Source organism: Sceloporus occidentalis, unplaced genomic scaffold, assembly GCF_023333645.1.
Source record: "Sceloporus occidentalis isolate IW3139 unplaced genomic scaffold, rSceOcc1.0.p SCAF_8, whole genome shotgun sequence".
NCBI classification, from domain to species: Eukaryota; Metazoa; Chordata; class Lepidosauria; order Squamata; family Phrynosomatidae; genus Sceloporus; species Sceloporus occidentalis.
Window position 1 is genome coordinate 32,797,449 of NW_028316988.1, and position 122,113 is coordinate 32,919,561.

Sequence of the window (122,113 nt, forward strand, 5' to 3'; positions counted from 1 at the left end):
CTCTTCTGCAGCTGCATCGTGGGGGAAACCCACTAGCCAGACTGGTTCCATGTTTCGGTTTAAAACCAGCTCGAAGTGTGAGAGGAACAAGGAAATCAAGAGGACCAGGCCTGGCTTTGTGTCTGCCCCCGCATTAGCAGGCAAGCCCCCTCCCAAACGTGCAAATCAAGGGGCCTCCGGCCTCCACAGAGCTAATCCCCCCCAACCCTCCCCCCCAGGATTTTGGTCTGGCAAAACCCTCACTTTAACATGTTGCCCCCCAAAACACCACCTGGTTTCCATACAGGCTTGATTTGCCCGCATTAGCTTTCCAGCACATGCCTGGAATAACCCACTGACCTCCCACTTTAAATTAACATTTCTCTTGGTTTAAACAAACTGTATAAATACAACAAAGCAGCACACATAAAGAGACAACAGGTATTATCTGGCTATGCCTTAGCACCATTGAGAAGGATGTGTGTCTGTGAGAGGGCATGCATGCGCATGTGCAAAGGGGTGCTGGGAAGGGAAGGTGGGGCACCCAAGTTACAGATCGGATCCTCCTGGGGGCATCTCCTTTTCGCAGGTCTTCCAGCAAAGGACTGCTCCACAGACCTGGGAGACAGTGGCAGCCCCTCCCACCAACGGTTGTGGGGCTGCGGCCCCTTCCCAGAAGGGGCAGGGGGGCCCGTCTTTGGAGAAATGGAGGACACGTGTGGGGGGGGGCAGAGGGGTGCCCTCCTCTCTTTCCTTTGCCACCCAGGTGAGGGAGAGATGAGTGACTCAAGTGCATGGGGTCCTTGGCCTTTCCCAGGACACTCACACAGTCCCTTCCTCTGCCCCACACATGAGGAGGGGGAGGGTGGGAAAGATCCTTTGCTGACCAGAGGAGCCCTCCACTCACAAAGAGAGGTGCTATTCCCTTCCTGGAGGGCCACGGACATTGCATCCAGCCCCACCTCCCGGCTGAGGGGGCAGTGGTCCAAGGGGGAGGCCGGGAGGCACGGAGGGGACGGTTCTCCTTGCTTTCCATGAGATCCCGCAAGTGAAGGGGGCATGCAGAGTCCAGGCACCACTGGGACTTTGGCGAGGGGACGATAAGGCTGCTCTGTGATGGCATCAGCTGGTCAGTCCAAAAGACTGGGGCACAGAGTTGGCAGTGCCCACACAGTCATTTCACCGGGGCAGAGGCAGCGGCAGCCACAATCTCCTCATACTTGGGCGGTGGGTCACTGTAGGAGGGGCTGGACTCTTCGCAGGCGCTGCTGCTGCCACTCCCTGCCCTCGGGTGCCTGGTCACCTCCTCATAGGAAGGGGGAGGGGTAGCGCTGGACAGTCTGGAGGCGGGCAGGTTGGAGGGGGGCTGCAGGGAACTGTCTGAATGGCTGGTGGGGCCAAGACCCCATCGGCTTTCGCCAGTCCCTCGTCGGCTGCTGCCGGCCCCGGTGCCAGGGTCCCGCTGCTGCCCATGGGCATCGCTCTGGCTGTGGTGGGAGGCCTCACGGTAGACCATCACCCTGGGCAGGCCACGTCCAGTGCGCCCGGCCAGGTAGCGGCTCTGGGTGTAGGAGGGCCTGTGGCGAGTGGCCTTCTGCAGCTGGCATCGCCAGATGATGAAAAGGCCGATGACGATGAGGAGGGCCACGCCGAGCAAGGGTACCACCACATACATGGCGTCTGAGCGGCCAGAGCCCTCGCCGGGGTCCTTGACCGAGTAGGCATAGCCTTTCCAGAACTCCATCTGCAGCCGGTGGGGAGAGAAAACAAGTGTTGGGTTAACTGTGCCCCCAGGTGCATTGTGGGTCTTGGTGCAAAGGATTCTGGGACAGCAGCAAGCAGCCTGGGAAGGAAGCAGCCCCTAACTGAGGGGAGGAGGAGGTGGTGCAAGGTGTGTGCCAATTCCAGAGCCTCTTCCCTGCCCAAATGCTTGTGTGAATCTGCCCCACTCACAATCTGTGCTACCAAAAAGTCATTCCTGTGGGCAAGTATTACACAGAACAGAGCCATATGCCTTTGCCCGAGAGGCACATCTTCCTAAACATTCACTTTTAACTTTACGTGACAAAAACAAATTTTTCACCCCCAATGCCTGTCTGATGTTATTGTCTACATTGACCCCCCCTTTCTCCAGTGTATTTCAACCTCCCCCCCCCCCCCTCCCGCAATCCCTGTTGGCTTCAGGAGGGCTTCCTCTCTCCCTGCCCAGTTTGTAGGGTGCCCTTTAGCCCCAGCAGCATCCTGGGTACAATGGGAAGGGGCTTAACACAGGCCAGCTGAGGCCTCCAGCGCCAGGGTTTCCTTTGGGCCAAGGGGTACATTGGTCAGCAGAGGCCCCATGCCTCCCTTGCCCACCATGGCCCTGAGCGGGACCCTGACCCCCACGGGTGCAGCCATCTCAGGGGCAGGGGATGGGACGCAGCCATCACACGCAGGACCCCTGCCCCACTGGCCGGCCGGCCGGACCCCTACCGTCTTCTCCTTGTTCTCAAAGACCTCCTTGACCTCCTCGTAGCTGCAGATCTCCTCCACACATTCGCGCTCGATGGTGCCCTGGCGGAACTCCTCCAGGAAGGCATTGGCCCGAGGGAGGCGCTTGAGCAGCGAGTGCGCATTCTGGGCCGCCAGGAAGGCTGTAAGCAAGGAAGGAAGGGGCAGGAGAGGGATGGGGAGCCATGGGGGGCAGGCAGGAAGAAGCCTCAGGGAACCCCAGGCCCCCTCCCCTCGCTCCTTGTGGCCCCAGAGGAGACCCTGCCCCTGGCACCCCCAAATGAGCCCATGGGCAAGTGGGGCTCCTTGCTCCTGGTCTACTCCCCTGCCTTCTGCCAGGGCCCCAGGGAAGGAAGCATGGCATGCCCCCCATCCCCGGCCCCTGGCAAGAGAGGTTGGGGGAAGGAGCGCTTTCTCTCCTCTCGCCCCCATCTTGTTTTTTTCCCGGGGGGGGTTATTACTTACTTGCCATGTTCGTCCTGCTCACCCACCGGTCACTCATCCGTCGGAAAGAGAAGGAGGGGTCAGCGGGAGAAGTCTCCAGAAGGGACCCCCGGAGGCCCCGATTCGCCTCTTGCTGGAAGGGAAGCTGGATGGGACCCCGATCCCTCGGAGGCTGGAGGCAGAGGGGCCCCCGAGGGGCCCCGGCGGCCCGGGAAGACTCCCTCCCTCCCCATGGAGACCCCCGAGAGCAGACCCCCGCCCCCCGCTTCCGCCTCTATAAATACCCCGCCGTCCTAGGAGGTTGCCATGGCAACAGCGAGGAGGGAGGGGGCGATGCTCCGCTGCTGACGTCAGGCGCCCCGCACCCACGAATTGGGGGGGTCTCCGAAGGGAGGGAAGGAGGGGGCCCCTTCCTTCCTTCCTTCCAGCAGCGACGGCAACGCCCCCCGCCCCGAGACCCTTCCGCCGGCCGAGGAGGAGCGCCCCTTTCCCCAAGGCCCGTCCTCACCCTCCTGGCCCCTTTTTCCAGTCGGTGGGTCGGGGACCGCTCAGAGCCAGCAGCGGCGCCGGGGGTCTTGGAGGAGGCGCCCCTCGAGGGGGGCGGCGAAGGGGCGGGGCTGAGGCGCTCGTCCGGCCAATCACGCTCTTGGGGCCCGCCTCCCCTTTACGTCAGAGCAGAGGCAGGGAGGGGGAGGGGAGCCGCGAAGGCTTCTGGGGACTGTAGTCCAGGCTCAGTCCCCCGACGGTCAGAGGGAGCGAAGAGGAGGAGGAGGAGGGGGTGGCTTCGGGGGGGGCAGCCGGGAAAGGGGCTGGTCGGGGAGGAGGCTCCTGCGGGGCCATTCTTCTTTGTGCCCCCCGCCAACAGTCTGCGCCTTATGGGGGTCCCATGAGCCTTTGAACGGTCCCATGAGCCTTTGCGGCCGAAGAGCCGAGTAGAAATGCTCTGGATTAATTATTGGAGGGATGAATGAAGCCTCACGCGGCTGCAGGGGTCTCCAGTCCCACAGACCTCTGGTCTCCGCAGCTGAACCCCAAAGCACGGCTGGCAGCAGATCCAGATGGGGAGCGAAAGCCCTCGAACAAAAGGAGGCTCCAACGAAGGAGCCAAAGCCGGCTTCCCGCCGCTCTCCCCGACAGAGACGCCTTCAGCACCGCGGGCAGCGACCCTGGACCCTGGCCCTGGAGGGCCCCCGGACGCCCCTCCGCCCCAGTCCCGCCCCAAAGGGGCCCCAGATCAGGGGGAAGAGGCGGGGGTCCCCTGGAGAGCCCCTTGGGCCCAGAGGCAGGCAGAGAGAGGGAGAGGGGGGCCCTCGGGCGATGGACCCCGTCGGCCGGCAGGTGGCGCCCTCGCAGCGCCTGTGAGGCTGGGGGGGCGCTGGGAAAGTTCCTTTGCTTTGGGGGGGGGGCAGGAAGGTTGTGCGCCCAAGAAGTAACTTTTCCCAGTTGCGAGACGGAATCTCTTCGCGGGGGGGGGGGCACATGCCGGGCCCTCCCTTCCTCCCTCCCTTCCTTCTTTCTTGTGCAACTGAGGGAGACGTTGGGATTTGCTACTGGAAGGAGTGGTTGAAACTGGGGGGCGGAGAGGGAGGACTGCCCCCCACGTTCCCAAAACAAGGGGCTGAGGAGGGGCAGTGGCCCTCTCGCCCCCCCCCCCGAGTCCTCCAAGAAGAGGGTGGGCAGCTATCAAAGAAAGAGTAGCAGGGACGTAGCCAGGATTTTGATAAGGGGGGGGGGGGTCAAAGACTAAGTGCCACCATTTTGAGAGGCTAAGAGCCCCCCCAAGACACAAAAAGAGGGTCGAGCGTTTACCCTCGACACCTCGATGGCACCACTTTAACTTCCGTTATGGCTTCATGCTATGGGATCTTGGGATCTGTAGTTTTGAGGACCTGTTGAGTCATCTGTCAGGTGCCACAACAAACTACAAATCCCAGCATTTCGCAACATGGAGCCAAGGGCAGTTAAAGTGGCATCAGACTGGATTATTTTTTCAGTGCAGATGCAAACTGAGTCTTTCCTCTGAAGGTGTTTACATCAGATAAATTCAGCTCGATAAAGCAAAGTGCAGCTGCTCACGCAATGAGCGGCAGCCACTCTGTTCATGCTCAGAGACACTCTGCTCATGCTTTGAGACACTGCATTCCAACTTCTGAGCTGAGCTAAGAACCCAGGCTGCATCCACACAACATTTCATTCCCACTTCCAAGAGGGATTTTTAATTCCAAGACATACATACATACACACACATACACACACACGATTTTTAATTCCAAGACTCATCTATCTATCTATCTATCTATCTATCATAATTTTAAATTCCAAGACCTTATACCTTCCTTTCTTTTTATGAAAAACAAACCCCTTTAAGAGAATCCTATTTTGGGAGAAAGGCAGGGTATAAAATCAATCAATAAAAAATTATAGTCCAATAGTCCATCAGTGCATGGCTTGCATTATAAGACTTTATACCTTTATACATTTAAAAACTATTAAAATCACAGTAGGCTCAGAGTGCTATAGAATCATGGAATCATAGAGTTGGAAGAGACCCCTAGAAGGGCCATCCAGTCCAACCCCATTCTGCCATGCAGAAACTCCCAGTCAAAGCATCCTCAACAAATTATGTAATGGAGGTGTCCATCTACATTGTAGAAAGATATACTATAGATTAATGCTATGGAAAATCACCACCTTGAGTCCGTATATTGGGAGAAAGGCAGGATATAAGAAAATAACAACAACAATATCTGGGTATTGTAGTTTTGTGAGACATTTAGCATTCTTTGTCAGAGAGCTCTGGTGGCACAACATACTACAAATCCCAGGATTTCCCATAGCATTAAAGTGGTGTCGAACTGGATTATTTCTGCAGTGTGTAGCCTTATTAGACTGCAGTTCCCAGCAGTCTGTGGTGCTGCTGGATGATGGGGCCTGCAGTCTAGCATTGCCTGGAGCAAGGCCATAGGACTCCACAGCCCCGATTCATCATCTTAGATTGATTCCATATATTAATTAATTAATCATAAAATCATAGAGTTGGAAGAGACCCCAAGAAGGGCCATCCAGTCCAACCCCATTCTGCCGTGCAGGAACTCTCCGTCAAAGCATCCCCATTGACATGCTAAAAAGGGGCCAGCTAACTGTATTTTATTCTATTTGTCTTTTAAAAAAGAGAAAAAACAAGGCTGGAAGGAAGCCTCTTGCTTTTTGCATCACAGACCCTCCTCTTTTTTGTTGTTGCAAAAATCAAGAATGACTGTTTTTGAAAACCTGAGTTCATTATCAGAAGAAATGTCCAGAGTAGAGTCTGAGTCTCCTTTCTCTGGACTTCTGAAACCTGAATTATTCCAAAACCCAAAACTGACCCTGAGAGCATCTGGTCTGACCCCAACTCAAGGACACCTGGGAATCCTGAAGGTTTAGATCAATTACTGAACTATTGAATTATACAAGGAATAGTGGTCTAAGGGTTTTGCTGAAGCTCAGTGTGCAGAAGCACAACATTATTTTGAAAATATTGTGTTTTAAATTACCTTCAGTCTATGTCCATGAGATGCATATGAGACATACATGGATCCCATCTCCCATTATATCCCATTAGACATACTGTATATAAATATACCAAACTCTGGAAAACTCCAAAATCCAAAATACATCTAGTCCTCAGCATTTTGGGTAAGGGATATTATTATTATTATTATTATTATTATTATTATTTTACTATATTGTATATGGATATAACAACTGCTGAAAGGAAAGTTAAAAGTCACCTTTTCTTTCTTTTATATTTCCCTTTAGAAGCTTCCTTCTTTCCTTTTTCTTTCTCCCTTTCTTCCCTTCCTCTTCCTCCCTTTCTTTTCCTTCTTTTCTTCAGTTCTCCCTCCCTCCCTATCATTCTTCCTTCCTTTTTCCCCTTCCTTCCCTTCTAGAGACTTTTATTCTGGCAAAAGCACAAGGGAGGAGGGGGGAGGAGGCGGAGGAGTGGAAGCCGGACTCCAATGGAAACGAAAGAAAAAGAAATCACAAGGACCCCCTCCCTCCTCCTCCTCTCTCTCTCTCTCTCTCTCTCTCTCTCTCTCTGAGCTTGCAACGTTTGTCTTTCCCCTTTTCCCTCTCCACGTTCTCCGTGGTTTTGATGGAGGGGAGGAGGGGGGAGGAAGGAGCTTGAAGGCCCCCAGGGCCTGAAGGGGGGGCTCTGGACCCCCAAAACCCCCCTTCCCTACGTCCCTGAGAGTAGGGGGCTGCCTTAGCCCCCCCAAGACCTTGGAGGGTCGCTGCACCCCCCACAAGACCCCAGCTTTTTGTTTCCAAATGCCCTCTAAGGTAGAAGGGGCCATTCTCCCCACTTCAGGCTCAGGAGAGGCCTTCTTTCTTCTTATCTTCAGTAAATGAGCAGAGGTGCCCCTCCCTCTGGACCAGTGGCAGACCCTGCAGGGGGCAGAGGGCCCAAAGGGTCTCCCAGGCAAAAGCAAAGGAGCCCAGGGATACGGTTTCCCCGGTCCTGGCTGCACCCCACACCCACAGACCCACAAGTGGGGCTGAAGCCCTGGCAAGGCCCACTGTGCGTGGGGGGGGGGATCAGGGTCTTGCATCTTGGGCCCTGGCACGGGAGACCCCAGCCCCCCTTTCACCCAAATACTTCAGAGCAAGTGGAGAGGCCTGCTATGGCTGGGAAGGAAGGGCTGGGCCCTCTGCAAACCAGTCCTCAGAGTCCTCTGGCACTTTCCTCGTGGGCTGCCAGTCAGGGCAATTGGCCCAGAGATAAGGCGGCCTTGTCAGATGAAAGAGAGCCCTTTGGACACTGCGCAGTCAGCACCGGCAAAGGCTGCTCCTCTCTTTCCTTGTTGGGCGCTGCCTGGGAAAATGCTACAAGGGCTCCTCCAGGAGTCAGGGGGCAAATGGTCCCCCCAAACACACACACACACAAACACCAGGGTGGTCCCCATCCTCACATTCCCAAGTTCAGGGCCTGAGGGCCAGGGAGCAGCCAGCCTCTCTCTCCTTCCTCCTGCCCAGAGAATCAGCTTCTGCAAGTGGGTGCCAGCTGGTCAGTGTCCCCCTCCTCCCCTCCGTACCCACACAGGAACGCACACACACACCCCTGACCCCATGCCAAATCCCCCTAACCCCTCAAGGAATGCCACCCGGCCCACGTGGGAACAGGCCTCCCTTTCAGCCTGCCTGCCTGGCACGGCCACAGCCAGAACGGAGCACTCCAGAAATGCAGAAAAGCCTTGCACATGTGGGTCTCCCCCCACATCCCCACATCTACCCAGACTCCTGAAGAGACCCTGGGAGGGGAATCCACCCTTGCTATTTCCTGCCAAAATCTAGCCCTAGGGTGGGCCTGGTCATGGCAGCAACTGTCAGTTGGTGTGTCAGTCTCCCCTTGCCCACCCACTTTCCTGAAATTGCCCCCCACCCCAACTCCACAGTCTCTATGTCTGTCCGAAGGAGACAGTGTGTCCCTTTGTAACACATCCAACCCTTGGGACCCTGCTTCAGCAGCACCTACAAGGCTCCTGCAAGGGCTGCTCCCCTTGGCTTCTCATTTGGGACAGGAGCAGCCTTGGGGCAGCCCCACAGAGTGGTTGCGCAGGGAGTGAGGGGGGAGAGCCCCTCTCTGCTTTCTCCTCCTCCTCTCGTGGTTTCCAGAAGCCCCTTGACTCTTTTCTGGGCCCATCATCCAACTGAGCAAACCCTCTTGGCCAAAGTAGGGCAGATCAGTGGATCAGTTAAATTTTTTTAACAAACCAGTATCCCCCAGGTTTGCTCTGTTGCAGGCAGCCCTCTGAGGTAACCCAGAAGTTAAATTTCTGACCCCCACCCAACAGAGCCACCCACCCACAGACCCCACCTCACTGGCATCCTCCCAAATTCCTGGCTGGGGAGGACAACTTGCAACCTGCCAAATGTTGCTGGACTGCAATTCCCCTCATCCCCAAGCACTGTTGGCTTTGCTAGTGAAGGCCGAGGCTGTCCAGCAAAATCGGGGGTGGCCTCTACTTGCTCCCTGCCATCTAGAATTTTCAGTCCTGGTTTCTGAACACCTCACAATATATGGAAACAACACAGTCCCCAAACCTACCAAACCCCCGAATTAGGAATGTCTGTGGTTTAATCGTGGGTGCCTCCAGATGCTCCAGCGCCTCCTTGTAGGTCTAGTGCTGCTGAAAAATAATAATAATAAAAGGTTTCTCTTCTGAACACAGAGGCACCCATTTGCTGGATGGTTGCCACACCTGAGGCCCCAGAACTCCCTCCCCAGGTTCCCCAGGTTCCTCCGGCTGCTCAACCCCTGTCCACTCCTGGCATCCCCAAACGCCTCCAAGGCCCCTACAAGGCCTCAGTGTGAGGAGACCATGTGAATGTCACCAGTGGGAGAGCAAGAAGGAGAAACTTCCAGGGCCAGATGCGAGCTTTTCCCCTCCTCCCATAAATGCCCCCCCCAGACATTCACAACGACCTAAGTCCCTGTGATGGGGGGCAGGGGCTGGCAGGCAAGGGGCCGGGTACTGTGTCTCCCTGATCTCCCAGAGCCCTTAAAGGGTTTAATTGCGATCTAGACTAAGCCTCTGCCCCCAAGCAACGATTTGCAGATGGATTTGGCAAAGCTGCAGTGAAAAATTAGAAAGCCCTCCTCGGCCTTGCTCCGGCCCCTGCTCTGAGGAGGCCCCTGGGCATCTGGACATCTGACCAACCCCCGGCCACCAGGGCCCCTCTGCCCACAGAGGCCCAGCGGCAGCAAGCATGGCCTCCTGAGGTAAGCCCCCCACTGCGGTCCCCCAGGTGTCCCTGGGTCCCTGTCTGTCCGTCTGTTCCCTGAACCCTTGCCCTTGCTCCCATTGGTCTGAATGCCATGTGGGGCCAGGTCGCATCCAGGCTCTCTAGAAATAGCTTCGCTTCTTTGCCTCCTTCCTCCTACTCAGCATCTGGGCCTCCTCTCTCTCCGCACCCATGAGGAGACTCAAGCTGCCTGCTATCTGGCTGGCAGAGAGCATGGATACTAGGTACAAGGCCTCTGTGGTCACTTGCTTTGCAGAAAAAGAGAAAAGAGAGAAAGGTACGGTGGTTTGGGACTGGCACCAGGAAGCCTTTGGGGGTTTAGCCCTACGCTTTCAAAGACCGCGGTCCCCCTGATCTTGGTGCTCTCCCTGCCTCTGCTGAAGGGGCCTGAAGCCCAGGGAAGCTCCATAGCCTTTTCAAAGAGGACTGGAGAAGGAGGAGGAGAAAGTGGCTGTCTATCCACAGGTTGGTTTCAGGCCTGGAGGTTCATGCAGATACAGAGGCAGTGGCCCACTGACCACCAGTCAAGGGTGGAAAAGGATGGTTCCCTGGTCTCCGAGAACTCCTTCTGGGCTTCCAATCGAGGCCTTCCAGTGCTGCTCCTCCCATCCCCGGGATCCCAAATCAGACACCGAATCGTTCCCATTCAGATACAGCGATTCATAGCTCGGGTTCAGAAATAACCCGCATTATAACCTACTACTATTTTAAACCGATTTATAGGCTGATAATTCGATTTATTCATTTTAATTCGATTCTGATTCGAAATGCAGTGGGAACGATTTCAAGGTAATGCAGATCTAATTCGGGCTTCAGTGGGAACGATACCCCCTAAATTCGGATCATGAACCGCTTTATAGGCAAATGGGAACAGCCTCACAGAGGCATGCCACATACTGGAGGAGGTGGCCCAATCTGTCCCAGCAACAGCAATCCCCACACATTCATGTTATCTACTTGGGGGAGAGGATGCTGGACCCTCAACGCTCAAGGAGAGTCTCTTTCAGACTCTCGGGCACCTAATGCCCTCCTGCTCCTGGGCTTCCTTTCCAGGGATGGGTGGCATCTGGAGGTGGAGGATTTGGGTGGCCGTTTTACGAGGAAGCAGGAGGATGCTGGGCACTCAGGGGTGCAGCCCCTGTCCAGCCACTGCCCGGGCTCTTGGGATGCTGCTGGGGAGGGGGGCTTTGGACCACGGATGGGCAGCTTGCCGGCAGCCCTTGGCCTAGTTTCCAAAGCCCATTCTGCAGGCGATTATTAGCTCAGCACTCTGGCAGGGCCTCCTTCTCTCCCTCTTTCTCCCCCCCCCCCCGCTCCAAAATCAGCTGGCAAGAAGGAAGGAGGCAGAAGGAGAGGAAACCATGACAGAAAAAGAGTGGAGGGGAGAGAAGACAGAGCCCTCTAGTTTTGGAAGGCTGTTGTTCGAAGGGGGACTCAACCCTTAAGGATATTGGAGGCCAGGATATTGGCCCTGGGGGTCCACTCCTGTCTGTGCCATGTTCCTCTGCGCATATGCACACACACACTCACTCACTCATGGTTCTCGAGACTCCTGGACTCTGTATTCTCAGAAGGGACCAAAGGAGACTGGCCATGCATGATGAGAAACCACCAAAGAAGCAAAGGTTTTGTTCTGTCATTGAGCAAGAGGAGTGGAGCAGTGCCCGTTTCCATGCAGAAGCTCTTGGGCTGAATCCCTAGACGCCTCCTTGAGTGGGGCTGGGAAAGGTCCCTGTCTCTTGTTCGAAGATCACTGTCCACTAGTAGCCACAAGGTGGCCTTGTCTGGATGGCCAACAGCCTGGCACAGAAGGGTGGTAGGTGCCTCCTGCGCTCTTGAAGTGCCCATGGCAGCTTTGGAGGGGTCGCTTTTGCTGCCAAGGAGAGAAAGAGTTAAAATCCTCATGGTGTCTTAGGCTGCATTTTGCTCAGCACAGCAGCAGCAGTAGCAACAAAGGAATGTACCTTCCTTACACTCAGGCAAGAAAATGTGCATCCAGTTTGGCATCAGAGGCCAACCCACACTGCCGCCATCTTTTCCAGTCTCTCAGTGTACATCTTCTTTCCTTAATGCCACAAAGAGTTTTAGCAGCCCTTGGTGGGGAGGAAAGATTCCTCCTCCAAGAGAACAGCTGTGGAAAGCAAGCCTGGGGACATCCCAGTCCTGGTTGTGTGAATCAAGAGCTCTCTCTCTCTCTCTCTCTCTCTCTCTCTCTATCTTTTACACACACACACCAGCTGTTGCCAGACTTTCACCCAGCATTAGAGGGGCATAAAGGGGAGCAGACCCTTGAGACCCTGCCATGCCTTAACCACCACCACCCCTCCCACGGTTCTGTTATTGTGCAAAGAAACAAAGGTGGGTTGTTTCCCAACCCATTTATAATCCCTGGTAGGGTTGGTTTTTTTTTTTTATTAGAAAGTTTTCAAAAGATAATTCCTCCAGATAGATAACTGGGGGTGGGAGGCGGAAGGGTGCTCTGCGTTCCTCTGAAGCCATGGGTCAATGATTAATCCAGTGTGCCTCCCCTTCTCCCAGATAACCTTCTCCCTCCCCCCTCTGCACCATCCTCAACTGCTGCCATCCCCAGAAGAGTGCCAACTTACATGAGGAAGGCCAGCTCTCTGGACTTTGGGGGAGGAGGCGGCAGTGGCAGAGTGACCGGCATAGAGGAAGCGGGCTGAGGGGCTGGAGATGGCCTCCGTGGGCCTGCAGCTGGTGGGCTACATCCTGGGGCTTCTGGGGCTGCTGGGCACAGTGATTGCCACCCTCCTACCTGGCTGGAAGACCAGCTCCTACATTGGCACCAGCATAGTCACGGCTGTGGGCTTCTCCAAGGGCCTCTGGATGGAGTGTGCCTCCTACAGCACGGGCATCACCCAGTGCGACATCTACAGCTCCCTGCTCAACCTGCCCGCCGACCTCCAGGCTGCCCAGGCCCTGATGTCCACCTCCATCGCCATCTCCCTGCTGGCCTCCATTGTCTGCGTGATGGGAATGCGCTGCACTGTCTTTGCCCAGGGCTCTCCAACCAAGGACAGGGTGGCTGTGGCGGGAGGGGCGGCCTTCATCCTCGGGGGGCTCCTCTCCTTCATCCCTGTGGTTTGGAACATCCACGTGGTGCTCCGGGACTTCTACAACCCCGTCATCCCCGACAGCATGAAGTATGAGCTGGGGGAGGCCCTGTACCTGGGCATCCTCTCCTCCTTGTTCTCCCTGGTTGGGGGACTCATCCTCTGCGCCTCCTGCCCACCCCAGGACCGGGTGCCCACCCACTACAGCCCATACCGCTCCCGGACAGTGGCCACACGGAGCCCCCCACCTCCCACGGGAGGGGCAGCCCCCTCCCAAAAAACAAAGAGCGAGTTCAACGCCTACAACCTGACTGGCTATGTATAATGGCAGCTGGACTTGCCAGACTGACAGACCACTGGGGAGCCATGGCTGTCTTGACCCCTGGCCCACCTGGAGGCATCGGACAGGTAAGCAGGCAAGGAGGCAGCTGGGCACGGACCCCACCACCACGCACCTGGGTTTCTACCACTGCCATTGCCAAGACTTCTCCCTCAAGCACCAAGTGGAGCTGCCTTCTTTGGGGCCTCAGAGCCGAATCACTGCTGAAGGAAGCCTCTCTCCATCCTGAAGGGATCAGCCACACTGGCCAGTCTCTGAGATGTCACTGTGGGATCTCCTGGTGGGACTGGCAAGGGTCTGCCTTAGAGACACCTGACCAATCCCCATGGATCCATAGGACTGCATGTCCCTGACGGCAGAGACTGACCAAACGGAGAAGGAGAATGAGTGAAGTGGGGGCCAGCCCCTGGCAAGGGGAGAGGGGGACCATGGGTCAAGCAGAACAGTGACTGGAAGGCGCTGGCAGAAATCCAGCCTCGCAAGGTGCTGGGGGTGGCAGTGGGGAGGAAACAGCAGGCTAGTCCATGATTCTCCTGGGGCCCCAGGAAGATTTGCTGATGGGCACCAATGGAGCAGTGCCACAGCCACCCAGGCCAAGCTTTCTGAGCATCACAGCTGGCCACCCCTTTGGGGACTGGGGGTCCAGCAGCAGTCAGAGTCCCTAGCCCCTCTTCCCCACTGCCAGGCCCTGTGCCTTGGGGGGTTTCTGCCTCCCCCCTCGTGGCAAATGCCAACCGCACAGGGCCCTAAGGGCTGGGCTTGATCAAAACAAGTTTTTCATCTCCATGACCTCAGGGGCCTCTGGCTTTGAAGAGCCGCCTGCCCTCCCCTGTGCTTGCCCCGTGGGTGGATGGTTGGGTGGGTGGAGAGAACAGACTGGCCTTGGCAAGGGCATCTGGGGCACAATAAACCAAGAGGGAGGGGGAGGCTGGGAAGGGGGCAGCTGGCAGGCTGGCACTGGGTGCTTCTTTTTTGGACAGACAGCGGCCACTTCTGTGTGTCTCCCTGCCTTCGCCCGCCAAGTTCTTCCCCATGTTCGGCTTCCAGAAGCTGATAAGGGCAAGTCAGTAGCAAGGACTCTGAAGGGCAGGAAGAAGGCCCAGAGGGACCTTCATGGACTGGGGGGGGGAGGTGTGCCCAGGACCCCCAGGGAGGAAAGCAACCCTGGGGGCCTTGGCTCCATGCAAGCTACCCAATGCAAGCAATCCTCTGCCTCCTCCTCTTTTTAGGAATCCTGGGGGGGGGGGGGGTTTCTCCCCTCCCTTCCCCAAGGAACATGTTGAGCACCCCACATACAGAAAGGAGTCAGGTGGGCTGCTCTGGGCTCCCATTTCCCCACCCCAAAGGAAGGAAGTATTCGCTGGAGTATTGCATCAATGCTTGCGTTTATGGAATTGGAAGAAAGGGGGTTGACTTCCTTATAGCTGCACCAGTTACCTCTATGGCCATTTGGTCACTGTAGAGGTCACTTCCTATCTCCCCACTCTACAAAAGGTTTAGAGTTTTTATGACCCTAAGGCTCTTTCCTCCATGCTTGGATTAAAGATGGATGCATCCGCAAGGCTAGGATTCTAAAAATGTTTTTCTTCTCACCTGCATGCATGAAGGTTTACCAGAAGCTCAGATATATACTCTTGGGGCACACGCTACTCCTGCTGGGCTTAAGGTATAAAATACCAGGTTTTTACTACTATACCTTCCAACAATATGCTAAGTGGGAATAAAAGGCAGGGGTGGAGATGGGGGTGGGAGGACAAGCCTTGGGCGAGGCCACAGCTAACCCCCTGATCTGACCCTGAAGGGGGCATGGGAGGGCCCTCACACATCCCAGGGCCAAGAGCCCTCCCCCCAGGGCATGAGGCTTGTTCTCATGTGGTTTGGTGGAAGTGTGTGAACAGCTGGACCCCACCCTGAGCTACTATTTGTAAGGTGTACAATTCCAAATAAGGAAGCAACATTTCCCTCTCTTTTGTGCTTTGATTAGGGTTAGCCCACGTGGGAAGAATACCAGGTGCGGAGGGGGGCATCAGAAGAAGATATTTGGACCCCCCATGGCCACCCAGGGGCCCCATTAGCCTCAGCTGGGGGGCAGCCAGTTCTGCCAGGAGGCAGCAGCGGGTCAAGGCTGTGGCCTGCAAGATGGTGTGTGTGTGTGTGTGTGTGTGTTTTCCTCTTCAGCCATACACTGCAGCAGCTGGTGCTGAGCCAGGCTCTCCTGACACGGTCCAAGTCATGCATCACATGCAAATGGTATGTTGAAGGGACCGGCAAGCTTGGTGTAAAATGATTTCCAGCCATAAAGTGATTTAGATTAATGTGGGAGACAAGAGCACCAAGTTCACAGTGGCAACCTAGTCCTTGCCAACTCTCAGGCCTATTTGCCCGTCTCCCCTCTGCCTGAGAGAGCAGAGTTGCCACCATAGGCACTCCTTCATCTTCCTCTTCTTTACCTAGGAGGGGATCCCAAGGCCAGCCAGAGGTCTCCAAGTGGTCTGGTGCTGGTGCGGTGAACACATGCTCGGCTTCTTCTTGCAGGGAGGAGGCAGGCAAGGAAGAGCTGGCTGCAGCAGGGTGGACATGCCTCCCAACTCCATCTGACCCTAACCCTAAGCCCCCCAACAGACAACAGTTGTACTCTGCTCACCCAACCTGGTGTTTTGTAATCACCTGCCATAGAGATGAAGAAATAGGTGCCAGTGAGCACCAGTCCTCCTGTGATGTGGAGCAAAGATGGGGGGGGGAACCCTTCAAAGTACTCTCAAGAGCAGCCCTCCAAGGGTCACTGAGCCACTGGCTGGACGTGGATGGGTGTTGCAGCCTGGTCTCTGGAGGGTGGCATGCTGCCCATCCCCAGCCAAATGTCCAGTGGCTGCCTCTGCCTCACCTAATTCCCTTCCAGGTGCCTAGGCTGCAGCCCCTCCTTGGCTTTCCTTCCCCCTTTTATCCGCTGTGTGGGGAAGGTCAGGCCGCCAGGAGAGAGGGACCCAAGGGACGGGTGGCACCCCCAGCTGCCTCTCTGGCTCCACCACGTGCCTTCCACCCTCGGCCTGGTTTGGCCGGGACCCTCCCGATTAATCCTCTCTTGCCCCACTTTTTCAGCTCTTTAAAATGTCGAGAGCCAGCACAGTGAACTACAGGGTTGGGGAGGCTGCTTGGGGCCCTTGGGGCTGTTCCTGTGAGGCCCAGGGCCACAGAAGCATCTATATATGTGTTGGCTCTCAACATTTTAAAGAGCTGAAAAAGTGGGATGACAGAGAATTAATTCAAGGGTCCTGGTCAAACCAGGATGGGTCTGGAGGGCACACGGTGGAGACAGTGAAGCGGGGAGTGCCACCCCAACACCCCATGCCTTGAAGGCAAGTGCTTTTGCAAATCACACACACACACACACACACACACCTTTGCAACATAGGATCTGCTGTGGGGAAGGTTTTATCATGGGTTATCACCTCCCCCCCACTGGGGAAGAAAGGCAGGGCTGCTGGGGCTGGTCAGGGTGAAGGGCCAAAGCCAGAGGCCTTAGTAAGCACAGCAACTTGCTCTGAGGAAAGGTCACAAGACTTGGGGTTGGGGGGGTCCCTTGACTGGATGCAGATATTGAAATGCCTGCCAACTCCACCTGACCCTATCCCTAAGCCCAAAACAGACAACAGTTGTACTCCGCTCACCCAACCTGGTGTTTTGCAATCACCTGCCATAGAGATGAAGAAATAGGTGCCAGTGAGCGCCAGTCCTCCTGTGATGTGGAGCAAAGATGGGGGGGAACCCTTCAAAGTAGTCTCAAGAGTAGCCCTCTCCCTCCCCATCCGAAAGGCCCAGAAGTCTCCTCTGCCAAAGTGGACCAGCACTGCTACCCAGTGGAGAGACTGAGGTATTGCCAGTTCCCAAAGGATGCGTGCTTCGGTGGGAGGAAGGTGCTGGTGGAGCGGTCAGAGAATGGGTCCTGATCCAACCCCCCTCCCCTACTCCAAGACAGACCACCTCCAAATGCTAGGGAATGGGAGGGGGAGAGGAACCACTCATTGGCCCTTGGTTAAGAAGTGGCTAATTTGCTTTGGGGCCTTGCTTGGCTTTTAATGCCCTGCCTGCTTGAGGCAGCAGCAGAACTGGGGCCTCTGCAGGATGCACACACACACTATTTGGAAAGAAAGAATGAAAGTGATGGCAACAAGGGTCAGGGGACACCAAGTGGCAGCATGGAGCAAGCCCCCCCCCCCGTGACCTCCTTGGTTTTGGAGGGGGGTGTCTCTGGGTGCTTATGCTGGACACAGTTTCCAGGCCGACATCCCACCCCACCCCAAATCCTGGAGCTGCCCAGGAAAACACCTGCAGATAATGCAGATGGCAGGAGGGAGTGCTGGACCCTTAATGTCCTCCTCTTCCTCCTGCAGCTTTGGGGTTCATCAGAGGATAGCAGAGTCCTGAGCAGGACCTGTAATTAAAGCAGACAGCGCGGCAATCCCTTAATCGGGCCGCTCACCCTTCTCTCTCAGCAGCCGAGAGGAAAGTTTCACAGCTGAAGTTAAAAAAGGAAAACGGAGGAAGCTCCGGCTGATGCTGCTTTTAATCAGATTTGCCCTCCTAAGCTCTTCTTGCTGCCAGCCCAGCCAGCTGCCCTCTCAACCCCGGGGAGCTGCCTGGTGCCAGAGGAGGACAGGAGGACGGACAGATGGACGGAGGGCCTGAGGTGGTGTGGGCCCACTGCGGTCAAGTGGAGGGCCACGATTCACCTCTCCAGGCAGCGGTGCCACCTTGCCAGGTGCAGGGGCTTCCCTGGGGCCAGAGGGGCTTTTTCCTCACAAGGCAAACCCAGTGGCAAACCAAGGCGCCACACGGGTACAGGGGAAGGCTCCTTGGTCAAAACAGGCCCTGCCCTTCCCACCTCACAGGGATGGCCTTCCCAGCTTCTCAGGCCCTGATCCACTCTGGGGTAGGCAAACACAAAGGGAAGCCAGTCAGGTCAACTAACAAAAAGATTTGACAAGCCTTAGCTGGCCAAAAAGACGATTTTATATGTATAAGCTTAGCTTCAGATCAGGGTGGGCAAAGCATGGCAGGAGGGACAAATGCCCCCCCAAAGGCTGTTTGACCCCCCAATCACTCTGGAGACCCCCTCCCCTCAGGGAAAAAATCAGCCAAAGAGCAGACCAGGATTGCCACACCTGGAGGCTTTGATCCAATGTTGTGGTTTTCTAGGATGGAAGCGAATGCCACCCAAAAACTTATGGAGGGGAGATTGAAAGGGGTCATTCTTTCTTTGTTTAGCTGTCAATTTTATTTTGCATTTTTGGGCCAAATGTCATCAACAGAAGATCCCAGAGGATGAAAACTGTCCCCCGGCCTCTCTTTAAATCTTGGAGGAAATATGTCTCACGTATTTTAGCATTAGGTCCTTCCACTTTTGAGGAAGATGCCCACCCCAAAGCCCAAAGGATGACCTCAAAGAGAAAGAAAAGGGCTGGTCCCTGGGAGCCAGAGGCCTTGCCAGGGCCACCCAGAGGGCAAAGCGGCAACGTAGTGGGGTGGCTACTGAGGCTGACACCAATTTCTCCTCCCCAAAAAAGCCAGGGAGTCAACCGAGAAGCTGCAGCAGTGTCCAGGACTCATTTAGTGAGCTCAGCAACATCAAGTAAGGAGCCTATCTCTCTTGCTCTGCCCCATGTTGGGGGTCCCTCCTGGCCCGATCCTCTGGAGAAAATGGTCTCCTCTATGGACACACTGACGCTGCCCTTTGTGTGCCCTTCGTGGCTCTTCTGAGAAATCTCTATTTGCCTCCATCATGGCTGATTAGGTTGGTTGGGTAGCCCCTATTTTCCTCCTTAGGGGGTGCCGGTTATCCCGGGATTTGACGCAGGCTCTAAGGGACTGGTAGCATGCCCCTTGCCCTTCCCAAACTCAATCACGAGGGGCTTCCCTAGTAGATGGAACCCATTGGCCAGTTGCAGGGCTGCCTGGGCCATTGAGACGCCTGGAAGCAGAGAGAGAAGAGACTCAGAACTCAAGGAGGAGTTGGGAGGGGTTGGGGATGGGAGGTTCAGGGTCCCAGGAAACGTCCAGGCCTCCACAGTCCATCAAGGAAGGAGAACTGGGGCAGGGGCAGTTTCGGGGGGCAGCTACTCACTGGGGAAGGTGAGGAAGGCCTGGCCCCGCATGCGCCCGCTCAGCAGTCGGAACTGGACCTGGGGGCCACCCTCCTCCTGGAACCTGGCAAAGATGGACAAGAGGTCCTCCGCTGTCACCTGGCGGCTGAGATTCTTCAGGTAGAGCACCTAAAAGACACACTGGGGTCACCACCGGAAAAGGGTAGTCTGTGATCACATCTGACCACGCCATGGCCGGCACCGTGCCCCCCCCACCAGTGGAGGGGAATGAGGAAGAGCAAGGGGAGACCCAGCAGGACGGGATGGTGAATCTGCTCTGCTCAAGAGCTGGGAAGATGAATTTGGTGAAAGGGCAGCATGGGGTCCCCCTCCTCAGGTGCAAAGCAGGGCTGGAGACAGACCCATAACCACCCGTGGGACAGGGGCAAGGAACTTTCACAGTGGGGTGGAAGGGAGGGGGCCCTGAGACAAGAAGGGGGCAGCAGGCCAGGGGAAGGTACCTGGCTCGGTTCTCCTGGGGCATAGGAGGCAAACCGAGGAATCTGGCGGATCTCTTCCTCTGAGAGACGGTTCTGGCAGATCTCCTCCTCTGGGACGAACTCCACCGGCCGCCGCACCACTGTCACAGGGTCAGAAGGCAGGGACGAGTCCAGGGCCACACTGGGGGTCCCCGATGGAGAGGGCAAGAGGGTCCCTGTTGGGGGTGCTGGGCTCAAGACCTCTTGGTAGAGAGTCTCCAGGGGAGTTGTCCCGCCCTCCACGGGGGGACCATCCTTTGCAGCCGCATCTGAGCCCCAGAGAACATGACCCATCATCCTGGGCTCTGAGATCCCACAGAGAGGCAGATGTGCCCCTCCCCTGCATGGCTCTCCCCCAGCGTCCCCCACCCACCCACTCACCTGCCCCCTGGGCCCAGCGGGGCACTTGCCTTGGTGGTAGAGCATTCGGAGGAAGGGGTGGCGGTCGGCACCCTGGAAGAGGGACCGCTCGATCTCCATCTCCCGCCGGCTGAGCTGCTTGCTGCCTGCAAAGCGCTGGGGTAGGGCCAGGATGCGCTGGCGCTCAGAGATCTTCTCCTCGATGGCACGGATCCTGTCCTGTGTGGCTTCAGGGGCAGCCCCGAGCCCAGGGCTCTGGAAGACAGATAGGGGTTGGGGAAAGGCTGCTGGGGGAAGGAGGGCTGCCCCTTGGTCTCCCACAGGAGGGAGGGCATCAGAAGCTGCAGAGACCCCCATCCCAGTGGCCGCCAAAGAATGGGCATACCAATCCCAGTGTGAAGGCCAGCTGACCCCCACCTTTCCTCTGGAACCAGAAACATGGTAAGAACTGTCCCCCCCCCCCCAATGAATCGCTGCCCCATTCCTGCTCAGCTGCAGCCACAGTTTTGCGCTGGCTGAGCCCACTTTCCAATCCAGAGGTGGGATCTGGGCCTCCTTCTTCAGCGGTCTTTGGAGGTCAAAACTATTGAGGTATGGAGCAGCATGTAAAATGTTCAGATGTGGCAGAGAAAGTGTATATAAGCTCAAATCATCTTTGTACAGAGTGGTTTTTGTAGTTGGTGGATGGTGTATAGCTTTGCTCTTGTGTGTGTTTTGCAACCCAAAATAAACAGTGCCTCTTTGGAGAAAAGCCAGCCGACGGTGCTTTCATCTAGCAGCTGTTTTTCCTGGCAAAGCTCCAGTCTGCCAGTTTGTCTATCTACTCACAAGCTTCCAAGATTACTCTGCATTCATCTCTGCATATTTTCCCAGCAAAAACTGCCCCCTACAAAGCCCCACCTGCCAGCCCAACACTAGCAGCCTGGCAGGCTGGGGATCAGAGCCCAGGGCCCACGGTGCGTGTCTTTGGGGATGGGGCTCCAGAGTCCGCAAGGGGAAGTGAGGGCAGGACGTGTGGGGCTGGCCAGCTTTTCTTGTCCTACCTTCTCCTTGGGTTTGGCTGTGGCCTTGGTGTGGGTCTTCCAGAGGTGGATCTCGGCGTCAGAGAGGCCCAGGTGGTGGAGGGCGTCCATCTCCTGGCTGTGTTCCTGCAGGGCCTGGAACTGGGTCAGGGTGCGAGTCCCGGCGGCCTCCTCCCCGAAGGGCTTGTAGAGCGAGGCTGGGGCAAAGCGGGCCCGCTTGGAGAGGCACCTGTGGGAGGCAGGGAAGTGGGGGGAGGCAGGGGAGGACAGAGGTGGGGGCCTCAAGGGGGTCATTGGCAGCACAGACCCCCCCAGCACACTGAGTGCAGAAGACAAAGTGCAGGAGCAGCGCAAAGGCCCCCAACCCAAGGGGCCTTCGACTGGGAACTGAGTCCCCTGAGCCCCATACCTTTGGGGGCCCCTCGACCCCCACCGGCCCCGGACTCACCGCTCCAGGGAAGTGGAGGTCTCCAGCTGGTGCCGCAGGAGGGTCCTCAGCTGCCGCTCTCCCTCCGTCTCCAGCGCCTCCGGCGGAGGAGGCTCCTCTAAAGGGGCCCCGGGGCCACTGCTGACCCTGCATGGCATGGCATGGGGGTCAGGAAGGGGGTCAGTGGGGAGGAGGCCGCAGCACGGGGGCCTCTCGAGAGCTCCTGGGGGGAGGGAGGGGGGCTTCCTTGGAAGGGTGCTGGGGGCAGTGCCCCATTGGATGCTCAAGGGAAGGGTGCCCCATTGGATGGCCCCAAGGAAGCCGCCCACAGGTGCACTGGCCAAGGGGCTGACGGGAGTGAACTGGCCCCAGGGACCCAGCAGGGGGCGCTGTGCCAGGGACCCAGGGCTGCATCGCGACTGGGGGACGTTGGCGGAGGGCTGCAAGGGGGCCTCCTGGGGGAGCGGGGGGGATTAGGAACCCCAGCCCTCCCCTTCCCTCCCGTGTTGGGGGTCTTCGGGGGCCCTCCCCCGGCCAAAGGACCAAGCCCCCCGCCCCAAGCCTCCCCCCCGAGCGGAGGAGGGCTAGCACCGACCTCTTCATGGCTGAGGGGCCCCGGCGCCTCCCCCGGACTGCGAGGACCGGCATGCTCCGCGAAGGGAGGGAAGGAGGGCGGGGCCTTCGTGCAGGGGCTCCTGGGAGATGTAGGCCGACGGGTCCAGCATTGCCTGCCTTCCCCAGGCGGCAGGGTTTCCTTGTTCCTCTGAAATGGAGCCCCTGCAGCAGCAGCAGCAGCAGCAGCAGGGTCTTCGTGGTCGGTCTCCCACCCAAGAACCCCTGCTTAGCTTCCGCTGAGGGTCCCCTGGGCAAGGGAAGGTCCTTTGCTTGTTTGGCTTCAGGGCCTCTTCCCCCCCCCCCCCGCCTTGCGAGGGAGGCCAGGCCGAGAGTGGGCTGTTTGGCAGTGGATTCTCCCTCCTTGGAGGTCTTTAAACAGAGGCTGGAGAGCCATCTGTCAATGGGGATGCTTTGACTGAGAGTTCCTGCATGGCAGAAGGGGGTTGGACTGGATGGCCCTTGCAGTCTCTCCCAACTCTATGATTCTAGGGACTCCACCTGCCTCAGGCAAGGCTCCCCTCATGGTCATGAAGTGCCCCCTAGTGCCCTCTCCGCATGGAAAGGGGGCTACAAAGAAGAGCCTCTGAGGCAGCCATTACGGAATCCCTGCCATAGCCCCCATCTGCTCAACTCCCAGAGGCAGCCCTGGGGTTGTGGGTGGGGGGCTGGCAGGGCATTCCTGGCCCCCACCCCACGCACAGGCCTGCCACTGACCACCGACCTCCTGGTCTGGCTCATCCTGGATCCACCCTCAGAGGATGGGGGCCAGGGGGCAGACCCCCATTGCCCCTCTTCCCAACAGTAAGGAGCAGGCTGTTCTGGGATAGAAAAGACTTTTATTGTACCCTACAAAAGCGCGGGGGGGGGGGGCAGGAGGAGTCATCAGGGTCCATCAGATGTGGCTCCATGGGGGGGGGGGGCAGGACAGGCAGGCAGGAGATCGCAGTCAATGGTCAGTCGAAGGTGATCCGGAAGCTGCGCTCCTGCTCTTTGCGGCGGCTCTCACACACCTTGCTCACTTCCTCAACCTTCCTCTGCAGCAGCGCTGAAGCAAGGAACACAAAGATCAGATGCAGGTGGGGGGTGGGTGGGCATGCAGTGAAACTGTGTGTGTGTGATTGCATACCCCCTTCTCCCCCTAAAAGAAAACCCGGACTCTCCAAAGTACCCCACCCCCAGGAGCAAGTGGGCAGCAGCTGCCCTTCTGGCCAGTCGCACGGTGTCCTGTGTGAGGATTGGCTGAAGGGCACCAGGAGGACACCAGCGCACAGAGAAAGCCTTTGGAAAGGCAGCAGAGGCTCAGGATCCACAAAACGCAAGGAATGTTTCACAGGAACAGCCGTGGGGCTTGCTGGTGCCTCAGCTTTACTATCAGAAGTGCTGGCAGCTGGAGGGGGCTTTTGCACCACTACCTCCTCTTTCCTCTCTGCCTTCCACTGTAGCCACTTCCCTCCCATTGAAAAAAGAAAAGGCAGTTCCCAGGAAACAAGACAGGGCAATGGAGGGCTCATACCTGAATTCTGATCAATCCACTGGAGAGAGTCCATGTGTGCATTTAGAATTTTGCATATCTGTTGGAGCTGGGGAAGAAGAGGGAGGAGAAAGTGGGCAGCAATCAGTGGTTGCTCTGGGAGAGGGGAGGCAAGATCCCTTCCCCAAATCCTGAGACCAGACAGAAGAAAAGACCCACTGGACACTAACCCCCACCACCACCACCAAAGCAGCAGACCTGGCAGAAACAGGAGGGAAGCTCACGTGCCCAAGGAGGCAGCAAGGCACCACGGCTGGGCAGCAGAGTCTGTACTCACTGGGTCACTTGTGTCTGCTGGCCCCCCCGAGGTATTCAGGTGCTCAATGATGTCCTTCAAGTCCTGTGCCATGCGCTTCAGCTGGGCATCAATGTTCTCAGCCAGCTTGTACCTACAACCACAGCACCAGGTGACTACCAGCACAGGGCCTCCGAGAGCCTCTCGCCACCCTCCCTTCTCTGGCTCAGGGGCCATACAACCTCTGGGAAGACACCTCTCAGTCTCTCCTGCGGAAGAGGGGAGCACCTGGGGGTCCAAGGGGATCTCTAAGCCTTGTTGTTTCCCTCTGTACCATGCATGGCAAGTTTAGTGGGGTCTAGCTTACGTCTTCTCCCTCTCCTCATCTGCATGCTGCAAGTAGATGGTCCCACTTTGTTCCTTCACTGATTCTTCCAGTGGGACCAGCAAGTCCTCCAGTTCCTTTTGCTGGGACAGAATGAAATCCAGTTCTTGGTCCAGCCTGAACAGAAGAAATCAAACCACAAGTGAGAAGGCTGAGAAGGGGAGAAGAGCCGGACATGCCAACATATCTTCCATCCCCCAAGACAGAGGTGGAAGAGGGTGTCTGCACACATGCATGGCTACAGTGGGGAGGAGAGGGCTGCCACTCACAGACTGCTCCACTCCCACACCCCTGGCAAGCTTCTCGTCTTCCTTGCAGCCCAACCCACCCCACCTACCTCTTCTGATCCAGCTTCACTTTCTCCACTTCTCTGTGCAAGGAGGTGATCTACAAGAGACACAGGAAGGGTTTATTGCCCCAGCTATAACACCCTCTCCTCCCTGGGGAGAATGCACAGAAAATGGGCATGAGAACAGCACAATGGCTGTTGCAGAAGAGAGCAGCCAGATAATCCCACTGGGATCTACCATTGTAAGGTGTGTGAGAGAGTCCTTCCTCTCTCCCTTCATTGCATCATGCATCATTTTATTAAGGAGTTCTGTCACCTCACCAAAACAGCCCTAAAGGATACCTTCTCCCCGTTCTCGATCAGTGTCCTGTCCCAGGCGTTGACTTGGGTGGCCTGTTGCAGGAAGTGCTTCTCTTGGTCCTCCAGTTCAAGGCTCCACTTGTTAATCAGGCTCTCCAGCTGGGCATAGGTCATCACTTGGGGAGCCCTGGAAAGCAGAAGGCAAGACCGTGCCAAAGGCAGCAGACAGGGACACCACCCCTCAGCTCCAACCAAGTCAGAAGGAGGCAAGGGGCTGGCAGCTGGGCTGTGGCTGTCTGTGGTCCCCACAGGGGCTGGGGGCCCTGTGCTGCACCCACAGCCTCACAGCTCACCTGTCAGGTGGCAACCTCCCATACATGTATGGTGAACTTACACGACTGTGGTGGTGGTCACGGTGGATGTGGAGGCCACAGTGGTCGTTGTGGCCATCGGCTTCAGGTTCAAGATGAATCCTGTACTTGGTGCAGAGGTGGCACCTGGAGAGAAAATGGGGGAGGAATGTAAACCAGACAGCCGAGGCTGTGGCCAGGCTCAGATTCAAGTACAACTGAAGAGCAAGAGAGCCAGAAGGCTGCGTGCCCCGAACTCCCAACTCCGTGCAGCCCATCTATGCCGCCCAAAAGAATAATCTGTCCAGGAATCACAACACTTTTCCCCTGAAGGAAAAGCCAGATTCCCAGATTTACTGTACTGTATGTGTTGTACTTATCAGCATTTTGGTCGGCTGTTCTGCGTTCCTTTCGTAAGAAAACCCAGTGCGTAATTTAACAAGGATGATAACCAGCAGCATCCCAGACATTCCACTCAAGGTCCTGGAGGAAGGAAGAGGCCACCCCCTCCCTTCCAGTCCACCTCCTCTCCTGCTCCTTACTGGTTATAGTGGGGGCAGCTGCTGCTGTTGTTCCGGGTCCCTTTGAGCCAAACCCTAAGCCCCCAACGGGGGCTGCTGTCCCAGTGGAGGCGGCACCAACTGCAGGAAGAAGGAAGGGAGAACAGCTCCTGAGTGGAAGGGACAGATCCTGCTCAGCCAAGGCTTTTAAAGGTTTCCCCAGTTAAGTAACACAGCTGTAAAAACAAATGCCTGAAAACGTTGTAAGATTATTGTGCTGAAGGGAAGTACACAAAACCTGAGTTAAGAAAGGACAGGTTCAAACTGCAATGCAGGGATGGTGACGAATGCTCTGCTCACTCACCCAGCTCACCAGAAACAAGGCACAAAGAGAGCCCCTCCTCCGCCACTTACGTGAGAGGCCAGTCGGAGCAGATGCAGCTGGCGCTGAGGAGGTTGCGATGGAGGCAAACAGAGTGGGACCAGACAGGCCAAGGAGGGAGTTCGCTGTCGTTGTGGCAGGTGCTGCAGAGGATGCAGGGGCGCCTGCTGGGAGGAAAGGACACGTTTGGGGATTTAGAATAGTCCCAAGAAGAGGAGGAGCAGCAGCTGGAGCCCACACCCTTTTTGCCTTCCTCTCTCCTCCAGCAAAGAAAGATACCTTCTGCCTTCAAGCCCCAATTAGTGCAGAACACGTCAAGGCAAAAGCCTCTTTTTACTGAGATAGAGCAAAACGTGGTTATGGCAAGAAGCAAAAGGACAGAAGTCCCTGTGAAATTGCCTCTTCCAGGACTGAAGGAGGAACAGCATCTGTTCCCGTATGTTAGGTTCAGTACAAAGCGGGGCAATAAACCAACAACTGGCCCAGCATTCCAAAGTAAGAGACACAAAAGGAGAAATGGAAGAAGAGAAGCCAAGAAACAAAGCGTAGCTTGATAAAGGAACTACGTTCACTGGATGTTAACTAGAAAGATGCATAGAAGATTTTAGTGAAGAAATTGTTCAAAGAATTGGTACCAAGAAGGGTGCAGTTGAAGTCCAGAAAGCAGAAGAGGAGAAGGAGAATGCCAGGGAAAGGACCAAATAAGCCACGGTGCCCTCATTTGTCAGGAGGGGGAACTCGGGGCAGGTAATGCATCATAAGGAGGAAGGAAAGAAGGAAGGAAGGGCCATCTGCGACAGGACTCTCTGGGCTACTTAAGGCCAGCAAGGAGGCCCTGCTCTGCCAGCCTCTCCTTCTCCTGCTCTCAGAAAGCCTCCTTCCTGAAGGCCAACCTACCCGTGAGCTTAGCTCCAAAGGACAAGGCTGGTGCCTGGGTCAGCGATCCTGTGGAGGCAGGGGTGGCAGGGGTGGCAGCGGAGGAAGTCAGCAGCCCGAAGCCTGTGGTTGGAAAGGAGACCGAGAACTGCTTGTCTCTGCAGCCCACCTGCCTCTCCCCGCAGTCAGGGACCACTCCAGGCCTCCCCAGGGAGATGGGCAAACGCATGCGGAATGGTGGCCCAGAGAGGCCCCTGCCCTCCAAGGAGCCTTGACCCAACACTGGTTCTAGGCGTGGGGAGTGGCAGCCTCCCACCTGCGGACTGGGCCCCGAGGCTGAAGACTGTGGGCGCCTGGGACGTGGCTTCCGTGGCGGCGGCATTGGTGGCAGTGGCGCTCCCGGCCGGAGCAACTCCAAATGTCAAGCCGGAGGAGGGCGCCTGCTGCGCTGCGTTTGCCACTGAGCCGAGGCTGAAGCCGGGGGCCCCGCTCTGGGCCACCCCCCCACTTCCAAAGCTAAACCCTCCTCCGGTGGCGGGTGGCTGTCCGGCGGCCGAGGAGGATGAGGAGCCGAAGACGAAGCCCGAGGGCGCGGCCGGCTGGCTGGCGGAGGAGGTGGCTGGAGCCCCTCCGCCGACGAGGCCGAAGCCCCCCGTCATGGCGGCCGGCTGCGCGGTGCCCATGCTCAGCTTGGGTACGTTGCCCCTGAAGGAGGAAGGAAGGGAAGAAGGGAGCCAGTGAGGGGAGTGGGGGGCTGGCGGGTCCTCTCCTGCCCCGGAGCAGCCCCTTCTCCTCACCCCAAGGCGAAGGCGCTCCCGGCTGCAGTGGAGGCAGCGGAGGAGGGCGTCGTCCCGAAGCTGAACCCAGAGGCCGGCTGCGCTGAGGAGGAAGAGGAGGGGGCTCCTGTGGGGGCGAAGGAGAAGAGCCCGGACCCCGCCGGAGGGGGCTGGGGTTGGGGGGCCGGCGTCCCGAAGCTGAAGCCCCCTCCTCCTGCTCCTCCTCCTCCGGCGGCAGCGGCGGCTGAGGAGGAGAAGGAGAAGCCCCCGGCCGCCGTCGAGGAAGAGGAGGCGGGCGGCGGGGCGGCGGGCGCCGTCTTGGGGGTCCCGAAGCTGAAGCCCCCTCCGCCGCCAGCAGCAGCAGCAGGAGCCCCTCCGGCCCCCGAGGCCCCGAAGTTGAACTGGCTCATCCTGGGCAAAGCCTGCCTGCGAGGGAGAGAGAGAGGGTCCTTCCTCCCCTCGCGGCCCAGCCTCCGGAGGCTCAAGCGGGAGCGACGGCGACCAGGGGCTCCTCCGCGGGGCCAGGCGCGCGCCTCCTGCTCTTCGTCCCGCTCCGCAGCCTCTCCGCGCGCGCCTCTGACGCACTAGGCCCGCGACGACGGCGGCGCCTTCCGATGACGTCACATCCGGCGCGACGGCAGCAGGCAGGGGCGAGTGGGCGGGGCGGTCGCCATGGCAACGCGAGGACGCGGGGGGAGGCGGCGAGGCCCAGGCGCCATGGAGCCCTCGGTGCGAGCGCTGGCTGCGCTGCTCTCCGCCCCAAAGGACCCCGAGGAGGACCCCGAGGAGGCCGAGGCCGGAGGGGGCCCCCGGGTGAGCCCTGCCCTGGGCTTGAGGGGTCGCTGGGGCCACTGGGGCCCCTCCGCCCGCAGCCAACCGGGCCTCGTTCTTTCCGCAGGGCCCTCCGTGGGCGAGGCGCGCGGGGCCAGGAGACATCGGGCCCTCGGAGGCATCGCCGTCTAGGGCCCCCGGTAAGCAGAGCCTGGGCCCTCGGAAGGGAGGCAGCAGGGCCAAGGCAGCCGGACGGGGCCCAGGGCAGAGCCTTCCTTCGGGTGCCTTCAGGCCTCCCTGCCCTCCAGGCAGGACCTTGGCGGCAGCGTTGCTCTGGAGGGACCCGCCCTCGGGATCCATGGCCCTTGGCCCCGGTCTGCGAGCGTAGCTTCTGAGGCCCTGCTCGCTGGAGGCCTGCCAGCCAGGAAGGCAAGGAGGGCCGGGGCTGTGCGCCAGGGTCCTCGGGGCGGCCTTTGGGCTGCTCCTGCTCTCTGCCCCTGGAGGCAGGTCGGGAGGCCGCGTCTTTTGCCAGAGCAGCTGGACAGGTGAGCTCCCTCCCTCGCAGGAACTTCGGAAGCGGAGCGGAGCCCTGGAGGCAGCAGAGAGATCTGGAGCAGGGAGGAGGTGCCCGAGGGATCCGATTATGAGGACGCCTGGGACCCCCGGGAGCAGCCCCAGTAAGTGCTTCTCAGCAGCAGCAGCCCCTCAATGGGGTTCATGGGGGCAAGGCTTAGGGTTAGGAGAGCCCTCCCAGCAGCCGCCTGCTTTTTAAGCCAGAGAGGCAGGCTGGGCCTTGGGAGACTCATGGTGGCTGCCAGTGCCACATGCGTTGGCACACGGCCAAGAGCTGGGCCTTCACCTGGGCAGCCATTGTGTCAGGGCCCGGCCTCGCTCTTAGTCCGCCTGACAGGACACACGCTCCCTGGGCTTCAAGTGGGGCCCCAGAGAGCGGAAGGAAGCCCCTCCTGGCAAATGTGCTCCCCGGCCCCTTCCCCAGAAGCGTGTTACGCTTTCGTTTCCTAAGAGACCATCTTCGATGGGCTCTTTGTGCCAGTTTCCCAGACTCTCCTGGGAAGACATGGCTTGACATGTCATTCAGCAGCTTCGGAGGGAGCTTTTCTGACCCTGGCAGAGAAGGAGCAGGACTAGGAAGCATTTCTCATGTGCAGCAGCAACACTGCTACCAAATCTGTAGACCTCCCCTGATTTTGGGGAAATAACTCAATTTATTTTGCTCAGTTATATTAGGCACATTACATGCTCAAAAATGCAGCCTTCAATCATGTTTTCTCATTTGTAAATATCAGCACAAAGGGAACATGCCGTTCTTAAATGTGCTGCATTCTGAGTTAGACAAATTGGCTTGGAGGGAGAGGAAAGCCAATGGTTGCCAAACAGTAAATAATTGAAATTGGTTGGAAAAGCTCTGCAGCACCAGCCTCCGAGGAGGAATTGGGAGCCGGAGGTTGTGGGGCGGGGAGGAAGGGGGCAACGCAGCTAGACGCCAGTTGCCAAATAATTGCTTGGCAAGCCTCCTCAACAGCCGGGCAGCTCCAGCCCCACTCCCCCCACCCCAAAATATCTGTCCGGTGTTGTTATTATGGCTGAGAGTGAACTGGAGGCAGCAGACACTGGCGCTGTGGGGAGCTGGGGGCTGCCAGACGGTAAAATGAGTGGCAGGAGCTGAGAGGAGGAAGGAGGGGAGAGTCCTCAGTGGATCCTTGAAATGCAGGAGGACCACAAAGGACAATTTCTGCCTGTTGGGGAACCTTGTCTTCTACAGATACGAAATCCTGTTCAAGCAGCAGGTGGGGCCAGAGGACATGTTCCTGGGCCTGAGCCGGAAGGACCCCTCCACGGCTTGCTGCGAAGACATGCTGGTGAGTCCCCCTCCCCCCTCCCTCCCCACGGGGCTCTTGTCTCTCCACCTCTTGACGGCCATTTCCTAGCAGGCCACCACCGAAGCCCTGGGGAGCAGCGTCCCCTTAGAGGCATGTTGCTGCACACTGGCCATGCGGCTCTTCTCAAGGGACTGCAGCACCCCAAATGCCTCCATCTCTGGACAGAGATCTCCCCACCGCAAACTAGGGGGACTGACCGCCAATACCCAAAGGACCCGTCCTGACCTTTTGTAGTTGTCTGCACTGACCTTCTCTGCATTTTACTTCAGATTAAAATCAAACTGCCAGACATGAAGGCTTCGGACATTACCCTTGATATCAGGGAAAAGGTTCTGGATCTTCGCAGCCCTAAGAAGTAAGTGAAGGAAGAGGAGAGGGGCTTTTCTCTGCCAACCCTTTTACCCAGCAGTATTTCATCCTTCCAAGGATACTGGCATGGAGTCCTCCTGTGTTCACTTGAGGGACCCTTGTGGGGTCACCTGGAAATTCAAGTGGTCTTGGCAAGAAATGCTGGCCTCACAGCTCCCTGTTACCAATTATGTGGTAATTTCCCTCCTTCTTAGCATGCTGGGGAGTCTCAGATACCAATACTGTCCAAATTCACTTAGATTTTTGGTGCACAGGAGGAAGTTTAGTGGGTTTCTCAGTCCATCTCTTCCAGCCTTTCAGGCCTTCTGTCCTCTCCTAGCACCTCTCTTGCTGCCTCTCTTGGCCTGTAGGTCTGCCACCCCACCCAGATGGAAACACCAGCAGGCACCTAAAGAAGCATTTGCCTGGTACTGCTGGTGCATAACAGGTTGCCTGGGATGGCAGAGGGTGTTTGGGGGTGCAGGGGCATGCCTAACATTAGCTTCTTTTGCGGAGGTGCCTGAGTTACCACATGAGATTGTCCTTTTCCCAGGAAGCTTCTCCTGCACCTGCCCCACCCTGTGGACACAAAGAGAGGCAGGGCCTGCTTCCTCCAGGAAAAGGGGATTCTGGAAGTCACGCTGAGGATGAAGCGAGAGTTCGATTTCATTAACTTTGCCTGAAAGGAAAGGAAGCAACCCAAGGACTACAAGGAGCTCCAAGGGCTAATGGAGATTTCCCCATGTGGCAACTGAGGGGCCCGAGGTTCCAATCCAGGAACCACAGATTATCACAGTCTGGAGTGGGGGGCCCTGGGGATCCAGGGCAGTCTGTTATCCTTCCCTCCCTCCTCTTCACTCTGCAGCTGAAAAATTCCGGCATGAACCTCCAGTCTCTTGAGAAGTTTCCTTAAACTCATCTGCTGCTTTCACTGTGGCTTCATGCCCCCTTCTCTCAGCAGCAGCACCAGGAGAAGAAGGGGCCAAGCCCTGTGCCCTGGAGCAGAGTGGGGAGGGAAGAAAGGGCCCTCACTGTCCAGCCCAGGACTGTCCTGTTTTGTCCCAAGAACTGCTGACCACTTGTTTCTCAAGATTTAGTGCCTGTTGTATGAATAATTAAATGTTTTCTCCTCCTTTCCCTCAGTGTGTGTGTGTTTGTTTCTTCTGAGGAGTTCTGCACCTAGAAGCAGAAATAAGTGCTCTGTTAGAGTTGAAAACTGCACATTTGCAAGCCTGCTCTGCAGACCCCATGACTTTCCCCGGGGGAACATATGAGGCAGGCTCTGTTAATGAGAGGAGGCACAGACACTGCGGTTCGGACTGAAAGTACAGGCTAAAGCAGTAAAGAACCATCCTGCAGGGATGGAAAAGGACAGGAGGGGCTGGAATCAACACAGTTGGTGCTGTCAGCTCCAGTCCAGGGTGCCAAGAGGGTAAAGGAGCATGGGCATCATCACACTTGGTGCCCACAGTGGAAATCCTGACTCAGTGACTTTGCTTGCAGCACACCCCCAGGCAGTTGGGAAGCAGGCAAGGAGGCATTACTGGGATGGGAGCTTGCTCCTTGGCATGAGTCAGCAGGGCCAAGACCCAGCAGCCCCGGAAGATAGGAATGGGATGGCAAGGGGGAACTGAGCCCTCTGCTCTCTGGGGGTCTCTTCCCTGGAGAGGAAAGTGGTGGAAGCTTACAGCCCTGACCGCCTGAGTATTCCTTCGTTCAAGCAGGGGATACTTTGGGCCATATCAGAAAGACAGCCACAGCAGAGCTGGAGTTGCCACAGCAGCATGACTTCACCAGAGCCAGGTATGTGAATGCTTACTTGGCAGAGAGCTGGGTTTGCCAAGCTCCATGTCTAGAGACCACTTCCCAGGAGTGGAGGCTATCATGGACCACCTGGCAGGGCTGGTGGCCCTCTGTGCCAAGGACATCCTGTGGGTGTTCTCCCCCATGGGGTCATTGTTGGGCCTCTTTGGATCTCCGTTCCAGAGGAGGATCTTTGCCAAGCCAAGAAGGAGGTCCATTTCTGCTGCCTCTTGGCAGGAGAAACCAATAAACTCCTCTCCCCTGTTGCTTCTGTTTTAAAGAAAGAAATGTTTTGTTTAATTAGAGCTGCCCAGGGGGACAAGCGCAGACAGACAAATTAAAGACAAAGATTAATATAAAAAGGAAGGCAGCAAAAAAACAATAAGCGCTTAACAAAGCTGAAGAAGATTGTTAATTCTAATTAGAAGCAGGTCAGTCCCTGAGAGAAGCACCCTTGGATTGGAAGGAGGCTCAGCTGAGGAAGCAGTCCCCCCACTTTCTCTCGGGAGGGAAATCCTCTGTTACATGATGGGGGGGGGGAGGGTTCTGTTGTATCCCCCACCAAATAGGGTTCCTCCTGGGTCCCCGTGGAAAACATCCCCTTTACCTCGGAGGTAACGCTGTTAGGAAAGACTTCTGGGCTGACCTCAAGGCCCAGTGCAAGGCAAGATGACCACCTCCTTCTGCCACATTGGACCACTGGGAGAACATCCTACCACTCGCCTAACCCCTCTGCGGCTCTTGGGCAAGTCCTGGCCACAGCACATGGGCATGGTGACCGCTGAGCCTGCCCTCAGGCCATGTTTGCATCAAGTGGAATGGTGGGATTTCTTCCGTGAGGAAGTCATGGCAACCAGTTCCGCTTCGGGACCGGCAGAATTGTTGCTGTGAGCCTTCAAGTTGTTTCCAAATTATGATGACTCTGATGTGAACCTACCATGGGGATTTCTGGAGCTGAGAGCATTTGCCTCACAAAAGGCCACCCAGGGGATTTCCATGGCTGAGCAGGGATTCAAACCGTGTTCTCCAGGGCGGAAGTCCAGTGCTCAAACCACTATTCCATGCTGGCAGAATTACCTGCCCAGCCATTGCTGTTTCCTGCCAGGGTGGGTTGAGATGAGCTGGGAGCTTCTTGGTTCTTCATCCAGCCAAAGATCCTCCTTGCAGCATCTGGAGCTGGTCCTGGTCCAACCTACAGGTTTTTTTTGAGGGGGCACAAGGGGGAAAGGAGGGGATGTGCAGCTCACCTGCTGTTGGCACACATGTGCACAAGCACACACACAGCCTCCGCTGAAAGTTGAGCAGCTGCCGAAGCCACCCAGAGGAACCCATAAGAGGAAGAAGGATGCTCTTGCCAATTGCTACTGGAGGGGAATTGATAACATTAATTAAAAAGCCAAACCGTTTCCCCAGAGTGCCTTCCCTCTGTGGCTCTCAGGGCGCACAGCTGCCACCAGGTCATTCAGGTGGGCATAAGGCAATTAATGGAGCTGGAGGCCAGCCAGGAGAGCGGGTGAGAGGGTGCCCCTTCCCATGGTCCTGGAGGCTGAGCAAGCAGGGCCTCCGTCCTGGAAGCTGGTCTTCCACCCCACGGCTGAGTGTCCAGCACCATTGGCACTCAGGGGGTCCCAGGAGAGGGGGAAGACCCCTATTCATGGGCATGCTGTGCCAAGGAAACAGAGAATTTGTCATCTTTGCCCCATTGAGAATGGAGGGTGTCTGGCCAGCAGCTGCTCCCCTGTCCTGGCACAGACTCAGGATGCGCTCATTCTGCCCAGAGCATCTTTGAACTACAGTGCCCAGAATCCCCTTTCAGCACGGCTGCTTTGGTTATGCCCATCATCCCCATCTGCCAACTCTGCTCTACCTGTCCACATCTGCCTCAGACTAACCTACTGGAGGGGATGGCACTGCCATGGACATTGGAGGCCCTCTTGGCTGGCACAGCTGGGAGGGAGGGAGGGAGGGAGGGTGGTCTCCCTTCCTCACCCAGGCGGCTTCGATGATTGCTTTTGCCCCAGGTTTGTACCAGTCTAATATGGAAAATGAGATGAAGGGATTTATTGCTGCTGCTGCTTCCCCCTTGATCTTTCATTTTTTGATATTAAAATATGTTTAATTCATTGCTGCAAAGAACAAAATGAGCAGCAGCTGGAGAAGCCGCTTCCCCTGCGCTGCTCAAAGCCAAGGTTGCAGCCAGGCCAGCTGTCAAAGGCCAGGCTTCTCATTGGACAATTGCCGGTGGGCCTTGGGGGCTCTTCAGCCAGCCAGCCACTAGGCCATCACACACACACGCACACGCACACGCACACACGTGCATGCACTGCCTCCTACGAGGCCTGGCACAGAATCATAGACTCATAAAGTTGGAAGAGACCCCAGGGGCATCCAGCCCAACGCCCTTCGGCCATGCGGAAACTCTCAAAGCACCCCCAAGAGATGACAGATCAGGGGCCTCTGGCTGAGATGGACTTCAGCAAAGACAAGAAGGCAGCCTCAAGTTACAAACTCAAGAACTTTACTAATCGGGTTTAGAAGGCACATACCCTTGGAGGACCTGCATCATAAGCAAAGAAGAGGTTGGGTTTCTTTAAAAGGAAGAAATGCAGTGAGCTTAAAACTTTATCTCAAAATCCTTAAGCTGAGAAGAAAGAAAAGAGACAAAAGAAGGAAAGGCTGAGAGAGGAGGGGGTTGTGTGTGTGTGAGCACTGACCCTAGAAGTTTCTCAGGTCGGGTGGAGAGGTTGCTTAGATACAGAAAGCATTTATGGCCATGCATAGATGGACAAATGGGGAGCCCAGAGCTAAAGGATGCCTTTGGACATGCAGGGAAAGCCCTTTGCTAGCTACCCCCCCCCCCGCTCTAACAGCAGTGAAGGGGCCAGAGAGAATGGCCGGTTTCCCCCCAGGAAGTGACTGGAGCTTGAACCCCTTCCCAATAGTGTGTGTGTGTGTGTGTGTGTTGAATGGTGGATGCCCTTTTCGCGCACAGCTACACAACAGGGTCCAGGCCCCGGTTGCCCCCCACATTGTGAAAGCCCTCTTTTCAAATTGCTAAGTGGAGGAGCCCCTCAGGAAGCAGCCAGAGATGAGGAAGGGCCCCATTCCCGCTCTCCTGGGGGGGGGGGGTCGCCTGCACCGGAAGCACCACTGGCTTCTCATTCAGGGGGGAATGAGGGGCACTCACCTGCCATCCTGCTTTGCTCCCCAAAGTTCACTGCAGCTCCCCTGAATTGTCTCCCCACGTTTCTTCCAAAAGCTCCTCTTTCATGTAGCTGCTCCTTCCATTTACCCCACTGAACTTGCGACAGGGAGCTGGGGTGGCCCATGGGCCCCAAAGCCTTGGTCCAAATGGAGTGGGGGTGTTATGAGCATTCTCACTTTGTGGGAGCCAGCCCCCCCATACCCTTCTACGGGAGAATTGCCAAACTTTTACTGGGGAAGCAGCCAAGAGATGACACTTGGAAGTGGCATTTCTGCTCCTCTCTGTCATTAGCTACTCTCAATGGAAATTTCCAAGTCGAGTGGGCTTTTCCTCTTCTCTCTTGGTCTCTGGCTGAAATTCAGGGGATGGGGAAAGGGGAAATCGTCCTTTGGGGAGGCTCCAGGGCCACCAAGGTACCCTGTCCCCCAGTTTTGGCACTTTCTACCAACCCCACCCCCACCAGCAGCAGCCAGGGAGGCCCTGAAACATCCCCAGCTGGCACCAGAGGCTGGCAGGACTGTGGCTGTGAAGGGAAGGCAAAAGGGATGCTCCCCATGGCCACCCACCCCTTCCCTTCCTTTCCTGGGGGAGGGCAGCCAGAAAGCCAAGCAGGGGCCTCTTGGGAGCAGCAGTACATTGGAACTAGTAAATGGGGTTATTTGCTGAGAAGAATAACCTTTGTTAAGTTCAGGATCCCAAACAATGCAATGCAACTCTCTGGGTTGCCATAGCAGCACCATCAGTCCTTCTCCAGCCTGTCACAGCTTCTCTGTGTGTGTGTGTGTGTGTTTGTGTACACACACACACACACAGGGCTGCCTTTCGCACTCTGGCCCTGACTGCCGAGGAAGAGGAGGCTCTGGCTCTCTCTTCCTCCAGCCTCTCACCTTCCAGCCCTCTGCTGCTTCTGTCTATCGCTCTGCGGCAGAAAGGAAGCCTGCCTAGGCAGATGGGCTTCAGCCAGCCGCCAGCCAAGATAGCCATTGGCTCCCCAGCGCCCTGGGCCACTCAGAAGGGCCTTGGGGCCGGCAACACCTGGCTCCCTCTGCTGCTTGCAGCCTGTGGCCCTTGGACAGGCAGAGAGAGGAAGCAGCCCTGGCTGGGAGCAGCCCCTGACCGTCTGTGGTTCTGCCTGGAACACCCCTTGCTGAGAGAGACCCTCTTGTTGTCACCAACACACTGTTTGCACACACTCCTGGGGAGGGAGAAGGGCTGGAGGCAGTGTTGCCCATTGGGCTTCATGGGCCACAAATACGCAGGAGCAGATGAGAGGGAGGGAGGGAAAGGTCCAGCTGGGGAGGGCAGCTGAACTTCAGACAGAGGCCCTGGCACCCCTTGGCAGGGCCTGAAAGGGTGCTGGGCAGGATCCCAAAGCTCACTGGTATCTACTGGTAGCAATGGCTCCCTGCCACTCAGAAGCCTTGGGGGCTGATCACTGTGAAACTGCTCATCCATGGTCAGACCTTTGAGTTTCCATTTTAACAATGCTGACATTTGTTCTTTGTGTCCTTGACCCCTCCAGCCAAAACACAACCAGCCAGTTCAAAGCCACCAGCAAATGTACTCTTCTGAGTCCCACTGGAGCCCATTTCTTGCCCCCCTCCCTCCCCAAGCCTCAACCGAGGATTCAGTTCAGGTGCTCAGGTAGTCTCCCATTTATGGAGAGGCTGCCCTTCCACTTCAGTCTTTGCCACCAGAATGCAACGACAGAAGTGACTCTCATGACAGAGGGCCATAAGGTCTCTGAGATCCCAAGGGAGGGATCTGGCCAGTTTGCTTCCAAGAACTCTCTGGAAAAGGCTGGACAGCTCCTTGGCGCTGGGAGTGCCCTAGCTGCCAGGTGAGTCTCCTTCACCCCTGGGACGTCAATTAAGCGATCTGGGCCTCCAAAATGGATCAGGAGCAGCGTGTGGCCCTTCTGCCCTTCCAGGCAGGAAGATGAATGCCATCCCCCTGTAGCTGAAAGGCCAGGGAATGCTGAGAGAGGCTGCAGAGGAGGAGGACGCTGTCACTGGCACTGCTGGGCCTTTGTGGGCAAACAGCACCAAAGGCCCACCTTGTGCCAAGGGGAGAGGGGCCGGAGGAAGGAGGGTCACCACAGCTGAGGAAGGCATCTTTCCCCCTTTGGAACAGGCCTGGATCTGGGATTGTCCCCAAGGATATCTCCCTCACAGGCTGAACATGTGCCACTGCCCCCCCCCCAAAAAAAAAGCCTTCCAGGTGGGCACTCTCACAAATGGCAGCTGCTCACCTGAGAAATGGCGCTGGGGAAGAGTTCAAGGATGCCCTGACTGCCAAAAATACCCATGAAATGGGCCCCAGAGCAAACCAAGCCTAAATCCTCCCTAGGAGCCAAGATGGCTAAACTGAGGCTGTCCTACTTTGGGCACATCAGGAGACAATGTGGATCACTGTAAAAGGCAATAATACTTGGCAAGGTAGAAGGTGGCAGGAAAAGATGAAGACTGCTCTCCAGGTGGATAGAGTCCCTGGAAGGAAGCCCTGGGCGGCTGCCCTGACTGTGCAAGACAGAGCCCCATTGCCAGGGCTGACCAGGGCACCTGGAGGCCTCCCATTCAGGGGGCCTCCATAGAAGACCTGCCAGCCAAGCCTCCTATCCCTGATGGATCGGCCCCACCTTCCTTGGCTTCCCCATCGGAGGGATGGCCAGGGTCCGGGGGAGGAGCTTTGGGGGTCCCCCCTGGACTCTTCTTGCAGCTTCCCTTCTCTTCTCCCCCTTGAAGAGGATCCTCCTTGGGGGCCTTTTCATCAGTCAAAGAATTTCAAGGCTGGCTCTGATATGTTTTCCTTGCCTTCTGCTCTGCCGCCTTTTTTCTGGGCTAAGAATTGCTTTATTGGATTTGGGGGTGTCTTTGGTGCTATTTTTACAGGAGGCGGAAAGCAGTTTTAATGCAAGCTGCACTCTCTTTGGTGGCCCCACAGGATCCGAACAATGGACCCCCCAGAGGGAAAGGAGGGCGGGGCGGGAGGACCCCCCCAAAGCCCATCCCAGGACCCCCATCGGCTGCGATGAGCCCGATCCAGGGCCCGAGGGGCAAAAGGGGTAGGGACAGAGGGGGCGGGCATTTAAGGGGGTCAGTGCAGTTCCCCGGCCCAGAGGGTCCCCTCAGCCCTATCCAAGACCCTCTTCTAGGCCGGGGGGGGGGAGAAAGATTGCTCCCCCAGGCCAAGGAGGGAGGGAGGGGCATGACTCAGTCCCCCTTTTGGGAAGCAGAAGTGGGAGAGGGCTCCTCCGCCCCATGAAGAGCCTGGCCCCGGAGCCCCCCCCCCCCCGACTCTGCCTTCCAACCGAAGGAGCAGCGCAACGGAGGGGCCTCTGGGCGGGTATGGATCCACACTCTCTCAGAGCCCCCCCCCTAAGCATCCCTCGGAGGGCCCCTGTCTCTGCGGCGGAGGACGCCAGGGCTGCCTGGGAGCCAAGGGAAGGCGCTCTGCACGTGCTCAAGAGACCTCTGCGCCCCCCCCCCCCCCCAGCCTTTAGGGAAGGCTGAATAAACGCCTCCGGGAGGGGAGGAAAAGAGAGGCTCGGAGGCCATTTGCAAAAGAGCTCCTTCCTCGGGGCCTGGGCTATTGGGGGCAGAGAGGAGGAGGAGGGCTCTCTCCCCACAGACCCCGAGCCCCCCCCCCGATCCTTGCCGGATCGAGGCCCCTCTTCCCAACGGAGGAGGCAGCAGCAGCAGAAGGAAAGGAAGAGGAGGAAGGAGCCGCCCGCAAAGCCTGGTCTCTGCGGCGCCGTCCCTCCGCCTGTCTGCCGGTCAGTGGGTCCCTCCGTGGGTCCAGGAGGGGCCCCGACCGACATGGAGCCCCCGGAGCCCCGCCAGGAAAGGACGCCTGCCGCCGCCCCCGCTTCCTAGAAGCCCGAGGAAGAGGAGGAGGAAGTGGAAGGAGGAAGACTCGGCCGAGGAAGAGGAAGCGCCGCCGGAGGAGCCCCGGTAAGCTCCGCGGGCAGAGAGTCTCGCTCCCAATCCGGGCGGGGGACCAAGGGGTCCAAGAGGCCAGGCTGGGGGTCCCAGCTCCTCGTGCCCCCCCGCCTCCGCCTGCCCAGCCGCTCTCCGTCCGGGGCTGGGCTGGGGGCTGCCCAAGAGGGGCCCGTTACCCGAAGAGCCCCTCCAGATGACAGGAGGAGGAAAGGGAGAGGCCCTCAGGATGTCTGCCCCCCGTCAAGCCGAGAGGACCAGGCGAGGAGAAGACCCCCCCAATTGGGGCCAAAAGTCCCGGAGGAGGAGGAGGAGGGGGGTCCATAAGGAGATGAAGGGGGATAGCAGGGACTCTCACGCAGGCGCCCCCCCACCGGCAAGGGGGCAAGGGTATCTCCCCAGAAAGGCCCCGTCCCCCCAGAGCACTCCTTCCTTCCTTCCTTCCTTCCTTCCTTCCTTCCTTCCTTCCTTCCCTCCCTTCGTCTGCCCTCCAGGTGACAGGCGTGCATTTGGCACGAAGTCAGAGGGCAGGCGGGGGGCCTTGTGCCAATAAAGCCCACTCGTTGTCAGTCGCCTTGTAAGGTCGCCCCAGGTGAGCCCCATAAACGCGGGGGGGGGCGGGAGGGCAGGAGAGCCAAAGGCCAGAAGATGGGGGGCTGGGAAAGGGGCCATCCCAGCCCCCCATAAACCCCCTGCTCTTGTGCCCTTCCCCCTGGAAGATCTCAGGCAGCAGCCTCCTCTTCCTCCTCCTGGGGCTCCATGTTTTCCTTGCGAAGAGCCCTGCAGAGGAAAGGAAGGAGGACTCTTGGCCGGAGAGGAAAGGGCCATTGCTCAGAGCAGAGGAAGAGGAGGCAGAGCGGACCTTGGATCCGACACTCCCTTCCTCAAAGGCCTTGGTAAGTCAGTTAACTGGGAGCAGTGGCCTTCACAACAACAACAACAACAACAACAACAACAACAACAACAACAGTATTGCAAAGGCCTGGGCTGCATAGCGGTGCTTGTTTGTGGGAGACAGGGTTTGGCCCAGTGTTTCCTCCAGGAGCCAGGTGTTCCAGAGGCAGGAGGGATGCTGGTCCCAGAAGGCAAGGAGACCAGCCATTGGGGACAGGGAGGCACCTCTGCCCAGCCCCAAGTGCTGAGGGACCCCCCCCCCACCCGGAGCTGGCTGTGAGGAGGAGGAGGAGGCCCTCCTTGCCCAGGACCCTTGTGGGCCTTTGGCGATGGTGCATCCTTGTCATCCCCTCTTTGCCCAGGAGGATATTGTATGGAGTGTCCTCTCCCATTCCTAGCTCTAGCAGAATAAGAGCATCATAAGAACTCAGCTGTGTGAGCAGCTGGCAAACTCTCTGCTGGGACACATCCTGACCCTCCCTCCGTCCCTCTCTTCCTCTGGAGCACAGAAGGGCAGTCCGCCTTCTCCAGCCCAAAGGTGCCAAAAATGGCTGAATGTTCCTTGGGGAGCAAATGACCCTGGGAACCGTGGCTGCTTTGTGTGAGTGTGGATGAGGGGAAGGGGCTTCTTCCCTGAGCATCCATAGCATCCAGAAGGAGGTTGTCATTCTGGTTCTCTTGAGGCTGGCAAAGAGGAGATGACTGCTGCTCTGGTGCTGCTCCACTCCACCTGCTCAAATGGCTGCCTGGCCCCTGGCCTTCCAGGCACAGACCCTTCCTGGCTGGGTTGAAAGAGAAAACTGCCCTGGAGGGGGGCAAGTGCCCCTGGACTGAATGGCAGGGGCATGATGGGCGTCCTTTTCCGGCCCCCAGCAGCTAGCCCTGGTCCTGGCTTGGCCCAGGCACTGCTGCTGCTCCTCCTGCTGCTGCTGCTTATGGTCTTGCCCATCTCCTCCTCTTCCATCTCCGCTTCCTTTCCACAAGCGTTCTCTGTGTTACCTTTGGCTTGTTCTCAGCCCACTCTTGGCTCTTCACTTTGTGTGTTTTGGGGTGATGGGAGGAGGACGTTGCAAGTGGGGGCCCTGACTTTGGGGTCTGGACCCTCCTGGTGGTCCCCTCATACCAGGGGAGAGGTGTGTGTCCATCTGTCCATCTGTCTGTCTGCATGTGAGAGAGGGGGACTCTCTCCTGGAAAGAGAGAGAACTTTCTGCAGTGGGTCAAAGGAGCACTGGGGCCCAGAGGGCCTTGTGGAGCTGCTCAGCCACATCCGCCCTTGAGCCTCTGGATCCTGCTCAAAAGCCAGCCGCTCCATCCTCTGTGAGCCAGGCTGCAGCATCAAGACAGGCCAGGAAAGGAGCAGAGGCAGAGGGTTTGGGGGAGGGAGGCTTTTCCTGTCTTGCCACACAAAAGAAGCCCCCCTGGACCTCACCCATGAACATTTCCACAAGAAACCTTCAGCACCAAAGGCCTTGTGAGGCCCAACTCTCACACCGCAGGGCCATTGCAGTGTAGTGCCATGCAAGCAAAGGGAGCCCAGCCTCTCAGCACAACCTGTTTGCAGCTAAACCTCCTGGAGAGCCATTAAAATGGCAGGCAGCTCCCAGAGCCCCATCCCTAGCAAGAAACTGGGCAGGGGCAGGGGGCAGACCCAAGGAACAGTTTGCCTGCCAGTCTCAAGGCCAGGTTGTCCCAGTTCTCTCCCCCACAATAGCATCTTGCCCACAGGGAGAGTGATAGGCAGAGAGTCTTCACCAGCTCTTTCCCTTCCCTTGAGGTAAGAGGAGATGCCTACATAGAGATGGCAAGGAAGAGGAGACAATCAGAAGAGGCAGAGAATAGGAAAGAAGGAATATTTGGAAATGTTTTTTTTCAAATAGTAGTTTAAAAGCATGTTTTCTAGTGTTGAGAAACCCTGGAGGGAAGCATCCTGGGCTAATGGGGATCTTTGCAGTTCAGGACTTATTCTGTGCAAAATTCACATGTGGTTGTTTTGCACAGAAAACAGCATTTTCTGCATGGAATATAATATTTCTACACAGAAGTAGTATTTCCTGCAGAGTACCTTCTCGAAGCAGGAAGAAAATTGCTAAAATTACTCATTGTTTCCTCTGAGAAGTAACTTAGTGAAGAATTACCATCTCTGGCAGAGGGCATGCACTTGGGGCCAGCCCCCAAAAGGGAGAGAGAGAATGGAGAAGGGCTCCCCAACATTTCTGCCTTTGGAAGGAGGGGCAGTTTTAGGGCTTGGTGAAGACTGCAGGCAGAGGGCCTTCCTAAAAACATTTAGCAGCCTGACTCCTCTCTTGGAATCCAGTCAGACCATCTGCAGTGCCTCTGAAGCACTAAATCTGTCTTCTCGTTGCTTAGAGATCCAGTTGCTCCATCCACAACCACACGCACCATGCTGGCCTGGTCCTGGGAAGGCAAGGGGCCTGGGGAGGGGGCTCCAGAAAGACCTTCTTTGGAACCCCCCTCCTCCTCCTCCCACACACCCCACATTTGTTAGGCAGGGCCCCCAAACACACACCCGAAGGCACAGGAGGAGCAGATCTGCAATGTCAGGTTGGAAGGAGGAGGAAGCGAGGGAAGGAAAGCCAATCTCATTTGCACTTCAAAGACACGAGGGGCTCCCTTGGGCATTTTGGGGGGAAGAGATCACGTCCTGTTAGTAAAACCTCCAAGGGCCCGATACGTGTGTTGTGTCCCTAAAAGATGATACAGGGTCTTGAATCTGAAGGGTTCCCTTCCCACCTGAATTTATCACTTCAGGATCAATATCAATATCGATATTATCTGGATATCAGTAACAAAAGAAAGCTAGGCCTGCCACACCATCTTCTTGGCCTAACATGGGCACAGAAACTGCCAGTTGGCGCTGCTGAATTTTCCTAATTTCTCCATAGGCTACACAGGGAGAGATGCCTCAAAAGTGGCAGAGGTGATATATGTGTGTGTGTGTGGGGGGGGGGAGGGGTCACAGAGACCTTTGGGAGAAAGAGTGCCAGTGTTGGTCTTGGGACACTTTTCCAGGTGAGGGCCAGTGCAGACTCACCTGGTGTAGTTGTGGGCGGACACTAATGATTTCTCTGTGGCTCCTGTGGCTCCTTTTCCTCTTCCTCCTTGTGTGGCTCTGAGTGTCCCTTGGCACTGCCTGGGTGGGGGCTGCGTGGCGCTGCTCACTTGCCAACTGAGCCACTGGCTCCATCCTTTTCATTTGGTGGGGGTAGGGAACACCCCCCTTCTGTATGTAGCTAACTGGCTCCAGAGCCGAAATGCCAGCCCAGTGCCCAGTTTGCCTCCTCTTCCTCTGATGAGAGTTGTTGTGCAAGACTAGAAGACTGCTTTTTGAAACTTGTTTGTGAAAAATCCATTTGTGCAAAGGATGTCCTGGTGATCTTTGGTGAAGAGCCTTTTGGCGCAGCCTAGGCCCATTGGCACAGACAGGCAGACAGCCCTTTGCAGAGCTTGTGCCCAATGGTCTGGCCTTGCAGGGCTTCTGGCCAATGGAGCAAATCAGATCTCTATTTTGGGGTGGGGATGGGGGGGAAGGATAGTCCCTAGCATGGCGCATTGGTTTCATCACAGGACTATGGCTCCGAAGCTTTACCCGTGGGGTGGGTGGGTCAGTGAGGGTTTCCTCTCTCAGGGAAATGCCACCAGAGTCGCTGGATTTGTGGCACTGGGGCAATGGCTCCTGACTTTTCCTGCCAGTCAATGGTCCTGTGTGCGCATGTGGGGTGGTGGTGGTGGTATTCTTGGTTGTACTTGGTGGCAATTTTTCCCTTCCTGCCCTCAGTTGTTGTGCCAGCTCTACATTTGGGTTTTGGAGGAGGGTACCAACTGTTCTTGAGTTTCCGGGGGAATGGCTGTTCTTTCTTCCTCTCACAATATGTCCAGAGTGCTGGTGGAGGTTTCTGTTTTACCTTGGTGTTACCCTCTTCTGCAAAGTGCTTCTATGCAATGTCTTTTTCTTTTTTCTCTCTCTGAAGTTGTTTAGCATATCTGGAATCACACAGAGTGGCTTGCATGCATGGAAATGGAGAGTGATAAGCTCCAGGAATGGCTTTGATTGCTTTCTTCCTCTTACTTGTCCAGGAAATTGATACTGCTGTGAAGTGTGGGGTTTAGGTGGGGCATTCTGATGGCGTTTAGAGAGGCTTCGTGGTAAAAAACAGGGAATTTGCTAAGAGTGGTGATGGTACAACGGGCTCTCTAGTGGATCTCCAGTAAGGCTGAAAAAATGCATGCTAAAAAGTGTGCCTGAAGAACACAGCAGAACCAAATGAAATGGAAGAACGGAGCGCAGCACAGGGAGGACTCGACTTGGAGGCTCTTCACACAGTCTCAGCTAGTTTATTGTCATTGCTACAGCAGGAAAAAAACCCTCCCTCCAAGTCTCCTAAATTGCAGAAATATTTTATGACAAGCCATAAATTGAAAGAAATACCTTATTATTCATAAAGTGTTGCGTTGGTGATTCTAAGCCACTTCATGCCTGAGGCTTCTCTGAGATTTGTGTTCAAAGCAGGTCTAAACCCCCCTCTGTTTTATACTTTAATGACTGAATTAAACACCCAAAATTGGCTCAGTAGCTCTTCTGGGATCAGGCGGATTTCTTGCATCTGCTGGTCAGGGGAGCCTTTGCCGTGAAGGCCTCAAAGGCCCACAAGACTCCCTGGTCCCTCTGCAGCTGGTGCCACCCGCCTTGCCATCGCGGAGGCAGGAGAGCCCCTTCGCTGGGACCGGGCGGCCTCTAGGGGGGCAAGAAGTGGCAGGGCTGAGGCCTGAGGGGGACCCATGGCCTCGAACCTGCTCTGCCCCCTTCGGCGCATGGCTGCATATTCCCCAAAGCCAATGGCAGAGAAGGCTCCCTGCAATAAGGCAAAACTGAAGCGAGGGGAGAACCCTTTGGGCAACAAATAAAAGTGGGCAGAAAGGGAAGAAAACAGGGCAAGGGCTGGGTGGTGGTGTTCAGGTAGAAATGGGGCATTTAGGGATCAGCACGGCAGCCAGCATGGTGTGATGGTTTGAGTGTTGGCCTAGGAACGCTGGGAGACTAGGGTTCGAATTCCCACTCAGCCCAGCCATGGAAACCTATTGGGTGACCTAGGGCAAGTTACACTCTCTCAGTCTCAGAGGAAGGCAGTAGTGACAAATTCCCTCTGAACAAATTCTGCCAGGAAGCCTCAGCCTTAGCGTTGCCAGAAGTCAGACTTGTGTGACTTGAAGGCACACAGCAACAACAACAAGAGTGGTGGAAAGAGGAACAGAAGGTGTAGGATGCGAGGAGTTCCTCACCCCAAACCCAAACCCCGATGAAAATGTCTGGAATGGCAACATAAATATTTTGCCAGCATTGTGCAATTTCCTTGGATTGATAAGGAGGTGACTTTCAAGCAACTGCATGCTGCTAGCAGTGAAACAGTTCAAGAATTTGTCACAGTGAATAGTTAGTTTCCAGGCAACCCTGTTGGCTGGCCATCTAAGACAATGGTCTATTAAGTGCAGATGAAATAAAGTGAATTAATGGAAGGAAAGGCAGAGGGCAGAGCTAGAGGAGAAGGCAAGGGGGGGGGGCTGCTGGCTGAGTCCAGATAAGGCTTCTTGGGACGGGAGGGGTCTGGGCTTCCCTGAAAGGGCCTGGGAGTGGGGTGGCGGTTGCGTCTCCCCGCGCATGGCTTTCTGAACAGAAGCATGTCAAGTGCCTGGAACGAGCCTCACCTTCCCTGTCGCAGGGGTGTGTGAGCAGGCAGGTGCAGCTGGAGATGCCACCGGCCCTTGGCTCCTCTTTCCCCCTGCTCTCGACCCATCTTCCTGGCCCATTGCTGGTGCCCCAGAGGAGAAGGCTTCCTCTCAGCACCTTCTGTCACCTCCTGAGCAAAGTCTTTGGGGCCGGGGGAGAGAATGCCATCCTTTTGGAGCATGTTGGTTTCTGCAGAGGGTCAGGCTTCTGGTATACACCTTGCAAAACCCCACTGCAGCCACCATCTTTCCCCCTCTGAGAGAGTTCCTGCAGGGACCCACGCTGCCTCTGACAAAAAAGCCAGGAAACAGGCCCACCAGGACAGGCTGTGCTGGGCCCACATGCCAGGCTGATCAAAGGCACCCGAGTCCCATTTGTCTGAGCCAGCCAGCCAGCCAGCCATCAAGCAAGCGTTTGGCAGCGGGTGCCTCTCACCGCCTCCGCATTAATAAAAGGCTCCGTTGGCTTATTGAGGGCTTCCCATCTGCTAGGCCAGGGGCTGTTGTGTCCTCCTGCTCCTCAGGGGACTCTGAGCCCTGGAGAGCTGCCCTCTGACAGGCTCTGCTTGTGGCCTCACTTGGATGCCCTCCGCCCCAGATGGCACTCGTTCCTCAAGCCCCACAGCCCTTGCAAGGCACACCAGCCATCAAGAACTGGCAGTTCTGGGGGGATACCAACCAACCAACCAACCAACCAACCAACCAACCAACCAACCAACCAACCAACCTTCCTTCCTTCCTTCCTTCCTTCCTTCCTTCCTTCCTTCCTTCCTTCCTTCCAGACCCCTGGCTGTAGCTATGGCTGTCCTGGTTGCCATAGCAAGGGCTGGGAACTTGCTGGAGGAAATGGTGTCTTCCCAGCATGGTGGCTGGCGACTAGAGGAGGCAAAGGAGGCCAGGGGATTCTCCCCATCAGTGCCTGGGGCATGTCTGCCCACTCTGGTTCCTATTGCTGTGTCCTCCTGTCATGGCTTTAGCTCACTTTTTCCAAGCCCACAGAAGGATCTTGCTGTGCCCCAGAGATACCCCTGAGGGGGCTCCTTGTCAAATGGGAGGGAGAATGATCCTGGAGTTCCCACTTCTCCTCCTCTTGCCCAGGGCTATAACGCCATCGGAAGGCAAGCGCCCCACTTCTTCCACCTCACTCCGGAGGGGAGAGAGGAGGGGAGCGCTGGCAGCCAGATGCCACAGGGCCCCCCAAACCAGAATTCCCTGCTCCCCTTCTTCCTTTCCCTCACACAGCCAGAGATCCCATTATCACTGCTAATTAATGGTTACTGCCCCCTTCAGAGAGGCAGAAATTAATGAGATCAAAGAGAAAGGACACAGAGGCAGAGGAAGGACGAAGAGTCCTATTAGTGAATGTGGGGATGCCCCACTGGGAGATGGGGGCCTGCCTTGCAAGGGTGGGTTTGCCATGTAAGTGGTTCCACCCATCCTCCCCTTTTGTGGGGGATGAGCCTGTATCCTGCATGCAAGTCCCCCTTTGTCCCGTGGGGCACCAGGTGGGGTTGGTGTGGGGCCCTTGTGTCTCTCTGGCCTTTCTGGGTGATTCCAGGCTCCGCTTTGTGAACAGGTTCAAGCCAAGGTTGTGAGGGCTTTTGTCCACAGCAGCCGACAGTCCCTTTCCGGGGGTTGAGGGGTTGCAAGTGAGGGAGGGAGCTTGAGAGGGGGCTGTCCTGGACCTCCAAAGTTGGGTCAAGAGATGGGTTGGCTCAGAAGAGCTGCCAGTTCAGGTGTTTTGTCCTGTTCAGGTTTGCTGAGGTCACATAATTAGCCTCACACTACTTAATGTGCAGAGTCCTCTTTGTGTGAGAAAGGAAACAATGTGATGCAATGGAAGCTGCACCTGTTGCACCAGCAGTCTGAGGGAGGGCTTTGGTGCAGATCCAGTCCTGGCCAGTCAGTGAAGACCCCCCCCCATTGCTGGTGAGTGGGGCAAGCCCATGGGTCTGACTCTGCTCAGGCCGCTTTCTGCATTGGCTGCCTGGGGCTGGTGGATCTGCTCCAAGGCTGAGGACCCCCAGTGCCACCACCACTGTCCCCTCCACTGGCTTTTCTTCCTTTCAGCAGAGGGCTAGAGGAGTGGGTGGCATTGGGTCATTGGCAGCTTGCTGCTCCAGCCGCCCCAAAGCATTATACTCTGCTGTGAGCTTACAGTTATTGACTGTGGGTGCAAGCTTGCTTCTTGAACTGGGAGCCATTAGGTCACAGAGCCCCTTCCTCACACAAGGCCTCTCCACTCCCATCAGTGGAGCCCAGGCTCAAATTCCCTCTGAAGGCTGTGACAACTAGCTATTAGGACTATAGCTCCCATCAGCCATAGTCAGCAGGGCAGTGCTGAGGGATGATGGGAATTATAGTCCAAACCATTGTCAGGTGCTGCCTGAAAGGGAGAGGCTGCTTAAGGCAATGAGGAGTCATAGCAGTGAAGGAGGAGAGGAAGCCAGTGTTGTAAATTTGGCAACGGAGAGCAGAGAATTCACACCAGCAGACTTTGCCCCTCTTACTCTAAGGGAAAAGAAGAGGCTGAGCAGACACTTGAACCCAAGTCCAGCCTTCCTCTCCCTGCATCCCATGACAGTGACTCTGAGGCTGTTTTTGGGGGCACACGTTCTGAGGGTGGTGGGCAGGTGTAGGGCACCCCCGTCTCTCCCTGGGCCCTGCGGAGGTGGCTTTGCTTTGTGCCGCTGCTGCTGCTGCTGGAGAATGAGCAGGGCCAAGCGGCACCCGAGGGAGCGTTGTGGTGCTTGCCTCCTGCTCTGCACACCATTCTTCAGATATCATTGAACTGCGGCATTTTCCCGTGGTCCCTTCCAAACCATAACTCTCTTATGGCTTACTCTCCTAGAGAGGTGTTGTTCTGAAGTGCCTGGACCCACAGCCCTGTTTCCACATGTTGCAGCCCAGCTGTCCGCTCCCTCCTCATTTCTGAAAGACCAGGATCAGGGCAGAAGGACTCAGAGGAGCAGCATAGCTTCTTGGCCTATCTGGCGACAGACAAAGCCCCTCCCTGGCTTTCGCAAGGCTCTCCAGTTGGCTTCTATGAAATGCCAAAAGCCAGCCTTCTCCCTCAACAACTAGACAGGGGCAGACAACACACACACACACACACACACACACACACACACCCTGCGCTTGTGCATTTGGAATCAGCTTCTTAAGTTTCTTTCCAACCTTTTCCTCACCAAGAGGCTAACAGCAACAGTACTGATAGCCTTTAGGGCTGAAGAGCAGGGTGTAAATACCATAAGTAAGTAAGTAAGTAAATAAATAAATAAATAATAAGAAGTACAAATACAGTGTGTACAACATATAAACAAAAAAGAAATGAAGTGCAGGGTAAAATAAAGAAAAGCATGCAAATGTGTTGGGAAAGCCTCAGCCAGGCCCCCAGCGAGCACCTAACTCAAGGAGGACCCAGAAGTAGGTCCACTTATGGTCCACTCCAGGGGATGCCGGGGGGAGTGTCTCTGGGGGGGTCCCAGACGCTGGAGACTAGCCTCTACAAAGACCCCCCCCCAACCAGCCAGGCCCTGAAGTTCCAAGAGGGTGACTGGGGGACCCAGGCCATGAAGAGCCCTGGAGCCAAGCCTGAGGTGTTGGATGGAGGAGTGCATGGGGCAGGGAGCTCCTAAATGGAGCTGAAGCCAGGTTGTCTATGTGTCTTTGGGGGTTGTGCACACCAGGACCTTTAAGGCTGAGCACAGCGCAGGTGCCATGCACCCAAAAGTGGAGACGGCATCTGCTCAGCAGCCGCCCTGGCAGCCAAGTCTGGCACCTGCTTGTTCCAGGCTGAGTTCCCCTTTCAACTCTTTGACAGGACAGGAAGGGCAAAACACCCAGTATGTGCGCACGTGCATGTGTGTATGCGTTTAGATAGAGATACACACAGAGACAGTGAGCTGGGAAAGGAGGTGGTCCACCTGACAATGGAGACCCCCTCCCTCTCCTGGCTCCCTTTCTCTGATCAATTACCTTTTGAGAAATGAATTCTTTAGCAGCTGCCCCACAATCCATCATAATCTAATGCTGATTTATGCAAATGCAGCTAATTTGCATATGTATATGTCTCTCTCCTTGGCTTTTCAGCTCCTTTTAATATCTGAAACCCAAAAGATTGATCTGTGTGAAAACTTCCTGGGCAAATATGGTGCATATCAGATTAAATAATGAATGGTCCCAATTGGAGTTGATTTGCATGGGCTGATCAGGCTAATTGCCTCAGCGTCTGCTGGAACTCTGCAAATGGCGGCGGGGGAGGGGGGGGGGATGCCAGGTCCTCCTCTTCGCATGGAGCTGGAAGCAGGCACTGCCATGGAGGCTTGAAACCTACTCCCAGGTAGACCTCAGCAATGGATGGTGGCGCAGAGTGGCTGCCCAGAGGTCCCAAGGGAGCACTCTGCCCACCATGGAGCCTGGATGGCAATGGTGGGGCAGACACCCAGAGAGAGGTGCTTCTGGCTGGGCAACTCTTGCCCCTCCTGCTCCTTTGCTGCTGACAAGAGAAGGAGCCCCCGCCATCAATAATTCATATATCGTTTAGCAGCTTTAGCGTCTTTCCTTTTTGGGTGCATTCAAAAATATGTTTTTGAATGATTAATGCATGTGGAGTAGCTTTGCTGGAGATGTAAAAATTATGGGAATCTTCATGGGCTGCATGAACAGGGCACTCTGGGAAAAGGAAAAACCTGTGGCCCATTTCCATACAGTTTTGGCATGGGGAGCCAAACAGAATAGTGAATGCAAGAGGAGCAGGAATGGGAAGTTTCTCTCAAGAAGAGTGACTACCACAGCATGCAGGACTGCCCTGTGGGAGCCATGATTGGAGGTGACCGCTTGGGCACCCACCCAGGGAGGCTCCATTGTGTTTGTGTGTGTGTTTGTGGGAGTGTGCGTATCACCAGCAATTCACAGTATCCATCCATTCTTCTTAAAAGTAACTTCCCAGGCTCCAGGTTCTCCTCAGAGCCCCACAGGGGTTATGGGGCTAATGGCTGGACTGGAATGAGAGCTCTTGTGCCAGGCGATAAGGCCAGTGGCACAGGGGTCCCTTCCAAGGTGCTTCCCATCATCCTGGCAGGACTGGGGCCTTGGGGAAGATCCTGCACCAAGGAGAGTTAGGAATGAGCTCTCTTTAGCAGAGCAGCTGAAAATCTGCCCAAATTTGACAGCTGTTTCCACTGAGAACTGAATGACTCCAAATTAATAAGACAGGCAGTTTCAGGTTACAAACTTTGGCCTGTTACAGACAGCCAAAATAAAGCTGCTTCGAGTCACAGTGGAGGTATGGTGTTTCAATGATGCATGCGTCCTAAGAGTCCAGAAGTCGCACCAAAGCCACGCTCCAGTCTGGAGCATGGCTTTGGTGCAACTTCTGGACTCTTAGGACGCATGCATCATTGAAACACCATACCTCCACTGTGACTCGAAGCAGCTTTATTTTGGCTGTCTGTAACAGGCCATAGAGAAGTTTACCAATGGCTTTGTGTTTCATGTGTGTATGGAGACCCTGCTTACTAATGATCTAATGAGTAGATCAGGTAAAGGGGGGGGGGGGGGGGACTGAGTCTTGAACTCAACATCCTGGTGACCTGAAAAGGTAAAGGAGGAGAAAAGAGAAAAATGGTGACTGAGAAGAGGAGCATATCTATGGGAAGAACATCCCCAAAGGAAGTGACCTGGGCCACATGGTCTATGTATTTGGTTGCAATAGGTATTTATGACCATGCAAAGGGCAGTAAGAGTAAATGGGAAGGTTTAGGTGAGGGGAAACAAGGATTTCCCATGCAGGAAATGCAATGCTATTGAATCCTCACTTGTTCTAGGCTGCCAGAGAGTTGGGGAGAGAGAGTGCTGGAGTTTTTCCAAGGCATCTTGCCAAGGAAGCCAGGAAGCTTTCACCTTTTGGCTTAGGAAATGTGAGCAACCTGTGACTCTCCCTCCGCCTCCCTCCTGCTGCCACACACACCTTCCCTGAATTCCTCTCTGGACCTCACAGCCCACAGGGAATTACTGTAACGCCCAGCAAGTGGGTCAGAGCCAGAGCCGGCCTGGCTTTCTTCACCCTTCTTCCTTTCCCCTGAAGGGCAGCAACTGAGGACAGCAGCAGCAGCAGCAGCAGCAAGAGTGAGAAGAAAAGTCCCTGCGAAGAAACACCTCTGGAGAGTTATAGCACATGCGGCTGGTGGAGGGAGTTGGAAATTAACGCTTGCAAGCTTGGGGCCAAACTGCTCCTTGTGTCCTTTGCCTCCCTCTTTCCAGGCTACTCACAGGCCTTGGAAAAGGAATAGTGGATTAGCAGCAGAATAGACCCCTTCTCAGAGCCCCACCCCCACTCCCACCCATTGGACTCCAGGTGGCAACAGAAGAGGCCTGGAACATGCCAAAATGAGCGGGGACACAACAGCAGCCACTGCCTCAGTGTTAGAGATGGAAAGAATATTTGAAAATCCTTGAGAAATGGTTGAAAAATGTATTTGAATGTCAAGAAACCTTGATGAGAACAATCCTGGATTGATGGGAATCTTCACAAGCTGCAAAATCATGCGTGGATTGCACACAGTCTTCAGAAATGATGCAGTTTCCAAAGACTTTCTTGCAGAAAATGGCTAAAGTTGACCATGGCTTCCTTGAAGAAGAAAACTAGTGAAGAGAGAATTGCATTCCTACAATGGGTGCTAGGAGGTGATGCTCTAATGGCAAACAGAATTGAATCTGCAATAAAGCTGCCCCTTGTTGTGTCTTCAGACATCCCCTCTTTCAGTAATGGAGGCCCACCAGCTAATCCACAAGACCCAGAGGGAGAGGAGCTTGAAGACAGAAAGGGTCTTCACCCCACATCCCACCAGCCCCCTCCCAGCCAGCCCAGTCCAGACGCGAGCGACGGAGCTTTTCACTGTCCACCTCTCAGGGTTGGGCACCCATCCCCTTCTGGTGGGACCTGGACTTTCTAAGAGAGATGCTCCCAGGCCTTCTGTGGAAGTTTCCCGTCCCACCTGAGTGTGTCTTTGCACACATTCAGTGTTTTTTGTGTCCTGTGGTCTTGTTTCCTGTCCTTGGCGCTTGCCAATGACCCAGAGGGAATGACATTACTGGAGCCATAAAGCTCTTACTGAGCAGCCTGCATCCGGCTGAACTTGGCCAAGTGAATGGAGGGCCATGGCTGCATGAGGGGCCACCAGAAGCCATGGGGCTGCAATGGGGTTTTTCCTTCCCTGTAAGTCTCTGGAGCAGCAGCTTAGTTACTCAGCTGCCCCTTTCTGAGCTTGGGGCTTCTCCTCTGGCTGGGGAGCAAACAGGAGGCTGGACCAAGCTCTTTTCCCAGAAAGGGAAGAGCGTATCCAGGTGGAGGCCATTCAGCAGCCTTCCCCTCAACCTCTGGCCTCTGCCAGTCCATGGGCCTTTGCCATGGAGGCCACTTGGTGCGTGGCTTTGTCTCTTCCTACCTCCTCCCTTTTATGCTTTGGCTGCTCCTTGCGCAGGAGCTGCTCATTCTTCATCTTTTAGAAGAAGCGTTATTTAAAGAAAATTGCTTCGGGAATGGGTGGATAAGGCAAACCCATCCATGCCACAGCAAGCCCAGAATGTCTCCTGGGCTACAGCCCCCTCCTGCCCCAGGTTTGGGGTTAGGGTCTTGAACAATCCCTGCTCTAAGAGAAAGATGGCACCCCCCTCCCCCCGCTTACTAAGGAGGTGCTTGGCAGGTTTGGAGAGCATAAAACTACAGCTTAGGCAAGGTTTGGGGACAGCACTCTCCCCTAGATTTGTTTTTGCTCTGGAGAGGAAGGTAGAAGTAGCCCATCCCATGTGAAGGTGTTTAGCGCGTGCGCGCGCACACACACACACAAAGAGTCTTGGGACTTTACCGCTGCCAACCCTGCACCCGGTTCCTTCTTGCCTCCGATCTCCTGTCTTCTCTTCTCATTCCAGCTCAGTCTCCTCTCCTCCCCAATGGATGCTCCATACAGACCCCAGATCAAAGCGTGGAGCCCTGAGAAGCAGCCAGATGGACGAAGCAAGCCCCCTCCGATGTCTCTGCAGGCAGGAGCCAGGGCTGTTTGCACCACCCAAGGAAGAAGATCTGGGCCAACATGCTTCATTTAGTTAGTGCAGAAAAGCAGATGCAGCCACAAGAACTCTGGAAGCTGCAGCGGATGCATTAATTGCAATGCGCTTTTGCATGCACTACGTTTTATGGAAGGAAAGAAAGAAGGGACTTTTCTCAGGGAACATGGCCTGCAGCCAAAAGATCAAGTGTGGAAGGAGAAAAGGTAGGTGCGGGTTTTCCTATCTCGCCCGACCCAGGGCTGTTCAGTTGGGCCTGTGCTGAAAATCCTGGCAGGAGGCTTAAGCATGCGCAGAGGACAGAGGTGTCAGGGGTTGTGGTTCCAGAGCACTGGACCTGGTGCTTGCAGACTTTCTGGCTAATGTGTCCCAATGGCAAGGGAGCCAAACGCAGGGCTCTGGAGCTGGAGACCCATCTCTGGAGAGCTGCTGGTCAGGTGGCTTCACCAGAGAAATCTGGGTAGATGAAAAAGGGCTTGGAAGAAACCTTTGTATTGGTTTAAGGAAGCAGGGCTTGTGGGGGGTTTTTTTGGCAACAGGCTCAATAGAGTTGGGCTGCAATCCTGCACATACTTACCTGGGAGTAAGTCCCATTAAACTCACTGGGGAGTGCTTTGGAGGAGGCATGTATAGGACTGGGCTGTTTGTGATCGATGAGATCCATTTGCAAGAATCATAGTTCATTGTTTAGCCATAGCAGTTGTGGGTATGCATAGTGCTGACATATTTGCATTTTAGTGGTTGTGTATAATGTTTGTATACAGTAGGCATAGTCCAGCACAGATCAGGGCCTGCTCAGTTTCCACTGATTCCGGTGGGATTATAGGGGCCAAGGTCTGTGTTTGGTTGTGGACGCTAGATGCAATACCTCGGTTATTGTTGTTGTTGTTGAGTCTTCAAGTAGTTTCGGACTTATGGTAACCCCTTCATGGGGTTTTCTTGGCAGGTTTATTCAGAGGGGCTTGCCACTGCCATTCTATGAGGCTGAGAGAGTGTGACTTGCCCAAGGTCATCTAGTTGGTTTCTGTGGCTGAGTGGAGATTCGAACCCTGTTCACCAGAGTTTTAGCCCAATCTTCAAACCACTATACCACACTGCCTCTTAATAGTGTGGTATGGGGCTACTTAAAAGGACGTGGGTTAATTGTAAGTGGGGTATGATGCATCGCTGTTTTGCTGAGGAGAGGGAGATAGTAATATGGCTGGGGCTGAATGCGAAACCTGAGCCCCTGATGCCTGGTGGGGCATTGCAACTGTGAAGGAGCCAAACTGAATGCTATCCAGAAACCTGGTCTCTCTGCAGGAATCTGATTTCCAGAGTCCAGGGGAGTTAAAGTCTTGAGGGCCCCTCAGGCTCCTGGCTGGCCTTCTGCCCGATGCCCCTCTCCCAGCCCCAGTGGCTTCCTCTGTGGCGATGCTGGGAAGGGGGCTTCCGCCACCAGTTCCTAAAGCCATGCCCCCGCCCCCCAGGAGCCCCCCTCCCAGGCCCCGAAGGAAGGCGAGGGGCACAAGGCCTCCCCTCTGGCCAGCTGAAGGGAGCCCTCCCGCTGCCTCCGCAGGTGACTCCTGGACTGGGCAGGCTGGACCTGGCCTTCGGACACTGGGCCACCAGGAACACACCCCAGCAGCTGTTCTTCATGCTCTCTTGTTATCAAGGCAAGCGAGCCCCCCAATGTTCCTTCCAGGACCCTGGTCAGCGCCCTGGGCCTCGCTCCGGCCAACGAGGCCGACCTCCGCCTCCTGGCCTGTCCTTCAGAGGGACACCAGAGGAGCCGTGCTCCAAGGAGAAGGGCTGGGGGCCAGGATGCCCTTAGCCCAGATGTAGAGGCCAGCGGAGGGCTCCTTTCCCTCGGCTGCCCTTCCTCTCCCTTCTCTGCTCTTGGCTTGGAGCCTCCAAGTGCCTCGGGCGCCTCAAGGCTGGAAGAGGGCCCTCCTGAGCCTCGGGGAAACGGCTCCTGAGCCTCCCAGCGATCCAGGCGGGTTGCGCGGCGGCGGCGGCAGCAGCGCTTCCGGCAAAGAACCCCTTCCAGGCATCTTCCCTCGTCCCTGGGGAGCAGGCCATGGGCCCCGAGGGCCTCCCCCCCACCATTGATGCTGCTGCTGCTTCCTGGCAGGAAGGGGCCACTCAGACCCCCCCCCGGGGTTCCTGGGCTGCCTTCTGGCTGGAAACATTTCCTAAGCCGTGAGTTGGGAGGGCTCCTGGCCTCTTCCTGGCCTCCTCCTGGCCTCCTCCTGGCCCAGGCCTCGGGGTCCCAGGCGCTGGAACCCAGTGTCCCGTGACCCCTGCGAAGCCCCCCCAGCCCCGGCTCTTCCCTGACTGGAACGGGGCTGGAGGCGAAAGCAGGGGAGGGGAGGGTCCCTTCCCTCAGGGCTCCCCTTTTGGGGACTGAAAGGAGGACCAAAGAGGGGGGACTGCAGCGCCGACAGCCGGGCCTGAGTTCGAGTCGCCTTGCCTGCCTTGGCGCTGGCGCAGGGGCCCTGGCGGACGAGGGGCAGCCCTTCTCTGGGGTCGGAAGAGCAAAGGAGGTGTGGGGCTGCAGGGAGGGCGGTTCTGGGGCTGAGCCAGGGGCGCCTTTAAGATTCCGATCACAGCCGGCGCCGGATTCCGAAGAGCTGCCACCAGGATCGCCCCTCCCTCTCCTCGGCACAGACGCCTCCTCCTCCGCCCCCCCCGTCCGGACAAAAGGAGGACGCGAGGAGGAGGACGGGCCGCCCCCCACCAGTGAGTAGCCCCCTGCCCCTCCCTCCGTTCCGGGGGGGGGTCTTTTCTGCGGGGTGGGGCCCGAGGGAGGACCCATTGATGGGGGTCGGGAGGGGTGGGGCCCCGAGGGTCTCCCCAGAAGCCCTGGGCCCGCCGCCGTCTGGGCCCCAACCCGAACCAAGGGCCCAGCAGAGCCATCGCCATCGGCAGCAGCTGGGAGGCAGCAGATCGATTCGGAAGAGGCAGGATCTGGGATTTAAGCCATGGATCTGTCCGCTGCAAAAGCATTCAGCCGAGGAAACCGAAAAGCAGGACGGAGGGGGACCTCTCCCCCGATGGCTCTTTTGCAAATGTGTTTTCAGAATTGGGGGGGGGGGGCATATCCAGACCTTCGCCTCCTTGCTGACCCTGAGATCTAGGGGCACCTTTCCCCCAATTCCCTCCGAAAGCCCCCCCGACCCACTCGGTCCCCGCCATGGGGTTCCTGGCGGTTTGCAAGCGCTTCTTCGGGGGAGGCCATGGGCCTCCAGAAGGTGGTCTTGGGGACCCAGAGAGCCCCCAGAAGGCCTGGGGCTGGGGAGCCTGTTTTATTTGGGGGGGGGGGGGCTTGTCCTGAAACAGGGCCTGGTCTCCCAGCCCCAGCCCCAGCCCCCCCCCCCTTGTGTCTGGCTCTGTAGGATTTCCTTGGAGAAAGGCCTGGGCCTTGGACCCCCATCTAATGCTGCCCCTCTGAACTACCACTTATAGGTCTCCTTTCTCCCAGGACTTGAGACAACTTTGATCAGGTACAATTAAAAGTTTGCATGATACAAAAGTCTAGAATACAATTAAACAGCTGACAGAATAAAAACCAGTGGAAAGCTGAACCAGTAAAAGAAAGATGCAGACAAGGCCAGGCCTTATGCACAGAATCATAGAATTGTAGAATTGGAAGAGACCACAAGGGCCATTCAGTCCAACCCCATTCTGCCATGCAGGAACTTTCAATCAAAGCATCCCCGACAGATGGCCATCCAGCCTCTGCTTAAAGACTGCCAAGGAAGGAGACTCCACCACAATCTCCGAGGAAGGAGTGTGTTCCACTGTCGAACAGCCCTTGCTGTCAGGAAGTTCTTCCTAATGTTGAGGTGGAATCTCTTTTCCTGGAGCTTGCATCCATTACTCTATTGTGTCCTGTTCTCTGGAGCAGCAGAAAACAAGCTTGCTCCCTCCTCAATATGACATCCCTTCAAATACTTAAACAGGGCTATCATATTACCACTTAACCTTCTCTTCTCCAGGCTAAACATCCCCAGCTCCCTAAGGCGTTCCTCATAGGGCAAGGTTTCCAGACCCTTCACCATTTTAGTCTCCCTCCTTTGGACATGCTCCAGTTTCTCAATGTCCTTTTTGAATTGTGTGGCCCAGAACTGGACACAATATTCCAGTTGGGGCCTGACCAGAGCAGAATAGAGTGGCACTATTACTTCCCTTGATCTAGACACTATACTTCTATTGATGCAGCCTAGACTCGCATTGGCCTTGTTAGCTGCCGCATTGCACTGTTGACTCATATTCAACTTGTGGTCTACTTGGACTCCTAGATCTCTTTCACAGTAGTTTCATTCAGCCAGGTGTCCCCCATCCTATACCTGTGCATTTCATTTTTCCGCCCTAAGTGCAGTACCTTACATTTCTCTGTGTTGAATTTCATTTTGTTAGCTTTGGCCCAGTTTTCTAGTCTGTTCAAGTCATTTTTAATCTTGATCCTATCCTCTGGAGTATTAGCTATTCCTCCTAATTTGGTGTCATCTGCACATTTGATAAGTATGACCCCAATTTTGTCCTCCAAGTCATTGATAAAGATGTTGAATAGCACTGGGCCCAGGACACAACCCCACTGGACACCCCACTGGTCACTTCTTTCCAGGATGAAAAGGAGCCATGGCTGACCATCCTTTGGGTTCGGCTGGTCAACCAATTACAAATCCACGTAACAGTTGCCTTGTCTAGCCCACATTTTACAAGCTTGTTTGCAAGAATGTCATGGGAAACCTTGTCAAAGGCCTTACTGAAATCAAGATATACTATATCCACAGCATTCCCTTCATCTAACAAACTGGTAATTTTATATAAAAAAAGAGATCAGGTTTGTCTGGCATGAGTCCTTTCCCCTCCGAACAGTCACCCTCAAAGGCCTGTCAAAATGGAAAGGGTCTTTCTTACCTCTAAGCTGCCCAGGAAGGGACACCCAGGGCCTGGGAGCAGCCACTGCTGCCTCCCATGTCCTAACTTTAAGCCCCAATGCTTTGGACCTGAACAGCCCCTTGGCTGCCCCATATCCTCCCGGTGCCCCAGGTCCAGGGGGTGCCTCTACCCCTCCTTTGTTGGGACCCCAGATATTTGGGGTGAGAGGAGGGGAGGGTCTTTGGGCTTCAAGCATCTCAAGGGCTGCCATGGCCACCAGGCAGCTGGCCCTGAGTCCAGAGGCCTAGAGACCCCTGTGGGTTTTCTCCTTCCCTCCAGCACTCAGCTGCCCTTCCAGCAATGGGGCTGGCCCCAAGGAAGGCCTAAGTGGTTCAGGCTGAAGACCTGCTCAGGAGGTGGAAGAGGCAAACCTTGGAGCAAAGTGGACAGAAGCTGTCAACAAGCTGCAGCCAGAGCTGAATGGGAGAAGGGAGCTGGAGGCCTCTGGGCAAAAGAGATTTGCATTTATAGAGAGAGGAAATGCAAACAAATGCAAACCAGCAGGGCCTCTTCTTTTTCTTTCCTCCCTGGGAGAGAGGAATGCATTTGACTGGAAGTTGTTCTCATTCACAAAAAGCTGGGAAGCCGTCCTTGATACTGAGCAGCATAAGGGTCTCCAGAGGCATGGTTTTTCCCTGCTCTAGTTGGAGAGGATGCAGAGGGCCAGCCTGGTACCTTGGACATGGATATCCAGGGGTCCCTGCCACTGATTCATGGGACCTAAAGCCCTGTGCCACCTGCCTCTGGAGGGCCTCAGCACCTGCTCTGTCCCCTCACCTATGCACTGTTGGGCTTCTTGGGTGCAAGTCTGCACCCTGCCTGGGAATGGGCATGGTCTCAGCCCAAGTGTGGCACGTGCATTTGCAAGCAGCCAGTGCCCCTGAGACATGGGAGCCCTTCTTCATCGCGCTGCCCTAATGGTAGGCAATGTGTGCTCCAGAGAAGGGAATCCCTGCTGGAGATGCTTCCACCTCACAGCAAAGGGAGCTTTCAGGTGGCACAATGGCCACTGGTGCCAGGAGAGGGTGAGGAATAGCTGCCTGCTGCCACACAGCCCTGGCATCTTGGCAAGGCTGCCCAGCTCAGGCAGAGCTCCAGGCACTCCTGGGCCCGCAAGGGAGGACTGATGTGAGGGTGAAGCTGCAGTGGAGGATCAGGGCTGGCAGACACTGCCAGGGAGTGTGGAGGCTCTCTGCTCTTCTGCTTCCAAGAGGAGGCAGCTTAGAACCGGAGGAAGGGGCCTAGGCAGCCAGTGATGGGCAGGGTGCCTAGGAAGGCCAAACCAACCAAAGTCCCTAAAACCGAAAACCCCCAGGGGAAAAAAAAAACAACAACAAAAGGGTTGCCAAAAGAAAAAAATAGAGGGGGCTTTTCTTCACCCTTTCTGTGGTTTTATTGGCTTTTCACCAGGGTTTAGTTTCTCTGGTTTTGTATTTTTAATATTCTATTCACCCTTAGCATTTTTAGATCTTCCAGTGGGGTAATTTTACCCTTTTTTTTTGCTCCAGGGTGCTGTTATTCCCTTATAGTTTTTGCCAGAACCCTTTTGTTGTTTTGCCTAGAAAGGCCCCCATCCCCAAGGAGGCCCACCTGGAGACCAGGCTTTGGGAACTGGCCTTGGTGCACCTTTAGTCTAGACTTAGAATTGCTTTTACATATATACCACCTTTTCCCCAGAGCTGGGACGCAATGTGGCTAACAAACATACAAATAGTACTAAGTTGGAAAGGGGCACAAATAACAAAGACATGCAAACAGCCTCGATTTAGACATCTTGCCACTGAGCTTTTGGCTGTATTTATTTGTTTGAAACTTTCCTGCACCAACCTCCAAAATCCAACTTTTGGGTGTCAGAATCCCACACCCAGAGAGGCAGAATCACCCTCCAGGGACCCCCATCCTCCTGAGGCAAATAACTCCCCCTCTGCAATGGTGGGGTTTCCAGAGCTTGGGTAAGTTACCTTTTGGGTCTACAGTACCCAGAAGCCCCCAGTCAAGGAAAGAACATCATAATATTTTCCAGCACGACCATAAAGAAACATGGTAAACAAGGCACAATTAGAAATTAGCACAGCGGAAGCTAGAAGCCAAAATAAAAGAAATATGAAAGGCTTTGGGAAAGCAGGATTCAAGTTCCTTTTAACGGGAAGCTGAGCTCCAGTGCTTGCAAGAAGAATGAGCTGCCTTCCAAAGTGCTGTGCTTGTGATCCAGCTAGCTTCACTCTGGGCATCTTGGTGCCTCTCTCCAGGTCACATTTGCTTTCCAAGGAATCCATCCCATGGTCGGGGGAAAGGGGGATTGATCCCTCCTTATGACCGGGGACCAAGAATCGGAAGAGCAAGTACAAAGGTGTGGAGCATCACGGGCCAAGGGCAGTGGGGTCACCCTGCTTCCCTTAGCACCAACCTTTCCTTGCCAGCCCTGACTAGTACTGATAAGCTGCTTCTCTTACAGGTGAGGAATTGGGGGGGGGGGGGCGCTCAGCTTTCCATCTCCCATCTTTTCCAATGGACATTGCTCCCCAGAGGCCAAGGCAGCAGTCAGAGGCCACACTGGGCCTTGGTTCAGGCAGGCAGGCCAAAGCCCTGGGCTCCTGGGAAGCATTGGTTATTGCTGGTCTATTCTCTCTCAGAACGTGCCCATTGCCCATCAAGCCACGGAGCAGCCGCTGGAGCCTGACTTTTGGCCGTGCTGTTTTCCTCCTTCCATGGCTGCCCCAGTGTGTTTTTGCATCACCATTATCTCCAGTAAGACTTGTCCTTCACTGTTACCTCCACCTTGGTGTATAAATAAGTAACCCAGCAGCTTCCAGGCTTCAGAAAAAGAAAGGCTGTGTTTCTCAGAGCGCATGATGCTGAAAACAAATTAACTTCCCACAGGCCTCCCTGGGACTCTCTGGCTGTTTCTGTGAAGCACTGCTGCTCTTGGAGGGGCTGCAGACTCTGGCGGAGGGTTGCAGAGGGCCTGCTCCCAGTGAGTCTATTCCCAGTGAGTCACCCCGTCTCATCTCATGTCCAAAGTACAACAGCCTCCATTTAGTCATTTTAGAAACCCCTCAGTGCCTCCCTTGGGTCTACCTTGGACACTTTATAAAGTCACTGGAGACGTTGCAGTGCTGGTGGGGTGGAGTGGGGGTGGTGGCAGACAACCAGTTTGCAACAATAACTTGGGACCCATGAGAGACCTTTATCTAACAAGGCGGAGAGGAAGACCAATGCGGAGACCAAGGTTGGCAAAGAAAGAGGGGAGAAAGTGCAGCAGAATCAGTCCTTCCATTGTGCACTGAGCTTTCTGCAGACTGGAGGGGGCTTGCAAATGGGGTCCCAGAGGGTCTCATTGAGTGGGAAGGGGAGGGGGCCATGGGGCCTTTTCCGTGCTGCCATTGCTGCTGCCCCATTGCAACCCAGGGGTTGGGGAGGGAGAGGAGTGCCAATGTGGGTGCTGCACAGAAGGTGCTGCAGCAGCACTGGAGATGCGGCTTCCTTGGGATCTCATCAGGGAGCTTGTCAGTGGGAATCTAATGGTGGAATATTAATTTGCTCTGGAGATGTGCGAGGCAGGCAGAGCCATTATGGGGCTGGACAGCGCCTGCAAAGCTGCAACAGCATTCAGCCTAAAAATGCAGCCTCTCCCCAGTGAGGCCCCAGGAAAGGCTGGGAGGAAGAATGCTAAATTATTATCCCCAGAAGGAAGAAGCCCTAAGATCTCCAGGGAGCCCCTTCCTGAGGCCAAGGGCCAGCCTGCAGTCTCTCCAACCAGCTGCTGGATCTTGACTGTTTCCTCCAAAGCAGCTCCTGATTGTGAGATCTATGGGAATAGCTTCCAATGTGTATGTGGGGTGTCCCTCCCAAGCAGTCTCCTCAGACACCAATGGGAGCCGCATGCTGAGATTTTGCCCGCTGGACCCTATAGGCCCTTTCACACTACAGACTTACAGCGCTGTGATTCCATTTTAACAGTGCTGGCTGCATCCTATGGAATCATGGGATTTGTAGAATGGTGGCGCACCAGAAGAGCTTTCTGAGCAAGAAACCCTCCCTAAACTGAAGATCCCAGGATTTTATAGGATGTTGCTGTTGCAGTTAAAGTGGAATCATAGCAATGTCATTGTGTGGTGTGGAGGGATCCCATCTGGCTGAAAAGTCTAGGATGTGTTTGTCTCCTCTGGAAGAGACAAGTGCTCATAGCTCTGGCCTCCCCCTCTTCCTTGAGAGCCCCATTGGGTGGGTCTGCTCTCTACTCCAAGAGGGACACAGGTCTCATCCTGGGAATGAAGGGAGGAAGGGGGGGGTCTCAGGACCACTCATTTTGCTTCGGACCCCCACGCTGAGGCCTTGCTGTTTTCTCTCTCCTCTGTGCCATCCGCTTGCCCAGCCATGTGATGCCAGAGGAGGGCTGGGATGATATGGAATGTGGTCAGCTGCCTTCAGATGCCCTCCGACAGGTGAAGATCCAGCGTGACCCCCTCTACGGATTAGGCTTTGTGGCTGGCAGCGAGAGGCCGGTGGTGGTCCGCTCTGTCACTCCAGGTAGGCCTTGGGTCTGAGCCTGTGTGCGAATGCGCGTGCACCAGGGAAATGGCACTGTGAGAGCAGCATTATTCAAAGACCAAGGCACCCAGGGTGGGGGCTGTTGGGTGGGCATGGGCTTTTCACTCGGAGAGACTACTGGTGCCAGGAGAGGCCCCACCTGTGCAGGTGAGCCAGAGAAAGCAGAAGTGGAGGTAGCAAGGAGGCAGAGGGCACAAAGGTGGGCCAAGGGAGACAGCCAGAGGGTGGGCACAGGCCAGAATGGGCAGGACCACTGCTTGCCCTGCATGAGGGGGAAAGGGTGTGCTCTCCATCCCATGGGGGACTTACACACATATCACACACCCATACACTTTCTTGGCAGGGGGCCCTTCTGAGGACAAGCTCCTGGCAGGGGACCAGATCCTGGCCATAAATGAAGAGGACGTGAGTGATGCCCCCAGAGAGAGATTCATAGAACTTGTCAGGTAAGGGAAGGCTGGAACTTAAAGGACAACAGGTGTGTGTGTGTACCATCCCTAGCACACCCTTGGCACATACCAGGCTCTACCCTGCTTTCTCCCCAGGCCCTGTTTGTCCTGTTGTCCCAGACCGCCTTCCAAGGTTGTGACAAATGCACCACTGAGACCTGCATGGCTGTGCTTGGGACCCTTCCTCTGGTCCCTCCTCTGTGGCCCGGTGGGGGGGAGGGGTTCCTCATGCTGCCAAAGGAGGGTCCCTTCTGAAGACTGGCCAAGGGCCCTGAGAGCAGCCACCAAGTCCTGGCTTGGCAAAGGCTGTGTGGCCCCAGATGACAGCCGGGGGGGCCCTCTGGAGTGCTTCCAGGGTTGTGGAGCCCCTTGGGCCCTTCTGCCAGGGGATTTCCCTCCAGAGAATGCACCTGACTCACTTCCCCCATTCTCTTGTAGGGGTGCCAAGGAGTCCGTGGTGCTCACTGTGCTCCAGACCCACCAGGTGAGAGCCCAGCTTTGGGGACATGGGGAGGAGGGCACCCCCTAACTGCCAGGCCCCCATAGCGGTGCCCAGATGCCAGTCATCACCTGTTTGGCCCTGTCTGCTCTCTCACTTCTTCCACCTGCCCATCTTGTCCGCTGGCTGATGTGCTTGCCCAACTTGAGGCTGGCATCTCTCCAGCCCTGGTGCCAGCAGCATTCAAGGGGGGCAAGAAGAGGCAGAAATCATAAAGTGGAACAGCCAGGGAACTGTCAGGCCCTGAATTTCCTTGGGGCCCTCGCAGAGAGGGATGTGCGCTTTGCCAGAGAGTGCTGTGCTGGGCCAGAACAGGTGAGGCGATGTGCGAACCTCCTGGGAAGGCTAATTGCCTCTGTGCGCATGTGCCTGCATGGGAGGAGAGAGTGAGTCTCTGGCCTGCTCTGCCAGGGATCCCCAGGGAAGGCCTCCCCTCCCCAGGAGGCTGGCAGCATTTGCATTCAGTGCCAGGCAGCTGGAGCCTTTGACCAGCCGTGGCTGAGAGCGAGGAGGGCGCCCTGGTGCTCCAGAGCCCAGAGCAGCGGAACAGATTGAACTGTCATGCCATCGGCAATGAAGATGAGCTGTCGTTTCTGCTTTGATGAGCTTTTTGATCTTGGCAAAGTGGATGGGATCTGAGGCGCGAGAATCCCCTTGGCCTCCTCAAGAGGAGGAGGAAAAAGAGAGTTCAGCTGCGGGATTTAGCAAAGCCAGTGGCGGGTACCTGGCTCAGGCAGGCAGCTCTGGTCTTCCCTTCAAAGACCTGCGAGGTCAGACCTTTTCCAAGCCCCTTTGGGAGGGGGTCCCCTCATCTGGAAATGGGGGAGCAGGCCCTTTGCCAGAGTACTGCCTCTTAGCTTATTCCAGCCCTAGCCCTCCAAAAAGTCACACCAAGTTATGAGCCAAGGAGACTGTGTGGACATCTTGAGCTACCCATGCAAAGGTCCCCAGGTTCTGACCAGTTGCCAGAAGTGGCCCCAGCCACTTGCTGGAGACCTTCCTTGCTCAATCCTGTCTCCCTTCCCAGAATGAGCTGAGTGTGTGGGGCAATGGCACCCTCTCTGTCGAACCTCACAACAGTCCTGCGAAGTGGGCTCGGCTGAGAGAGAGTGGCCAGAGCTGGAGAGAGCAAAAGGGGTGCCAGACCAAGGCATCAGAATGTCTATGTCTCCCCAGTGGGGATTTGGTCCTCCAAGCCCTCCAGCCTGGGCAATGGAGCTGCTCTGATGAGGCCTTTGCTAGATGCCTAAGACTGAGGCTCCCTCGGGTGAAGCACCTCCATGGGTGGGAGACAGGCACTGACCCCCCAGGCAAGGGGTCATCGGGAAGTTCCTCTTTTGGTGTAACACAGCTGATCCTCCAGGGACCCACAGTCAAGGTTTTGCCGCAGGCTCCCTCCTTTCCTCCCTCCCTGCCTACCTGCCCTCTTCACTCTCTCTGACCCTCTGACCAAGGCACAGGGGAGCCCCAGACCCCTCTGGCCTTCCCATCTGGCTCTTGTGGGCAACGGGGGTGACCTGACTTTGCCTTTCCTTGCAGTCCCCCAAGTCAGCCTTCATCAGTGCTGCCAAGAAAGCAAAGCTGCGCTCCAATCCGGTGAAGGTTCGCTTTTCAGAACAAGTCACCATTGGCGAGCCCGATCCAGTAAGTTCCCTCCCCTGCCCTTCGCCCAATGCAGCCACCCCATCGCAGCTTCTGCGCTGCCCTCCAAGTCCCATTGTTCCTGGCAGGGCCCTGGCTAAAGGTCTCATCCTGCTCTGGTCACAGCTCCCAGATGAGAGACAGAGAAGAACTGGAGAGTGCAGCCCTCATGGCTAGCTGGTCCCACCAGGAGTGGCCAAATGCTGTGGGCTTTTATGTGCTCTTTCTCGGCTGCCCAGCCTCCACCCCTCTTCCCCAAAGGGAATGGTGTCCAGACGGCATCCGCTGAGGAGTGGGGAGCCCAGCCATGGTGGCTTCACACCTTGGCCAGCTCCCAGCTCCTCTGGAGGAGAACCAGACCCTGGAGACCACAATCTCTTAATGGCAGAAAGAGGTGGCAAAGCGACATGCCCAATGTGCATCACAGCTGCTGTGGGTGAGGGTCGAGAGGGGAGTGGGCCCTTTCTCCAAGGGACAACAGCTGGCAAGTGAGTGGAATGCTGTCAAAGCCAAAGCTCCCTTGCTCACTGGGCATGTGAGCCCCTCATTTGTAGGGGCAGAGCTGGCATAAAATGACTGGCAGGCACCTTCACTCCATCCCCCCTCTTTTTCTCTCATGTTTGCCCACCTGGGTGGCTTCCCCTGCCTTTTCTGCCACGCGTGGCCTCCTTGCTGGTGCTTTGGTGGCCCCTGGACTCATAGGGGCCCAAGGCACACTGTCCCTCCTCCTTTCCCCTTGTAGGAAATGCTGAAGAAGGAGGCTCTGCTCCTCATCCCCAACGTGCTGAAGGTTTTCCTTGAGAACGGGCAGATCAAGTCTTTCACTTTTGACGGCCGAACCACTGTCAAGGTAGGGAGCTGCCTTGAATAAATAAGATAAAACACAACATCTTGCCTTCCCTGGGCCAAAAAGGGGAAGGGGGTCAGCAACTCTCTGCCTTGCTGGAGATTTTCAAACAGAGGCTGGATGGCCATTTGTCACAGAGAGGGCTTAGACTTAGGCAGGATTGGTTTGGACTGGATGGTCCTTGGGATCTCCTCTGTGATTCTACGGAAGGCTATGGGGCCCAGTACAGAGGAGCTCTTTCCCCTCACAAACCGTTCTCTTTCTCTCTCCATACCCCATGTGCCACCCACCATGACACTAGGATGTGATGATGACCCTGCAGGACCGTCTCTCCTTGAGGCACATTGAGCATTTCTCACTAGTGCTGGAGTACTCCAGCCCAGAGCAGAGCCACAAGTTCCTTCTACTCCAAGACAAGCAGCCGCTGGCCCACGTAAGCTACTGGTGGATCTTGGGGGTGGACCCCTCTCCCCCTGCCTTCTCCCCCATTAGCAGCAGGAGACCCCAGAACATCCCCAGGACCCCTGGGCTTGGAGGACATTCCTCCCCCCCACCGGCCTCATCCTGTCCCACGCTAGGTGGTGCAGAGGACCCACTACCAGGGCATGCGATGCCTCTTTCGCGTCAGCTTCTTCCCCAAGGAGCCAGCAGAACTGCTCCGGAGGGACCCGGCCGCCTTTGAGTACCTCTACATCCAGGTAAGGGCAGGGGGGGGAGGAGGGACAAGGCTGAAGGAGGGCCTTTTCCTGCCCTCCAAGACTCCCCACCACCTGGGTGGCTCCTTGATCCGCCAGACCCATCCGTCTGTCCTCTTCCATGCAACTCTCCTTCCTGGGTGCAGCTGGGCAATTGTGGTTTTGATTGTTCTGGCCACAAGATGGTGTATCTCAGGTGGGCCTCTTCATTCTGGCCAACTTTGTGGCCAGTGGCATAGTAGTCAGGGCTAACTGGCCATCCCTGTTCCCCCTCTGAATGATGATGATGGGGCTGTGAAGATGAGCAAGAGAAGGGGATTCACCTGGACAGCAGATGTAGAAGGCTCTCTGCCCCCCTCCTGCCATGCATCCAAGAAGCCAGGCAATGGGGTGCAGTGGGGTGGAGGTCTCTCCTGAGAGCAAAGCCATGGATCCTGTGTCACTGCCTCTCCTTCCCCTTCCAGAGCCGGAACGACGTGATCCGGGAGCGTTTTGGCATGGAGCCCAAGCCGGAGATGCTGCTGGGCCTGACCGCCCTCCACATCTACATCACTGTCTCCGCCACGCGCCCCAGCCAGAAGGTCTCCCTCAAAAACGTTGAGTGAGTTCTGACTGCCCCCCCATCACTTCCTCCCTCTTGGGGCCATCAGGGGCTTTGCAGATGGGGGACAGGGAAGGCACTGGGTGCCATCCCTCTCCCTGGCAAGCAGCTTTCTTCTTCCCAACCCCCCCACCGTCTCTCTTCCAGCCACTGCCCCATGCTGCCCCCCACCTGCATCCTCCTGGGGGTCCCTTTCTGAAGGGCCTTGGCAAGATCCCAATGCTCTCTGGAGAGAGGACAGGAAACCTCATCCTGGCCTTATTCCTTGCCTGCATAGCCCCTTCTCCCCACCACCTGCCCCCCATCTCTTCTGAGGCATCCTAAGGGCAAATATGCCTTGGGTATTTGAGCCACTTCCTTACACAGCGTGGGTTTGGGCTTTTCTTGCTTGATCAGATTTTTGGTTGTTTTTATTAAAATGCCATGTTTATTAGTGGTGATCAACAGCTCCATGCCCCTCCATTGCCCGCTCTCTCCTCCAGAAGCATGGGCCGCAGGGGGTGAAGTGGGCAGGATGCCCCTCCTGCCCATCCACCTCCTCTTGCGTGGGCCTTGCTGACCTTGCTCTTTCCCCTCTTCTCTCCCTTCCCAGGAAGGAGTGGGGCCTGGAGCCCTTCCTGCCACCCTCCCTGCTGCAGGGCATCAAGGACAAGAGCCTGCGGAAGTCTCTCTCCCAGCAGCTGAAGGCCCACCAGAACCAGCCACCGTGTGGCACCAAGGCAAGTTCCACCTGGCAGGGCTGCCCTCTCCCTTGCCATGCCTGGGGAGGGGGGCTGGCCTTCACAATGGACAACTAGTTCGGCGGAGGATGCACTGGCTACCAGGGTTCCCTGACCAATGCAGACTGCAAGAAAAGGCCCTCAAAATGTGTGCCCTCCTTTTCTGTGGCAGCCGTCTTGCTCCCTGCCTTCACCTGCACACTGCTCAGTTTCCCTTGAAATAATTAAGACAGAAGGATGGTTCAAAAGGCACGTGAACGAGTTTAAACTTAATCTGTTGCCTGTTTTATTTCTTAAAGTAAATTTAATAGGCTGATCTGTAATGAAAGCGTATCTGTCAGAACATCAAAGCCTAGGAGCTAACTCCCTGCCCCACATACACACAATTTGTTGTGAAGAGTGGCATTTGAAGCCATTTCCGAACACACTGGCAGCTTGTTTTGCTTGCATTTTCTTGCAGCCAAGACTGTGTCTGCTGACACACTACAGAATTAATGCAGCTTGACACCGCTTTAACTGCCATTGCCCCATCCTATAGTCCTGGGATTTGTAGTTTCTTGTGGCACCAGAGCTCTCTGATAGAGAAGGCTAAAGATCTCACAAAACTACAAATCCCTGAGTTCCATAGCATGGAGTCATGGCAGGTAAAGTGGTGTCAAACTGCATTAACTGTGAAGTGTAGATGTAGTCTGTGCTTTCTCTGCTTCCAATACTGAGGGAGGGGCCTTTCTTTACTGATTTGGGGATCACAGTGGAGTCATCCAATGCCCCATCCCCCTGGTGAGGAGCACTGAGTGTCATGTCCCCCTTCTTTGTAATAATAATCTGTCCGTACCCTATAGGACTGTGTATCCCACAAAGGCCACCCTACAAAGGCAGCCAAAAGCAATGAAAGGTCACTAAAAGGAAATGCATTTAATAGCGTCAACCACACTGGTCTTTGGCAGCAAAAGTAGCAGTGTATTTTCTGGCACTTAAAGGCAATCAGCAGCATAACGGTGCATGTTGTCCTGTGCTAGAGTCCACTACTTCAGCAGATACATGAAGAGCTTTCCTCAGTTTCTCTTCCTCTCTGTGTGCACATGCATGAATGCATGCATGCAACCACACACACCACTGGCTGCATCCAGGGTGCAACTTGTGCAAAAAGTCAGTTGTGGCAATGCTGAACAAAGCTTAAACTCAGCCACAAGAGGGGACAGGAAGGCGTGGTGTTCCTTGTGTGCCAAACCAACAGCAGGAAGCTCCTTCTATTTCTCTTGCAACAGCAGCCCTTTGATGCAGTTTTTCTCTGGGTGGTCCCCCCTCTCTTGCCAAGTGCTGCAGTTGGATGCCCAGAGGCCTCTATCTCCTTCTTCTGCTGACCATGGAAAGCCTTTTCTGCCTTCTCCTCTGGGGAAGGAGCAGCACCCACAGCCTTGCCCTCCAGTGGCAGGGGAATGGGCGCATTTGCCTGCATCATCCTTGTGCTCCTGATGTGTCTCCACAGGTCTCCACTACTCAAGCAAAGCTCCAGTACTTGCGCATCCTGAATGAGCTGCCAACCTTTGCAGGCGTCCTCTTCAACACTGTGGGACTGGTACGGTTGGTTGAACCAGTGGGAGGGAGGCTGGGGTCAGAGCAACTGCTGCCCCACCATTTCCCAGGGGCAGAAGTGGGGGCTCCTGTGGGGCTGGGTCTTAGGCCAGTCAGACCCCCTCTCCCTCAGAATGTCTCCCATACTTCCAGTGCATTTGCTCTTGTCCATCCTCCCTTCTTTCTTTTACACCTCTAAACCTTTCAAGCACGAATACAAGGAGCCTTTCTGTTGGGCAGGACCCTCCTGCCCACTTTGCACCCAAGCAGTGAGCAAATGGCTAAGGCTTAACAACAACAAAAGCCTTTAGTTCCAGGTGTGGGGGGAAGGGAAGGGATGGTGGCTTTGGGATGGCTTCACAGCCTGGCAACCTCCTGCCTGCCTGCCTGCCTGCTTGCCTGCCATCCATCCGGACTTTAATTGGCACCTAAACTCTGCACAGGATGAGAAGCAGCCGGCCACCACGCTTCTGGTGGGCCCCCGCCATGGCATCAGCCACGTCATTGACCTGAAGACCAACCTGACCACTGTGCTGTCTGAGTTCAGCAAGGTCAGCAAGATCCAGCTCTTCAGGGAAAACCAGGGGGTGGCACGGGTGGAAACCAGCATCCTGGATGCCAAGGTAGGTCCCCAATGCCTCTCGCCACTGCATCCTGTCTATCACATGGGGGGGGGGGGGCTAGATGTGGGTTCTGTATGTAAAATGGATTCAAGAAACCAGCCTCTGGGAGAGCCAGGAGCAGCTGGCAAAGCAGTCAGGCCAAAGTCAGTCCAGGACCCCACTAAGGCTTCCTTCCTGCTTACCTGCCAGGAGGGCCAGTCACAGCAAGACTTGGTCCAGGGAAAAGGAGCCTTGACTCCTGCTCACTTCGCTTGTGCTCAGGGTGGTGGGCTCTGCCGTATACAGTGCCAAAGGAGAACTGGATTGGGTGAGTCCTGCACCACTCAGCCTGAGCTCCATTGGGCCTTTCCTTTCCCTGGCAATGAGCAGAACAAGCCGAGAGAGAAGCTTGGAGGAAGCTTTGCAAACATCCATGGGGCACTGGGGTCCTGGCAGCAGGAGAGGGAAAGGCTGCTGTTGGTTAAAGGGGCAAGAAGCAGAGCCTGTGGGGTCCTCCATCACTTGGGGGGGCAAAACCTCTCAGAGGAGCAAGAGAAGCCCCCTTCCAGGATGGTGAAGCTCAAAGCAGTGCTTCTGTTCTGAAACAGGCCTCAGGAAGGCCCAAGGATGCTGTGTGAGAAAGAGATGAAATCAGTCCAGGAATCCTTTGAAGTCAGGAGAGAGGCAGAAGTGGGCGGAAGATCTGCAGAGAACCCCCATATGAGACATCTATGCTCCTTAGTGCTGTTTCTTGTTTCCTAGAGCGGGAGGAATCTTCTGAGCCTTGCCAACTTTCTTCTCTTCCTACTTTTCTGTTTTGCCCAATTAGGAGATTGGGAGGACCGCAAGGCAACCCCCCTCCCACTCTATTCAGGCTCCTGGCTCAAACTGTTGCTGTGATCATCACTCTTAAGAGCCTCGCCTTGCAAGTCCCCAAACGCTGGGGCTTGGGGCTAAAGCCTGCTAATTAGCTGTGCCAGGCAGGCCCTGGTAGCTCTCCTCCTGCAAGGATGGGGCAGGACAGCCCTGGCACTCAGCAGCCCAATCCAGATGGCCTTTCCTCCCATGGAGCCTTGTGTCAGTTTCTTCCCTTGGGTCCCAGCTGCCACTCAGATGGGTCTGGCCCCTGCTTCTATGTATCCCAAAGAGGCACCACAACTTACCCTGCCTTTTTCTTTAAAAGACACTTAATGCAAATTTTGTACATTCTTAATAACCAAGTTCTTTACATCATGGCTTGGGTATGCACATATGTGGTGACTTGCGACCCAAGAGCAACCTTCTATGCCAAGAGGATGGTGAAATGGGCGCCCTCCCTGCAGCCCTGGGCCCAGGAGGAAGGAAGTGCACCATCCAAAAGCACGAGAGGCACATAAGTGCAGCTGTAGCCCTCCTCCTGTGACCACCTTTTGTCACAGAGGTTCCAGGACTTGGCAGAAAGGAGGGGAACCCATGGTCACCAGCAGCCCCCCTTTCTGAGCCTCCCGGAGGCATGCAAAGTATGGTCTGCCCAGGCAGGCACTTGTCTTCTTCCCCTGGGGAAAGGAGCGCCAGCCACTGGGTGGGATTTGCTGCTCAGCCATAGATGGAGGGCAGCACTTTGCCAAGCTATGTTTTCAAGGCTGCTGTGGCCTCTAACTAGGACGTTCGAGGAAAGAACTTCTCTCTCCTATTGCATGTTGGGATCTGGTGGGAACGACCCATGGGCCTGGAAGGCTTCCATTGTTGCCGCCCACCGTGGGTGGATTTCATCAAAAGGTAAGTTGGGAGCTGTGCGATGTTCCTGGTTGATGCCCTTCTCCGCTAAGGAAGGGCAAGATGACTCAACGTGCCCCTGCTCCTGTCCCTCCTCCGCGCAGCAGGTGTGGATCTGTGGCCTCCTTCGGGGCTGGGGTGGCATCTCCTCCTTCCTGCCAGGGCTGAGCATGGCTGGCCTAGGGAGGATGGTGTTGGTTCAGCAAAGGCACTGCTCCTCCTCCATGGCAGTGCCAGCCTCCTCTGGCTGAGGGCTCCCCTGCAGCAGGTGGGAGAGGGATCTTGCTGCCTTCCATTCAGATCCAGCTCTGCTCTCGCATCTCCTCCTTCTTCCTTTCCAGCCACTGGTGCTTCTCATGGAATGGCCGGAGGCCACAAACTTCGCTGGCCTGATAGCTGGCTACTGCCGCCTTCTGGTGGACTCCAAGAGGATGATCTTTGCCCGCCATGCCAGCCAGCCCCCACCGCCCCCGCCTCCAATTATCAAGGCAGGTACGTTTCCAGCTCTCCTCTTTGCGCTGCTACAGCTGCCTCCTCCTCCTCCTCCTCCTGCTGCTGCTGCTGCTGCCCCTATCTTCTCAGGGCTGGTGTTGGCAGGGGCAGAGGGTGGTGGTGCCCAGCAGGCATCCTCCTCTTGCTGGGGCAGACCGAGGCTTCTCTGCTCCTCACTGCCACCCCATTGGGTGCCTCTCACCCAAGGTGGCTGGAGAGAGACTGACCCAGAGGGGGAAGGGGAAGATGGGAACAGGGCAGCTGAGATCCTGCACCAAAGAGACATAGAGCAAGTTTATGCTCACCTCAGTTGCACTGAGCCACCTCATTGCAGAATTGGCATGTTGCACAGCCAAATGCATATCATGCATTGATGAAAAATACACAACTATGTACAGACATGCAGTCAGTGCACCAGGTGCAGCAACGCACAACATTTTACATGCAATGTGGAGTGAAATGCAATGGCATCATATCTTCAGTAAGCCTGCTTCAGTAATATTCAGTATGCAAAGTGATCTTGTAACACTGTTTGAGACTGACTGAAAGAAAGAAGTTGTGCGCAGAATGCCTATTGAAATGCAAAACTTTGTGGCCATGGATATGAGATGACAAGTTCAGTTTTGTTGGGGGACAAAGGCAGGAGGAAGGCTGTTGCCTAAAGCCAAGGAGAGTAGATAACCATATGAATGAGTATTGGAACATAGTGTGGGAACTCAAGAGGAGATGTGATGAACTGTTTAAGGATGCCCTCATGAGGATGGGATAAGATAATGCTGAAATTTACGCAGTTTACCATGAAACCATTGCCTCTGTTTAACCCAATGCTGATGGCATGGAGTCTGTGGATAATTTCCAATTTCTGCTGTTTCTCTTTCCAATCTTCCTTTGTTGTCTTTTTATTCAAGGACTGCTGTTCCAAGGTCTGAGATGGACTACTTAGGAAGACTGAAGTGTTTCACAACTGTTTTTTATATATTCCCGTTCCTAATGTCTGATTTATGTCCATTTATCCTCTGGCACAGGGACTGGCCTGTTTGCCCAACGTAGAGTACTGAGGGCACTGCTGGCATAGTATGGCATAAATCACTTTGGAAGATGAGCAAGTGAAAGCACCTCTCATATGGGGGGGGGGGGGGGTTGATGTAATTAGGGCCTGTGATAAAATTTCCTGAATAGATGTGGAGAAAGATCTGGCATCTGGGTTTGTGGCAAGGCTTTGTACTGGTGTCCACATCTGTGTTGTGTATCCTCCTGTAGTTAAATAACTGTTTGAGGCTGTCTGTTGGCAAGTAAAAGCCTGCCACCAAGAGTCCTTGAAAGGGCAGGATTGCACAGCCCAGAATGGGTTGTAGTTCATTGATGCTACATTTGTCTCAGCTGGGAGCTGTAAGTGGAGAGCTCTCATTTTCTGTTTTCAGTCTCTTCTGTAATAAATTAGTCCTGGGTACAAGTCTTGCCACATATATATTGGCATGTATAGTTTGGCGTCCCTGTTGCGGGTGTGAGCAGAAGCAATTGTATTTGAGGGCTTGGTTGTAGACCATTGGAGAAAAGATTCCTTTGCATACTGATTTTCCAGACCAACAGAGCTATTTATTTGAATTCTGTAATATTCAGTGGGATACAAATTCTACACACACACTCCCAAAATAACCCATAAACAGCCATATGCACAAAGGAACTTAGGTATGCATAAGAAATGGAGAGGATGCCCGGTGGGCAGCCACTAAACAGCAGTGGGACTTAGGGGGAGGAAGCACCCTGCAGCTTTTGGGTGGAGGAGAGGGAGAGAAGGAGCAGGTGACGCCCTGCAGGCTCCGATCTTTCCTTCCAGCCAGGCAGAGTCCTAACGCTCCCATTCCTCTTCCTTTTAGATTATGCCAATGCGCCGCCTGCCAGCCACCGGCCTGCCCCCATGGGGCACCTGGGAAAGAAAGAGAGCAGGGTCCTGGGTGGCCCTCTCCCCAGCCCCTGCGAGCGCACCCCCCGAGATCCCGTGGACTCGGACTCGGAGCTCGTCCGCTTTTGCTACCTGCACATGCGGGAGCAGAGGAAGGAACGCAAGAACCGGACGGACATCAATGAAAACCTGATCTTCTTTGAGGAGTCCCGGCCCCGGACCAAGTCTGACCCGACCCCCAAGAGCTCCGGGCAGGACTACGAGGGGGTCACCCAGGACTATGACCCGGATGGCCTGGACCGGAAGCGCCGGGCCAACCGTACCCGTGCACACACCATGGATGGCCACGGCCACAGCCGCTCTGTCCAATTCTACTGTGACTCCTGCAAAGCCAAAGTCAAGGGGGGCCAAGGGGCTGCCACTGCTGCCAACTCCATATCATCCGCCCTCAGCACCTCTCGCAAGGGTGGCAACCCCGCCTCCCGTGACAACACGGTGGTGGACCTGACGTCCCTCCCGCCACCTGGGAGTGACGAGGAGGATGAGACCACCGCCCTGCTCCCGGCCATCGCTGCCCCTCCGCCTGGCTTCCGGGACAACAGCTCAGACGAGGACGACTCCAAGCGCCGAGCGGCGGCTGTGGCAGTGGTGGCGGCAGCGGCAGCAGCCCAAAGCCAGGAGTCTGGACGACACCTCTGTGGGCTCCTCTACGACGAAATCCCAGTGACACTCATCGACAGCGTGCAGACAAGGACGGTCAAGGACCATGCGCAGGATCTGGACGATGCACTGGTCTCCACCCTGCAGGCACTGGAAGCTCTGGCCGCCTCGGAGGATGGACCGCACCCCCCGCCTCAGCAGACAGCAGGTACCCACACCCCTAACCTTCACTCCTGTTGGCACTCTCTGCCAGCCCTTTCATCTGCTATTTGGGGCAGAGGGATGCTAGTGGTCTGGCTCAGTCCCTTCGATGGCATCATTTCTAAGGGAAAGGGTCAGAATGAAAGGTTTGGGCTCTCTCTGGACCATTTAAGGCCCCAAAGAGGTCTCTTATTTCTTGAACAGGTGACCCACAATACTGTCCTCATGTGGCCCAGGCGCCACCTGACCTCCACATCAAACCAGCTCTGTTCCAGGGTGGAGCTCCTTGCATGCAAACCCTGGCTCCTGGGCCAGTTGCTGCATGGCTGGAACTCTAGCTGAGATGGAAGTGTGTCTGCACATGCCTTCAATTCAGTTCTTGTAACCTCTGCAAATTTCCAAGTCTGTGGGCAAGAGTACAGTCATGCTGGCCTTGTATGCATCAGCATCCAGAAGAGGGTCAACATGACCTCAGAAACGCCCCATTGCCTTGAAAGCTGAGGCATAGACAAGTTGCCCAGATAAGCCCCTTCTGAAGGGATTGATGGACACCTAGGTTGTGACGGCAACTTGACACTCGTTTGGAACTGAAAATCAATGCTTCGTACGTAGCATGCTGTGACCACACAGCATTTTCCTGGGAACTTCACCCAGCACATCCTTAGGTGTCTTTAAAGCAATGCAGAGGAACCAGAGATTGCTCACGGATTTGCATGTGACACATTCCTCCTGGTAAGACGGCAGCGTTCCAGTGCGATTTGCCTGCCAGCCTGGAGGAGGGCCACACGCTTCCCCTCCCTGGGTCACTTCCTGACCTTTAAGGAATGAGTAGTCAGGGAAGTTGGGCACTCCTCCACCAAGTGCTCCTAGGACCCTTTTAAATGTTACTCTCTTACTCATCTCAACCCCTTGCAGGTGTCATTTTACGGACCTTTTCCTTCCTTAATAAATGTGCCAAATTATTTGGGGGTTGTGACTTTGTGCTAGTAGAATGAGCAGAATATCATTCTACTAGCAATACAAAATCAGGGAAGGCCCTCATTTTAGGAAGGGTCTGGGCAGGTCCTGTCCTCCCCCCACTGCTGCTGCCCAAAGAGAGCCCGCTCCCACTTTCAGCTCATTCAGAGGATCCAGAAGGGTTCCTTTCTCAGAGTCCACCTTCTGAGAATGCAGAGAAAGAGACTGAGAGAACCTGGCTATCTCTGGCCCACTTTGGGTCTGGCAAAGGCACTCCTCCCTCCTTCCCTCTCTGCTTCTTAAGCCAGGGGCCCTAAGGAAGCCAAACTGGCCACTGGAGCCATGTGGGGCCAGACCAGCTGGGCCCTGAGCGACAGCAGCAGCTGCAGCACTGTGACCTCAGTGGCATCCACCTTTGAGCACTTCCTTCTGCCCAGCAGCTGGGGGTGGGGATGGCTGGGCTGGGTGGTCAGTGGATGTGGGTGATAAACTTGCCAGTCACTGTCTTTGATGCAGTGGTGCAAAGCAGGGATCCCATCCATCTCCCACAAGCTCTTAGAGGGAGGTGGAGCAGGCTGCGGGAGCAGCGTCTGTGGTCTCTGACTCTTTGCCCTCAGGAATCTGGTGTCCCAGAAAAAGCCAGAACACTCTGGACTCATACACACATGCGGATCCTCCTACACACAAGATGGGCCACCAGCACGCTGGCCAGGGCAGGAGAATGGATGCCTCTAGGCCTGCACCCTCTCTTTACCTGTGTCTTTACTCCTACCCAACTAGTTGATAGCTCACAGGTGGGAGGGAGGCACGTGACACAGCAGCATGTGCTCTATGGGCCCCCCTGCTCCTGAGGAGAACCACTGAGGTAGAAAATGACACACACACACATGCCAATTCTGACCCTCAGCTTCTCTCTCTCCAGGTCTGATTGTTCTAGCTGCCATCACCCCAGAGTCCTCCCTTGATTCTGGCCATGAAACCAACTCATCAGAGATCACAGACGTCTCGGAGGTGGTCTCGGCCATGAAGCAGCACCAGAACGCTGCCTTCTTCCTGGCCCAGCACATCAACAAGGAGGGCCTGCTGGCCAGGAAGGACCTCCCGTTCCGCCTCCAAGGCTGCACTGCGCAAGCCATCCTCACATCGCCTTACAGTCTCCGGCGCCCAGAGCCCAGCTCCCTTCCAGCGGCAGTCACCTCAGAGTCCAAGACTGGCCCCATCTGCAGCAGAAGCAAGCTGGAGCCTCCCTGTCCGGGACAGAGCAACACCTCGGCTGCGCAGCCAGAAGCTCCACAGCAAGCTGGGGAGACCAGGAGCCAAGGCAGGTCGATTCTGCCGCTGCCCGAGGGCAAGGGCTCTGGGCCCCACCTGGCGGCCTTTGAAGTCTCCCTGCGCACTGCCACAGCTTCCCTGAGCAACCAGCAGAACCAGGAGGGGCTGCAGGACAAGAGGCCCACAGAGGTCCGGCTGAGCCCCACGCTGGTCCTGGATGCTGAGGGCCTGAAGACCCCAGCCCTCATCTCAACGGCTCTGCAGCAAGCGATCAGCCACAAAGCCTCCTCTCCTTCTCCTAGAGTTCTCTCACCAGCAAGCACTGTGCGCAATGACAGCCACAGTTGTAGCTGGCCGGTTGGCATCATGCTTGGCCGCCAAGGATTGGTGACCATGGACCAGCCTGCCCCCAACTCCAAGGCCTCCCAGAAGGAGCAGGAAGGGGTCTCTCCCAGGCCCCCAGGGAACAAAACCCATGATGGCTGCCCTTGCTCCCCAGAAGAGGTGGCTGGACCGGCTCCCAAGAGAAGGCAGGAGCCAGTGGAGAGGCTGGGGCCCCAGGATTTGGGCCAGAAAGGGGCTGGAGAGGCTGCCAGCATGGCTTGCAACAAAGTGGCTGGCTCCGTGAGCCAAGGGGAAAGGGGGCAGGCCGAGATGAGGAGCCTAAAGGCCGAGGCCAGCACCCCAAGGCCCCCACCTGCCAGGAATGGGGGCATCTTCAGGGGACCCGGCAGTGAGGACCCCAAAGGGCAGGTCCAGCTGGGAGGCAGGGCAGAAGGCATGGGCACCAGCTCTGTGACTTTGGTGCAGCCCGAAAAGGTCCTGGCAGTCACTCTGCCAGACACCGATGTGCCTGCAAAGCCCAAAGTGCCCAAGGCCTCCTTCCGCCTGCGGAGCCTCTTTTCAGCCACCTTCCCTGCCCGGCTGAAAAAGGAGACGGATGAGCGGCAGGCCCAGCTGCAGAAGGTCAAGCAGTATGAGCTAGAGCTTCTGGAGGAACTGCTCAAGCCAAAGGCCCAGCCAGGGGAGGCCCTCCTCCTGCCGTCCCCATCGCTTCCCCCACAGCCACCAGAGCATCTGCTCCCCTCGGCCCCCGGGGGGCGCTGCGCTTGTCAACTAAGGACCAGCCCCGTTCAGAAGGTGCCCGGCCTCTCCCGGGAGCAGCGGCGTAGCTGCGACTGCAAGCGCCTCAGCCGTGGGGTGAGGCCCCAGGCCAGCCAGGTCTCAGAGGCGGAGCGGCACGGGCGGGAGAAAGCCCCTCGGCAGCAGCAGCATGGGGAGGCCCCAAAGGGCACTCGTGTCTGGAGCCCCTGCAAGGGTGCCCGTGTCCGTTCCACCAGCCTGGAGTCCAGGGACTGCCGCTCCAACCCCGAGCCTAGTGTATCCTGCCTACCCGCATGCGCCTCTCGGGGGGAGTGCCTGGGAGCCCACCACTACCAGAGACTCATGCGCCGCTACAGTGTTGGAGAAATAGACAAAGCTGAGCCCACCCAACCAGCCATGGATGTCTACCGTAGCGTCCATGCGGCGGCCAAGTTGCTGATGAAAGAGAGCGATGCTGAAGCTCAGGCTCCTCTGCCACCAACAGGTAGACTCCAGGAGCCAGCCCCTGCCATGGGGCCAGACCCCTCCTATGTCCAAATGGCTGCCCAGGAGAAGAAGGTCCAGAGGGACCGAGGCCCCTGTCCAACCACAGAAGACATCTACCCCAACCACCCCCGGCTGCCAGAGGATGGGGAGCCAGAGGAGGAAGAGGGGGCCAGTGAGCATTGCTGCTCCATGCGCTACTGCTTCTACTACCGGAAGTGTGATGCAGCTGACGATGGGAGTGAGAAGGACGAGCTCTCCTACTCCATCCCCATGCAGATACTGCCCGGCATGGAGCTTGACAGCCAGACCATTCCAGTGGTCAGCCGGACCCTCCAGGTCCTGGACGCCACGGCCTGCAGCAGCCCCGATAGCCACCAGACCCAGGAGATAGACCTGCGGACCTCAACCTTTGAGGGCAGCCTAGCCAAGATCCACGCCCTGAAGGGCCGGACCTACGCCTTGCCTGACGGGTTTCTGGCCGCCCAGATGGACACCAGCGAGCTCCTGACCATCCTGAGGCAATGCATAGTGAACCCTGACGTCCGGGAGGGCAAGCCCTACCTCCCGCAGCTGATTGAACACAAGCAGGACCTGGCCCTCCACTTCAAGGAGTTCCGGGCCTCCTGCCGGCGTGTGGCTGCTGTGGACAAGAGTCCGGCCCACATGCTCTTGGCCATCACCAGCAGCTTCCAGGTGCTGGGTGCCCTGATCGAGACCTTTGTGCGGCTGGTGCATGTCGTGCGCTCCGACTCCCAGCGCCAGGCCCTGCTGGCCAAGGTGGAGGAGGTGGTCAGGAACTACACGTTCCTGCTGAGGGCCGCCGAGGAGTCCACGGCGAGGACGGCCACTCACCGGGGAGACCCAGCCGCCGATCTGTTGGGCCGTCCGTCGATGGTGTCTGTTGTGAGCACGTTTACACGCTCCTTGAAGACACTAATGAACAAGTGAGGCAGCCTCTCCTGGAGCCTTTCCCTTGAGGCCAGCTGGGCAAGAGGGAGCCCCTGCGCTTCCACTATTGGGGGGCATGTGGAGGCTGGAGGAGCAACAGGGGAAGCGAGTTGCCTTGCCAGCTGCTGCTGGTCCTTTCGGGTAGAGAGAGGGTGAGGCCACCGTGGCCATGTCAGCCCTCCCCATCTCTGGCTCCTTCACTGGCCTGTCAACATAAGGTTGCTTTTGCCCCATGAGGTTGGGTGGAGGGCAGCCTGGAAATCCCCCCATCCCACACACAGACACCAAAGCTTTGCCAACATTGGGTGAAATGGTCAGCAGGCCAGCTCCTGGCCAAGCCTGTGGGCACATCCTGGGCCAGCTAGGGAGCAAGATGGGGGGCATCACCCCTTCCTAGGGGCACCTCTGGTCTCTGAGCTGGAAAGGGGCCATCCTCCTTCTTGCTCAGTGCATGTGTGCGCACGCGATGGAAAGTGGAGGTCACGGTGGGGCAGAACATCCCCATTGCCTGAGCAAGAACAGATTTTGTGGGGAGGGGAAGGAAGCCCAGTGTCCCTGTCTGAAGTGAATGGTCCAGGCTGGGACCCAGGGGGGGGGGGCAGATGCCTCTGAGGGCCAGGGTCCCACATTGCCCTAGCTCTGGACGCATGCGCAAGACATGGGTGGGTGGGTTGGGCTAGGTCTGGGGGGAAGTGTCTTCCTGCCAGCCCTTTGCTAGCTCCTCTGGACTGTTGTTCCGTTGGGGCTTCTTTCTTCCTTTGAATGTAAGGCGATATGGTGCCAAAGGGGTCCTTCTTTCTGTTCCTGGGTCGCCTCCAGACGTAAGCGCACAGGGCCCTGGGGGGCCCCTTCCTCACCCCAAAACGAGGCAGAGCAGAGGGACCCCTCAGGCTCCATGGCTGCCCTTTCGGAGGGGGTCTCTCTGGAGGGTCCCTGGCTTCAGTGCCAACGGGGCAATCATCCCCCGCCTCTTCCCGAAGACAAGGCCCAACCCACCTCCGCCCCCTTCGCCCTTGATATGGAGATGCACACTGTGGCTCCCAGCCCCCGTCCCTCCAGAGTGCCATGAAGCCCGGGGCCAGCCCCAGGCCTCCAGGGAGAAGGGCTGCCTTCTCTGCCGGCCCCTGCCAGCCCCCTTCCCTGCTGCATCCAAGGAAGGAAGGAGGGAAGGAAGGAAGGAAGGAAGGAAGGGGCCTTTTGTAAAAGGAAAAAAGCCTGTACAGACTATACATAGCACCAAAACTATATATAGATATGGATATATATGTTAATAGATATATATAAATATATATAAGTATAAATACATAAGTTTATGTCTTGTTTTACAAACAGGAGAGAGCAAATATATTAACCTTAGTACCAAACCTCCAGCCTCTGAGTGTTCTTTCTGAGCAAAGGTTTGTCCTTTGAGGACCAGGGGCCCCTGCAGGGACCCTGAGCCGGCTTTCCCCTCCAGGCCCCGGGCGACCAGCAGCAGAGGGCCCTCGGTCGGGACGATGGAGGACGGCTCACAGGAGCCATGGCTGAAGGGGGCTCCGGGGCTTTCGCGGCGGAGAGAAGGGTCCCTAACAGCATGGCACACTCTCTCAGCCTCCTCTGGCTCTGAAAAACTTTGCCAAGAAAAGCACAGGACTCTGGGAGTTGTAGTCCTATTCCTCCTTCCGGTCAGCGATCCCATCACTTCCGGGGCTCCACACCCCCTAACTATTGATCCGCTGCTACTGCTGGACATTTCTACGCATGCGCACACTCCCCTCCTTCTCCCTGCTCCCCCTCCCACTGCGGAGGGAGCCCACTTCTCGCCTCGTCTCTCCTCGCGATAAAGACTCCTCGGAGAGAGCGCGCCCATTGGCTTCCGGGGCCCCGCCCTCCACTCGCTGGTCCAATCGCCGAAGCGCTGGAGGAAGATGGGTCGGCAGGCGCATGCGCCTTTGGCCCGCCCCGTGCACCGCGTTGCCATGTGACGGGCGGGGAGGCGACAAAGGGGGCGTGGTCGGCGAGGAGCGCCAAGATGGCGGCGGGGAAGGCGCAGGCGGCGCAGGCGTTGCGGCGGTCGTCGTCGTCGTAGGCGGGGCCCGTGCTGCTGCTGCCCTTTCGTTCCTGGGAGCCGGGCCGCCAGGAGGGCGGAGGGCGCGGCCGCGGCTGGATTCCCTGAGCGCTCCGCTTGCAGCCGAGGCCGGGCCCGGGGAGCGGCGCCGCGAGGCCGAGGAGGAGGCGGCGCCCCAGCCCCAGCCCCAGCCCCGGGGAGAGGGCTCCGCGGCGAGGGCGGCAGCGGCGGCCCCCTGCTCCTCCTCGGGCTCCGCCTCGGTCCCGGGCCCGCTGGCCGGCAGGATGCCCAACATCAAGATCTTCAGCGGCAGCTCCCACCAAGACCTCTCGCAGAAGATCGCCGACCGCCTCGGCCTCGAGCTCGGGAAGGTCGTCACCAAGAAGTTCTCCAACCAGGAGACATGGTGAGGCAGCGGAGGAGGAGGAGGACTCGCGTTCCCGGCGTGCCTCGCGCGGGAGGGGCGGGGCCTCACTGTGGGAGGCGCAAGGGAGGCCAGGGCCCGGGGGTTCTGGGACATGGCGCTGCTGCCAGGCCTCCGGGGGCTGCAGCCCTGGCCAAGGGCCGTCCCTAAGGGCTCCGCCCGCCTCTTGCAGCGTGGAGATCGGGGAGAGCGTCCGCGGGGAAGACGTCTACATCGTCCAGAGCGGCTGCGGGGAGATCAACGACAACCTGATGGAGCTCCTGATCATGATCAACGCCTGCAAGATCGCCTCGGCCAGCCGGGTCACGGCCGTCATCCCCTGCTTCCCTTACGCCCGGCAGGACAAGAAGGACAAGGTCAGGCAGGCCCTCCCTCCGTGGGGAGCCCTTGCAGCGGCTCAGTCGCAAGCCCCGGGTTTCACTCAATAGGAGAAGGCAGCGTCCAGCTGCAAAGGAGGGAGCATGGAAAGCGGGTAGAGAAGGAGGCGGTTTCTATGGCCCTGGATGAGGGTCAGAGGGTCTAATTACTCAGACAGCCCAAGTGTTTATGTCCAGTCATTGCAATAGGTAGAAGGCCCAATGGAGAAACCGGGGCTAAAGAGCTTGGGATGAGGAGAGGCCCACAGGCAGCCATACTCTCTGTAAAGTCCCCAGTGACTCCAATAACAATGGCCCATGTGTTCCCACTGCTGTGGCTTCTCTGGGCACCAGGTCAGCTTTGACTCTGAGGCCTTGGGCTTCTTGGGGCAGGGATGCTGCCAGGGTGGGTGCTTTGTGCCATGGGAAGAAACCCAAGACCTGGAGCTGGGAGAGAGGGAAGGAGATGGGGTCTCTGCGGTGGGAGGTGGGGAGGGGATGTTGCTGCTGTCCCTGGCGGCCAGAAGAGCTCCCACCCTGACCAGGCTGCTTTCCCTTGCAGAGCCGGGCCCCCATCTCTGCCAAGCTGGTGGCAAACATGCTCTCGGTGGCTGGCGCAGACCACATCATCACCATGGACCTGCATGCCTCTCAGATCCAGGTTTGTCCATGCCAAGGAGGTGTGCTGAAACCCACCCCAAATCAGAGCCTGTTGGGAGGATGGGGGAAGAGGTGCATGACTTGGCAAGTGGGCAACCCACACGTGTTCATGGCGTGGCGCTGGGCGTTTTGGCCTGAGGTGATGTATGTGACCTTCCAGGACGAGAAAATCACAGGGCCAAAACACACTGCAGAAATAACCCAGGTTGAGACCACTTTAACTGCCCATGCTAGAGAATTCTGGGATCTGTAATTTGTTGTTGTGGCATCAGAGCGCTCTGATAGAGAAGGCTAAATCTCTCGCCCAGGGCTTCTTTGATATCCCTGTCGACAACTTGTACGCCGAGCCTGCAGTGCTGAAGTGGATCAAGGAGAACATTGTGGAGTGGAAGAACTGCACCATCGTCTCCCCAGATGCAGGAGGAGCCAAGAGGTGAGCCCTTCAAGCAGCAGCTGGGGGCCTATCCTCTTCCTGAGGAAACCTTTGCTACCTCCCCCCCCCCAGCTCTCTTCCCACTTCAGAATGGCCCTCTGGTGTGGTTTGGCTTCTGGCCAATGGGTCTTGATGGCTCACTTGCCTTTGGGTGTCCTTCTCTGGCAAGCTAAGCTGAGAAGTTGCTTTTGCCCCAGACCTGGGCAGAATCCCACTGATTTTCAGACAAATGGGCACCCCCGGCAGTGGGGAGAGAGGGCATTGTACAAGTGTGGGGAGGGAATCCTTTCAGACCTTCAGGTACAAGTCCTACTCCTGTACTGCATCACCACTAGCCAGGAATCCTGGCGGTTGGAGTACAGCTACATACGGTGGACCGCAGCCATATAGGCACCCACCCTGCTGCAGTCTGAGGTTCCTCTCAGTTGCCCCCTGTACAGTCTCAGTGGCTGCCAGCTTCCTGGTGTCTGGTTGGAGGACAGGTGGGTTTCCCCCAGTGTTTTATATGGCTATACAGCATGGCTCTCTCTCCCTCCCTAGAGTGACCTCCATAGCTGATCGGCTGAATGTGGACTTTGCCCTCATACACAAGGAGAGGAAGAAGGCAAATGAGGTGGACCGCATGGTGCTGGTGGGGGATGTGAAGGACAGGGTGGCCATCCTCGTGGACGACATGGCGGACACCTGTGGCACCATCTGCCACGCTGCAGACAAGTGAGTGGGGTTCCCTGTGCAGAGAGTCCACAGCTGCCTCCATCTACTTTTTCTCTCTGGCACTGAGAGTTCTTTCCTTGCTGTGCTCTCTCCTTCCTTCGGCTGGGGCTGGCTTTAGTCTGCCTTAATAAGATTATTTTCTGATTAAGAAAATTGCTTCACGCTGTTGTCGTTGAGAGCATGATGGGTGAGGTTTGTGATGGCATAATGGCAGGTTGAGGTGCTCCAGAAGAGCCTTGGGCCTGGTCAGGACATGCCTTTTCTCTCTCTCTCTGCCATGCAGACTGGTCTCAGCCGGGGCCACCAAAGTTTATGCCATCCTGACTCACGGGATCTTTTCGGGGCCGGCGATTTCCCGAATCAACAGTGCCTGCTTTGAGGCCGTGGTCGTCACAAACACCATCCCCCAAGAGGACAAGATGAAACACTGCCCGAAAATCCAGGTAAGGTTTTCTGGAAAAGCAGGAGGAGGCGCCTGGGAAGGGCAGAATCTGCTGCTTGGAAAGTTGTTTTTGTATAAAGTAATGGGAGGTGTGGCTTGTTCTTGTTAATGATATACTTGCCAGTATCATTTTCAGTAGCTTGTCACATTATTGGTTACTTTGCAGCTAAAAGAATAAGAAATCAGCATAGAATGAGCAATTGCTTCAAAATGCTTTATTTCTCCCACCCCCACTCCCCCCGGGTGGGCTTCCCACAGAGTAAGGGGTAAACATGCCTCTTTTGGTGGGAAGGGGAAGATGCTACGGGGGTTGCTGTTGTTGGTTTTGCCAAAGGGCTGCCTGTATTAACCCCTCTTCCCCCTTCCAAAAAAATTCCTATCGCGTTACTCCAAGTCCTGGTCAGCCCTTCCTCTTCTGATGGCCATCCTTTCCGGCTCCCTTTCCCTTTGCAGGTGATCGACATCTCCATGATCCTGGCTGAGGCCATCCGGAGGACTCACAATGGGGAATCGGTCTCTTACCTGTTCAGCCACGTCCCGTTATAACAGTAGATGCAGCGGACGCTTGTGTGGCTCCCCCCCCCTTTTTTTTTGGAAAAACCAAAATTTGTTTTAAGGTTCAGTAGAAGCTGTTGCTTGTTTGACTGCACCTCTCCTCTGTTCTGCCTTTGCGCTTCCCAAAGCTTGGTAGGGGAGGGTCATCTTTCAAGCACTCAGTCAGTCTTCTGCAGACCCCTCTGGTAGTTTTAGATTTTCGTGGAAGTAGTCGAACCGTTTCCATTCAGCGGAGATTGGAACTGACCGGCCGTGCAGAAGGCCATACGTCCTGGGGGGGAATGGGTCCAGGAGGGGGTTAGTTTGCACAGCTATCTTGTATGGATGGGTCTCTCACCACCCCTTGGCAGCAGCAGAAGAGAACTCTGGGTTCAGGGAGACCGTTGCCTTGCTTGGACCCCTTCCTTGGCCTTTCTGTCCAGTTCATTTCAGAGGCGGCCCCACTCCTCCACCCTCAGCCTTCTGGGGCATATTCTGTTTAGATCTCTGGTAAGCATCACTTTCTGGCCCCTGGTCAGCTTCTCTCCCCAGTTCCTTTCCCTCTGCATCTTCAGGTGCCTTTGGGAGACCTGGGCGGCTTTTCCTAGTGAGCCGGGCGGTGAGACTTTATTTATTGGTGCTTTTGGGTTACCCTTCCTCACTCCCCATTGACACTCCCAGAATAGGGCTGGGCAGGGATCTCTCGGCCTCACGGGACAGATAGCATCAAGAACTCAGAACCATGGCCACCTTCCTCTGGCTTTCTCAGCATAGAGTCCTGCGTAGCTGGCTTGCTTTCTTTATCAGTAGCTTGGTCTAATTTGGAAGATGGTTTGATGGTGGAGCCACCTGGCCGCAGCCCCCCAGGGATTGGGGGGTTCGGAGGGGATTCAGCCCTACCTCCCCGGAAGCTGTAGGTGTGGAGGGAGGCCAGGGTTGCGGTGCCTTTTGAAATGGTGGCCCTGTCTGGCATTGGTCCCACAGCAATTCATCTCCTCCTTTGTACGCGCTGGTTTATGTTTTGTTCCGTGTCTGTCTGTCTCTCGCACACACATGTGTGTCTGTGTTTGCTTCTTGGCTTTGGGTCCTTCCACTCTCTACAGCCGTCGCTGCCTCTCTTTTGCCCGAGGCTTTGGGGCGGCAGAAGGATTCAGCAGCATTTCTGTTCTTCACAATCTCAAATGAAGGAGGAATTAAACTTTTATTTAAAAACCAAGGGCTTCTGGTCCCTTTTTGGGCACTCAGCGTTTCTGGGAGACCATGTGGTGCAGTGGCTTTTCTGCCAGAAGAACACCCCCCTAAAGTTAGGATGTTGGGGTGCCACCAGCCTCCCTTGGAGAATAAGGCAAGGAAGTCCAGGGCAAAAGGAGCCGAAAGGGAAATGAGGGTAGAGTGTGGCCGATGAGGGGAACCCGTGTCTCCAACTGGGACTTCACTTCCTGTGCATCACAAGCCCTTTCTCGCCAGTAACTGGGAGGGGGGTGGGTCTCCTGTGTGGGCAGAAAGATCAAATGGCCGCTTACGCCTCCGGGGCAAAGCCAGAGGGTGCTTGCCTCACTGAGGCTGCTCCTGGAGCTCCTGTTTCTTTGGGAGGGAAGGGTCAGCCATGGTCCTCTTGCCTTGAGAAGGTGCCCCTCTGAGCCCCCCCCCATGTGCTGGCAGGCCCCCATCCTTGGGGCAGATTCACTCAGGACCATGGGGGGGGGGTGGAGAGGAGGCTGTGGGGCGGAAGGCCGTGTGCCCCCCCTCCCGGTAGCAATGCCAGTGAACCCAAGGGGTCATCTTGAGACCCTCCCTCCTTCAGCCCCAGGGATGGTGGGGCAGACTCATCTCCCCCTTTGAAGCCGGGCTGCGCTCCGAGGTAGACGTTTCCCTGACCCGGCCTGCCTTCCCTCCAGCCACTGGGCAGCTGGGGGGGGGCCTTTGGCCGGAGGAGGAGCAGGAGGGGGGTCTTCTCGCAGCCTTGCCAGGAAAAGAAGACGAAGCAGGTGCTCCCTCCGCCGGAAGCGCAGCTGGTGCCTCTGCCTGCGGTGCTGCGAAGGAGGCAGGCTCAGCAGCGGAGGAAGCGGCCCCCGGATGCAGGGCAGGGCGGGCAGGCGGCGCCTACATCCATCCATCCATCCATCCGGCTGGGCTGCTGCTGCTGCTTCGGCTGCACATTGTTCCTCCTCCGCGGCAGGTAAGTGGGGCCCAGCTGGAAGCATCGCAAGGAAGGAAGGGGGCCAGGGCAGGCTCCCACTCTCCTCCTCCTCTTTCCCTGGGACAAAGGGCGTCCCTCCCTCCCTCTGGGTCCTTGGCCTTCCTGGGGGCAGCCAGGGGTCTCCTTCGGAAAGCTCAGAGGAGGTGCATTGCATTGCATTGCATTGCATGGGGGGGTCTGGTCTGGAGCTCATGGGGCCCCCCTCCAGGTAGGAGAGGAGGCTTGTGGGGAAGGGGTTTAAGGCATGGCCCCCAGCCATAGTGCAGCTCGTTTCCCGCCAATGCACTTAGCAGAACCTCTGCACAGGCCTCTCTCTCCTGCTTGGGGAGGGGGGCTTCTTGGAGGGAACACCCCCATTAAGACCCCCCCACACACATGGCCCTCCTTCATAGTTGTGGTTGTGTGTGCCTTCAAGGTGTTTCTGGCTATCATGGGGTTTTCTTGGAAAGTTTCTTTATGGGGTGTGTGTGTGTTGCCATGGCCCTCCCCTGAGGCTGAGAGAGAGAGGCCTGCCCAAGGTCCCCCAGTGAGTTTCCATGGCCAGGCAGGGATTGAGTCCAACACTCAAACCATTAGGCAACGCTGGCTCTTCATAGAGAAGCATTTAAAATTATGTCCCCTCACCTGACACCTGAAGCAGTAAAGCCCATTAAAGCTTAGGAGCATTATTTTGTGGAATCACAGAATTCCCCTAGGTCTTGTACTCACTTGGCACACTGTCAGGGGCTTGCGTCTTCTTCCCTGTTGGGTTGCCTGGCATGTAATGACCCTGGGCGTGGCAGGACCTGAACCCTGGGCCGAATGGCCTGGCCACATGCCTCATCCTCTCTTTCCTTGGGCTTCCTGTAGGCCTTCCATCTTCACAGCCAAGGAGCAGCCAAGGCCTTTCAGGGCAGGACGAGCCTTTGCAGAGGAGGCGATGGAGGAGGAGAAGCACAAGCGGCATTCAGACCCTGGGCGCAGCTTCTGGGTGGGGGCCGCCTCCAACTTCTTCTCAGTGCTGGCCACCTTCCCCTTCCACAAGACCATGTTCCGCCAGCAGCTCCATGCCTTCTCCATCCGGGAGGCCGGGCACCAGCTCTGCCAGGAAGGCCTCCGCCAGTTCTGCCGTGGCCTCCTCCCTCCGCTCCTGGCCAAGACCCTGCAGGGGACCCTCATGTTTGGCACCTACGACACCTTCCTCAGGGCCCTCTCAGGCTGCCGGCCACCGGGGAATCACCACTTGCTGAGGGACCGAGCCACAGCAGGTGTCCTGGCAGGCTTCTCTGAGGGCCTGGTCCTCGGCCCCTTCGAAAGGGTCCAGAATGTGCTCCAGGACAGGCGGAAGGTCCTCCGTTTCCCGACCACCAGGAGCATCCTGCAGGAGTTCAGCTCCTATGGCAGCTCCAGGGAGAGGATGGCACTGGGCTACTACCGGGGCCTGGGCCTCATCCTGCTCCGGAACGGCCTGGGCAGCAGCCTCTACTTCTCCTCCAAGGACCCCCTCCGGGACCACTTATCCAACAGGGGCCTCCCTGCCTGGCTGCCCTCCCTCCTCTCTGGCTGTATCAACGGGATGGCCATCAGCTTCCTGCTCTACCCACTAGGCGTCCTCATCACCAATGTCCAGGCCCAGGTGGGCAGGCAGGAGACCCTTGGCCTTGGCGCCTCCGTGGCCGCAGTCTGGAGGACCCGAGGGGGCAGAGCAACACTGTTGTACCGAGGGGGATCCCTCCTCATCCTGCGGTCTGGCATCACCTGGGGCCTCACCACTGCCATCCACGACTTCCTCCAGGGGCCCAGGGGCCGACACTTGCACTCGCAGCCTCCTCCTCCTCAGGTCCCAGTGCCCTAACTGAGCAGCTCATGGGGGCTGCCATAGGAATACTGGGGCTACAAATCAGGGTGGGGGGCAGCCTTTGGGCTTGGATGGAGTGGCAAGGGGATCCTGCAGAACAAATTGGGAAGGAAGGAAGGAGGGAACAAGTGACTCTGCTGGGTTTGAGAAGGAGGCATCAGCCAGACTTTCTCTTCCATCAGAACAAGGAGGACCCGGGACATTGTCCTGAAGATACTCTGGAGGAGTCGGAGGCAGGGGCTGCCAGATGGGGTCCCATCCGGCCAGCCTGCCCAGGGGCCCCTTTGGAGGCCTTGGGCTTTGACAGGGGAGGGGCAGCCCCCTTCTGCATGTTTTGGGGGAACAGGGAAAGAGAACACAGGCCTTGAAAGGGGAGGGGACTGGCTTGCATGGACCCAAACTGACCCCTGGGTGGGTGGGTGGGTGGCCTCCCTGTGGTCCTCCTTGGATAGACCTTGAGTCTTTGCAGAAATCCTGGGGATTATTTCACAGATCCCAGTTCTTTTGAACAGACTTTAAGGTTTACTTCGGAGAGAAGGTGCTTTGGCTGCATGGCTGATGATGGAAGCAGACTCAGTTATGCCAATTCATTCAACCGTTTTTGCCTTGGACTGGGACCCTTCGATAGAGACTTAATTGCCTTTATGGAACAGAAAGTAAAATGGTACAATTATCGCCTGCCCTTTTTTGGTAATGAATAGGCTCTCTTTTGCTTTTTAATCGCAAGGCGAGAGACCTTTTGGTTGGTTTCGTTTTCGATTCTAGCAAGACACAATGTATAAGACTTGGTTTTAACAATTAAAAACTTGAACTCAACTTGGCCTTTAGAAGTCTCCGCTTTGGCCGCTGGGTGGCGCTCAAAGCAGCAGCAATGGCGCCGGGGGCGTGGCGTGTGCGGGAGGCTCCGCCCACTGGCCCCGCTGCAAAGTGCTTTGCAAGACCTGAGGCGCAGCCTGGGAACTGGGCTCAGGGGCAAAGCGGGGGATGATGGGTCTCCCGGTGCTTTGTGCCAGCAGCCCTGATGCCCCGATCGGAAGCTCCGGCGCCTTTAAAGTCTGGATAAAGCCCGGGACGGACAGGGCCGGAGGGGGCCTCCGTCCAGCCATCCATCGGGTCCGGGCCAGGAGGCCCAGGGTCCCTCTCCGGGGGACACTCTCTCAGCCTCGCTGCTCCTAGGACTGTCCTCGCCTTGCAGGCAGAGACTCTTTGGCCCTTCGCCCGGAGGGGTCAAGAGGGGCGTCGGGAAGGAGACCCCCGAGAGAACGGAGGCGGAGAGGAAGGAGGGAGGTAAGGAGAATAGAAGGGAGGAAGAAAGAAAGGATAGAAGGGAGGGAGGGAGGGAGGAAGGGGCCGCCGCCCACGGATTTGGCTGCTGCTGCTGCTGCTGCTGCCGCCTCTTCCTCCCTTTCTCTCGGCCTTTGGGGGGAGCCTTGCCCGGGGGGGGGCGTGGAGCGGTGGACTACATTTCCCGTGGTGCCTCGCGCTCTGCCCTATAGGTGTGTGTATCTATATAAAGGGCGGCCCCGGCGTCGGAGGCCCCAGAGAGCGCGCAGCCAGGAGCCAAGGAAGGCGGAAGGGAGCCAGGTGGGGCCGGGCGGAGGGCGGCGGCTCTGGGCAGGGAGGGTGGCCCTTCTTCCCTTGGTCTGGGCGAGGGGCTCAGTCCCGGGGCCCTTCCTTCCCTCCCTCCCTGAGGCGGCCTTTGTCCTTCCTCCCCGCAGAGAGAGAGCGAGAGCGAGAGAGAGCGGGAGGCCCGTGGCGTGGCGTGGCGTGGGCAGGATGTGCGACAAGCCGGACCTCTCGGAGGTGGAGAAGTTCGACAAGAAGAAGCTGAAGAAGACCAACACCGAAGAGAAGAACACGCTGCCCTCCAAGGAGAGTGAGTGCGCAGCGCCCGCCCCGGACCCTTCCCCCGGAGGTCCGGGGGGGGGGTCCTGGCCAGTGGGGGCCCGTGGCCCTGGGGGGGCTTGGGCCACAAGTGGGAAAGGGGCCCAGCCCTAAACCAGAGGTAGCAGCATCAGCAGCAGCCCTGGCTCTCGGTGGGCAGGGCTGCGGAATGGGCCAGGACTGGGGAGGGCCAGCCCTTGGGGCGGGGGCCTTGGCCCTTCTTGGGTCTGTGTGGGACCCTTCCTGAGGGCCTCTGTTTCCCTTCCAGCCATCGAACAGGAGAAAGAGTCGGCCAAGTCCTCCTAGAGAGATGGAGCCTCCTCCCGGCAGAGTACTCCTCTCCTTCCCCCTTTTTCTTCCTTTCTTAACCAATTAACCCCCCCCCCTTTTTTTTTTTAAATGCCATGTTCCTTTGCAAATGGAAAAATGCTGCCGCCTGAAGACCCCAGGGAAAGGGAAAGGGAAAGGGCGGCGGAGGCAGCCTTTGTTCTCTCCCAACGCTGTTTCCTTCCTTCCTTCCTAAATGGGGGTCTGCTGAGCTTCTTGGCTCATCATGGCTTCTGCACCTTTGCTTGGTTTGTTTTCTTTAAAATGGAACAGAGAAAAGACGTCTATTAAAAAACAGATATGCAAAGCAATCCTGTGGCTTTTGTCTTCTGCGCCCTCCTTGAAGTGGCGGCCAAAGCGGTCCAGCGAGGCCTCGTTTTGTCTCTGGCCTTGGCCACTGGTGGCTTTGGGAAGGGTTTGTCAGGTGGGCAAGGTGGTTTGGAGCAGCAGCCGGTGCGGACGCCTGACCAGCCTTCAGGTGGGGGTCCCAATGGACGGGGGAGAGGCAGCCCCCCTTGCTTTCCCCACAAACAGCAGCTGCTTCTGCTTCTGGGAGTGGGAGGTGGGGGGCTCCTTCCTGGGCTGGGGTCTTTTTTATGGAGAGGGGGGCTGCTCTTGCCCATGTGAGCTTAGTTTGGGGCACTATCAGTGCAGCCTCAGCCATCCTTCGGGTGGGACCTGACCCCTCGCCCCCTCCCCAGTGTTGAGGGCTGGCCGGGTGAATTGGCCATGAGAGGGCCTTTCTTGGGGGGCTGGTGGAAGGGCCTGTGCAAGAGCTGCTTTTCCAGGGTTGGGGGTTGCCTTGACCTGCCTGGAACCTCCATGCCCTGCAGGGAAATGATCCCCCCCCCCCTTGCATGGCTTTTGGCAGGAGAGGCCTCAAGCTCTCCTCCAGAGCTTCCTGCTTTCATCTTCCCAGCCTTGGGAGGGAGGGAAGGAGAAAGAAACAGAGTCTGCTCTCAAGAGGTCTGCACTGGAGCCCCTCACTCCTCTCTCAGCAGCTTCTTTGTGGGATCAGAGCCAGGCAGAGAGAGGGGCCATACAGGCAGCTGCTTTTCACCTCTGCTCTCCTTGTCTGGACATCTGGTCCGCTTCAGCTGAAGAGGTGTGTCTGTGTGTGAAAGGTGTGAACTGCCAGGAAATGGTGAAGGCTGCAAAGGAGGCCCTTGTGCCCATGTATGTGGTGTGCCTCCAAGCAGCCAGGGCAGTAGGACGGGTGCAGAGCACCTCCCTGCAAACCGACCATCTTCAGGGGAAGGGGGCGAACAGAGTGACCCTCCTCTCTCCAGGCAACTGACCTCTGGCTCCAGACCAGGACAGGCCTGGCCTGGAGCTGCATGTTTCCTGCAGGGCTGGTTATCTGGCAGGTGCCCTGAGTGGCTGCCTCTGCAGAGCAAACTTTCTTTGGTAATCCCTTGAGGACCCCCTCCTCCCCGAAAAAGAAACCTGAAGAAAGAGGAAGTGAGCAAAGGAAGTGGGAGAGCAGAAACTGCGGATTTTAATAAAACTCCCCCCCCCGCTGTCCGCCATTGTGCAAGCAGCGTTCCCTTCTGACTTGGTTTCTTGGGCCGCCTGGGGAAAGGCAGGGGCTGCTTGTCCCTGAGCGGCTGCAAAACCAGTCCATCTTGCCCCATAGCATCCCAGCCAGTGACTCGTGGCGGGGTGTGTGTATGTGTGTCCATTGAGGCCTTTCCATTGAGCCTGGTCTGACAGTCCTGCAGCTTGCAAGGAAAGGGTTCTGCCAGCTGGTCAGATGTTGCTCTCCTTGTGTCCACAAACTCTTCTGCTATGTGAAGTGCTATGCAGGCAGCCTGATGTTGTGCTGAGGACCTTCTCACCTCTAGGTCTATGGAGATGCTTTAAGCCTGAGGGGGCTAAGGTTGGCCATTTCTTCAGTGGTGGAGGAGGTAGCCTGAGCTGCCACTGTGGACCTCTGAAGGTCCCTCTGTGAAGACATGGCTGCTCCTCCACACCTTCCTTTTCTTGCACTCTTGGGTTTTGGAAGCAAAATGGCGACTTGCTTTGCTTGGCTTCCTGTTCAGTCCTGCACTGAGCCCCATTCTTGCAAGGGACAGGAATCCAGCGATTGATGGATTGACTCTGTGGCCAGGCTCCCTCCCTCCTGCAAAGTGGGGAAATGCGGAGACAAGCCCCAACGTGCCTGTTTGCAGGCAGGCATTTTGTCTGGCATTTTGAATTGCTCCAAGGCCCTGGGCAGTCCTGAGGGCAGGAATAAACCTCCTGGATGGCTTGGGAGAGCCCCTGCGGAGAGTGTGGGTCTGTGATCTGAGCCAGCAATGGAGGTTTGCATGCTCTTGACCTCCATGACAGAGGGAAGGGGGGAGGCAGACAAGTCCTAACAGGCCGCCTCTGCTCCCTTTCTGCCTGTGAGTCATGGAGGCCTCGGGGCACACCAGGCGGGGAAGCAGAAAGGTGTTGCCAGTGGACAGAGCAGCCCTGCAGGCCCCAACCTGGCTCCTCACACTTCAGAGGCAGGAAAGGCAGCAGCCATGGCGGTCCCTGGCAAGAGAGGGGCATAGCTGCCAGGCAGGAACCGTGGAGGGCACCAGCACCCTCCCGTTGAACAGTGGCTGGGCCACGCCAAGGCCTTCCTTTCGCAATGGCCGATGGGCAGAAGCCCACTATTTCTGCCTTGGCTCCTTTCTGGGGAAGATGCCCTGAACACATGCATGCACATACACGGCACCTGCAGAGTTAAGTCTTATCTCACCCACCTTTTCCAAACAGTTCCCTGCGAATGTCAACAGCGCATGGAATGCCTCAGGAGCCCTTGTTTGCGTGGGTTTTCAACAAAACCCTTCAGTAAAACTCTCAAGCTCATTTAGCTTCCATGAGATAAGAAGGGCAGGCCTCTTTGGGAGGAGTGAGTGGCTGAAGCAAAAGGCCTTGGGGAGAGAGGCAGAAGTGGGGCAGCGGTTGGGGGAGACCCCCTGAGTGTATGGTGGCTCAGGGGCTGCCATAATGAGCCTTTCTCCAAGGGCCACTTGCCTTCCAGCTTGTCCTCCTCATTTTGGAATTGGCAGAGGCCATAAGGAGGGAGGGAGCCCCATCGCCCATCTGGGCCAAGGAAGGGCCAAGGGAGTGTGCTCCTGCCATGGGATCCAGGCCAAGTTGGGGGCAGAAGAAAGTTGCTCTCTTGTGGGCTCTCCATAATGGCTCTGGATCCATAATGGCTGAGCAAGGTTGGCTCCCCCAGGGATTATGGCTGAAATGATGCCATGCAGCTCTTTCAGGCTCAGCACAGTTCCCAGAGCCATAGGATGCCAGAGCTGGAAGAGACCCTAAAGAGCCCTTCAGCCCAGCCCCACTGCCATGCAAGGAGACCCACTCCAAGCCCTCTTCTTGACAAATGGGGGGCTGCGAAGGCCTCTTCCTCAGCCTCAGCCCGCCCCCCCCGAGGAAGACCCACCCACCCACCGCCTCCCTTCCTCCCTGGGGGTCACTGGGCGTGGCTTGGGGGAGGGCGTGGCTTGGGGGAGGGCGTGGCTTGTGAGGGACCGGAGGCGGAGATGCTCTGACCGGGTCCCGGGTCCCTCTGCGCATGCCCACTGCGCCGCTCGGGCTCTGGACCGCTGGAGAGACCCGCCTCGCCTCCGCCGGGGGCTGCCTTCCTCGCTTCCAGGCCCCGCCGAGACAGAAAGAGAAAGAGAGAGAGAGGTGGGCTCCGCTGGAGGGAAGGGGCAGAGCCGCAGGGGAGGGCGCCTACATCGCATCCCTGCATCCCATTGCAGCATCCCTGCAGCATCCTGCACGGTAGAAGGGGGTTGGACTGGATCTATGATTCTATGATCTCAGCATCATCCCTGGGGCCTCGGTGGTGCCCTCTACGGGATCGAGGCCCCGGCGCACCCGATGCCCCTGGCGCGGCCCTTCGGTCGCCCTCCTGCTGCTGCTGCTGCTCCTCTTGCCTCCAGTGGGCCTTCCTTCCTCATCCCGAGAGGGAACGGAGAAGGAGGAGGCACTGCCTGGCCCAATCGCCAGCCCCCATTGGGACCCTGCCGGGGATGGGCTAGAAAGGAGGACCGGGGGGGGGGGCAGCCGGATCCGACCCCAGCCCCAACACCCCCCTCGCCCCTTGGGGAGCCCTAGGGCCAGAAGCCGGCCCAGGGGTTGGAGTCCCAGGGCTGCCCCTCGCCCTCCCTCCTTGGGAAGCCCCAGAGGTCGAGGGCCCCCTTCCACAAGCTGACTTGGGGCGAAAGGGTCAGTGGAAGGAAATCTAGGCAAGCACCTAGATCTGGGTTAAGTGCTGGGGCTGGCTCTTAATGGTTATTATTTAAGAAGGAACTATCAACCCCTTTGGACTGCAAAGCCAGTTACTGTGTTTTTATACCCCTAAACACATGCAAACATTTAAATCCGATGGACCTTCCTCCCTGTTTGACTCGCTGCCCTCTCTCTCCCTTTATGCCCCCCCCCCAATAGGAACATAAAGAGACCTCCCATTTGAGAGCAGTTTGGGCTGGGAATCTGCCCTGGGTTTCAGTCCGAACTCTGAAGGATCCGTTTCCAAGCCCTGCTTCCCCAACAGGCCTGGGATCTTGGCCTGGGAGCCCCGGCCGGCCAGCCCTGTGCCTTGGGGGGGGGGTGCCCCTTCCTGCCCTGACCCTGTGCTTCCCTCTGGACCTAGGCATCATCTCAGCCTCAATTTTGGCCACCATGAGTGGGAAGTCTCTGCTGCTGAAGGTGATCCTTCTGGGGGACGGAGGCGTTGGGAAGAGCTCCCTGATGAACCGCTACGTCACTGACAAGTTTGACTCGCAGGCCTTCCACACCATCGGGGTGGAGTTCCTCAACCGGGACCTGGAGGTGGACGGGCGCTTCGTCACCCTCCAGATCTGGGACACGGCCGGGCAGGAGCGCTTCAAGAGCCTCCGGACCCCTTTCTACCGGGGAGCCGACTGCTGCCTGCTGACCTTCAGCGTGGATGACCGGCAGAGCTTCGAGAACCTGGGCCACTGGCGGAAGGAGTTTGTCTGCTACGCCAACGTCAGGGACCCTGACCACTTCCCCTTCGTGGTCCTGGGCAACAAGGTGGACAAGCTGGAGCGGGCGGTCAGCCCCGAGGAGGCCCGGGCCTGGTGCCTGGCCCATGGCAACTACCCTTACCTGGAGACCAGTGCCAAGGACGACACAAACGTGGCTGTGGCTTTCGAGGAGGCCGTCAGGCAGGTCCTGGCCATGGAGGAGCAGCTGGAGCACTGCGTGTTGGGACACACCATCGACCTCCGCTCCGGCGCCAAGTCCAGTTCCTCCTGCTGCTGAGAGTGGCCAGAGCTGGCTGCTCCAGGGCAGAGATGGCTGGGGAGGGTCCGGCCAAGGGCCCACAGCCCCAGAGCCAAGGGGATTCCTGGGGGGCTCTGCACCTGCCTTGTGCCCGCCCACCTGGCCGACCGTGGAGTCTGTGGCCACTAGCAGAGCCATAGAGAGAGACCTTTTCCCAGTGTCCCTGGGACATTTGGCTAGAGAGATGCTGGAAGTGAGCCCCAGAGGCTACTGAAAAGGTGCCCACCCCTGGACCCACCATCCCTTGCCAGATGGAGGGGCCCACCAAGAGCCAGTAAGCTGGGCAATAGAGCGGTTTCTCCATGGACTGGTGAATGTGTGACCCCTCTGCCCTGCCCTGCCACTTGGAGGACGTTGGTGTCAAGGGGTGGGGGAGAGGGACTGGCTGGTCCCCGAGCAACGCCTTTGTTTGGGTGCCCCCCTGGGAGGAGCCGTGTCTGGGAGCTGAGCCTTGCTGCCTGATTTTCTTCCTTGAACCCAAAGTTCTTACTGGCTTCACTGGTAGAAGGGGGATTGGAATTGGGAAGAGGAGCACAAACCCTGGTGTGCCAAGGCCATGCCAAGGTGGATTGCCAGGGAAGGCAGCTGTCCTCTTTACCTGGGAATGAAGGCCTGAAAATGGACCAGAGCTTTGAGGAGCTGGGCAGAGGGAATGCAAAGGTGCAACCCACAGATGCCAGCGTGGGTCTATGGCCTTGGGGCACCAAGCATTCAGTCCAGGTTGCTCCATCCTGCTGTAAGTGAGCAGAAAACGCAGGGTTTTACCTGGATGCCTGTTTCCTGTCCTGTGTCTCCAAAGGGTGGGGGGGGGGCATTGTCCCCCCAAGGGGTCCTGCGCAGCCTGGAGGGGTCAGCTGCCCCTGGGTGGGCTCTGTCCAGTCTTGCTGCCCCTCAAACAGCTCCCCCTCCCCTCCCTCCTGTGGCAGCCTGGCGCCCTCTGCTGGGTCCTCCTAGAAATGGCAGCCTCTTCCTTAGTCAGGAGCTCCTTAGGCCAGTTGGAGTTAAAGGTCAAGGCTGGGCCTTTGGGATGGAGAGTGGAGGGGGCTGTGGGAAAGGAGGGGCAGGAGATGCCAGTCATTTAAGGGAGGGGTTGCCCCCCCATGCAAAGCCTGAAATGGGTTCTTTGGCATCTTAACAAATGGATGTTTACATGTATATTATCATCACATTCCTTTTACATTCTGCTAGCATTGCCAAGTTATGAATAATTTTTATTTTGGAGCAGTTTTCAGGGTGGAGGGATGGTTGTCTTGCCATGTTGCCACAAATGCAGCAAGTTGTGTTGCCCCTTAAGATTATTACGTGAGATGCCCTGGTGGCACAGAGTCCATTCCATCATCTGCACTCACCATTTGCCACAACTTTCTCGCTCTCTGTATGTGTTTATGCTTACACTGTGCAGCTGAAGAAATGTGCTTTTATTCATTGAAGGTCCTTCCTTGTTCTGTTACTCCATCATGAAGGCAAAGGTGGGAGATTGCAGCCTTTCAGAGGTTGGGTGGACTCCACTCTGCCCACCGCTCAATGAGGCTATGGGAACTGTAGTTCACCTTCAACATCTATGGGGCTGAAGGACCCCTGACAAAGTGGCTCAGATGCCCACCAGTCTGGAAGGCTCTGGGGAGAATGTGGGTCTTGCCTGGTAGGACTTGCTTGCTTTGCCTGCTTCCTTCCATGGATTTTCAAATGGTGCCGATCCACTTATGCTCAACAGGAGCTGCGAATAGAAAGGGGCAAAACTGACAAGTATTTAAGCCAATAAAAATGTGAATGTATTAAAGGGAAGCTGAGTGTCCCCCGCTTTGTCATTTTTGCAAGTGATGCAGACCCTTGGCCTGCTCCTCCGTCCCCTCCCCAGGCAGACCAGAAATTCCCTCCTTGGATCCATGCTGTGCTTCAGCAGGAGCATCAAGAGCAAGCAAGATGGTGGCTGTGAGAGAAGTGTCTTTGCTCCCTGGGGTTGTCTTCCTTGGGGAGGGGGCTTGGGAGCTGTGGGTTGCCCCCTGGTCTGCCTGCCAAGACTGGTTGGATGACCAGAAGCTTTCTTCTTCTTGCGTCCAAGGAAAGTGTTGTTGGGAGGGGGAGCTGGGGAGTGAACCTGTGACCTTCTGCATTTGCCCCCACCCCTGCTCCACTGACCCCCTGACTTCACTACTACTTAAATGGGGAAAGACCCCTGAAATGACCCAGGGCAGCCTCTATCCCACAGATGGCAAAAGGAAGAGGATCTCCTCCCCTTGTTTTCACACTGGTTGGAACCACCCCCCAAGGAAAACCCATCCTCTTTCATCAAGGCTGTGGCCGCCCTTGTGCCCCTCTGGTGCTGCTGCTGTGCCCAGAGGCAGCCGGTTTTGGCAGTGAGAGAGCCTGCCTTGTTTATGTGCCTCTCCCCCAGCTTTCGGCCAATCCAAAAACACCCACTGGGGCCTTTCATGCTGCAGAGAGAGAGAATGCCTGCAATCTGGGGGAGAGCGCCCCTAGGACAATGCACCCCATTGATGCACCACAGAGAAGGCCCACGCAGGCCCACAAGTGTGGGCGCTAAGACCTGGCTACAGATGTGTGGGGAGGGCAAAGAGAGGAGCTGGGGTCCAATGGACGATTGGGCCCAAAGAGACCCTCTCCTGCCTTCACTCTGGCACTTCTGGAAATGGTGGCCTCCCACCTGGGCCTAAAAAGTGGCCCTCAAGAACACTTAGAGACACAACGTTTGCTCTTTGTGGACACTTTTGTTTTGTTCTGTTCCCAGAGGTGTCCCCAGCCATCATGGCTAAAGCTGAGCAATGGTTGGGAGAGCAGAGGTTCAAAGCCCCTGGAGACCAAAAAGGTTGAGCCTGAGCCACTGCTCTACGCCAGGCTTTGCTTTCCCAGGTGCTATGCACTACCTGCCCCATTGTCTTTATATGCTTAGAGGAGAGTATTTCTGGACTGTCCTGTCCAAGGCCCCAGACTCACATGCCTTCCTAGTAGGTCAGCCATCTGGCTCTTTGCCCCTGAATATATATATATATATCCCGCTCTTTTCCCAGGACTGGGACTCAGAGCGGCTTCACAGCAATTAAAAAATAAGCAAACAAACAAAAAGTACAATTAAAACATTTTAAAAATAAATAGATAAATGACATGCATTAAACAGTATGATTAAACTAGTCCAACATTTCTGCCTGTTCTTATAGTGATTCCTTAAATTGATGGCCTGCTCTTCTGGACCTTAAGGATGTGTTGAGTTTGTCCTGGTTTTTTCAGCTTGCATTTTTGCATGGATGGGGGGATCCCTCCAGCGGTGGGATGAGGGTGAGTGTACCCCAAAGGAAGAACCTCCAGGGCCCCTGAGTGGGGGGGGGGGCAATCTTGGCCAAAGTGGGGCTGGGCTAGAGATGGGGGCACTTCCATTTGTCTCCAGCCAGACTTCTTCTTGCTTTGGCTCTATCTGAGCAAAATTGAGGAATTGCCCAGCTTGAGGACTCCACTCTGGACTGACTCTTGGGGAGAAAAGGACGAGACAGACAAGTGTTTGTTCAGAACATTCTTTACTTTTATTTTCTTTAATTTTATAAAATACACCTTGTAAGGTAAGTCTGTAAAAACACAATCCCTTATGCTTTGTTAAAAAAAAGTTGAAATTCAAGATCAGAAGTGAACACTTTCAGCTTATTAATTATTTTTGTTCTCCTTGTATTTATTTTCAGGGGCAAGTTGGGTAGGAGGGAGGGAAGGAAGGAGCATAAGTCCTGATTATGTGTTATGGAAGTGAAGGATAAAGGTATGGATGATGTTCCTAGTCCCCGATGTGGTCAGTTTCTAGCCTCCCCACCCCTTCCCCTTTTGGCCCTGATCCTCCACCCTCATCCCTTGGTGGTCCCTGTGTGTGGTGGCGGCCCAAGCCTTCCCTCCCTTGCTTTGGGCACCTGCCCTGCTCTGCCCGCCATGCGCCTCAGACCATCCTCATCCCACGGAGACCAGCGCAGGCAGCTCTGCCCATGGCTTTGTGCACTCTTGATTGCCCCAGCAAAGAAGCACCAGCCCAATGATCACACTTGCATAGTTCCAGGAGTGTTTGGCCATGGAGCATCAAGCCATGGGTTTCTACATGGCTCTAGATAACTGGAACAGGCTTGGGGTGAGCCTTTAAGATGCAGAGGAGACAATAAAGAGCAGGGAAGACGAAAGATGTTACAGAGTTGTTTATATGCTCTGCAAAAGGTCATCATCCATGCCTCAACCTAAGACACCAAGGGAGAGAAGAAGAGCACCATTGTGAAGGTCAGAAGGAGGTGGCTCCATGCTAGCTGCAAGAGGGAAGGCAGATGGCCAAAGGGCAAATGAGCCCCTAGTGTTGCAAACTCAAGCGATGGCAATGGAGGCGGCTGGTTATGGATTTGGCCATGAAGGGAAGACCATGCCCAAATGCTTAGAAATGGCAGCGCATGGGACATGAGAAGAACAGCCTGGCTCTTCCCTGCCCAAGTGCAAAGGCAAAGAGTCCCCCGTTCCAGCTAAGAGAGTGTGGGGACACCAAGCTGCTTCTTGCTTGTCAGTTAGGTGGGTTAGGTTACAGGAAAGGAGGGATCCTTGTTGGCCTTGTTGCTGGGGTCAGTGCTCTCTCCCCATTGTGGGAAGATCCTTGCTCTAATCCCCCCCACACACCTGAGCAGCGACAGGCAGGGCTGCACATGTATGTCTCTCCTTCCTTTGCCTGCTGAGACCCATCTCTTGTGCCAAGGAGAGCCTTCCTGAGCACATGCCTTTCTCTGTCTACTCACTCTGGCTCTGGCTCTGGAGTAGGATGGCCTCAGCGCATAACAGTTGGGATTTCTTTCTCCTTTGGAGCTGAAGCAGTGGAACAGACCTGCTGGGTTGCTCTCAGGGAGACTCCCTTCTGGGCTGAGCCAGAGGGCCGCTGTGGGGGCCAAGGCAGAGAGCCAAGGGGCTGCCAAAAAGAGTCCATCCACCAACAGAGGTGTGTGTGTGTGTGTGTGTGTGTGTTTTGGGTGCGTGTGAGTCTCCCTTTCCACTGGCTCCCCTCCAAGCAGCTGCTAAAGGAAAAAGGAGGGGAAACAGGCAGTCAGGTGGAGTTAAAGGAGGAGACTTGGTGCAGAGGAGCAACCGGGTTAAAGCCTTGTAGTTAGAGGAGGAAAGAGCATCTTGCAAAGGCGGCGCCTCTCCCTCGCTGCTTAGAACTTCGTGCCCCGGCCCATCAGTTTGAGGACCGCAAAGTTGTAGGTGGCGGCAATGATGAAAGTGAGCTGGAAGGAGAGAAAAGAGGCAATACAATGAGAACACATCCTTGGCAGGCATCCTGCACAGAGCAGAAGAACAGCCCTAACCCTGCTCCCCCCAGACATCCCACTTTGCCCCTCTGCCAGGGTTTGCAGTGCTTTCCATGTTGACCCCCAGGCTTTGCCCCCCCCCCCTGGATTCATATTTCCCAGGTACTCCCTGCCCCTTTGACCCTGGGTTTCAAATCTAGCAAGAAGGGGCCCCACATCTGACCCTGTGGAAATCAGGAGTGCTATAACTGCTGGGCAAAGAAGCAGTTGAAGGCAAGCCTTACCAGGGCCACCAGAGTGATCGCAGCACCCACAAATGCAGCAACAAACAGGTGGAAAGTCATCTGGAACTGCAGAGAAAGGACACAAGCAGCTATCAGTCTGAGGTCTTTGGGAGAAGGCAAACGTTGGCTCCCCTCTGAGACAGAGGAATTGGCACCAGATGGCACTGGGTTGCATGGCTCAGGTCCAGGCTGTCTGCAGACCGTATCTCCCCATATGAGCCAGTCCTGGCTCTGAGATCGTCCGGAGAGACCCTTCTCTCAGTCCCACTCCCATCGCAAACATGGCTGGTGGGAACACAAGAGAGGCCCTGCCTTCTTGGTGGCTGCCCCCAGATTTTGGACACAGCAACCAGGGGCCTTTTGCTCCACAGTGGTTTGTTTTGGTAAACATAATTCAAGCTGCCTTTCTTGGTGTGATGCCCCCTGTTGACCTACATCTGGGCTTGCCCTAAGCATCTGGTTTGGCTGTTGTTGTTTTCTCTTCCTTTTGCACAAAAAGTTCAAGAAAGGGGGCTGGGAACTTGCCTCAGATGTCTTGCAGATGGAAAGGAGGCTCTGGCCGCACACTCTTCCTGGGGAGGCATTCCACGGAAGGACACCTGAAAAGGGGGGGGGGGCACAGAAAGACATCTGGAGTCAGGTGAGGCTGGAAAGGAAAAAGAGGCACCCCCCTCCAGCGGAGAACAAGCCCCACTGCCACCTGCAGGGCAAGGGTGCCTCGTGGGCCAGGGAAGGCGTCTGTGCCGACAGAGGGACCCTGTACTGGCTAAGCCTGGAAACCAGCCAGTTGGGCTGCTTTTCAACCGAGGAGCTTCTCTAGGGACACCTGGTTGTATGCAGAGACATCCTGGGACAGTTAGTGGCTGAAGGAAGTCAGAGGATAGCTGGGCAGTGTCCAGGAGAAGTCCCACAAGAAATAAGACTTCCTGGATTGCCAGCCTTCAGTCCTCACTGGAAGTCGATTAGAGCCAGGGGCGGACAATGCCCAGACCCCCCCTTGCCACACAACCCCAGCCATGCTGGCATGCGCTGGCATGGAAAAGGAGGTCTGTGCTGAAGGTGGGGTGAGTCCCTGCAGAAGGTGAGGGATGCCTCCACGCACAATGGCCCACAAAGCACATACCTGGAGGTTACCTAAGAGGAGGTTGTGCCAGTTCATGTCACCATGAAAAGTGACCCATAGTTTTTTTGTGGGGTTTTTGGGTGATGTAGCCATGTTCTAAAAGAGTTTATTCTTGACGCTTTGCCAGCATCTGTAGATGGTATCTTCAGAGAATGCATGTGACTGTGTTGTTTCCCTCATTGGTTATATGAGGGTTTTAAAAATTCAAATAGCATATTCAGTGCTTTCTGCAGTTGATGCTTTGTGGCCCATGCTTAATGACCTTGCCAGGGCCTGCCTGCTCTGACACCATGGTCTCAGGGCCTGGTATAGTCCTCACCTGGCAACCTGACTCACCGTACATCCTGGCATCAGTGCAGAGGTTGCCAATGCCAGCCGCTGTCTTGCTGGGGTTGGCAATGGAGTTGCATGTTGTCCAGGTGTTGTAGTAGATGTAGACGGGAACTGCGGCACAGGCCAGCACCAGGAGCCAGATGACAGCCAAAGCGTAGGTGATGCCCACAAACTGAAACGAGCGAGAGAAGCCAGAGCTGTGAGTGGGCTGGCAGGAACCTTTCACCAGGGACATGAGACTGGAGATCTGCAGACTGAAGTGACTTTGGGCAGGCACTCTCATCCCATTTTGGGAGAGGCAAGGGGACATCTCTGGCCAATTTCACTGCAGAAGGGCTGAGTTATTGAGCCCATCCATGCATCTCAGTATGCCTATGCAGGCATGCACAGAAATGCTGCAGGCAGCTCTGACTAATATAAGCAGCCCAAGGCCTTTCTGCAAAATCCATCCTTGCAGGCACGGATATGTTGCACATATTACATATGCTCTCTGCATCTTTCTTCCTGGGGTTGCACAACTGGTGTAGGACACAGATCTGCCCAGGATTCAGAATACAAAGTTTTTCAAGATCTTTATTCCCCAGGAAAGAGAGGGTGCCCGTGAGGCCATTATTCAGAGGCTAATGTGTCTCTGAGGAGCACATTTGGACTGTGCAGAAAGGCCCGGAGGTGCAGGTGATGGCTTCTGAATGGGCCAGATGGTCCAAGAGAGGCACCCTGGGTTCATGTGGGTCTGCAAGAGACATGCTTGTTTCTCCACCCCGTGCAACTGGACCTTTGCTCACAACCCCTGCAGAGCATGTCCGGTGGTACTTGTGTGTCCCCAGAGTGTGACTCAGGGTGGTGTCCACTGGCCTCATGAGGGTCGCCCAGTGCTGAGCTGTGTGCCTGTGACTTACGGGATGCGGTGGGTGCCTGACATGGAGCATCTGGCCCAAGAGGTGCACAAGGGGACAGATCTTGAGAGAAAACAGCACGCTGCTCGGCCCTGCCCCGGCCCTGAGTCGGAGCCTGCCTTGGTGCTGGAGGGCTTCAAAACGGCTTCTTTCTGCTGCGGAAAGAATTTGGGACGTCTCTGTCGTCTCAGACCAAGGTGGAGCATCTGGTCATTTTGCACCAAGGGCTTCCAGGAAGATGGAGAGAGGCTCAGAAATGCCTATTTGATTCATGGGCAAAGGTCCTTTTTTCTGAGGGCAGCCCCGGCCACTGGGGAACTGACCCATTTTTCCGCATGGATCTGGGTCAGGCAAATTAGGTCCACTGCTACCCCAAACCCAAATCTGCATTTGCAGAGCAGGCCCGCCAAATCCTACCTATCATTTACTCTGGGCTACCGCTGTGTGCCCAGGGGCCACTTCCTGGGGCCACTTCTTCCTGGGACCCTCTTGCCCCTTAGGCCACACAAGATGGACAAAAGCAGAAGTGGCCAGATGCCCACTCTTGGTTTTGAACTGCTTATATTTTATGAGTGTTTTTTAAACTGTGCCAGAGGAGGGGCTGCACCCTATTCAAAAGCTGAATCGCTGCTTAGGGAGGCTTCTGGGAGAGGCAATTTGTTCCCTATGGGGTGAGTGGAGGTAGTCGGGTCTGGGGGCATTTAGGGGTGCTAAGGGATGCAAAAACATCCAGGGCTGGATCTTGCCCACCCCACTTTAACTTTAGGAAGGGGGCTCCATTTTCCCCAGGGGACCGCCAGATCAGGATTCCCTAGAGGACTGAGACCCTGGCCTCCCAGACCCATGGCCATGCCTGCTTCTGTTCTGGTTCCAGAGTCCCCGATTTGACAAATATGGCCATTACAAATAAGCAGAGGGACATCAAAGCAAGAAGAGTCTGGAAGGATGGTGGGTGGGAGAGAAAAGCCATGGGGTGAAGGGATTAGTGTGGGCAAAGGCTGGGTCAAGTGGGGCAGAGGCTCCAAGGGGGAAGGAGGGACAAGGGAAGCGTGGGGCAGGAGTGCTGGGGGACAGCATCCGCAGTGCCGTTTTCTCTTCAAGGCCCAGGGCCCTCCTGGCAGCGGGTGCTGGTCGGGCAGGGCTGCAGTCTCATGCCAGGGGTGCCAAGGGGGAGCCGGGGAGGGGTTGCTGGAGGGAGGGGGGCGGCGGATGAGATCACCTTGTCAGGATGTCCTAGCCATTTTCCCAGACACTGACACACCAGCTCCATAGAGTGAGCTTGCCGGTGTCCTCTGGAACCCCTCCCCTTGTGGCCCCCTGTTACCGTAGCGCTGAGGCCCTTGCCACAGATGGTGGTCTTGTAGTCGCCAAAGATCTGCCTGACAGCGCCGGTGGTGTAAAAGCCTTCGGCCAAGAGGAGGGCTCCAAAGAGGAAGAAGAAGCCAGCAATCCCGTAAATGGCGTACTGGAAGTCATGGATCCTGCAGAGGAGGAAAGAGAGGGGGAGAAAGGGAGAGAAAGGAGGGGGTGTCTCTGCATGCCCATGTCTGCCCATGTACGCTCTCTCCATCCTCTCTTGGGTGGGGAGCCATGCCATGCGAGGGCACATGCAGGAGTCAGGGGGCGTCTGTGGGGTGCAAGCATCCTACATAGGATACAGCTATCTGGCTGCTCTCTGCTTGCTCCAGTTGGCTTGAAACAGCTGTTCCCCCTGGAGGGACTTGGGGCTGGGGCCAGGGAGAATACATGGCCTGAAGAAGGCACTCGCAGGTGGGTGCAAGGTGGTGGTGGTCCTTTAGCACCCTTGTTTTGGTGGGGTGTTGCGCTGAGGAGAGACCGCATATTTGCAGGCAAACTTTGCAACCAGCAGCAGTGGAGGAGAGCTGGGAGACTGGAAAGACTGGAACGACTTAGCAACAGCTTCCAAGAAGGGGACTGGGGTTCCCCATCAGGGAGATGAGAGGAATCTCATGATGAGAGCAGTGCATTGAAAACTGACTAACTAACTCTCTCTGTTGTTTTCCTTTCTTAAACATGATTCTTTTTTTAAAAAAAGAAATCTGGATGGCTTAATGTGAGCAACAGCAGCTGATGTTTTGTACGTCATGCTCAGTCACATCACCAGGGACTATCCCTGTGGCACCATATCGTGTGTCTGTGTTATTCCTTGAATTCAAGCTTTGGCATGGTACCATCTTGGCAACCCTAAAGGGGATGGGGAGAAGACCAGTCAACGGGGCAGTGAGAGGTGCTTAAGCCCCAGCCACCCTGCAGGATGCTGTAAGGGATAGAAACCCAGTGTGTCTCTGGGAAATGGCACATGGGGATGATGGAAAAGTGGACTCAGGCCTCGACCCCTCCTTGCTAGGAGGATACTTACACATCCACCAGATACTCATAGTCCTGGTAGTTTTTGGAGAAGTAGGTCTCGACCAGGTGCTCTGTGCCCGTGAGTGCTTCATGTCCGCAGCCACAAAAGAGAGCTACCCCCAGGAAACACAATCCGGTGGCCACCAGAGAGGCAACAGGTGCCCCGACAAGGCATCTGGCACAGCAGTCTAGCAAACCTGTGGAGAGTGAGGAGGGAAGCAGAAAGGAAGGGAGAGGAAGGGAGGGAGAGTCAGGGCTGATCAGCAAACATACGCTTTGCCACTTAAGAGAGAAACCAAGGGAGGCGGGTCGGAATTAATGGAAAGTGGATGGAGCCAGAAAGATCTGAGAGAGGAAACTGGGGAGAAACTGGGGAAGGACAATGAATCGCACTACTGGTGCCCTCATTATGACTCTGTGCTTCTAAAGACCCAGCAAACAACAACAGAAAATCTCTTTGCTTCATTCCGCAGCGTGAAGACCCAGGAGAGGCATTTATCTCCTTGCACACTTGTTTGCATCTTGCGTCCCTTTCCATCTATAACATGCTCAGGGCAGTTAACTCACAGCAGTATTAAACACGCCACAAAACAGCAGTAAAATGCAAAGTGAAAAAAAGGAAACGCTGCTACGGCATACAAACAAGGTAGGCCAGGCCTATAAATGGAACACAACCAGTTGACATCATCTTCTGCATGTTTACTAGTCAGATTATGGGCTAGGACTGATCTAAACACATTTGTCCACTGGTGGGAGGTCACCAAGAGTGGTTTCAGGCAAACCCCTTTTGGCAAGGATTGTGGGACTCTGGGAGCAGCCACCAAGGAGCCTATGATGGGAAGGAAGGAGGCAGTTACACATAACACATACACCACATATACACCCCACCTGGCTATGCTTGGCTCACCCCAGCCCCCAACCCCTTTGGAGATCCTCCTCCTCCTCTTCCCCGCCTGTTTTCCTCACTCCCAGAGAATGAGCCCATCAGAAACTCAAGGGGTCAAAGCTGCAGCCTGTGCTGATCTCTTGGTGGCACGGAGGACAACAGCGGGTTTGTTCTTCCCCACCAGGCTGGGAGGACAATCTCATTGCTCTTCTATCTGTGCCTGGGAGGGCAGGCGGCCCAGAGACAAGAGGGGACAGGCACTGAACAATGGCAGTCACTATTTGCTTGGCCGCTTGCTGGGGGCAGCCTCTGCCCTCCTCCCCAGAGTGCACAACTAGGGGCTACAAGGCCTGAAGCGGGGCACAGCTCCCTCCCTCCCACTTTCCCCATGGCATCTGAGGGTTTGGGGGTAGTCCTGGGGTGGGGCATTGCCGGCTTGTGACTGGCTCCTTGGCCACCTTTGTCCTGGCCTGGGAGCCAAGCCAGCCTCAGCTGACCTCATTCCATGCCCCAAGCACCCACCCGCCCTGAAAAGACAAGATGGAGCAACTTCGTGAAGCTCTCCCACCACAAGGGATGGCTCTCCTACGGCCCACTTTTCCATCGCGCATGTGGACATGTGAAGCTCCCCAATGCTGACTTGGTCTGTTGAGCCCTCCAACCGATGGGGGCTCTTTCTCCAGGGTCTTGGGCAGAAGGATGGCTTTCTCAGCTTCATTACCTAGCCTTTGGGGCTTTTTGGACCAGGAGAACCCCTTAGGACTGATATATTGGCTCCTCTGTGAAGCCTGGGCTGCTATGGCCTTCCCTAGGTAGGAAAGAGGAAGCTCCTTGCTTGATCCCAAGACATGCCACACACACCTTCTATGAACACCAACCTGTGCATGAGGACTACATACGCCTCCTGCATCTGACAAGATGCACTACTTGCCTGAAGATTTCTGCCTCAATCCACCTCTGCAGCTTCGCGCTGTTGTGAGACCCCAGTGCTGTGGCTGCTACTTTGACAGATGTGGCTGGTTTTGCTTCCTCTTCTCCTCTCCAGGCTGACTTAGTTCTTCCTGAGACCCTTCAGCACTTGGGGAAGGTCATCGTACAGGCTGGTGGCTTCCTCCTTTTCCTGCCTCACGTCTGTGTGGTTGTTGCAACTTCTGCCTTATCCCTCCTGTAGTTGTCTGCTGGTCTCTGCCTCTCCATTCCTTTCTCTCTCCCCACAGAGCTCCTGACCATTTATCCCTCCTCCGCTCACAAAACACCCACACATTCAGACATTAGAAAAGTTTGGCACAGCAAACTCTGATCCCAGGAGACAGTGTCTGGAAGGGCCATGACTGTGGCCCCAAAAGGAGCCTGTGGTGGCTGTGGAAACTGAGCCAGGCTGGCAGAGAGCGCCAGGCCTTGGCCCCCTCGACAGGTCTCTCTGCAGCCGAGCGGAGACCGGACCCAGTCCGCTTCCTCTTTGCCTCCAGGCACGGCAGCCTCCCACTTCAAAACCTATTCCCACTTGTCTCCTCTTGAACTCAGAGCTAGAAAAGTACTTCTTAAAAAGTTATTTATTGCATAACTCATCCCTGCCCAAGAGTGATTTGTTACCACAGACATCAACAAACGGAAGAAGGAAGGAAGAAAGGTAGGAAGGTGGTGCATCATGTTGACGTGTTACTTTTTTCCTGGTACTTTTTAAAATAAAATTTTAAAATCATTTAAAATTGATCAGACCGTGGCATAAAATATGGGGGAGAAAATCACCTCCAAACTGCTCCAAATATGTCCTTTAAAGTCATTGCAAAATATCCATTAAAAGCAGGGCAAAAAAAACCCTTTTACACAACCCCCATGGCACTTCCATGCATTACATTATTTCTGAAATGTGATAACATTATATCGTTGTTACCCCTCAAAGCCACATGTTGCAGGTAAGGATGCAACTAGTAATGCTTTACTTCCAATTCTGCATCTAGTGTCCAAAGCGAAATTCCCTATTTCCATCAGTACCATCTTGTCAGCACCAGAGTGCCACTAGGGTGCCATGCTGCCAGCCTTTCCTGGTTCCACAGATTTTGGTGGCACCCCACAGATGCCCAGCCTGGAGAGCCATGGAGCAGCCATATTGCCAAAACTGTGGGTTGTGCAGGTGAGCCACTTCATTGGGTTACAATGCCAGAGACTTTATAGTTTGGAGGAAGGCAAGCGAAGGTGACATGAATGACAAAGGGATTTATAATTCAGCATGAAGAGGAGTAGAGGAGGTTCTCCTCTCTCCTCGCTCATCATACTAAAAGTGTGAGCATCCTATGAAGCTGAACAGAGAGAGAGCCAACAGGGCAGGTAAGAGGGGGAAACCTCAGCCAGGTCACAGTTAAACTGTGGAATTTCCTGCCACAAAAGGTGGCAGCAGTTGCCAACTGGCGCAGCTTTGAAAGGGGATGTGACACATTCACAGAAGACAGGGCCCCTCATGGCTGCTGAATCAGGATGAAGAGCTCCCAGGATGAAGGCAGGACCAAATGCCCTCTTCCTTGGGACTTATCCAGCCTTGGGGCTCCTCTCTTGTTCCTAGGGGTGCAATGCTGCCCTTTTCACAATTTATTGTAGAAGAGCCACTGGCTTGCCTCCAGCACAGCTGCCAAGCGCCCATTTCCAGTTTGGCATATGCCCCTCCACCCTCTTTTTCATGGCCAGTCACTTGTGGGGCTTTGCTCCAGCCAGTCCTTGCACCCTTTGTCTCTTGCTGGTCCAAGTTCTGCACTTTCTGGGGTGACAGAATGAGGGGGGACCATGCCCTGGATGGCTCAGTCCAATGTCCTTCCCTTCAGCCAAGATGGTGCCAACCCATTGCATCTTGCAGAACACCAAGGGGGCACCCTACGGTGACACCTTCCTGGGCCCTGGCCATCCTCTCCTTGCAAGCTTCCAAGTTTCGGGGGGCAAAGCCAGAGGCTCCCCAGCTGAGTAGCAGCAGCAGCAACAGAAGGGGGGGCTGGGCCAGAGAAGGCAGTGGAGGTGGGGGGCATATTTGGTGCTGGAGGTAAAAGAAAGGGCCCCTTGTCTGCGCACAATCCCGGGCCTTGTGCTCGGAGGCAAAACAATGGGCGCAAATAACGGCTGCTGGGGATGAGCCCCTGACAGATCCTGGCTCCCTGCCTCTCCCACCCAGCCTCCTCCCACCAACATGGAGCCCCTCTGGAGGGTGAATATGGAGGGGGGGCTGTGGGCACTGTGGGCAGCTGCGGATGGCACAGGAGGGGAGGGGGAGCACAGCTGGGAATGGCACTATGGGGCCGGGGGGGGGGGCTCTTTGGAGTCACTCACGCTTAAGCTGGTGGGGCTGAATCTTTAAAAGGCAGAAAGGCTCTGACACCCTTCACACTCGCTGCCCCATTTCCCTCAAGCTGCAGAAAGGAGTGGGGAAACACAGGCCACCATCCAGTTAGCACCAGGCACATGTCTACATTGCACTAGTCAGAGGGAGACAGTATCTGCACAGAGCAACAGACATTTTCTGCTGACAGCAGCAGAAAATGTGTTGCACATAAAGCAACACTGAGTTTGCGTATGGCACACTGCAATTGTGCATGGTGGTTGCACATTATGTCTTGAAGTTGCATGTTGTGTATTGCACAATGGTGGACAGTCATTGCCACGTGTTGCACAATGCTGATGTTCTGCATGGTGGTCGCATAACTATCTCCACGTGCAGATTTTCACACACACACAAACACACACCTGTCTAGCAGGGAGTGGAGACTGTGAGGCCTGGCTGCTGAGCTGAGCACTCTCCCACCTCTCTGTTCCTCCATTCCTCCATCCATCTCTCCATCTATCTATCTCTCTATCCATCCCTCCATATCTCCATCCCTCTCTCCATCCATCCATCCATCCATCCATCCACCCACCCACAGAGAGACAGTCTGATGCTGAGGCTCTCCATAGCCCTACAGCCACCAGGAGAACTGTATTAATTGCAAAGCAGAGGTGCCCACCACCTGCCCCTTGGCACACACCAGGGCAGCTCCATCTGCCAAGTTTGGGATGACTTCCCTTTCAGGCATCTCCCCCCCCCAAAAAACAAGTGCTCCTGAGCATCTTCTTCCTGTGAGGCTCCTGTCTCTGGTTGCCAAGGAAACTGCAATTGTTCTCTGGCTCTGGACCTCCCTTCCTCCATTGGGGAGGTCTGTTGAAGGAGGAGGCTTTTGGAGGAGTCACAGGCTTTCTTTGCAAGGGGATCAAGAGGGCAGGGACAGGAACGCTTTCTCCCCACCATCACCATCACCATCACCCTCACCATCATCGGTGCCGAAAGCCACCAGCATCTCTGTGGGAGCTCTTCTTTGCAGCTCTGCCATCCCTGAACCAGCCACATGTCAGGGGCTTAAAAACCAGGAACAAAGTCACCGCCTCTTTTGTTCCTAGAAGTTCCTCACTGGCGTCATATCGATATTTGAATGAAATATTTGAATGCCCTGGAGAATTTCTTTGGAAGGGTGGGGTGCCAACACCTCCTAAGATATGAGCATGCCAACATTTCTTGCTCTCATAGCTCTCTAGATAAACACCAAGGAGAGAAGAGTAGTGAAAGCAGGGCTCAGGAGACAGAGCCTGCATCCTTTTCCCATTGCACAGTGATAGTGCCATGATCCCTCTGCAATTGCCAGGGCTGCATCCTATGGGATTGCAATGAGCCAGTTTGACTAGAGCTCCCTGGCTGACAGCTCTAAGTCCCTCATGAAACTAGGAGTCCATAGCTGCAGGAATGGCAGTTAAAGTGGAATCGTGTCTCTATTAACTTTGAAATGCACTTTGTTGTATAGTCATAGCACTGTGGTCCCGCTGCCCTTGGCTCATCCTCCAAAATCCTGGATGTGCCCCTGTTTCTCCTTTCTAGAGAGCTCTCATGCACTCCCTGAAAAACAAGCCCTAGGGTCCTCTTACAGGGGATTCTGGTCCTTTCAATGAGCCACAAAGGGCAGGGTTTCATTGGATGAAGCCATCGCAGTTAAAGCAGGACCAAAGTGCTGCAGCTGTGCAGCATGGTCCCTTTTGAGAGGCCCCTCCAGGAGCAGTGCATCTGGAGGGGTGCATTGATGCGCCTTTCCTTGAATGCACAAGGAGTTCTTCACAACTTTTTCCTCCTGGTAGTATCTGCCTGAACCGACTGATCTCTCTTGTTCTGGTTCCTGCTCAGTCTGAGTTGCTGGTGAGGGGATGATGGGTCCTCCTCTGGGCCACAGCACAGCAGAGGAGCCGCATTTGATGACCTCCATGAGGCTTCAGAGAAGAGGCTGCTCTTTTGTTTGGCTCCTTATCTCAGGAGGCTTCCAGAAGCAAACATGGGAAGGGAAGAGAGTGCAAAGAGAACAGCTGAATGCAGCTGCCTAAAGGGATAGGATGGCCATCTCCTCTCCATGGACTCCAGCCTCCAGGGCCCGATGAACTTCAGCCAAGAGTATTAAAAGGGCTGGCAGGAGTCATCTCAGAGCCACTGGCAATACTCTTTGAGGATTCACAGAGGTCTTGCAGGGCTACTACGGCTGTCAGAGCCTGGCTACCTTTCCAGACTCCAGCTCCCAGAATCCTCCATGGGCGCGGGCGGTGCTGGGAGCTGGAGTCTCCGAAGTAACTTCCCAAACTCCGTCCCTCTGCTCCGGGGCCCTCGGGGGAGTCCTTAGGACCGGGCCAGGCAAGCCCCTCTCCCCGCCCAGAAGCCCCTTCCCGGCCGGACTCACCCATGGCTCCGGTGGCGGTGGTGAGAGAGCTGGGCCTCCGGTTCCTTCCCGCGCGGGTCCCTCTGTGAGTCCGGAGTGGCTGCGGCTGCTGCTGCTGCTGCTGCTGCTGCCTTGGGCCCGGGCTCCTCTGCTGCCTCTCGCCTCCGGCAAAGAAAAGGCGCCGGTCGGGAGCCAAGCCCTTAAAGGGACTGCCCTCCCCGCCCTCCCCCCCGCCCCTCCCCAGCCCCCTCCTCCCCCGATGGACTCTCAGCCTGGAGGACCAAGGGGGAGGGGGGCCTTGCTTGTTTATGGGGCTTCAGCCAGGAGTGGTGCTGGAATTAGGTGCCCGGCAGCAGGGCCATTGCAAAGAACGAGGGAGGAGGATGCGCACAGACGGCGCAAGCGCTGGGGCGGTGGGTCCAGGCCCTCCAAGGCGGGGGGTCCTTAGGAAAGGGTCAGTGCTGGCCCCTAGCATGAGGCTGAGTTGGGGGGGAGGGGGCGGGGTGCCACCCAGAGCCTGTATCTCAAGGGGGCTGGAGGGACTCCGGGGGCCCGGCACCCAAGAGAGGGAGAGGGTCCTTCACTTTACCTTCTGGCCCATGTAAACTTCGCAGGCACAGCCCCAACTGTCAGAGGCAACAGATGAGTGACATCCCTTAAAATCCCCCAGAGTACACTGGGACCCTTCCAGGTGTCAGTTCCGGGGGGGGTCCCTTCCTCCTTGGACGGAGGGGGCCACAGACAGAGGCAAAGGCAAGGTGCTGCATTTGGGGGGCACATGGAAAGGGTGGATTATTGGGGGCACAGAAACGTGCCAGCTCTTTTGGGGCTGAGAAGGGTAGCCTTCAAGGGCTAAGGATTTGGCTCCATGGCATTGCCAAACTGGCACCATTTCTGGACTTTTCCAGGGGTGGCAAAGGTGAGCTCTGCAGGGCAAGGTCATGCGCCCAGGTTGCCCAAATGCCCCTCAGGGGAGACCCTTCTACCATGGGGGGGCATGGGCACAGTGGGGCACGTTGCCCTCTCTGGCCCTCCCCTCCCCTTCCCCCCCCGAAGAAGGGGCCAGGTGCAACATCGCAGATTTGGGGAGGAGGGAGGGCCCCCCTCTATGGCCTCCTTTATCCCCGGGGCTCCCAGAAGGCCTTGCGGGGCATCGGGAAGGCTGGCAGAGCGGCGCCGGAGCAGGGCACACACTGGGCCTTTATGCGCCCAACAATAGCGCCCACAGAAGCCGAGGATCGGCCAGAAGGCCCCCTCCACCCCGAGCGAGGAACAATGGGCCAAAGAGGGGCAGAGGCAAAGTTTGGGGCTGGGAAGGGGGCAGCTCGGCTCTTCCTCCTCCTCAGGGTTCAGGAGGGGGTCTTGGCACCGCTTGAACTCTTTCTGGCTCAAGGCTATGGCATTCTGGGAGTTGGAGTATGTTGTGGGATCCAGAGCGGAGACCCCACAACATACTCCAACTCCCAGAATTCTATAGCCTTGAGCCAGGGAGGCAGATAAAGCGGTGTCAAACCGGGTTATTTCTCTAGTGTGGATGCAGCCTCCTCCTCCTCCTCCTCCTCCTCCTCCTCCTTTTTCTTCTTGGCTCCATTAGTCCGAAAGCGAGGCGCAGGGAGCAGGAAGGGTCCCTCGAGAGTCCTCCAAAAAGGCTTTCCTTGCTGCTTGGATTCCCCTTCAAGAAACCCTTCAAGATTTCTAAGTGCAGCAATTATTTCGAAAGGCTGAACCTTGTCTTTCTTGGAAGGAATTCAGAGGGAAGGCACGCTCTTCTCCTCCTCCTCCTCCTCCCTCGACCCAAAAACAGCCACGGAAAGGGAGGGAGGGAGCGAGGGGCACAGGACCAGCCCCAAAAGCGGAGCAAAGGGGCCCGGGGTGTGTCTTGGGGGGGTCGCTAACATCCCAAAGGGAGGGGGCACTTTGCTTTGGGGCAGGGGCTGGTCTGAGGGGAGGCCACCCCCAGGGTCACCCCCTTCCTCCTCCCCAAAGGACACATCCTTCTCGGACACTTTGGCCAAGTGGCCAGCTGGCCTGGTGCCCCCTATTCTTCTCGCTGGACGAAGGACCAAAAGTGGCTGGAGTGGGGCTGCCCCCCAGAGCTCCCACTCGTGTCCCTCGCCCTCCGCCGGGCTTCGTGGGACGTTTTGGGGGCTCCCTCTCCTCTGGGCCGGCAGGGGGCGCCAGGCTCCGTGCGGATGGCCGGCGGCCGGAGCGGTGACCATCATCAGCCTTGGCTTCGGACTGTTTCTCCCAAAAGTCCCCCGCCGAGAGGAGCATCCGTGGCTCCGGTGCCAAGAGGCCGAGGGCAGGCATCGGTTTCCCGGCTGCTTCGCTCTCGGTGGGTCGGGGCTCTTAGTGCTGGCAGAAGGGTCCGGCCATTGACCCTTGGGACCCTTCCCAGCCCATTGGCTCCTGTTCTCAGCAGCCCACCCATGGTGCCCCAGGAGGGTCTCACCCCAAAGAGAGGGGCTCCAGACTCCTGAGGGACAGAGGGAAGGACCCCTTTCGCCCTGGGTCTGTGGGGTCTTCCCCTGGGCTCTCTCTGGGGGGCCTTGGCCAAAGTCCATTCACAAAGGAGAGGGAGTTGGTTGAGAGAGCGGTACACTACTTTTCAAGACTCTCTCACTTCTTAGGCCTGTTACAGACTGCCAAAATAAAGCTGCTTCGGGACTCTTTGGAGGTATGCTGTTTAAATGATGCATGCATCCTAAGAATCTGGAAGCTGCACCAAAGCTGCACTCCAGTGCTTAGGAATGAAGTGTGGCTTTGGCGCAACCTCCGGACTCTTAGGACCCATGCATCATTTAAATAGCATACCTCCAAAGAGACCCGAAGCAGCTTTATTTTGGCAGTCTGTAACAGGCCTTAGTTTGCAAAATAAAAGTGCAATACAGCAATAAGTGAAACCAATGTATGTAATAAAGTCCAGCCCACTGGGGCTTGCAATGTGCAGCAAGTGCTCCAAGCAAGAGCTTCAGGCCCTTCCTAGAAGAAGCAAAGGCATCGACCACATTAATAGGAGTGGTCACTCCGCATTGCTCCAATGGGCCCCAAAGGATGCCAAAGGGATCCTGGTTCTGGGGATTTCATGCACCAAGGGTCCAAGGGAGCATTCACAGGTGGCACCTCTGCCCTCTCTGCCCCTGAAGAGCTCCAGATGGTGGATGCTGGAATATGTAGTCATAAAAACTTGAGGCTGCATCCACACTGCAGAAATAACCCAGTTTGAGACTGCTCTAACTGCCCTGGCTCAAGGCTATGGAATTCTGGGAGTTGGAGTTTGTTGTGGGCCAAGAGTGGAGCAAGGCAATCAAAGCGGTGCCAAACCAGGTTATTTCTCCAGTGTGGATGCAGCCTGTGTAGCTTATATATTAAGCACAGCAGCAGCGGCATGTGATCCAGCCACGTGTATCTGAGCTTCTGGTAAATGAATTGGACACATTGGTAAAGTAAAAATAAGGTTGCATCCACACTGCAGAAATGGTCCAGTCTGAGGCTGCTTTAACTCCCCTGGCTCACTACAAACTTCGGTTCCCAGAATGCCGTAGCACTGAGCCAGGGCAGTTAAAGTGGTCTCAAACTGGATTATTTCTGCAGTGTGTTTTGGATCTAAGTGATTAGGAGGGGGGGACCCAACTATACTTAATACAAGGGTCCCTAGAGCTGACCCTCATGAGTCCAAGTAAGAACCAAAAACATGCTCAGAGACCCAGCCTTGTGGCTGCCTCCATCTTGGAGGAAGGCAGGAAGAAAAGATGATCCAGAACAAATGGTCATAATAAAACTCTGAACCATGAGTAGAGAGTGGGAGGAGATAGGAAGTGACCTCTTCACAGTCACACTGACCAAATGACCATAGAGATGACCGATGCAACTGTAAGGAAGTCAGCCCACCCACCACTTTCTCCCATTTCCATAGACACAAGCATTGATGCTATACAGTTGTCCCTCCATATTCGCTAGGGTTAGGGGAACAAGATCCCCGTGAATATGGAAAAACCGCAAATAACAAAAACACTGTTTTTACCTGAGAGGACACCTCTCTAGGAATCTCTAGGTCCTCCAGTGCAACTCAGTGGTCAGTGTCCAACATACACTGACCATAGAATGGCACTGGAGTAGCTACAAATGGTCTTTCAGTGCAACTTTTAGTTAAAGTTGACCACAGAGTTGCACTGGAGGACCTAGAAAGTCCTAGAGAGAACATATTAATGAAATCCGTGAATAATCAAATCCGCAAATATCAAAGCCGCAAATATGGAGGGATGACTGTTTTTCAAAAATGGGCAGCCTTTGGGCAAGAACCCAAAAGGAGGGTCCTTCCCTTCAGGATTCCCTTTTGCATTTCCTTCAGGATTCCCTTTTGCAAAGTGCATTTTTGAAAAACATTTCACCCTCAATCCAAAGTGAGTAAGGGGGGGGGGGGAAGAAAAGAAAAACAGGGGTCGCTTTTAGGAACAGGGAGGAAGGCATGAGTAACTCTGCAGTTCCCCCTGCTCCCAACCTGCATGGATGGATGGACAGATTCAGCTGCATCCAACCCTCCCCCAAACTGGGACTCAAGGCCTCTCCATTAAAATCTTGACTTTTTTCCATGGATTTCCTGGGAAACAGTCTCATCTCTCTTTGTGAATATTTCAAAATAGCGTCTTGGTGTGACTCAGGGGTCTTGATCCAGAAACGGGGGCTTCTCTTAGGTCCTTCAACTGAGGCCCCCAAATGGCTGGTTTCAAGAGGGGAGTGACAGCTTCCCCCTTTCCCCTTCTTTCTGATACTTATCCCCTTTCCTTCTCTGGCTTCTCTTCCTCCCTCCCTTGCTTTCTCCTTCCCTTCCTTCTCTCCCTCCTTCCCTGGGCCCTTTTCCCTTTGGTCATGGCCTGGGTACTGCAGGGCCTGCTCCATCCAGGAGCCATGCATTGCTGGCCAAGGATGTAATTGCTCCCTATCTTTGGAAAAAAGGGAAGCAAGAGAGAGCAAGCTCCCTGCCGCTCTGGAGCTATTGCAGGGAGAGGCTTTGACATTGCAAAGTGATAAATATCTTGCACTCTGTCTCTGGGAGGGCATTATTTTCTAGGACTCACACAGAGAGTTGAGCAATTTCCCTCAATTCCCTCAGCACCAGGGGACTTGGGCAAAGGGAATCTGGCTTTTCTGTCCACACCGCCCGTGGTCTCATGCCCCATCAGCTGCATATAAATGCCATTTGTACACCATCCCACAGATCTGCATACTCATTTAAGGGTTAAAGTGAGAAAGGTAACCACTGATCATATTCACATTGGAACTGGCAAGAACAGGGCAAGGAAGGAAGGAAGGCAGGCAGGCAGGCAGGCAGGCAGGCAGGCAGGCAGGCTTGTTCTGGTGGATTACCTCTGGTCCATATATTCTCATAGGACCACCTCAGTTTGTTGGGACTTGACATCTCCCACATCATCTGGGGACACAGGGAGAGATCTCCCATGCAGGATTATCTCTGGCCTCACTTGTGAGAATGAGAGGGATGCGGTGGTGGTCCATGGCCTGCAGGCTGTGTCCAGCCGACTTCTTCCCTGGTGCTCCCATCTGACCTCTTTCCTTCTCCACGCTTCCCTTTCTGCCATCCTCCTTTCAGTCACATTAATCACAGCCATGACATGGAGTCCGAATGGGCCCAGTGGGTCTGAGGCCGGTTGCAACCAGCGCAGCATGGAGGGCATGATAAGGGAGCCAAAGGGAATTGCTGCTTCTGCTAACAAGCAGAGAGAGGGGGGGAAGGATTAAAAAGCAAGAGATGAGAAAAGAGGAGGAGGAGGAGGAGGGAAATGATTCAAGAAGAGAGGGAGCAAGTCTGAGAAGAAAGGAAGGCTATACGTAAAGCACAGCAGAAGTGCAGAAAAAGAAGAGGATGGGGCAGGCAATATTTACCACTTTGTTTCAGCAGGATGTCAATTGACTGCATTTGCAAATGAAGACTCATCTCCATGGGGACCTCAACTAAATCAACTCAAGTTTTGCAGAAACCCATTTTAACAGATATCCAATTGTTGGCAGTTTTGACTTTGGAGCTGAGCAAAACTGATCAAAGTGTTGATTGAGTTGCAAAGCTGGAAAAGCATAAGGGGGGGAAAGGCAAGGAAAGAAGGCAGCAGAACGTATTAAAGACCCGGTATAGTTACAGTTCATTGCATTACGGTCTTAGCTGCACAAATCTGGACACAAAGCAGCTTTGCCTTGTTACTAAAACTTGAAAAATCACTGAAAACATGGCCTTAAATCATTAAATAACAAATGTATTAGATAGCATTTAGTAAATTTAGTAAATACCGTTAAGTAAACTGTGTTTATGTTCCAATATACAAAGGAATCCTGTTGCCCCTGAGAGAAAGAAAGAAGCCGATAGCATCATCTTTTGTAGACTTAAGTCTGCTTCTTCAGATGTGTTGATGCTTGCAGTTTGGGCAAATGTCCTTCTTCAGCCAATGTGGGCCTTTAGTCCTCACAAACACACACACAAAGACACACACACACACACACACACACACACACACACACACACACACCCTGCAAGATTCCTTTGCAAGAGGATAGAAGCACAAGGCATGTTCCTTACTGGGGTGGAATTAATGCTACACAAAGGAAGGCACTTGGAAACAAGGAACCACAGCAAAGTGTGTAGATGTACACACACACAGAGAGAGAGAGAGAGAGAGAGAAAGGCATGCACGCATGATGTGCACACGCACACGCAAATGGGTACAAAAAGCCAGATCACCTG

General features: G+C 56.0%; 11 protein-coding genes across 18 annotated transcripts; 7 read left to right on the forward strand and 4 right to left on the reverse strand.

Moving 5' to 3' along the window:
* Nucleotides 1-406: 406 nt before the first annotated feature.
* PRRG3 (proline rich and Gla domain 3) lies at nucleotides 407-3,548 on the reverse strand. The gene is made up of 3 exons (XM_089536066.1): nucleotides 2,935-3,548; nucleotides 2,452-2,612; nucleotides 407-1,723 (listed from the first exon to the last, which is right to left on the reverse strand). Exons 1-3 carry the CDS (start codon nucleotides 2,969-2,971, stop codon nucleotides 1,154-1,156), a joined length of 768 nt encoding a protein of 255 aa, XP_089392192.1. The 5' UTR covers nucleotides 2,972-3,548; the 3' UTR covers nucleotides 407-1,153.
* An 8,640-nt stretch (nucleotides 3,549-12,188) lies between these two features.
* Nucleotides 12,189-13,300, forward strand: CLDN2 (claudin 2). Its single transcript, XM_089537088.1, has one exon. It carries the CDS (start codon nucleotides 12,394-12,396, stop codon nucleotides 13,096-13,098), a length of 705 nt encoding a protein of 234 aa, XP_089393214.1. The 5' UTR covers nucleotides 12,189-12,393; the 3' UTR covers nucleotides 13,099-13,300.
* Nucleotides 13,301-18,167: 4,867 nt separating this feature from the next.
* On the reverse strand, nucleotides 18,168-22,182 carry RBM41 (RNA binding motif protein 41). The gene is made up of 7 exons (XM_089536067.1): nucleotides 22,137-22,182; nucleotides 21,563-21,688; nucleotides 21,136-21,343; nucleotides 20,143-20,347; nucleotides 19,715-20,001; nucleotides 19,235-19,382; nucleotides 18,168-19,081 (listed from the first exon to the last, which is right to left on the reverse strand). The coding sequence occupies exons 1-7, from the start codon at nucleotides 22,142-22,144 to the stop codon at nucleotides 18,933-18,935; spliced, it is 1,131 nt and encodes a 376-aa protein (XP_089392193.1). The 5' UTR covers nucleotides 22,145-22,182; the 3' UTR covers nucleotides 18,168-18,932.
* Nucleotides 22,183-22,959: 777 nt separating this feature from the next.
* On the reverse strand, nucleotides 22,960-28,355 carry LOC149308590 (nuclear pore glycoprotein p62-like). The gene is made up of 12 exons (XM_089536068.1): nucleotides 27,802-28,355; nucleotides 27,321-27,709; nucleotides 27,026-27,127; nucleotides 26,161-26,292; nucleotides 25,789-25,887; nucleotides 25,291-25,393; nucleotides 24,939-25,083; nucleotides 24,645-24,694; nucleotides 24,290-24,424; nucleotides 23,965-24,076; nucleotides 23,670-23,736; nucleotides 22,960-23,201 (listed from the first exon to the last, which is right to left on the reverse strand). Exons 1-12 carry the CDS (start codon nucleotides 28,188-28,190, stop codon nucleotides 23,110-23,112), a joined length of 1,815 nt encoding a protein of 604 aa, XP_089392194.1. The 5' UTR covers nucleotides 28,191-28,355; the 3' UTR covers nucleotides 22,960-23,109.
* Nucleotides 28,356-28,461: 106 nt separating this feature from the next.
* On the forward strand, nucleotides 28,462-31,942 carry DNAAF6 (dynein axonemal assembly factor 6). The gene is made up of 6 exons (XM_089536070.1): nucleotides 28,462-28,593; nucleotides 28,679-28,751; nucleotides 29,117-29,228; nucleotides 30,335-30,431; nucleotides 30,722-30,807; nucleotides 31,354-31,942. The coding sequence occupies exons 1-6, from the start codon at nucleotides 28,498-28,500 to the stop codon at nucleotides 31,481-31,483; spliced, it is 594 nt and encodes a 197-aa protein (XP_089392196.1). The 5' UTR covers nucleotides 28,462-28,497; the 3' UTR covers nucleotides 31,484-31,942.
* A 7,396-nt stretch (nucleotides 31,943-39,338) lies between these two features.
* FRMPD3 (FERM and PDZ domain containing 3) lies at nucleotides 39,339-83,006 on the forward strand. Of its 6 annotated transcripts, none has more exons than XM_089536071.1 (16): nucleotides 39,672-39,761; nucleotides 54,316-54,656; nucleotides 63,752-63,906; nucleotides 64,271-64,373; nucleotides 64,815-64,860; nucleotides 66,415-66,519; nucleotides 67,259-67,366; nucleotides 67,665-67,796; nucleotides 67,942-68,061; nucleotides 68,523-68,659; nucleotides 69,252-69,378; nucleotides 70,868-70,957; nucleotides 71,397-71,576; nucleotides 73,652-73,802; nucleotides 75,680-76,573; nucleotides 78,446-83,006. In XM_089536071.1, the coding sequence occupies exons 2-16, from the start codon at nucleotides 54,580-54,582 to the stop codon at nucleotides 81,331-81,333; spliced, it is 5,313 nt and encodes a 1,770-aa protein (XP_089392197.1). In that variant the 5' UTR covers nucleotides 39,672-39,761; nucleotides 54,316-54,579; the 3' UTR covers nucleotides 81,334-83,006. The 6 variants fall into 6 exon arrangements, with proteins under 6 accessions (XP_089392202.1, XP_089392197.1, XP_089392198.1 ...); XM_089536072.1 differs by lacking the exon at nucleotides 54,316-54,656 and adding an exon at nucleotides 62,257-62,365 and having other exon boundaries at nucleotides 39,685-39,761; XM_089536075.1 differs by lacking the exon at nucleotides 54,316-54,656 and adding an exon at nucleotides 62,257-62,350 and having other exon boundaries at nucleotides 39,685-39,761.
* A 270-nt stretch (nucleotides 83,007-83,276) lies between these two features.
* On the forward strand, nucleotides 83,277-88,159 carry PRPS1 (phosphoribosyl pyrophosphate synthetase 1). Its single transcript, XM_089536077.1, has 7 exons — nucleotides 83,277-83,786; nucleotides 83,977-84,160; nucleotides 84,723-84,821; nucleotides 85,129-85,253; nucleotides 85,794-85,967; nucleotides 86,251-86,410; nucleotides 86,863-88,159. The coding sequence occupies exons 1-7, from the start codon at nucleotides 83,665-83,667 to the stop codon at nucleotides 86,953-86,955; spliced, it is 957 nt and encodes a 318-aa protein (XP_089392203.1). The 5' UTR covers nucleotides 83,277-83,664; the 3' UTR covers nucleotides 86,956-88,159.
* A 1,516-nt stretch (nucleotides 88,160-89,675) lies between these two features.
* Nucleotides 89,676-91,379, forward strand: LOC149308594 (solute carrier family 25 member 53-like). Its single transcript, XM_089536078.1, has one exon. The coding sequence runs from the start codon at nucleotides 89,907-89,909 to the stop codon at nucleotides 90,975-90,977; it is 1,071 nt and encodes a 356-aa protein (XP_089392204.1). The 5' UTR covers nucleotides 89,676-89,906; the 3' UTR covers nucleotides 90,978-91,379.
* A 1,102-nt stretch (nucleotides 91,380-92,481) lies between these two features.
* Nucleotides 92,482-93,257, forward strand: LOC149308595 (thymosin beta-15A homolog). 2 transcript variants are annotated; one of them, XM_089536080.1, is made up of 3 exons: nucleotides 92,482-92,564; nucleotides 92,703-92,856; nucleotides 93,133-93,257. In XM_089536080.1, exons 2-3 carry the CDS (start codon nucleotides 92,757-92,759, stop codon nucleotides 93,168-93,170), a joined length of 138 nt encoding a protein of 45 aa, XP_089392206.1. In that variant the 5' UTR covers nucleotides 92,482-92,564; nucleotides 92,703-92,756; the 3' UTR covers nucleotides 93,171-93,257. The 2 variants fall into 2 exon arrangements, with proteins under 2 accessions (XP_089392206.1, XP_089392205.1); XM_089536079.1 differs by having other exon boundaries at nucleotides 92,485-92,564; nucleotides 92,699-92,856.
* Nucleotides 93,258-96,782: 3,525 nt separating this feature from the next.
* Nucleotides 96,783-100,270, forward strand: RAB9B (RAB9B, member RAS oncogene family). Its single transcript, XM_089537089.1, has 2 exons — nucleotides 96,783-96,869; nucleotides 97,840-100,270. The coding sequence occupies exon 2, from the start codon at nucleotides 97,869-97,871 to the stop codon at nucleotides 98,472-98,474; it is 606 nt and encodes a 201-aa protein (XP_089393215.1). The 5' UTR covers nucleotides 96,783-96,869; nucleotides 97,840-97,868; the 3' UTR covers nucleotides 98,475-100,270.
* Nucleotides 100,271-102,104: 1,834 nt separating this feature from the next.
* Nucleotides 102,105-115,463, reverse strand: PLP1 (proteolipid protein 1). Of its 2 annotated transcripts, none has more exons than XM_089536083.1 (7): nucleotides 115,384-115,463; nucleotides 108,782-108,968; nucleotides 107,726-107,882; nucleotides 105,509-105,677; nucleotides 104,575-104,648; nucleotides 104,050-104,115; nucleotides 102,105-103,741 (listed from the first exon to the last, which is right to left on the reverse strand). In XM_089536083.1, exons 1-7 carry the CDS (start codon nucleotides 115,385-115,387, stop codon nucleotides 103,670-103,672), a joined length of 729 nt encoding a protein of 242 aa, XP_089392209.1. In that variant the 5' UTR covers nucleotides 115,388-115,463; the 3' UTR covers nucleotides 102,105-103,669. The 2 variants fall into 2 exon arrangements, with proteins under 2 accessions (XP_089392209.1, XP_089392207.1); XM_089536081.1 differs by having other exon boundaries at nucleotides 107,621-107,882.
* Between the last annotated feature and the right edge of the window lie 6,650 nt (nucleotides 115,464-122,113).

Bases quoted from the DNA above. Each gene is read 5' to 3' on its own strand.
- PRRG3 (XM_089536066.1), bottom strand. From the start codon at position 2,971: ATGAGTGACCGGTGGGTGAGCAGGACGAACATGGCAA. The intron at 2,613-2,934 runs GTAAGTAATAAC...CCTTGCTTACAG, and splicing joins GAGCAGGACGAACATGGCAA to CCTTCCTGGCGGCCCAGAAT. The intron at 1,724-2,451 runs GTAGGGGTCCGG...CACCGGCTGCAG, and splicing joins TTGAGAACAAGGAGAAGACG to ATGGAGTTCTGGAAAGGCTA.
- CLDN2 (XM_089537088.1), top strand. From the start codon at position 12,394: ATGGCCTCCGTGGGCCTGCAGCTGGTGGGCTACATCCTGGGGCTTCTG.
- RBM41 (XM_089536067.1), bottom strand. The intron at 20,348-21,135 runs GTAGGACAAGAA...TCTGTCTTCCAG, and splicing joins CAGCCAAACCCAAGGAGAAG to AGCCCTGGGCTCGGGGCTGC. The intron at 19,383-19,714 runs GTACCTTCCCCT...TGTGTCTTTTAG, and splicing joins CCCCAGGAGAACCGAGCCAG to GTGCTCTACCTGAAGAATCT.
- LOC149308590 (XM_089536068.1), bottom strand. From the start codon at position 28,190: ATGAGCCAGTTCAACTTCGGGGCCTCGGGGGCCGGAGGGGCTCCTGCT. The intron at 25,394-25,788 runs GTAAGGAGCAGG...TTTTCTCTCCAG, and splicing joins AGCTGCCCCCACTATAACCA to GTGCCACCTCTGCACCAAGT. The intron at 24,425-24,644 runs GTAGGTGGGGTG...TCTTCTGTTCAG, and splicing joins GTGAAGCTGGATCAGAAGAG to GCTGGACCAAGAACTGGATT.
- DNAAF6 (XM_089536070.1), top strand. From the start codon at position 28,498: ATGGAGCCCTCGGTGCGAGCGCTGGCTGCGCTGCTCTCCGCCCCAAAG. The intron at 28,594-28,678 runs GTGAGCCCTGCC...TTCTTTCCGCAG, and splicing joins AGGCCGGAGGGGGCCCCCGG to GGCCCTCCGTGGGCGAGGCG. The intron at 30,432-30,721 runs GTGAGTCCCCCT...ATTTTACTTCAG, and splicing joins CTTGCTGCGAAGACATGCTG to ATTAAAATCAAACTGCCAGA.
- FRMPD3 (XM_089536071.1), top strand. From the start codon at position 54,580: ATGGAAGGAAAGAAAGAAGGGACTTTTCTCAGGGAACATGGCCTGCAG. The intron at 70,958-71,396 runs GTACGGTTGGTT...AACTCTGCACAG, and splicing joins TCTTCAACACTGTGGGACTG to GATGAGAAGCAGCCGGCCAC. The intron at 76,574-78,445 runs GTACCCACACCC...CTCTCTCTCCAG, and splicing joins CCCGCCTCAGCAGACAGCAG to GTCTGATTGTTCTAGCTGCC.
- PRPS1 (XM_089536077.1), top strand. From the start codon at position 83,665: ATGCCCAACATCAAGATCTTCAGCGGCAGCTCCCACCAAGACCTCTCG. The intron at 84,161-84,722 runs GTCAGGCAGGCC...TTTCCCTTGCAG, and splicing joins GGCAGGACAAGAAGGACAAG to AGCCGGGCCCCCATCTCTGC. The intron at 86,411-86,862 runs GTAAGGTTTTCT...TTCCCTTTGCAG, and splicing joins AACACTGCCCGAAAATCCAG to GTGATCGACATCTCCATGAT.
- LOC149308594 (XM_089536078.1), top strand. From the start codon at position 89,907: ATGACCCTGGGCGTGGCAGGACCTGAACCCTGGGCCGAATGGCCTGGC.
- LOC149308595 (XM_089536080.1), top strand. From the start codon at position 92,757: ATGTGCGACAAGCCGGACCTCTCGGAGGTGGAGAAGTTCGACAAGAAG. The intron at 92,857-93,132 runs GTGAGTGCGCAG...TTTCCCTTCCAG, and splicing joins CACGCTGCCCTCCAAGGAGA to CCATCGAACAGGAGAAAGAG.
- RAB9B (XM_089537089.1), top strand. From the start codon at position 97,869: ATGAGTGGGAAGTCTCTGCTGCTGAAGGTGATCCTTCTGGGGGACGGA.
- PLP1 (XM_089536081.1), bottom strand. The intron at 107,883-108,781 runs GTAAGTATCCTC...CCTCCTCTGCAG, and splicing joins TATGAGTATCTGGTGGATGT to GATCCATGACTTCCAGTACG. The intron at 104,649-105,508 runs GTGAGTCAGGTT...CCCCCTTTTCAG, and splicing joins CACTGATGCCAGGATGTACG to GTGTCCTTCCGTGGAATGCC.